Here is a 129,777-nt window from a genome sequence, read left to right as displayed (position 1 = left end):
TTTCAGATTTGTCTTATGGGGCCCTTTTAATTAATAGCCAATTGTACGGCATTGGGGTTTATTCATGGTTAATTGTTAATTACTGTGCATATTGTTGTACGTTTGGTTTTCTACATTGGCTAGATGTATAGGGGGAGGGTTGAGATCTAAAAAAAACATGTTTAACTCCACCGCAATTTTGTGCCTGTCCCAAGTCAGTAGCCTCTGGCCTTTTTTAGACTTTGACATGTTGTACGGTTTTTGATTTTAGTTTTTGTGTATAATTCGGAGTTTAGTATGACGTCTATTATCAATGAACTAATATACATATTTGTTTAGGGGCCAGTTGAAGGACTTCTCCGGGTGCGGGAGTCTCTCGCTACATTGAAGACCCATTGGTGTCCTTCGACTGTTTTTTCGGTTGCTCTATGGTTGGGTTGTTGTTGATTTGACACATTCCCTATTTCCATTCTCAATTTTATTGAGAGCCATACAATAAAATATACTAGTACATATAAAGTGAATGTATATGCATGCATTTTATTTGAACTCTGGTGTAGAGTTTTATAATTCGCAAGCATACCACATCTCATTATTTTTATATTTAAAATAAAGTGTAGGATTTTTTTTAATCCTGTCAAATTCTTCCCTTTTTGCGTTTATTATATTTATAGGTCTAGGCACACATATTGAAGTATATGTTTATTCTTAATACACTTAGTGTGTTTAGTTTATTAAATATATTCGTCTTGCATTTATGGGCTCGGGAAGATAAAAGTGTATCTGTAGATTTTATTATTTTTGTTGTTATTTTAGAATGTTCTCATGTTTAATATTATTTAGAGTCTATCATATAGCAACGTGTTTCTCATTCTCAAATACAATGTTAATAAAATAATACAGATTCTATTTAGTTGTATGTTCAAAACGAGATATATTAAATATAAAAAATCTCCTCAAATATTGCGGTACTATTGGAATTTAATGGGGGAAATTTGTAAATCACAAGATGTTGAAAGTTTTCGAGAACCTGAACTCGGTAAAGAATCATTCCGCCTATATCGCATGCCATATTTAATCGATCTACGCTAGTATTTTTCATCAAGTTTGTGTTCAATAAACCTATATAAGAAGAAATATACCAGTCTGCGCATGTTCGTAGGTAAAGAAAAGATTCGAAAGATACCGAACGGATATTCGGTCCACATAGCTGACAACAAAGCAGAATGTATTGGATACTCTATCTACAAAATATCTGTCAGATGTATGTTCATCGTGACTCTTTCTGTCCTTCTTACTAGTAATATTACCTTTTTAATGAACTTTATCTTATTTTTACATAGAGAAAAAAAGAGCCGATTTTATCGTTCCGTATTTTTTTCTCCATTTTTGGATGTTGTTATCCCCAACTCAACTCTATATATAAAACAGAGCATGTGGTATGATTGCCAAAGTGTAAATGTGTATTCAGTAAAATTCTTAATAAAAAAATAATAAAAGCTGCATGTGTCTGAATTCAAATATTTTTACAAGTAATTGTATTTTTGACAATGTTACTGATATATTTGTAAAGAGTCAAATAACAAAAATGCCGAGTTTGAGAAACGAAAATTCAAAACGGAAAGTCCTTTTATCAAATAACACAGTCAACACATCAAACGAATGGAGAACAACTGCCATATTCCTGACCCGTGATAGGTATTTCCTTATTCAGAAAATGGTGTCTTAAACCTGGTTTTATAGCTAGCTAAACCTCTCACTAGTATGGCATGGAGGACAACTGCTATTGTCCTCATAGTAATATCCTTATGTAAAAATGGAAAACATGAATTTATTTCATAGATGTTGTATAGAGATATAGGAAGATTCGGTGTGAGTACCAAATGAGACTACTTTCAAAGTCACAATTATAAAAGTAAACTATTATAGGTCAAGGTACGGGCATAACACCGAACAGCAAGCTATATGCATATTTACATACAACGTATCATTGTGTTTTGGTAGATTGATTTTGTTTTTGTTCATAGTAATAATAAGATATGGTATGAGTGCCTATGAGACAACTGTCCATCCAAGTCACTATTTGTAAACCATTATAGGAAAGAGTACTGTCTCCAACACGGAGCCTTGGCTCACACCGAACAGCAAGCTATAAAGGGCCCCAAAAATTACTACTGTAAAACTATTCAAAGAGAAAAAACACCGATCTTTAAAAATAAACCCGAGAAACACTTAATTAACAGCATCAACAAACGACAGCCACTGAACAGTTGGTTTATATTCCGTCTATAGGTTGCATTTCTGACAAGACAAGACAAGACAATTTTATTCTTTAAACCCACTGTATACACATTGTTACAATGAATGAAATAATAATACATAGTATACAAAATAAAGTGTGTACATGACAAGATAGGAATGTTACAAATACTATTTAATTTATATTCAGATCCAGTTAGTTATTACATCTTGTGATCAATTTTATTTGGCAATCGTCAATGGCAGTCAGCAGGGTTAAAGAACATCAGTTGTTCGACCTGTTAGTCAAATGCGTTTTGTTTAAATATACTTTTTCACTTTTTTGGTCTTTTGGAAAATGTTGTTTGTGCTGTTTTTAGACCCTTCTACAACGAAATTTGTTTGACATGCACACGTATAAAAATTGCGGTTTTTATCCAATGCAATCATAGGTTTGAACGTAGTTTTCAATTTAGACTCGTTTATATATATATATATATATACAAGAAGCTATTATAACAAAAAAAAAAACAAATAGACAAAGGCTAACCAGGAAGACCTGCTACTGAATTAATAACCTTTATAAATTTGCATATATTTTTTTAACTTATTTCTATGTGTGAGTGTTGACAATGCAATTTCCCATATTTCCTTTTACGGCTAAAACTGTACAACTTTTACTTCAATTCAATTCAAAATATTTATTGCCATAAAACTACATATTTATAGTATGTGACACAACATAATAAAATGAAAATAAAAAATAACAACAAGATCATTAATATACACAATAAAAGTAAATATTTGAAGAGTCCCCTGTCCTAAGTTCAATATACAGTTTTAAAAAGGATCCTAGCTTATTTACCTGAATGTGTGAAATTGGGTTGAGTATATATGTTTAAATACTAAGTTTTGGAAAAAATCTTATCCTAGAATTGAAAGTTCATATGCGCTACAAAAAAATTCAAAGGTCAAAATATAAGGCTGCCATATTTTCAACGTTTCTATGCCCTGAACTTTTCAGAGTTTAAACTAACACTATTTATTTTTATCTACACCTTCCTCGAACAAAGGGTTACCATAGATTTCAATGTAAACAATATGCACATGTATATTAACTGGTAACATTCCCAAGTTATGTCTCTATGAGATGGAACAAAGAGAGCATAACTGGGAACTACTATGTAAACACAATTTTAATTTTCTATGAATATTCTAAATTTCCCCAAAAGAGGCGTGGTTTGCGAAACAACTGTATTTAAAAAGTACAACCTATAGAGCCTTATTGAAAATTGTAAACATTTTGAATACGTAACTCTCTTCAAATAAATATAAATTATAAAAAATGACGACTTATATACTTATAAAGACACACTAGAATAATTGACTTTAAACATATTTTGTAACTCGAATATACTCCGCTTCGTAACGCTTAAAAATATTATCACTTAAAAAAGTGCACAATTACCAATTACCAATTTGACATATTTTCAAATACAATTCAAATCATTTTGTTTTGAGTTGAAATGTTTAAAATTTGTTTATTCAATGTCACAGTTTAAAAGTGTTGGTAAACTAAATCTTTCGGTTTTGAATGTAATCTCTTTACAGAGCGATAGTAGAAATAGTCTCGCGTTAGTTGGCACCCATATTCCTTTATGCAGTTATCTAAAAATAATATAATCAAATAAGTAAAATGAACATGCATAGATTTGCTTATTTACAGATTACAGTTTTTATCAAGAACTACTTTTCATTTCAACTGCTTTATCGAGTACACACCTTCAACATGAAAAGTCTTTAGTCCTTAGGATACTGGTTATAATTCCTAACATGGCGGGTATGTAGTAATTTAATTTAACATAATTATTTATATATCCCGAAAAAAAATAGAATTATTTAGCTTTTAGTGCTTGCTGAGTTTAAGTTACGAGTTATAGCTTTAGGTTGTTTACCCCAGAAAATAGACGAAAATAGACGAGTTATAGCTTGTTTACCCCAGAAAATAGCCTATTGGCTAATAAATAATAGAGTTCTAAAAAAGCCATAATCTGAATATTCAAATTTTCTAACACACTTAGATATTTGCTATTCTTTTTTTTAGTGGACACTTACTATTCATTTTCCAGTGGACACTTACTATTCATTTTTCAGTGAACACTTACTATTCATTTTTCAGTACGACATCTTTTTCTGTTTTTTTTTCTCTCTCCGAAATCTGTTTAAAAAAAAGAAGTATTTTTACGATAACGTTAACGTTAACGTACAGAGAGAAACATGTCATTAATTGATGTTAAATTGTCACTTAGGCATTTTACGAATGGATATATATAGAATTGCAATTAACTGATGCTCTTAATTAATTAAAAAGGTGTTGGTAATGAATTCACTGCAACTATTATGGGGTTGATATCAAATTAGTACTGAAGCTGTTATCGAATATCAATTGAATTCCTGTAACTCACCGTTCAAAACATAATCGTATATTGCCCTGCATACAAGTTATATTTAATTTCCGATGAATATTTTCAGAATACTAGCGATAGTATGCAGAAGAGAATTTAAGAAAGTTTTTTTTTAAATAATATAGTCCACTGTTATCCCTAGACGATGTATCATTGTTAACGCAGGAGCCATATATTTCTTGTCATCAATTTCGTTCGAAGAAACTAGAAGACATTCTCCATTGCAATGGCCGGTAAACGGACGTTGCTCTTTTTGTATACTAAGATTGAATACATTGCTATTTTTTTCTTACAGCAGAGGACACAAAAGAGAACATGACGATAGAGGGCGTAGACGTTGGTAAAGTGAGAAACTTTCCATTCTCCGCGTTGAAGACTTTAGGTTCCATACAGATAGGTATCGGCGGGATATGTATTGGTTTAGGAATTATAGATTTTTTGCTATTTATATTTTTTGAAGACAAATTTGTGCCTGACCCAAAAATGAAGGAAAGTGAAGCTTACCAGAAGGTAGACACACTTACAAAGACCTTTTCTCCAGTCTGGTGTGGTGTATGGGTAGGTACTGTAAAATATTTACAACTTTATAGAATTATATTAGAGCTTTGCTGTAAATGTAACGTAAAATTCTTTAATAAATGACAAGAAAAAAATGTTACCATCAGTAAAAATAACCAGATTATTTAATAAGTTTTATTTGTAAATGTGATCGATCTTAGAATCGTTTTTGGTGTTCTGTTTATTCTATTGCCTTTTGGTTGTTAAGACTTGTTTTTCGTGTCCAAGAAGTTTATTTAGAAGCATTTAAAGAAAATCCCCTTCAGAACCGGATATGTGTGTTAATTAATTACTTTTATAGGCACGCTTTAGTATACTACCACACATTTTTCTTTCAGTTTTGTGTTACTGGTGCTTTCGCCGCCATTTTATCACAGAAGAAGCTTGCGAACATTAATTATTACGTAGGTAAAAGTTATCAAAATTAAAAACAAATATACATGCAAAACGAATATTAATTATCCTAGGAGATACAATTATTTGTATTTTTACTTATTTTGAATATGAGATCATGAACTTAAGTTTGATGAATAAATATGGAATTGTGACAAAAATGGTTTCTGTGACACTAACTAATTTTGTCAAACCGAATAAATTCAAATCTTCTTTTGGAAAACTGTACTGTTACACAACACGGCGCATTTTTTAAATCTTTATTGTAAAAAAAACTTTGTAATTCAGATTTACTCTTTTATATATGATGACTGTTTTGTATAATAAAGAATATCGACAATATAATTACAACCTATACGGTCAAGTAACAAGGAATGGGCTATGTCGCATATTTTGCTCATTGTACTGCATCTGAAAATCGAAAAAAAATAATTCATTTAATTATTTTTAAATTGAAATGACATTACAAGTATTTGGATTATAACTGTCTGCGCATAATTTTTTGATAGAAAATGACGTTCTTGATACTAAGTATAACATGTGCTGCTGTTTCTGGACCTCTCTGTTTGATTGTCAGCGTTACATCGGCGTACTTGGTAAGTTATATTAATATTAAAACCTAGAGCGAATATATAAGTATATCATTCCATGGCAACACGAATTCCGCGTTCGTGTACCCTACTTAGAGGAAAGAAAAACATAAGTCTTTGCAGTGCGGTATAAAAAAGAAGATGTGGTATGATTGCCAATGAGACAACTATCCACAAAAGACCAAAATGACACAAACATTAACAACTTTAGGTCACCGTACGGCCTTCAACAATGAGCAAAGCCCATACCGCATAGTCAGCTATAAAAGGCCCCGATAAGACAATGTAAAACAATTCAAACGAGAAAACTAACGGCATGTGACTGTTTGTTAGGATTTGACTTTATATGTATTTATGAACACGTGCGTCCTATTTAATTACATTAGCCATTTTCTTTTACTGATTAGCAATTATACATCATTTGAATATGGAAAAAATAACATAAATTTGATTTGTCAATCTTCCCTCTGACAAAGTTAGGGACCTTCGTGAACGAGTGGTTTAATTGGTCGCACTTCTGTATCTTTTAAAAGTCTGATGTTGTGAGTTTAAATCCGACACGTGACAGGTGTGCTCGACTCTTATCTGAATAGCGAATTAAAGCCAGTACTCTTACCAAATATATGTGGTTCTCTCTTGGCACTCTGGTTTCCTCTACCTATAAAAAAACTAATACAAGAGCGCTGATATTGGCATTGACACCTATCAATAAATCAGGCAAAGTTAAGCTTGGATGGTTTTGGCTGTCTGCATAGGTCTATGTTGGTTTTATAGACTCTCGAGTATTTGAAATGCGAAATTTTGTCATGTTTTCCTTTTAGTGTTTAAAAGGTTAAAATGAAATAAGAATGCTTTTTTTATTTGATTGTTAAAAATATCTGTTTACCCACTCAACAGACGCATCACAAATAAACTTAATTTGCATCCGTAAAATTGCAAATAAATACAAAAAGATCCTGATAAGAAATACTGTGATCTCCTAAGTTCATGAGAAAACGCGAAATGTGTGCCGTGAAAAGAATAACATTTTGCACAGTAAATGTTCAGTGTATGAATTTAGGTAATCAGTAACTGAATACATAGGAAAAAACCCAGTAAATATCATAAGACATATTGCTCGTGAAACGTTGCAATAGTCACAAAAAAACTAAATATATGTTGAACTTCATAAAATTAAATAATTGTTCGTAAAAACGAATAGTAGTTTATAAAAAACAAAATATCTATTCAATAAATCAAAACATGTGTTCATGAAATAAATTATATATGGATACAACATTGATATACGTTCTGAAATGAGTATTAATTTTGTACATGTACATGCAAACAAATAATTGTTTATAAAAATAAATAATTGTTCATAACACTTAGATATATATTCATTCAAACAATCAAAATATTTATTAATAAAATCAAAATATTGATACATAAATTCAAAATATTATGGTCAATGAGACAACTCTCCATCCATGTTCTTAGCATGTGTTTGATGTTTTTGGTTAAACTTTTATGATTTTTTGGTTATTGAATCAGATGCCCTTAAATTAATTTTTTTGACAGTGCAAGTGTTTTGGTTCGATCCCCAATGGTGAGTTTTTTGTAGACGAAATGCTTGGAAAAAAACCCAAAATAACACGACGTACGTGTACTTGGTCACAGGCAATATATAACAACCATTAGATTTTATGTCTCCGATTGACATAACAGTGAGAATGGAAATGGGGAATGAATCAAAGAGACAACAACCCGACCATAGAAAAAACAACAGTAGAAGGTCACCAACAAGTCTTAAAAATATAAAGAAAAATTCCCGCACCCGGAGGCGTCCTTCAGCTGGCCCCTAAACAAATATATACTAGTTCAGTTATAATGAACGCCATAATAATTTCCAAATTGTACACAAGAACCTAAAATTAAATAATACAAGACTAACAAAGACCAGAGTCTCCTGACTTGGGACAGGCGCAATAGTTGGCAAAAGGTCAATAGTGTTGAATTAATGACACAACCAAACACTACTTGCTGTGAAATCAACTATACTGTGATCTAAACCTAAATTTATTATTTCAGAGACATCAGATAACTCCAGAAGGCTTCCGATGGTTAGTGCCGTTGTTGGTCATGTTTTTTGCATTTTGTGAAATAATATTTGCTCTTATATCTGCGTCTGTTTGCTGCTGTTGTGCACCATTTGATTCATCAAGGGTATTTACCTAATTTATAATGTCTTTTTGTATTTAAGATTTAAAAAGAGTAAAACATCAACGAATAGAAAACATGATTACATCACAAACAGAAAAATACTGATGCAAAAAAATGAAAAAGAGTTCCATAATATCTACCCTCCCGTATTTTACAAAATTGTATATTATATGTTGCATATGATGTTAATTTTATAATATGCATTGTACAAAGTTATCCTAACATTGAGAATGAATTTCAATCTGTAGCGTAATTGTCTGAGATCAATACAGTGTGGCACTTCAATAAAAAGAAAAGACAGATTTAACCATTTGACACCTTTATATACGGTTAAGCCCTATGTACAATCATTTGTTATTTGATACAAAAAAGTGGTCGGTTTATCAAATCAGTTTTTGAGTTTAGTGCATTTGTATAAACAAATACCTTTGCTGTAGGATAATCTGTTCATCGCGGTGTGCCAACAAAACCATAGCAATTATAAGGAGTTTTAAAATTGCGTTGGAAACAATATATATAGCGACAATACAGAAAATAACAAATCTTTGAATAAAAAAGAACTATTTCTCATGTATAAATATTCGATCTAAAAAACAGACGAAAGATACCAGAGGGACATTCAAACTCATAGATTGAAAATAAACTGAAAAGGCCTAGGGTAAAACAGATAAATGTAAACAGCCAAATAACACAAGACACAACATAGAAAACTAAAAACTAAGCCTTTACTGGGTTTAAACGATAAGTGTTTAAGCGAAATAAGTTATTTCTTTTCACTGTGTGTTTTCCGACACCCTGATAATCATGCCACGTTCACACGAATTGAATTCGAATTGAATGCGAATCAAATTCGCTAATCGCATTCCCACTCTTCTTTTTTAATCCGATTCGCATTAGAAATACGCTTTTGTTATTACGAATTAAAAGTTAACGTCGTTTGGACAGTATTTGAATTTGACGCGCATTAGAATTCGAATTAGAATTGACGTTAGGACGTAAAACGTTTGGAATGCGAACAAAACTAATTCGAATTAGTTAAATTAATGCGAATCGAATTCGAACTACGTGTGAACTCAACATCATTTTGTGATACATGGAGCTACGCATATAGGGACTAAATTTTGTACCATGTCTTGCAATAAACACCACCCAATAATATCTAATATTTTCCCTTCAGGTAAGAGTTCTTCTTGCAAAACAACAAGATGACAATTTTCATGCCATTGTTCAAAAAGAGAAATCAATAGATTCCTTTGATATCTTCACCACAAGTGACAGGAGAGGAAAGCCACTTCCGCCTCGCAATCAAGAAATCAAACAAGAAGCTAAAGAACCAACTGTACAAAAGGTTGACCGTGTGCAACAAACAACGGCCAAAGAAGATAAGAGGCCTCCACCAGCTCAAAAAGAGGAACGCAAACAGGAAAAACCACAAACTGAGCATAGAACACGTGAAAGTAAACGATCGCACGATCGAAAGCCCGAAAGGAAAGACTCTCTTAGCAGTGAAAATTATAAACATAAAGATGACGAAGAATTTGATGGATCAAGATTTGAAGAGGACAACCCAGTAAGAACACGTGGGTATGCCGACAGACCGTACACGAAAGGTTCCAGTTATGAACAACTGAAAAGTTTAGTTATACCTAAAACAGCACCAAAACAAACATTTTAGGCTTTATCGAATTCAAGATATTGACAAGTATTTATTTTAATTTAGTAAGAATCTGTTTAAAAGTCAATTTCTGTCTTTGAATTTGATAATTTTGATTTAATTTATGGACTTTAAGAAGTCAGGAATCTGATGTTCAGTAGTTGTCATTTGTTGATGTGATTCATACGTGTTTCTCGTTTTTTTTATAAAGGTTAGACCATTGGTTTTCCCGTGTGAATGGTTTAACACAAATAATTTTTGGAACCCTTTTTAGCTAGTTGTTCGGTGTGAGCCAAAGCTCCGTGTTGAAGCCCGTACTTTTACCTATAATGATTTACTTATATAAAATTGTTACTAGGGTGGATAGTTGTCTCATTGGCACTCATACCACATCTTCTTATATCTATTTTACACCAGCCCTATAAGTTAACCAGAATTGTTTAATTTTTACATAAAAGAAAAACGTTATTAGTTCTTATTTGTACCATTTCTACTTATTCTTGGTCAAATTTTAGACTTTAGCGCTCTGACTTCCAGAACATCTAATATATCTTCCGTTTTTAGCTCACCTGGCCCGAAGGGCCAAGTGAGCTTTTCTCATCACTTGGCGTCCGTCGTCCGTCGTCCGTCGTCGTCGTCGTCGTCGTCCGTCGTCGTTAACTTTTACAAAAATCTTCTCCTCTGAAACTACTGGGCCAAATCAAACCAAACTTGGCTACAATCATCATTGGGGTATCTAGTTTAAAAAATGTGTGGCGTGACCCGGTCAACCAACCAAGATGGCCGCCACGGCTAAAAATAGAACATAGGGGTAAAATGCAGTTTTTGGCTTAACTCAAAAACCAAAGCATTTAGAGCAAATCTGACATGGGGACAAAAATGTTTATCAGGTCAAGAACTATCTGCCCTGAAATTTTCAGATGAATCGGTCAATCGGTTGTTGGGTTGCTGCCCCTGAATTGGTAATTTTGAAGAAATTTTGCTGTTTTTGGTTATTATCTTGAATATTATTATAGATAGAGATAAACTGTAAACAGCAATAATGTTCAGCAAAGTAAGATCTACAAATAAGTCAACATGACCAAAATGGTCAGTTGACCCGTTTAGGAGTTATTGCCCTTTATAGTCAATTTTTAACCATTTTTCGTTAATTAAAGTAATCTTTTACAAAAATCTTCTCCTCTGAAACTACTTGTCCAAATTAATCCAAACTTGGCCACAATCATCTTTGGGGTATCTAGTTTAAAAAATGTGTGGCGTGATCTGGTCAACCAACCAAGATGGCCGCCATGGCTAAAAATAGAACAAAGGGGTAAAATGCAGTTTTTGGCTTATAACTCAAAAACCAAAGCATTTTGAGGAAATCTGACAGGGATAAAAATGTTTATCAGGTCAAGATCTATCTGCCCTGAAATTTTCAGATGAATCGGTCAATCGGTTGTTGGGTTGCTGCCCCTGAATTGGTAATTTTTGAGGAAATTTTGCTGTTTTTGGTTATTATCTTGAATATTATTATAGATAGAGATAAGCTGTAAACAGCAATAATGTTCAGCAAAGTAAGATCTACAAATAAGTCAACATGACCAAAATGGTCAGTTGACCCGTTTAGGAGTTATTGCCCTTTATAGTCAATTTTTAACCATTTTTCGTAAATTAAAGTAATCTTTTACAAAAATCTTCTCCTCTGAAACTAATGGGCCAAATTAATCCAAACTTGGCCACAATCATCTTTGGGGTATCTAGTTTAAAAAATGTGTGGCGTGACCTGGTCAACCAACCAAGATGGCCGCCACCGCTAAAAATAGAACATAGGGGTAAAATGCAGTTTTTGGCTTAACTCAAAAACCAAAGCATTTTGAGAAAATCTGACATGGGGATAAAAATGTTTATCAGGTCAAGAACTATCTGCCCTGAAATTTTCAGATGAATCGGTCAATCGGTTGTTGGGTTGCTGCCCCTGAATTGGTAATTTTGAGGAAATTTTGCTGTTTTTGGTTATTATCTTGAATATTATTATAGATAGAGATAAATTGTAAACAGCAATAATGTTCAGCAAAGTAAGATCTACAAATAAGTCAACATGACCAAAATGGTCAGTTGACCCCTTTAGGAGTTATTGCCCTTTATAGTCAATCTTTAACCATTTTTCATAAATCTAAGTAATCTTTTACAAAATCTCCACTGAAACTACTAGGCCACAATCATCTTTGGGGTATCTAGTTTGAAAAATGTGTCCGATGACCTGGCCATTCAACCAAGATGGCCGCCACGGCTAAAAATAGAACATAGGGGTAAAATGCAGTTTTTTGCTTATAACTATGAAACCAAAGCATCTAGAGCAAATCTGACAAGAAGTTAAATTGTTAATCAAGTCAATATCTATCTGCCCTGAATTTTTCAGATGAATTGGACAACTGGTTGTTGGGTTGCTGCCCTCCAATTTGTATTTTTTAAAGAAATTTTGCCGTTTTTTTGTTATCTTGAATACTATTATAGATAGCGATAAACTGTAAACAGCAATAATGTTCAGCAAAGTAAGATCTACAAATAAGTCAACATGACCTAAATGGTCAATTGACCCCTTAAGGAGTTATTGCCCTTTATAGTCAATTTTTAACAATTTTCATTAATTTGGTAAATTTATGTAAATTTTTACCAAATATAGTTCTTTGTTACTAATGGGCAATGTTCATGATAGATATAATTGTAAGAAGCAAAATCGTTCAGTAAAGTAGGAACTTCAAACACATCACCATCACCAAAATACAATTTTGTCATGAATCCATTTGTGTCCTTTGTTTAATATGCACATAGACCAAGGTGAGCGACACAGGCTCTTTAGAGCCTCTAGTTTAAAGTTATTTCGCCTTAAGCCATAGAGTACGCCATATATATAGTTTCATTTCCTTCCTGGTTTGCGTTGATCCTTCTTCCTCGCATTTTGTACTCTGTATATACATTTTTGAGTTCGGTCATTAATTTAAAAAAAAATTGCCTTTCGATCTGGTGTATGATATATAATCCGTCTGTATTTTATAAGGGAGCTACCATTTGATTTTTATGCGGGGGGGGGGGGGGGGCAGGATGAGACACTTGCAAAAAAAAAAAAAGTCAGGACGACAATTTAGGTAAAAAAAGTCAGGATAAACTAAAAAAAAAAAGAAGGCAGGACCGAACAGAGTGAAAAATAAAAAGGCAGAATAGAGTTTACAGCTAAAAAAATGCAGGACAACATTTTTCATCCTAGCCCCCCATAAAAATCAAATGGTAGCTCCCTAACAGATGGAAAATACAAATTTTGGGATAATTTAGGACAGAAATAAAGGATGCACATAAAAACTGTCTGTCCCCAAAATGCTCCATCAAATTTTTAAAGGACATCTGTGCTGATAGTTGATTGTGCTATGAAACCTATAGATGCTTCGACATAATTCCGTTAATAACGACATGTATCCACTAAAAAAATCATAAAATAGCTGGAAGTTTCTTATATAAAAAAAGAAGATGTTGTATGATTGCCAATGAGACAACTGTCCACAAGATACCAAAATGACACAGACATTAACAACTACAGGTCATCGTATCACCTTTAACAATGAGCAAAGCACTTACCGCACAGTCAGCTATAAATGGCCCCGATAAGACAATGTAAAATAATTCAAACGAGAAAACTTACGGCTTATTTATATAAAAAAAATAACGAAAAACAAATATGTAACAAATATACACACGACAACCACTGAATTACAGGCTTCGGACTTGGGACAGGCACAAATAGTGCAACTATATTATATGATACCTCAATGTAAGCAAATCATATGATATATAGGTGGAGTCCATTGGGCCACTGTACCCCCTCCTGTTTGATAACTTTGAAATGAATGACCATATAAATTCATGTATGAAACTAAATAACTAATCAAATAAGATATAGGGGAAGCCCCTATGGTCACCCACCGCTCATGTTTTAGAACTTAGAAACAGATCCCCACCCCTTAACCATATTTATTCATGTATGGAACAATATATATAATAAAATGAAATATGGGGGAGTCCCTGGGGTCACCCCACCCCTCCTGTTTGAGAACTTGGTTATGGTCGAGATCCCTACCCCTGAACCATATAACTTAATGTTTTGGACAAAATAACAAATCAAATGAAATATGTAGGGGACGTCCCTGGGGGTCACCCTCTCCTATTTGAGAACTTGAAAACGGTCCAGATCCCCACCCTAAACCATATATATTCATACATGGGACAATATAACAAACCATATGAAATATAGGTTAAGTTCGTGGGGTCAGGCTTCCCCTACTGTTTGAGAATTTGAAAACGGTCGACATCCCAAATCTTCACAATATATATTCATGTTGGACAATACTAGTATTAGAAATCAAAAGAATTATAAGGGGGTCCCTAGGGTCACTATACACTCTCTTGTTTGAGAACTTGGAAACATTTGAGTTAATCAACTCTAAACCATATTTATTCATGTATGGGACAATATAACTAATCAAATGAAATATAGGGAGGGTCCCTTGGGGTCACCCACTTCTCCTGTATGAGAACTTGGTAACGATCAAGATACCCACCTCTAAATCATTCATGTATGGGACAATATAACAAATCAAATGAATTATAAGGGGGCCCCTATGGTCACTGTACGCCCTTCTGTTTGAGAACTTGGGAAAATTCGAGATCCTCACCCCGTAACCATACATACTCATGTATGGGATTATATAACAAATTAAATGAAAGATAGGGGAAGTCCCTGCGGTCACCCCATTCATCCTGTTTAAAAATTTGGAAACAGTTGGGATCCCCACCTCTAAATTAAATTAAATATAGGGGGATTCCGGCCCTGCATCCACATCCCCACCTTTAAATTAAACCATATATTTTCATACATGAGACCTAATCAAATGAAATATAGGGAGAGTCCTTAGGGTCACCATACCCTCTCCTGTTTGATAACGTAAAAACTGATGAGATCCCCACCCCTCAACCATATATATTGATGCATTGGACAATATAACAAATCAAATGAAATATAGGGGTAGTTACAAGGATCACCACACTCCCTCCTGTTTTAAAACTTGATAACGGTGGAGATCCCCACCCTTAAACCATATATATATGTATGGGACAAGATAAAAAAATAAAATGAAACATAGGGGCAGTCCCTAGGGTCACCCCACTTCCTCTTGTGTGTGTTGTGAAAACTTGTAAAAGATTGAAATACCAACTCATATTCATTCCTGTTTGTCATTTCAAAAAGATTGAATGACACCCAAGGCCAATCTCATAGGCGTCACATATGCTAGACCTTACCAATGTGTACTAGACCTTGCCCAATGTCAGGTGACCATGGGAATGAATAATTATGGGAACTTTGTTTGGGAGACTTCGTAACAGCATTATGTTATGTTTTTTTCCTTTTTTGATAATTATAAAATTTATTGATGGAAAATAATTATTAGGTTTAAAGAATTTACCTTAATTTTAATTTGAATTATTTCTGGTTCTATAAACAAAATTATTTTCATATGGCTCATTTTAAAGAAAACATATTTTTCAAGCCCAAGAATGTTTGACCAACTGTTTTTATAATTACCTGTCATTTTATTCCAAACTTAGACATCATAGACTTGGGGTGAAGATGGGGGTCATTTACATTTACTATGGACAGGTCAATTAGACCTCACCTTTGATCCCTGTAGTAGTAAACATTTTGTCTGATTTGTGTCTCATAACGTTTGAACGCAAACTCAGTAATCTTTCCAGGGAAGCAAGTCCATTCATACAAGCTCGTACTAAAGTCAAATTGAACTACTAACAGTCAACTAATACCAACGTTAACTATCAACTAGAAGAAATGCAATCATTGCGAACTTGTTCCACTGCAGACTCATCACCATAAAAAAATATACTTGATATATGCGTTGCTTTTAAAAAAATTATTTGCCTTAATGATTAATTCATAAAATGATTGTTCTTTTTAAAAATCTTTAAAAAAAAAATTGAAGCAACATTGCCACAGATTTCATAATTATGTTTGCCTTGGTTTTTGGTTAACTGCCTACAGCGCTTACAGTGCTTTGATTAAATTATTTGCTTATTATAAATAATACATGTATAGTCAAGTCATAATGTAGTATTTACTCAGAATTATCATCATCCTATGCAGTAATTAATCTTTTATATTTTCAACTGTATATACATGAATTGCATACATACATAGTATTAAAGTTTGGTTGTAACTAGCCTCTTTTAAAAAGTATTGGCACACGTATTTCGCCGAGCGGCGCGACCACTGAAGGCCCAAGAAGCTATAGAACAAATGATGCAAAATCAAGCTTTCTGGGTGTTCCGAAGACTCTTTCATAACTGAAAATCAGCGCCAAGTTTTGTTTTAATAATATTTTGGCAATGTTTTGGTCTCAAAGCAAAATGTAAAGATTCAGTGTAAGACTTAAGTTTCTAGGGACAACTACAAAAGACCAATGTGCATGATAAAGCAAAAATGGAATTCACATATAGTTAAGTCTGTGGCTGCTTTTTTTCAAACTCATGATCAAGTTCATAACAAAATTACTAGATTACAAAAGGAATGCACCACTAACAGAATACAGAAGGGCAATCAATGAACAAAAGACAATAATAAATAAGAAACATTGATCCTGGAAAACCAGGGCTACATCTGAAGGAAAGAAGAGATGGTTTCTTGCAGGACACTCGCCTAGAACACAAATTGATATGGAAACAAGCGTTTGGTTTTGAAATTTCCTACATGAGGCATTTGACTCAATGTAGTTAACTTACGGCCTTGTTAAAATAAAAGTGAGGTGAGGTTTCCTGAGACAATATACCTCAAGTTAAATGAAACCAATTTTCGGACATTTCAAGTAAATTTAAATAATATTCATAGTTTTATTTTTAAAAATAGTGGGAAGTGTTTCACAATTTTTTTTGGGGGAAATAAGATGAATTAATGAAGAATCTGGGGCAATCTCATACTTTCCATTAGACCTGCTGAGTTATTTATTTTCAATACATTAAAAGTCAGGTAATTTATTTTCAAACTACCACCGAACAAACCATTTATTTTTAGCTCACCTGGCCCAAAGTGCCAAGTGAGCTTTTCTCACCACTTGGCGTCCGTCGTCCGTCGTCGTCGTCCGTCGTCCGTCGTCGTCGTTTAACTTTTTACATTTTGAACTTCTTCTAGAGAACCACTGAATGGAATGGAACCAAACATGGCATGAATGTTCCTTATGAAGTGCTGACCAAGTGTTGTTACTTTGTAGCCGATCCATCATCCAAGATGGCCGCCAAGGGGGACTTAGTTTAACATAGAACCCTATGGGAAATGCATACAAATGACTTCTTTTAGAGAACAACTGAATTAAATAAAACAAAACATAGCATGAATGTTCCTTATGAGGTGCTGACCAAGTGTTGTTACTTTGTAGCCAATCCATCATCCAAGATGGCAGCCAGCGGGAGACTTTTAAATGAAATCAAACATAGCCTGAATGTTCCTTTACTTATGAGGTTGTGTTGTTACTTTTAGCAAAATTTTATATTTTTTTATATGATTTCAAAAACCCAAGTAGAATCAGGTGAGCAATAGTTGTGATTATCAAGACTGAGTTATTTATTTTCAAAATCGTCCTGCTCCCCCCCCCCCCAGAATATCAAATGGTCGTCCCCTTAATAAAATAATACTGTGTTCTTGACGACTTCCCGGCGCGATGATCGATAGAAATGATAAATTCTTATAAAGTATGTTAATTACGTCTGAACCAGTTTATAACCATCGGCTCATTTAATATTGGATATCTCTGAAATTGATTACAAAATAGTATTTTGGACTAGAATATTTATTTCGACAAGAATATTTATTTTGGACTAAAATATTTATTTTGGACTAAAATATTTATTTTGGGCTAAACTATATATTTTGGACTGAAAAATTTGTAAGAAAACAGGATTATTCATTTTCATCTAAATGAGGACCAGAATATTTATTTCTAAAAACTGCCAGGTTCCGACATAAAAATCAAATGATTGTCCACTTACATTTTATAAATCTGATTTTTCTTAACATGTATACATAACTTTACATTAAGTGGTAACAGTTGGTCAATTTATACACAGTAATGTCTCCAGCATCGAATTTTAGATAATTACAGATCAATAAATATCAGTGGTCTGAACATCGAATGAAACATTTGGTCAAAATATACAGTAATATGTAAAATAGTAATGTCTTAAGCATCAAATGTTATAGACAATTAAAGATCAATATTCACATCTATTAGTAAAAAAACATATGTTTCTCTACAATCATCAATCATGTATAATGATTAACTTTATGATGAGTTACTTTTACCATCGAATAATTGTCTGCTTTCCACTTTATTTTTCTTTCTATTTTACAAAACATATGCATTTTATGTTTCGTTAAAGGATATCTACTTGAAATAAGTTTAAGTAACGAATTTATTTTATTTCTAATATTCACAATTTTTTACCTTAGTAGCAGTTATTTATATGCCCCACATACGATAGTTTGTTCGTCCGTTCGTCCGTCCGTCCGTCCGTCTGTCCCGCTTCAGGTTAAAGTTTTTGGTCGATGAAGGTCTTGATTAAGTTAAAGTCTTATCAACTTGAAATTTAGTAAACATGTTATCTATGATATGATCTTTCTAATTCCAATGCCAAATTAGAGTTTTTACCCGAATTTAACGGTCTACTGAAATAGAAAATGATAGTGCGAGTGAGGCATCTGTGTACTATGGACACATTCTTGTTTTTCCATATATCTATGGGAAATTTGATGGACATTGCATGGTGCCGTTTCTGTCTTCACCGTAAGTCTTGAGTCAGACATAGGTTTGGTACAGTTTTAGGTCAACGATGAAGCAGTATCTCGTATACATATGGTCTGTTTATTTAGAAACAATGCTATTGTTTGGATTTTAAACTTATGAAATTCTTATCCTTATTCGTATATTCAGTTCGAACTAGTAACCTCGTTCAGACCAAATGGAGTGTACTGTGTCATAGTACTAAACACATTTTGATTAGCGTCTTTGCTATTTGTGTTGTCTTTGTAGATTTATTTGTATGCTTTAATTATTTAGTCAGTTGATACGGCGGCGGCGTTAGCTAACTTATTAAAGCTTTATATTGTAGATGATGGAAGAACTGGATGTTTCATACTTTGTATATAGAGGCCTCATGTAACGAGGTTTCCGTCAGTCACATGTCCAATGTCCTTGACCTCATTTTCATGGTTCAGTGACCACTTGAAAAAAAAAGTTCAGATTTTTTGAAATGTTAAATACTCTCTTATTATGTGTAATAGGATATCTATATTTGGTATATGCGTACCTTGCAAGGTCCTCATGCCCGTCAGACAGTTTTCACTTGACCTCGACCTCATTTCATGGATCAGTGAACAAGGTTCATATCTCGGATACTATAAGCAATAGGTCTAGTATATTCGGTGTATGGAAGGACTGTAAGGTGTCATCTGACCTTGGTCTCATTTTCATGGTTCAATGGTTTTAGTTAAGCTTTGGTCTTGTTATCTTTAACTCTTAGCCATAGGTCAACTATATTTGGTGTATGAACATATTTTATGATCTATTTATCAGTTGCGCAGGTTTTATTTGACCCTGACCTCATTTTATGGTTCGTTGATCAGTATTAAGTTTTTGTGTTTTGGTCTGTTTTTCTTTTAAAACTATAAACAATACGCCAAATATATTTGTTTTATGGAAGAATTGTAAGCTGTACATGTCTGCCTGGCATTGTTCATCTGACCTTGTTTTCATGGTACATTGGTCAATGTTTAGTTATCTTGGTTAGTGCTACGTTATTTGACAGTTGTAATAAAGCTTTATATTCAGGACTATCAACATAATATCAATGATTAGTAAGAAGGCGGGACATTTCAGTGTGTGTACTCTTGTTGTTTTTAAATAGGAGGAAGTGTATTCTATACAATCAGTTCTATATGTATGACAAAAAACGTTAGGTTTACTAGTGTGAAATCCGATAATTCAATTGTTAACCTACCGCTACAACCATTTCTTTCTATATGTAAAATCAAAATTTACATTGTTTCTCCTACCCTTAATTACCTTGGACAGTGGTGTACCAGTGCAACATAAGCCTAAACTACATGTATAGAAATCAGATGAAAAGGGCGTCACTCATCAGATCGATACAAAGAAAAAATACATATAAAAATAAACTTGCGACCAGTCATGGGAGATACTTATACATCCAAACAAAAGAGACACTAAGTACAGATTTGAGAGTAAACACAGTTACTGACAGCTAGTTCAAAGACGCCTTCAACAACTAATAAAAAGAATCATGCATCTATGACTAGCATATTAATTAGAATATACATCCAACATCCAAAAAGACGTCATTAACAGTCAGAGAAAAAAAAATGACCTTGTGCAATGCTAAGATACAGGTATCAACAGATTGTAGAACAATGAATGTGTGTATACACAATAACTGTATGTATATAAAAAAATAAATAGTTGATTTGAATTCACTGATGACAAAATCAATATCAATACCAATAAAACGAATGTTCAAATATCTAATTACAGTTTTGGATAGACATTTTATAATAGGTTTATTCAAATAATCGATGTTTACCAGGATCGTATCTAAGTTTCTGAGCTTGGTAAACAACATCTTTGTAACAATGAGGATGTGCTATCCAGTTTGAAGTAAATTTTCTACAAGTATGACCAAACATCCATTCCAAATATTTGTATAAAAGGTTAAAGGTATTTGTTTTAACGAAATGCCTTACTTAATAAGTTACCAGTTACTTAAGATTAAGTTCATTGGAATCTTAAAGGTCACAGAAGACACGGGCATAGCGAATAAGTTGTGATATATAAACACCCAAAGATGGAGACAAAAGGAACATCATCGTCCAAAATTGAACAAATAACAATAAGGAACAAAAAGTCGTCCCCTTTCTCATGTTCGTTTCTAGTACGAGGGTCATTTTTTTTTTCTTGGGGAGGGTCCTTCATTTCTTTATCTTGAAATTTATATACCATTTGTTTCTCTATTCATATCTTTTTTACCCATTATTTATATTCAAACACCCCATTTTTCTCTGTATTTTGTGCTATTTTTCTCTATTCTGTATATTTATTGACCATTTAATGATCTTTTCCAAAAGGTATTTTCTATTTATCTTAAACCCCATCTAGAGCTTCCTGCTCGTTTTTCTTAGGATTTATATTGTTTGATAAAAAAAAACCATACATTGCAAATAATTATAAGCAATCGCACACGATATACCGATTGTTACACAAAACCTCTTTCCTATCCTTAATTTCGATTACAAATAATTGAAATAAGAAAAACATAATCTATAGTAATTTATATTCAATATACGTGGGTCGTTAATGTTAAATATGTTACATGTGTTTAATTACGGTATGTGCATTATATCAATTCACATGAAAGTATACATACACTTATATTGACTATTTGTAACAAATTGAATAAGGTAAGCACATACTTCGTAGAAATTAATCTTGTAGAACTGGTTTCTTTTCGAGAGATTATTTGTCAGACTCGGAAAAGTGACATATTTTGATAGAATATTTTTTCATTTGATGATTTGATCTTTTCCTTCTCGTTTCTTGCAGTGCATTTACATATTTTGTTTTGCGAAAATTTATTTAGTTTTTCGAAACGACCAATCAGATTGTGGTGAAACCTTCCCATGTGTTTGGTATTTTGTTTTATATTTGCGTTGTATAAACAATATCGGTGAAAAACCAAACTGCATCGGATAAAACATATAAATAGATCAATTGGTTTTTTTTTCAGATGCCAAAGTTTTTAATTTCATCCGTGAAAAGTAAGCAGTACCAATTTTGAAACCCACTGGAAAACATGTGTAGGAAACTTCGTAAACTTTCAATGACGCTATTCAAGACTGTGTCTATTCTTTCTATCATCTGTATTCTTGTAAATTTGTCTTCCAATTCTAGTCAACAATCAAAACTTGTGAAATCATTTGACAAGGAGTCTTATGCAAGATTGTACGCTGATAACTTTCGGGTTAACTCTAATCTTTCTCATATGGTGTCACTAGCAAATACGAGTTCAGCTGTAGTTAAAAACAATACAACAACAGTTCTTGTTGAAAATCATACCACAAAAGTTGCAGTTATAAACAATACTACAAAAAGAACGCCAATTTATGAATATTCGTTTTCATACCTTCATGTTCCTGTTCAAGTGTGTAAATCAAATGGTGCTAAGTTTGATCCTTTCTTGCTATTTGTGGTAAAATCTGATGTTAACCAAATCGCCCATCGAGAAGCAATACGGAAGACGTGGGGAAATACGTCTAACCCTGGAATAAAACTGGTTTTCATCTTAGGATATTCACCGTTAATGAAACCCTTTATTCAAATGGAAAGTAACATGTATAAGGACATCATTCAGCAAGATTTTGTAGACGCTTACCAGAATAATACATTGAAAACGATAATGGCTTTCTCATGGGTTTCTACCCATTGCAGTGATGCAAAGTATATCTTTTTTGTAGATGACGACTACATTGTCAATACCAAATACATTTGGGATCATTTAAATAGATTGTATAGGGCTAAAAAGCGTAGTGTGTTCTTGGGACACGTCTGGAAAAATGCCAAACCTTCTAGGAATGCTAAATCTAAATGGTTTATAACAAAAGGTGAGTTTAAGGATGATTTTTGGCCACCATATGCCAGTGGCGGATCCCTAGTATTGACCATTGATATCATTGATAAACTATTGACTCAGTTCAAATTTATGAAGCCAATGTTTATAGATGACGTATACATAGGTCTTGCATGTAAAGAGTTAAAGATTTCTCTTACTCAGGAAAAGAGATTTTGGCGTTATTATCAACCAGGTAAAATGAACTATTTATTTTCATCACATGGATTCACCTCTCCAAGGCAATTAATTGAAGACTGGAAAAAGTATCATATTCAATATGATATGGTAGTGTAAAATACTTGCTTGTTTTCCTACTTTGTAATGTAAAATATTTGCACATACTATTAGTTAATCATATTAAAAGAAATGAACAGTTGCAGTGTTGCAAAAAGGAAATGCTCTCTTCACAAAATTGTAAAACTTTCTGATAAATAACAATATTAGATTTTGTATTTTGTAAGCAATATATTCTTGAAAATCGAAAATTGAACAATCACAAATAAAATATGCTATTATCCTTATTTTATATGCTATTTTGTCTTAACATCAATTTGTTTAAGAATATGAAATAAGATTAAATATATGTAGTAAGTGAAATACAAAACGTTATGATTGTTGTTCGGTTGTTTGCATGGAGTACTTTGTAGCTGACCCATCATTCAAGATGCCCACCAGAGGAGAATTTTATTGAACATAGGACGCCATGGGAATTACATACAAATGTTGTCTTATACAGAACCACTGAACGGAATGAAACCAAATATAGCATGGTTGTTTCTGACGAGGTGATGACCAAGTGTTATTACTTTGAAACCAATCCATCATCCAAGATGGCCACCAGAGGGGGACCTAGTTTAACATAGGACCATATGGAATACATACAATTGTCTTATTATAGAGAACCACTGTATGAAATGAAACCAAACATAGCATTGTTTTTCTTATGAAGTGTTGCCCAGGTGTTGTTACTTAACTGATCAATTCAAACAAGATGGCCGCCAACGGGGGGACTTAGTTTAACTCTAGGGCTATAGGACTCTAGGGGATATACATACAAATGTCTTATTGTAGAGAACCACTGAATATAATGAAACTAAAAATAGCATGAATGTTCCTTATGAGGTGCTAACCACGTTTTGTTACTTTGTAGCTGATCCATCATCCAATATGGCCGCCAGCGGGGACTTAGTTTGACATAGGACCCTAAAGGAAATACATACAAATGTCTTCTTCTAGAGAACCACTGTTTGGAATGAAACAAAACATGAACAAATCTTTCTCATGATAAAATTAGGACATTTATATGTTAAGGGGTTCTTGAAATCTTTTAACAGCTTCCGAAGTGCTGATTTTTAACATTTTCAGCTGGATCTAATCACTACTTTACTTCAAAATTCATGACCCAAATTCTTTAACAGTGTCATTTCACACTCGAATTGCTACGTGAGGCATATAACATAGAGAAATAAATTTGGAAGGGGTATATACAAAATAGGAACACAATGTCCATACTAAGGACTATATTCTTGCACAACAAAATCCAAAGGACGATAACTGTAGTCTCAGACTAGTAGAATCAAATGTGTTCCTATTCTGTTAGACCTATTTCTTTATTCATTCGAGGCAACATCATACATAAAAAAAGAGTAAAAAGGGTCTGTTATTATCCTTGAACTTCACATACGGCTATAAACAGATGATGTCTAATAAATAATTTCAAGTATGTTGAATATGTTGGGAGCAACTATTCTTTTAGACATTATATTATACCCGTCGGGCACATTTAAGACCGACTCTCGACTTCATTAGAAATTGAAAATGATGGACAGTTTTAAGAACCAGGCAACTTTACGAAAAAAGAGATAATTTCACATTCAAAATTGTGAACTTTCCATTTCTATATAATAGCAATTATCCAGCAGCACATGCATATAAAGTACATATCTGCCAGTTGATACGATATCAAAAGTTTGCATATCCTATCACACTATATTGGTTAGACTGTTGCTGTTACATGATAGCTATCAAAATGAAAGTTCCAAGTGAACCCGTAGATTGTAGGCCAACATTTTTAACCAATATATGCTGTAAGTTCGTGCAAACAGTAGCATGTTTCACCTAAAAAAACATATAGTATACGATCATCAGTATGGTTTTAAAAATCTACGTCTTTTTAAACACAACTTATTGATTTTGTTCAAGAATTGTCGCAACAGCAATAGTAACAATCAAACGGTCGTTATCATAATAGATTTGTCAAACCTTAATCTTACATTAACCTCAATTCTCTCCGCGCCATGCAGAAGTCGCATAAGGCCCCACGCTGCAATGGGTAAATGGCCCCAATGCCTTGTGGGTGACTTTGAAAGATGGGACTATGGGAGGCAATCAGAAAGAAATCCGGACAGATGCAATCCGTTAGCATGGTAATGCAATCAATACGGGAAGGACTACCCGGAGAAATAACCAGGTCAACCGTAGTGGAGGTTGAACGTTGGGCTAACAATCCAAATTGGTAAAAAAAAGCTTGTTAGAGAAACAAGAAACGCTGCAGACTTTGCCAAACCGTCCGACAAAGTTTCAACTCGCGCCATCTGTAGAAAAACCAATTTGGTGATATACAAAATAACTTGCATCTGGGCATTTCTACTCAGAGCTCACAAACAGTCGTCATCAATGGTATCCCAAAAACTACCGTTACATCTGGGTTACTCCAAGGAAAAATAAAAGGTCCAATGTTGTTCCTTGTCTATATAGATAACATACCTCCAAAATACAACAGCCCGCTTCAGCTCAACTGACAGTGAGATAAAAACACAAGATGATTTCAGTAAATTACAATTTGTTTTAGACTCGCGATAAGAACCAAAAAGTTAAACAACAAAAATACATTTGAAAGTGAAAACTAACGGTAAAGTGTACACTAGTAACTTGCTGGTCTTTCATCACAAATGAATTTAGAGTAATTGTGTCGTATTTGAAGTTTTGCAGATTTCAATTGGTAGTTTTCAAACTGTCGCAAATTCCGATAAACGGATATGTGTGACTGTAAAACTACCGAAGGACGTTAGCAAAACTTCAAATATAATGCAATTATCTCCATTCTAATGCCAAATAAATAAACCATAAAATTTAAGTTGATATTTCTGTGTACAGCAAAAAATTAAACAAAAACATACCAAACTCCGAGGATAATTCTAAACGGAAAATCGCATAAGAATTTTAAAAATCAAAACCTCAAGCACATAGTAATGAGTAACATTTGTCCCATTCTTTACTCGGTACAGGCATTATGTTAAGTAGAATATGTTTGACTTCTGCTGATGTTACAACTAGCTTACCCTTTTACTTGTATGGAAGTCGTATAAAATTCCATTTTATTGACAACGGTGTCTGAACAAAACAAGTGTCTAAAGGAACTTCGACTTTAATGAAAATAAGAAGAGGTCAGCAGGAAGAGGCACACACAGTTCGTTCCCATAGGAATGCCGACTATTTGTTGATTAGTTCTACCTCCTGAGTCAACTAGTATGTTGATATTGAGAAACTCCAGCATACCGGTAACTTGCTCCTCTGTGTAGCTTGTTTTACCTTTTAGTTCCCTACTAACATAATATGCCGTTTTGTATCCAAAAGTAAATATTTAAAGTGTAAACTTCGGTTTTTATGTTGATTATTTCTTTTAGACGATTTTTTAATTTTACATGGAGAATGATGGTATACAGGGTTGAAAAATCAAAATATCAGAGAAAGATCGAATTTTGAAACCATCAGGGAATTCTTTGAACTTTTTATTAGAATCCTCATATGGATAATACCACTACGTGAGCAAACCGTTTCACAGTACTTATGAAGACCCTAATTCACTGCGGACAAAATCGACTTTTTTTTAGTCGAACATTCAAATGTGCCGGCATTGTACCGTTTTTTTTTGTACGGAATTTCTAGAAGCTTATGGATCCAATACAAACAAGGTAAGTCCTCCTATTTTTTGTTCAATGTAATGTTCATTGAAACTATTAAGAATTATGTACCCTTATGTTGATTCAATACTAGATACATGGAATTTTTATAGAAATCCCTTTATCCTTGTACTCTCATTATTGGTAATTTGATGACTGATATATATGGAATTATTGCATGCAGTGCTAGCATTGATTACCTTTAAACAAGTTTATTAATGTAGTTATTGGTTAAAAAAAATAAAAATATGGACCAAATCAAGTACACCTTTTAGGGTGCGATCGACTTTAGTGACTCAGCACGAGGTATTTTGGAATTTTCTGTTTGGTTGGTTAGAACTTTCTGTAAAATATAATCACTAGCACATTATAGAAAAGCAAGTGAGTAATGTATGTTTCAAATTTTATAACACAAATTTCTGTATTAAAGGTTGTGGATTTTCTATAAAAATCTTGGTTTATTTGCCACACATTACTCTTTTTCTGTTAAATGCAATTAAACAGTAAATAACAATGCTTTGCATCAAGTTTCCCTCTTGGTATATCTACAAAATGGCCTATCTATATTATTCGTTATATCTATAATTTAGGTACAATTGAAGTTTGAAAAGTTCATAAAAAAATGACTACAGAAGGGGTCATAAACATTAAGGACGTATGATTCGCCTAAATCGCTTCCTTGTGAGATGATATGTTCTTGTATGTGGGATAACCTGAGTGCTCGTTTATTTTTTAATTCTTTTACAAGACAATTGTAGTAGTACAATTTACATACAGAGAAAATATCTATGAATCTTTGTCCACTGGAACAACAACATACTTATCGTAGGGATATAATAGCCTTAGCACACAGACTTCGGTAAATTAATGAATGCGATGTTTTATTAGAGACCTGATGTTTTCATCAATTCTGACAAAGTGTCCAGTTTAACTTCTCCTACTTAAGCCCATGCTCTAGCATAGTCTTCATTGGAATCCATAATTATTTTGACGTTATGGTTCTAATTGATGTACACAGACACATCAAATTTCCCAAAGGGACATATAAACACGGTCCTTTTTATTTTTAGCCATGCCGTTGTCAGTTTATTTTCGATTTATAAGTTTGAATGTACCTCTGGTATCTTTCGTCCCTCTTTTATTACTAAAGCTGTTTTCTTCCGTTTAAAATAATTACACTCAAAAAAAATATGTACATGAAGTTATAATGTTTTGTTATGATATGGATAAACACAAAGTAAAATCACAAAAATACTGAACGCAAAACTCAAAACGGAAAGTCATAGATTACCTTAGCTGTATTTGGCAACACTTTTAGGAATTTTGGTCTAATGCTCGTCAACTTCGTACTTTTTTGGGCCTTTTTAACCTTTTTGGGTTCGAGCGTCACTGATGAGTCTTTTGTAGACGAAACGCGTCTGGCGTATATACTAAATTTAGTCCTGGTATCTATGATGAGTTTATTCACGATCAAAGAGTAATTAAAATCAAAAACTCAAACACAACAACTTTTAAATTCCTGACTTGGTACAATGATTTTCTTATGTATAAAATGGGGATTCGAATTGATTTATATCAAACACTTTTAAATTGTCATTATGCTGTATGCAGAAAATCTTCATATCTGTGCTGACCCAAAGACGACCAAAGCAGAATCTTGAAAAAAAATATACACAATTAAACAATGGCCGAGAAGGACATTCTTAGTCCATTACTAAATTATATTGAAATTAGTTTTAAGTCACAGTTAATCACTAGAAAAAACACAGTTGATGAAAACCTGGATGTTTAAAATCTTGGTCTCGAAAAATCCGGAACAATACGAAAATACAAACTCATGAATAAAACAATTATTCATATTCCTTAACTTTTCTTTGCGAAATGTGTTATCCAAGGGCTTGAAATATCATGAACCTTAATCATTTAATTGGAAACACAACTTCCAAATACTGCTAGATTGGGGAGAGTATTATCGTGTAAGGTTGTGTTGTCATTTTAATGTTATATATAACATGGCCATAAAAGAGGGAGGTTTGGCATGCTACAAAACCAGGTTCAATCCACCATTTAAAAAAAATAATGTCCTGTATAAAGTCAGGAATATGGTCATTGTTATATTATAGTTCGTTTCTATGTGTGTTACATTTTAATGTTGTGTTTCTTTTGTGTCGTTTGTTTCCTTTTATATTTGAGTGTGAATTCACATTATTAAAAGACGTGGCACGGTACTTTTCTATCCCAAATTCATGTATATAGTTTTGATGTTATATTTGTTACTCTCATCGGATTTTGTCTAATGCTTAGTTCGTTTCTGTGTGTGTCACATTTTAATGTTGTGTCGCCATTCTATTATATTTAATGCGTTTCCCTCGGTTTTGGTTTGTGACCCGGATTTGTTTTTTTCTATCGATGTATGAGTTTTGAACATCGGTATACTACTGTTGTCCTTATTTATGACAGGTGGTAGGTAAATAAAGTAATCACAGATACCAGGATTAAATTTTGTATTTACGCCATACGCGCATTTCGTCTACAAAAGGCTCATCAAGGACCCTCGAATCCAAAAAATATAAAAAAAAACAAAACAAATCCAAATAAAATACGGAGTTGAAGATAACCACGAAAAGGAGACGTGTATACTATTTCTGAATGGATAAAGTTGTGAGTTCGTTGATGAAATCATATCTGAAACAAACCTGAATCTATTAATACATATTGTACATCAATTTTGAAAGACCCAAATGTTGCATAACACCTGATATACATGTACATTCATGACCAATATTATGTTTTTTCGGCAAACAATGCACAACAACACCCATGAGCCATACCAATTAGAAAATCCTGGATAGTCAATCAAAGGTCTCTTCTTTTAAAATTTCAACCAAAGATGGAGAACTGGATTATTCTTCACTGTATTATTAATTACACAAGTGTCCTCACAAACAGAGGTTTCCTACTTGGTCTTCAAAGTGCTCCATGATACCTCTTTCTAAATTATTAACATTACTTTTATCGTCAATCAAAGCTGGCTTCTGGGTTATTATGAAACTACCTACTCTGATGTGAATCAGATATGGAGACTTAAAAAAATGAAAGATCTTTTAACATTAAGTATCAATAATTGATGTCATGAAACATGAAAAATATTGATTTAGTTCAAATTTACGAAGCCTATAATATATATTATGAACGACGTACATCAAGGTATTGTATGCAAGGAGTTAAATATTTATCTAATCCCAATTAAAAATTTGGTCGTAATTATTGATTTGTTTTCATCACATGGGTTCAACTCTAGAATACTGGACAAAGTTCCATATTTAATATGATATGGTAGTGTACACGTTTTAATTATGTGGCAGTTGTTATATTTGTTTAAACATCATTTCACTCATACTTAACATTACATTGTGATTTAGCCTCTTACAAAACTAGTGAAAAAAAATGTTTTAACTGAAAATTAAAAAAAAAAAAAAAAATGTGTGTATTAGTTACATATCTTTATTTTCTAACTAAATAACTATTAAAATATGAATAGTATAATTTGGTTCATTTCCAGAACACAAAAAACTACCGTAGATATTCTTTCCAATTGAAGAAGGACTGTCAGATCGTTGACAGAATGAAAAAAATAATGGATCTGTTAACATTATACAATAATTGACCAATTGTTTCAAAGCACTTGGCCTAACTCTATGACAAATATATTGTTGTCCCTGCAGAATTAATCCGTGTGTAAATCATTTACCAGATTGAGGGGGTCGCCTGTATCCCTGTACTATTAACGTTTATCAAGCGTCTTAGTAATCGTCATTGTGCAGGATAAACTAGAAATAATAGGTGTTTTGTTAGTACTTAATCACAAATCCCAATGAAAGCAGTGCTGTTTGTCAATTATGAGAAATCAATTTGCCGCATAATTCGTACAATATAGATTTATAATTTTCAAACCACTCGCTCAATATTGGAACGGAAGTGACGACGCACCTAAACGCACTAATAATGTTTACTAAAACCAGAGTTTTTGACGGAAACGCATCGAACTTATAAGACATAATATAAATAGTGGTTGTCTCCCTTCGCCGGTTTCTGTATTTCAGATTTCAGTCGGATGGTTATAATATTGTTTTAATTCTAAAATAACATTAATGTAAAAGGCAATAACCATTCGATTTTCGGGGGGGGGGGGAGAATATAAAATGAATATATTTTTTCCCATTAGATAATTTTTTAAACAAAAATTTCAATGTTAGAGTCTCCCCCCCCCCCAAAAAAAAAAACCAACCCATGTAAATGATCGATGACATCATTAAAAGTTAAATACAGAATAACCGTAAATTGTCTCGAAATATCAATATTATTTGTACAAGGCTTAGGAATGGGTAAAAAGCGAGGCTATTCTAAGCATTGATATTTCGAGACAATATATGGTTATTCTATATTTATGCGTTAAACATAAGCTTTTTTCATAACAATCATATCTATTTGGGAGGGGCCTAGATCAAATTTGAAATAACAGGCAGGACCCTCGAATTTATGATGAGACCGATTTTGGAAGAGTATTTTCAAAATCGAAAGGCAGAACCAAAACATGGCTGCAAAACAAGATAATTGCAGTTAAGAAAAATGTTAGCAAGCTTGGACAAAATAGGCTCAATCGAAATTTCGCCATAAAAGTGTATCTGTGCACCCCATCAATCGGTTTAACTTAAGAAGTAAATCGGCTAAGTCATGTTTGTACATAAGTTGACAGAGTAACATGTCGACAGGTTTACACCAGAAAGGTTGACAAGTGTTAAGGTTGAAAGGTTGACAGGTCGACATGTTAAAAAGTCGATAAAGGCATAGGTCGACAGGTTGACATTTGTAAAGTTTTACAGACAGGTTGACAGGTTGATATGTTGAAAAGTCGATAAATGCATAGGTCGACGGGTTGACCAGTGTAAAGGTTAACTCTGTTGAATTATGTGTTGGACTTGCAAGGAGAAGGGCTGAATTTATAAATGATATATTCCTATGGTGGTAGAATAAGGCCATGCAATATTTGTTTTTATTTTGTTCTTACAAGATAAAATTGTCAATATTTAAAAACCTTTTCAGACAATTTTTCAAATTACACTCCTTGAGGTTAATTTAAAAAGGACGATTCCTTTTCATTTGTCATACCAACTCGTGAGAGATGAGAGGTGAGTGAGTTTAAACAGTCTAAACTGATTTGCATTACAGCACAGACTGTGATTTGAAAATTGAACTGTAAAAACTGAAAAATCTAAACATGTTTTTGTTTCTCAGTCATTTAACATGTTTAAGACTTTTCAGTTCGATTTGGCCATTTTAGTTTGATTATTGGTAACTAGTTGTAAGTTTTACACTTCGAGAACATTTTGTGCATCAAGTATAATTTAAAATAAACAAGTTTAATAACTTAAACGTTTGACTCGTGATTTATATGACTCGAAACACAATAACTGTTAGATACATCGAGGAAACGAGTTATACTGAACAATAATAAGAGTGACGAAAGATACCAAAGGGACAGTCAAACTCGTAAATCTAAAACAAACTGACAACGCCATGGCTAAAAACGAAAAAGACAAACAGAAAAACAATAGTACACATGACACAACATAGAAAACTAAAGAATAAACAACACGAACACCACCAAAAACTAGGGGTGATCTCAGGTGCTCCGGAAGGGTAAGCAGATCCTGTTATATCATTTAAACATTTTTTAAAAAAAATTATGAATCTGAAAAGAAATTTAAACCAAATAAAAAAGGCAAAGGTCAGGGTCATCAATTATGGAATCCAGAGCATCAATTTCGGTAATTTGCCTGCAGACCATGCAAGCTTACCATGTACTGCGGATAAAAACTTACAAATAATTTACTTAGTGGCTGTACCAGGGGTGGGGGTCTGTGATAGGATTCTACCCTTTTTTTTTTCGAAAATTGAAAAAGAAAATACGTGAATATTGCAATAAAGAAGACACCAACTGTTTTTTTTTCTTTTTTTTCTGGAACCCTCTTTTTAAACTTTCTGGATCCGCCCCTGTTCCTAATCTAGTCTGGATTATCTACAATACCATTCCCTGTGACCTACCGAATTATACTTTTTACCTGATTTGTATTTAACATAAGCAACACGACGGGAGCAGGATTTGCGTACCCTTCCAAAGCACCTGAGATCCCCCAGTTTTTGGTGGGTCCGTGTTGCGTAGTCGTTAGTTTTTGTGTCTTCTTTATTATTTGTCTGTTTGTCTTTTTGTTTTAGGCCGTGGCGTTGTCAGTTTAGTTTCAATCTATGAGGTTGACAGTATCTCTGGTATCTTTAGACCCTCTTTTATCATAAAGCAGATATAGTCTGATAGCTACCCAAATTGAAACGACTGTAATTTTAAACGAATCAAATATGCTGCTTCATTTAGCGTTGATTGTTGCTTATGCCTCTAATTTGGCTCAAATATTTAAGGCAATACAACAGGAAAAAAATATTAAGATTGTTATTTCCGAAAACCCTACTCTACATGGTTCACCTGTTATGGTAAGATATTGTTTTGATTGACAGCTAGGTCAACACAAAATTGCCTGTGAAGGTCAATTTCTTAAGTTTGTACGCTGATTGTCGTCAAAGGGTCCAATACTCTTAGCATCAGGTCACGCTTCTTTGACATACATGGTTGAGATATGATAACCCACTCTGCATCATTTGATACCGTATCTCGCCTTGGATAACAAACATGTCGCTTGGGATTTTTTTTGTCGAAACGCCGACCTTTTCTTTTCGCGCGACAGCTTTCTTTATTTCTAGAGTAATAACCTTTCATCAGGGATGCTTCGAATGGTAATAGTAACACAATGCTACCTTCAATTGCGCTGTCGGTCCGGCGGATACGTCCGTTTGTAACACCCCTGTTGACACTCCTGAATCTACATCATCAAATGGATTCTAAACATAGCAAATTGATCACACCATGATATGTTTTTTTTCACTTGCCTTAATTGATTTTCCAGGTAAAAGTTTTTTTTGATAGATTGTGGCACACACGACAGAGATCATTCATTAAAAAGTGAATAAAAGCTGAGTTATCAATAAGACAAAAAAATATGTTTGGTATGCTTACAAATATTAACAAAAGCCCTAACTTATGTTAATGACAACCAAATAAAATAACACCAAAAACGATCTGATGATCAAATAATCCAGGTATTTTGATATGCCTAAATATTATAAAAACACTACAACCTACATGTATATATAAACCTGAATTACTAAACTTGTACAATGTCCTTAATCTTTGATAAATTTTATCCTTTTTAGAATAGATATAGAATCCAAGAGCTCATTTCCCCGTATACTCTCCGGCACGCCATATTCACAAATTAGTTTGAAAAGAAGTCTTTTTTTTACGAAAATAAGAATCATTGTTAACTGTATATCACTCAAAATATACCTGTGTCCCCTGCGAGCAAAGTTTGCTTTTTCGTTACGTATGTTCAGATATAAAAAAAAGTGTAAACTCTTGCTGTCGGAATACGCTATTTTAAATAGATTTGAACTTATTGGAAAAAGGAAGACAAACACAATTTTACAACGACAAAGTTAAGGTGTATTACGTACGTCAAAATATATTATTTTTGTTTAATTTACAAGTTAAATGGTCAACGGGAGATAACAATGAACATTTTTTGAAATGTTAAGGTACGTTGTGTATTACGTACGTCAAAAACCTAAAATTCTCTATTGTAACTGAACGTAAGCAAACACAAAACAGAAAATTTACATTTAAGAAAGTCATTTGATAAATAGATATAAGGTCCAGGTAGGCTGTTTGCCTGTAAAATACGAATCATAACACAACAACGGACATCAACTATTTACAACACTGGGTCGATGCCACTGCTGGTGGACGTTTCGTCTCCGAGGGTATCACCAGCTCAATTGTCAACAAGTCGGTGTTGACATGAAAATCGATAATGTGGTCATTTTTATAAATTTCCTGTTTACAAAACTTAGGATTTTTCGAAAAACTAGGGATTTTCTTATACCAGGCATATATTACCTTAGCCGTATTTGGCACAACTTTTTAGAATCTTGTATTATCAATGCTCTTCAACTTTGTTCTTGTTTGGCTTTACAAGTATTTTGATATGAGCGTCACTGATGAGTCTTATGTAGACGAAACGTGTGTCTGGCGTACTAAACTATTATACTGGTACATTTGATAACTATATTCATGTTACAAGTGTGAAATTCAACGAAACACAATTATTCAATGTACACAAATTAAATATATAAACTGTCAAACAACATAAGAATTAACATTATTATGATGTCCATGTATTTTTAATCGTTTTTTTTGGACTTTTTTTAATTTTACTTGATGTTTTGGTATGTTAATAAACGAATATGAGAGTTTGTATCAAATCGATGCACATAAAAATGAGAGCCGTGGTGTAGTGGTTAGTGCATCGGACTACTAACACAAAGGTTCCTGGTTCGATTCCCGTCTGGGATGAAAATTTCAGGGACTTAATTTTCGGCTCTCCCTTGACACCATTTGCGAGTATGGTCTTGAGGAAACGATGATAGTCCGTCGGACGGGGACGATAAATGGCTGACCCGTGTTAAGAGAGAGCCATATCTCTTGCACGTTAAAGACACCCTTGTAGATTTCGAAAAAGAGCAGGATAATGCCGCTACAAGGCTGCACTCGCACCCGCAAAGTGGAAAGGGATTAATATAAGTTGCAAAACTTGTTTCCCAATCCACTATAAATAAATATGTTTAAACTAAAATGACAGCTAATTCCCATTTAAAACAACTGTTGTGCATTCATTTTGTAATGTGTTATAATTATTGAATAGTCAATAGGAGGACCCATATGATATTTTAGATGTTTTCACGTCTTCTTGTAAATTGGAGCTCGAATTACTGTATAGAGACATAGAAGAACATATACAAAATTATTGAATAAGGCAAGAATTACATCTTATAAATACTTCGTAAAACAATTGTTTTTTGTTTGTTAGACCTTGTTTTTTACTACTTTTACTCAGTATATAGATTTGTTTACCATCTCCTTTATTGGGGTCAATTAGTTTTTAATTAAATCAAAGAGCATTGAGAATCCATAACTCTAAACGGTTTTTCCAAATTCAACTAAGGTAATCTCTCACTGGGTTTGAAAATGTTTGAGCCACCATATAAAACTCATAATCTATATAATAATACATGTCCGGTCTTCTTTTAAATATATCCACACCAATAGCTTAAGACATTTTTTATCCGGCTGTATTTCCTAACTAGTTGTGTATATGCGAGAAAAAGGCAATCCATCCAAATCGTTTATACTTTGTTTGAAAGCTTATTCCCTCTGTTTAAATTTTTGAGTGTGTAACCTGTTTTATCTCAATTGATTTATGACCTTTGAACTCAGGTATGCTTCTGTTGCCTTTATTTGAATTTCATAAGATGCATATGTGTACTGCAATTTTTAATTAATTTTGTCTAAAAAGTACAAAAACAATTCAGTTAACAATGCATAGATATTTTGTAAAACTTGAACAATTGATTTGGTAAAAATAGTGTTTTGAAATGATAAAGTATAATCATGATAATTATGTGCTTGATGTGTTTTGGTTTTTGATGTTGTCATTTGATAAGGGACTCTCCGTTTTGTGTTTCCACGGTATTTTTATCATTTAACTTTTTATAATAGGGTTACCGAATTCGTATAGATAAGGAAGGTTATAGTGTCGCTTACGTAAAATGTTTTTTTTTTGGCTAATTCAAAATGTACCATTCATAGAAAAGATATATATTTTTCACTGTTTTTTTTTAATTATTAGCCCGAGGACGAAATATGTAAAGAAGATAATCTATTTGTTTTTTTACAACAACCTTTATCACCTTTAAAAAAAGGTTGGCAAGTATTTATACCCAAGGTATACACATATCAATAAATCCGAAATTTCAAATACACATTAAAAATTAAGATTAAAATATTCTACCTAAGTAGCATATGAAATTTTGTTTTTATTATATATTTGAATTGATCAGGTATGGAGACATTTACATATCTTTGGTAACCAAAATCAAAATATGTTACCCTATGACTACTGATGTTTAAGTTCAGTCAAATAGAAAGTTTCTCAACCACACCTATACCGACTGTAGGTGTATGTAATTATTGACAAACATAAACTGCACGGTTAGGTGATTTTCAAATTCACGTCGATCGTTAGACTTAAAGTGATTTGGACCTTGACATTTATATCATATTTCTGGATTTCTCTGAGTTAACGAGGCGATTTCTCAATGATGGACGAATTATTTGAATATACAGGTTTGTTAATAACTACATTATTAGATGTTGTACCACAATTATGTCAAATTTATACATATGTGTGCTGTATTCAAATTATGAAACTCGTGTTTCCATTTTGAAACAGTGTTTGTTAATCAAGACTCGGAGTTTAAAAAGTCTCTTACAGGTTATTTGTTTACAAGACTACTAGTAACTTTAACTCATGTCTAAATATTAAAAGCTAAACTGAATTCTAAATTCCAAAGGTAAAATTGAAACCAAAGCTTCCACGTCATAATAATATACATATTGCTATCGTATCCAGCACTACATCAACATACTAACTACATAGCGTTACAGGTGATTAATTTGTGTGAACACCCGGAAATGACATTGAAAGGTCTGTATAATAGAGATATATTTATTCTAGTAGAACAATTTATGGATAAAAAAGATAAAAGATAATCGAAGACTTTATTGTTAATCCATATGACCTTGTTTGGCGGGGCGCATTGTGTATGATTTAACCTTATTTGTAAATGTACATTGATGCATATTATTCGTACTCGAAACATTTTACAATAAATAATATCAGTCTGCACTTAGTTTACCCCAAAATAGGTAAAAGATGATACCCCTACCCCAGCTTACAGATTTCATCTTATTTTGATTTTACACCATTACGTAAGAGTGATCAATAACCAAATATATTATGTTTCAAATCAAAACTGAAGTAAACATGGTAAATCAGGAGTAATTATTAGATTGCCAACTCAATACTATTTAATCTGACTTAAAGGAATAGTATAAGTACCAAATCATGAAAAAAAATAACAAAGTTGATTCATTTCATCTTGCATTCCTTTAAGACTTTTCAGATTATGTAAGCAGTATTACACGATTCTGTAGATGGCATATAACTAATATTCTAAAACAAAATGATGATTCATGCACTAGAATATGTCTCTAAGTTGGCAGTTTGTCCTTTTTTCGTGTATCATTGAGTAAAAATATTTCTCTTGAATAATCAATTTAACTTTTTGTGCTTTTCAGAAAATTTAAACAATTCACGACATTTGCATAATTATGATTTGTTATTCAATCTATCTGACATATACGCATACTGACATACTTTAACTCGGAAAGTTCTCTTATCAATGTAAAGAAATGTTTACTTAATTTCAGCTTAATATGAGGTCTTCTTAAATAACTAAGAACCTCTCAACCACTTACTGGTCCCCAAAAAGCTCATACTGGTTTCATGTTACTACAGAACTACAATTTAAACTTGAAGAAAACTAGTTTAGCTGTATCGAAAAATATATGCTCTTCATTAATTCTTTATAAGATGTATCGGTAACTAAAATACGTTGTGTCTGAAATGCAAGTGGTTGCACATATGTCAGATCCTTTGAAAGATTAAAGCGATTATTTTATGATAAAAAATGTATTGCAAGTTACATTAAAATGAAAAGTTCCTATTCTTGGTAAATTTTGACATATATTTTATCCGGAGATTTATAACTCTATTATTTTGTTTATTCGTATTTGTTATTTATACATTATTTATCATTAATACATTATTTATCATTAATACATTATCTATCATTAATACATTATTATTATCAATACATTATTTTTCTTTTTCATTTCTACTACAACTCTAAATACGAAATTCATAAAAAATAGTACCCTTTAATATTTCATTGTCAACTATCAGATAGATATTAGGAGTGAAAAAAAATAACAGGTTACAGTATCATTTTCGAAATTTAGTTTGTGGATTTTGTAAAGTAGTTTTTGTTGTTGAAGTTTATCAATACAGTTGATATCCGATGGCTTAATAGCGTCTTGGGTTTTATTGTCAATCCCTACTGCTTTTCATTGTTTAGATGTTTTACTGCTGCATTTACATCTGTTTTAATTATATCTCCTATCTTGATATTCAAAAGTTGTCTTCATACTTTGCAAGGTGGTCTGTGTGAGGGGATCTATTCAGTTCTTCAAATTGTTCTTTCCATCGTTTATTGTTTTTCAATTTTTGTAATTACATTGTCATTTGTATCTTTTACTGGATCGGATTTTCTAACGGTAAATTTTCTAGTACAGATTTTATATCTCCTTTGCTACAGGCAATGTTTGATTCTTGTGCTAGCTGTTATCTTTCTCTTTATGAAGATCTTATGTTTGCCTTTTTTTTTGTCGTTAATATTTTTGTTCTCTTCAAAAGGTTTCTTACAGCTCAGAATCTGTATTGAAGTTATATTTGAAATTCTTCTCTTATGTTTATAAGTTTTAAAAGCATCCCAACATCGAATGTTCTTTTTTTGACATAAGTCGTTAGTTGAGATGGTTCATAAGTGTTTCTCGTTTTTTTTTTATAAAGACGACTGTTGGTTTTGCCCTTATCAATTGTAAGGTCCTTTATAGATAGCTTACTATTCGGTGTTAGCCAATGCTCCGTGTTGAAGGCCGTACTTTGACCTATAATTGTTTACTTTTCCAAATTATGCCTTGGATGAAGAGTTGTCTAATTTGCAATCAAACTACATCTTTTTATATCTAATAACGACTTTTATCACAGTAGATGTAGGTTTGTTAAATTAAGTCTTAAATGATATAAGCTTTTATTGTTTATACATTATCAATATAAGAATAAGGAGATGTGATATAATTATCAATGAGTCAATTTAAGTTCACAATAAGTAGATGTTAGCAATTATACGCAAACGTATACCTTTCAACAATGAAAAAAACCCATACTGATATTGAGAAATAATGGCACATTAATAACAAGACAGTTTACAAAAGGTAAGTATGACATACTTGATCAAACGACAACCACTGAGCTACAGGGTTCTGACACGGGACAGGCACATACAGAATGTGGTAGAGTTAAACATGTTTATGACCTGTAAAAACCGTTCACTCATTAGAGACAGTGGTGTTTCAACAAACATAAGAACAATTCTTTGACAAATCCGGAAATTTTGTCATATTCAGTCGGGCAAATATTTATAACAGTGTCATTATATATTCCAGGTGCCAACTCGTTGGATTGTATTAGTGATTAGTTAAACGACGCCTAATTGGGAAACCTGCTCGAAAACATGTGGAAGAACTTTCGTATACTTTTAAAGGCGCTATTTATGACTGTACCTATACTTTTTCTCATCTTCATACTTGCGAACCTCGTTCTTAATTTTGGTCAACAATCAAAACCTGAAACATCAATAGACAAAAAAACTAATGCGAGAGTGTACACTGCTAATAGTACTGTTGATTCAATGGTTTATCAGGTAGTGTCACTAAATTATACTGAGTCAGTTGTAAAAAACAATACTATGAAAGTTCTATCAAAAAACAATTCTGCCAAACTTCATGTTAAAAACAATACTACAACAGTTGTAGCTACAAACAATACCACAAACAGTACTCAAATTTACGAATATTTATTTTCTTACCTTCATGTTCCAGTTCAAGTGTGTTCATCAAATGGTAATACATCTGATCCCTTCTTGTTATTTGTGGTCAAATCTGATGTTTACAACATGGCCAACCGAATGGCTATACGAAATACTTGGGGAGCTTTTTCAAATCCAGGCATAAAACTGGTTTTTCTCCTTGGATATTTACCAGTGATGAAACCATTTATACAGAAAGAAAGTAACATGTATAAAGACATTATTCAACTGAATTTTATAGACAATTACCATAATAATACTATAAAAACAATAATGGGATTTAAATGGGTTGCCTCCCATTGCAGCGGTGCAAAGTATATCTTCTTTGTAGATGACGACTACATTGTCAATACCAAATACATTTGGGATCATTTGCAAAGTTTGTATGTTGCTGAAAAGCGCAGTTTGTTCTTGGGATTCGTCTGGAAAGGTGCAAGACCTAAAAGGAATACTAAATCAAAATGGTACATCTCACGAGATGATTTTAAGGATAATGTTTGGCCACCATACGCCAGTGGTGGTTCCTTAGTACTGACCGTTGATATCATTAATAAACTAATGACTCAGTTCAAAGTTATAAAGCCAATGTTTATAGATGACGTATACCTGGGTATTGCATGTAGAAATTTAAACATTTCTCTAATTCATGAATCAAGATTTAGTGTACGTTATCGACCAGATAAAATGGACCATTTATTTTCATCACATGGATTCAGATCTCCAATGAAATTAGTTGAAGATTGGAAAAAGTTCCAAATTAAATATGATATGTTAATATAGTGTCAACTATCTGTTTGGATGCTGACTTTAATAAAATGTTATGTAAAATATTTGCACATTATATTGATGTTTTTAACCTATATAGTATGCCACTGCTGGATCAGTTTTTATTCCCAGAGGGTATCACAAGCCCAGTAGTCAGCACTTTGAAACATCATTGATATGGCCGCATTCGTGTTCATCCTCAATCTTTACATATGTTATGTAATATCAGCAACTACCACTTACATTTTAATATTAAGAATGAACACAAATGCGGCCACTTTCATTTCAGACGGAAACCGTCTTAAATTTGACTAAAATGCTAGAATTGTTAAGATTTCAGTAATTTAGCATGACTTAATGATGCTAGCACCCGATATATGTGCATTGTATTGTCAAAAACAGGCTATATTTATGTAGCAGAAGCATTCTACTTCCAATAAATAACTAAACGTTTACATTTTAACAATTTTGTAAAACTACTATATTTTGGGGCCAAAAAGGGGTCTTACTGGACCTACTCCTTTATAATTATCCTTTATATCTGCAATTTTGTCTTAACAATATGTTTTGGTGAAAAAAATGAAATAGTTAGTAACATTTAAAACCTTTTATTGGTAAGTTTTCCTTGGGAGGACATGAATGCGTGACGTTCTAGACTGCTACTTGCCCATTGTTGTCGAGTATGAAGGGCTGTCCATGATATACAAAAATATAAAACAGTGTGTTGAACAGAGAAAATGAGCGTATTGCCGATAATTTATTGAACCTGGAGATTTAATCATTTTTCATCTCATTGCAATTTCTGGTTTCGGCATACTGATTATCGAATGAGAAAAGTATTTCAATTTTAAAGACAAATCACAATATAAATCAATATTAGCATTCAACATGCTGTAAAGTCTGTATGCTTTGATTTAATTTTTCATACCTTCATTATTTTATTTTCTGTGTTTCTTATATATATATATATATTGCCCCTTCCGTGTTCCTTAAACTATTCTTTTTCTTGTTATAAGTGGGCTTATAAAATTTGTCGCAGTAAAATATATATCATAGGAAAATAAACTCATCAGAAATACCAGGATTTTTTTTGTATACTAGTATACGCCAGACGCACGTTTCGTCTACAAAAGACTCATCAGAAAGAATTGTTCTAACACCAATTTATGTGTCTTAATATGGTCTTAACTTTACGGTATATTTACTGATTCTTTAAATTGTATGTAAAACACCTTATTGTTAATAGTTATCAATGGTACCAGGATTATAATTGAGTACGCCAGACGCGCGTATCGTCTACATAAGACTCATCAGTTACGCTCATATCAAAATATTTATAAAGCCAAACAAGTACAAAGTTTTTAAGAGCATTGAGGATCATTGTTAACACTGTAGATTGCAACATAGGAAAGTAAATACTGTGAAAGTACTTTAATTCGTGGGTATCAATTTTCGTGGTTTGAGCAATGTTTACATGTTCGTGGGTTTTTAAATTCGTGGATTTTAGTTTTCTAAAATAAAAAAATGAAAATTTAAGCATTTAGAAACGAAGGTTACACATAGTCTGGATTGAAGGAAATTGTAAAGTGAACATTGACCCGTGTAAATCGTAGTAATAACACCGATTAAGCCATGATGAAGTGATCAACAGAGTAAAGACCATCAAAGGTGTTAATTAGGCCATAAACATGCCACCTTTGGAAAACAGTAACATTAACAAATGCTTAAAACGTATCTTGAATTGTCAAATAATTATTATCAAGCCCAGCATGAAATTAATATTTCCCATAATTACGAGAACTATGAGGATATAAAATGAACACTTTATCATACTAGCATATCAAAATCGGAAATCTGACTTTCATCGATCAAAATTATTTTTTATGAGGTTTCAAATATCAAAAGTTGTACAGTTTAGGTTGTTAAAGATTAAATGGGTATAATCCTGCATGCAGTTGTAGTTCTGAGACTGCTATTAAAGAATTATCAGATTTGGCGTTATTCAATATATTCTCTAGATCATATCAGTAGTCAAACCTACCGATGGGGATCTTTCTATGTCGTGATTTGGATAATGGTTGTATTATTTCGTTGGACACTCAAATTCGTGGATAAAGTCATCCACGAAACCACGAAAATTGGTACCCCACGAATAAAAGTACTTTCACAGTATTTGTTTCTGGTATTTTTCATCCAGGATAGTATTTTGTTCTGTATTTGTTACGTATTCATTCGTGGTAGTACTCAAATTGTTTAACCACTATGTAGTTATTCTGGAGATATGCCGTTGGACACTGATTTTTTTGTAAATGTGACACTCTGAAGAATTCAATTAACTCGAACATGTTTAATTATTTTTTACTTATAGGTTAGACCATACTTGCTCATGTTTTATGAACATTTAAAGCCCAAGGCGAAGCCGAGGGCTTTAAATGTTCATAAAACATGAGCAAGTATTGTCTGACCAATTTAGAACATATTCACCTCTCCAAGTAATACAATTAGACTTCTTCTATCAATATAAGTTTAATGTCATTAGTGTAAAAGCTTTAGGCAAGTCACTGATTTACAAAATGAATTAATGTATTTACAAGATGAATTAATGTAGCATTTTGTTGTGAAAATATAAAAAAAATGTATGAACATTTTAGAATATTAACTTTGCAATTTATTTTGACATTCTCTCAAAAGAGTAAAAATTGTCCTTTCAAAAGTGCATATAAGAATGAAAAAAAGTTTACTACACTGATACCTAGCTGGTAATTGACGATGCAATCAATCAAATAACTAAAAATAATTATAGTACATTACAAAGTATTGAAATGATTAAAATCAATCATTTTAATCAAACTATAGTCATTCAAATGATTTAAAACAATCATAGTAATCAAGCTATGATTTAAATGATTAAAATCAATCATTGTTATCAAGCTATCCTTTCTTTGCAATCATCTAAATGATTAAAAACAATCATAGTAATCAAGCAATGATTAAAATCAATCATCGTAATCAAGCTAGCCTTTCTTTGCAATCATCTTAATGATTTATCAAAAGCATTATGTTATAGCTATGGTCAAGAATTGAGTGAACAATATTTATATAATCCAACTAAACAATTCTAGTAAAATAAAGAGAACAAAAATGGTGGTTAGTTGTAATCACAAAAATGTTTGTGTGTTTAAACACAGTTTGATATGCGAGTTGTAAACAAGTAAAAGTGGCTGAGTTAGAAAGTATGGATTTGCCTGATTTTCAAATAATTTCAAAACACGATACCGAATGGGAACTAGAAGATTTGGATTTAATTCAAACTCAACAGTTGGTTTTTAGTGACAATAACAATAGATTTTCAAATCCAGTTTCAACCACAGAGTTTGAAAAGCGCATAAGTGACAGAATACCAGCAAAAACTAAAAGTTCTACAAACTGGAGTGTAAATGTTTGGCAAACATGGGCTGAAAATAGAAACTGTAATCCTATAACTGCTACTGAACACTATACATGTGTTCCGGTTGAGATACAATCTGCAGATTTACCGCAGATTGACTTTTGGATGTCTAGGTTTATAATGGAATGCAGGCGCGAGGATGGGTCGCCATATCCACCTAATACACTCATGAACTTGACAAATGGACTACAGCGTTACCTAAGAGAGAATGGTCGTCCTGAAATATTTTTTTTGCCAAAAAATACCTCCACGTTTTCGACGTTTCAGAAGGCATTAGATGCAAGAATGAAAGAATTAACACATGATGGTATTGGTAAGTCAATTTAAAAAAAATGTATTATAAATGAAAAAGATAAAGACAAATTCTACGCTATGACATCAAAAATCAATAATGTCGCCAAACTTCCAGTGAGAAGTATTACAAGCACATTCAAGATGCGATCCAATTTTTAAAACAAAATTGAGAGAAAAAGCAGTGACATACTATCTTGTTGAGAGTGCATGCTTGTTTTATTCATATATCGTAATTATAGTTTTTCAAAAACATTTACTCTTATAGGTATGAGAAGATGTGGTTTGAGGGACAATGAGACAACTCTTTATCTAAGTAACAATGTACACTTGATGTTTGCCGAATTTATATATTTAATGATGATTTCTATTTTTCTTAAAATTTTCAAAACTGTATTTGTTTGATATCCCATTGGTATTTGGGGAAACCTTAATACACCCCCCTTTTCACAAAAGGATTTCAAATCAAGTTTTCTTTATTTTTCTGATATCTTTTTTTTAATTTTTGGTAGGAATTCATAAGAAGAGGGCAGACCCCGTATCTATTGATGATGAAAAGATCTTATGGGAGAAAGGAATTTTTAGCATGACGACATCTGAGGGTCTAAGTTTTGCAGTGTTTTATTACAATTGTAAACTGTTCGGTTTCCGAGGAATGGATGAGCACAGAGATTTAGATGTCTCACAGTACAAAATTCTTATTGATTATACGCAAAACAAACGCTGTTTGAAATTTTTCGGGAGGGTATCCAAAAATGTGCAAGGGGGAATCAACCACCGCAAAATTGAACCAAAGCAAATAACCCACTGGGAAGATACTTCAAACCCAAGAGACATTGTTAAACTGTTTAGCACATATTTGAAATATGTTCCGAGTGAAGGGCCATTTTACAGAAGGCCAATCGGGAAAATGAGTTTGAAAAACGAGGGAACTAAATTTTCTGCCCAAGTCATTGGCGTCAATAAACTGTCTACATACATTAAACTTATGTTTGATAAAGCAGGAATAGACTGTTCAAACCGCAATATTTCAAACCATTCAGGAAAGGTTTCGTGTGTGACAACCCTATACAATAGTGGTTTTGATGATTCGGCCGTAAAATCACGCAGTGGTCATCGTAGTAACGCAGTAGAGACATACAAAAGACAGAGCACAGAAATGAGCAGAAATATAAGTAACGCATTACAACCCCCTCGCCCAACTGTATCTGATGACAAGGAAAATATACCGACAATTAGCAATGTATCTTGTTCGCGCCCGACGGACCAAAAAGTGCAGTCCAACAATGATGAAAACGAATTGATCATTCATGTACCCAAGAGCGTAAAGCGTTTGAAAGTTGTCTCTTTCGATGGCAAGGTTATGTCATTTGACATGTAAAATACAATTAACTTTCAAATTGTTACCTTTAATCTTTTAAAACTATGTGTTTGTGAGACTCATGTTCTTTATTGGAAATCCTCAATAAATAGATGATTGAAGTTATACTATTATTATGATTGTATATTTAAAACTTATAGATTTACTCATTGAAGATTCCTTCAATTTCTTATGATTTCAAGCATCTCCACTAATCTTTTCGGTGAAAAATTCAAATTTTCATAGAGTGTCAAATTAAAATTTTAATGAAATAAATGATTTCAGGTTGTAAATGAAAAGTACTTGTATCCATTTAAATGAAAAATGGAAGCGTATATAGAGAAATAATTATTGTTTCTGTTGGTAAATTTTAATTGTTTGAATGGCTTAAGGGTGAAATAATTGCATGGACATACTTTTTTTAAAGTAGAACCAGAATTTGACCTGCTTGTTTGTAATTACCTATTGATCCTTAAAAAGTATTCACATTTAGCAGATACTTGTGTACAATACAAAGTTAATTGTGCGTGACGAAATATAGAACATGGTTTGACCATGTACTATGAAAATTAGTGTCTCAAATCGACACTTTTGATTGGACGAGGAGAGGTGAGTATGTTCTAACGATAATGATTAAATAATTAGCACATACTTACAACTTCTCGTCCAATCAAATTGCTTGAATTTGCCTTCTAATTTTCATAGTACATACTTTGTCCGTGTACTAAGTAACTACGCATGAATGAACACAAGGGTAAGATTTCATTGTATTGTAATCAAGATATTAGAACAAAAATTGCTACTGGCTATTTTGAAATATTAAATTCTGTGTTCCAAATTAACTAAATAGTTTGTAATTAGTTTTCAAACAGATTTTTAACATCCTATTAATCATTTTTTTTTTATCTAAATTTTGTTTTGACAATTAAAAAAGTTTCTTTCATTAAAATAAAGAGTAATAATTATGGTGCTTTATACCTTGATTAAAGTACAACTCAATCTAAAATTTGTAATCCTTTATCTTCCATGCAATTAATTTGTACACAAAAAGAGTCAACCGTGAATCTTTTGAATGGAAATTATTAATAAAGCAATTTGATATATTTAGTCATAAATTGGTCGATAATTGGTTGCCTAATGTCTAGTGACAAATATTTCATGCATATAAACTATTCACTAGACTACCTATGGGTACATACCAGGGGTAGATCCAGCCATTTTTAAAAGGTGTTTCATCCAAAGATGTGGAAGGGGGGTCCAACTGTTTGTACTCATTCAAACGCATTTTCAAGATAGTTTTAGGTTTTATGTGAAATTAAGAAATGTTTTCAAGAATGTAAAGCTGTCACTGCAATTTTAGAATTGTCTGCTCTTGGTCAATTCATTTTGTCATCTTTCCATGTAAATAAGTACATGTATAGTAAAACAACGCTTTATAACCAATAACCATACTTACAGCAGCTACCTTCTTTACATTCTAAAGTCAAGCGCCTTTTGAAATCCCATTTTTACAATGATATTATAGTGAGTAGATTTACAAAACTTTGTACATGAGCTACATCCAGTCAGCCAAAACATATCAATAGACTAATTACAGGATTACTCAAGTTGTAAATATGTGCTAAATTGGATATTGTATAGAAAGGTATATACTATGAAAATAAGAGCTTGGAGCAAAGCCCCGCGCTCTAATTTTCATAGTATATACCTTTCTATACAATAACCGAGACTTGTTTCCAGAATGACCATAGGATATCGAACATATTTTGAACACAATGATCTGTGGTTCTTAGTTTACCAATCAGTTGTATGAAAGTTCAAGATCTAATTACTCTGGTGTTACACCTTTGAAAAAAAGATGCCATTTTGCCACTTAAGAAACAACTGCTGATTGCAAATATATCTATCAAGAAGGGTTAAAATATAAACGCGTAATTAACAGGCCTCTATCCCTAACATGTATATGTTGTAAGTGCATGTGGTGCATATCATTATAATACACATGATGTATCATATAGGGCAAATACCATATAATACACATGATGTATCATATAGGGCAAATACCATATAATACACATGATGTATCATATAGGGCAAATACCATATAATACACCTTTTTCGGCGCATGAATTACAAAATCATGGTCTTGTACAACTAAAAGATTTATTCAAAAACTGTCACACATCATTAATAGTTACACATACACTGACTTTATCATAATGGACATTGCTTCCGATTTCGACATAGTTTTACATCAAAGCCCCATTTATAAGCTAAACCTCTATTGAATATTATTATTATTATACAGTATTTATAACAGAGCATTATGTAATATTAAAATTACCCTAAGCACTTTGTAATATATATCCATTCACATATATTAGTATTAACAATAAAATATGACAGGCCATGTTTAAAACAGACAAAATTTGCATTGATGAAACAATATAATATAATTTATACAAAATGGTCATGATAAAATTAAGGAGATATTGAATCCGTACCAATAAAAATAAGTTAAAACTTCATAAAATATTCGCTAAACAAAATTCCTAAATAATCAATAAATAAAAGTAAGTTAAAAATTCCAAAAAAATAATAGCTTAAAAGTTCAAAAATGACAATGATATAGAAATAATTTAAGAACTGTGAAAAGCAATGTCTATGAATACACGATGCAAGAATACGAACAGTCCTCACCAATGGCATTCCATATACTTCTGTTACCGTAACATATGGTGTAGGTCATGGTTAGATGAACATAAGCAGACAGACTTGAACACCTGATTGCATGCATCAAATATAATTTAAGGTTTTGCTTATAGTATCCAAGAAACAGGGAAACATAACAATAATCAATGAACCACGACAATCATGAAGTTAAAGTGAGATATACCCTTGCAAACAGACATGTACACACTGTAAACACCACCAAATATAGTTGACATAGTGCTTGAAACGTCTTTAAAGACGTTCTAACTACTGAAATTTGATTTTTAATAATACATTATGAAAATAGGGTCACGGACAAAATATACCTGTCAGACAGATGTTTACATCTACCAAGCTATCCATCACCAAATATAGTTCACTTATTATTTATAAAGCAGACCGAAAACTTACTACATAAGTAAGCCGCCTTCCAAAACCAATCCCAAGACCGAAAACACAAAAACGTAACATTTACTGATGAACTGTATTAAATAGTGTCAATATCAGATGAAACTATCCAGACTTTCAATTAAACCTTACAATCATACGATTCATAAAATATAGTTGATATATTTTTTTACAGTATCTGAGAAACGGAACTTACTATACAACTATAAAAAGTAAACTCACAAAAATACTTAACTCCACGGAAAATTCAAAAGGGGGAAAGTCGCTAATCAAATGGCAAACTCAACCTTAATTACTAATTCATGAAATTAGGTTGAGGTCAGTTAAACCATGTCTGACAGTAACAGAAGGTCAAGAACAATGGTCCAACTACGGAAAACAGAAACTATGCAATACAATGCATTTTTAAACAAGGTCTTTTACCTTCTGAAATATAAAAAGCTCCAGTGTTATATTTAACACTGCCATAAAATCTCGAATCTATAACGGGTCCAATACAGCTAATCTTGAATCTATAACGGGTCAATATAGCTATTATCAAATCTATAACGGGTCCAATACAGCTAATATTGAATCTATAACGGGTCCAAACCGCTAATCTCGAATCTATAACGTATCCAATACAGCTATTCTCGAATCTATAACGGGTCCAATACAGCTAATCCCGATTCTATAACGGTTCAATACAGAAACAGTCAGTTTATATTTGATATATTTACGTATATCAATCTTTCTAAAGTAAGTGTGACTTTGATATTAGACCAAGATTCTTGTTAATGATAGAAAAATAACTTAAGAAAAACGAACAGAAGCATAATTAGGGTAAATTCTAAATGTGAAAAAATCTAACAAACAGAACGAGTGAAATACAACTTTCATATTCCTGACTTGGCAGAGGTATTTTGGTGAGATGGGTGAAAACTTAGTTTTCTTAACCGGCCGTGTGTCTGACAGTTGTGTAGAGTTGCCTTTTGGACAATAGTGGTGAAAGTAAATAAAACTAAAATACTGAACTCCGAGGGAAACTCAACGAATGAATATTGATTGTCATATTCCTGACTAAGTACACGCATTTCCTTATGTTGAACATGGGGGATTAAAACTGGTTATATAGCTAGCTGAACCTCTCACAAATTACAATCGCATCAAATTCCTTATATTGATAACAATGTGTGAACAAAACAAACACACATGATAGGATACAATATAACAAATAGGGGTAAAGCAGTCAACATTGTGAAATAATCTTAATAACTATAAAAACAAATAAATATGTAATAAAGAAGTACAATCATGCATATAGACAAAATTACTCATTAGCAAAAATGAAAGACAAGAATACACAATTTACAATAGCACAATCCAATTACAAAAGCACATTTACAATTTACAAATTTACGATAGTGTTACCCAACTACAAAAGCACATTTACAATTTACAAAACCCAAATAAATAGTTCAATTTTATATTTCAGATGCCACACTTAATGATTTCATACGTAAATAGTTAGCAGTACTAAATTTGGATACCCGCTGGAAAAATGTGGAAGAAACTTCGTATACTCTCAATAACGATGTTTAAGACACTAACTGTACTCTTTATCGTCTGCTGTCTGGCAAACCTTTCTTCCAATTCTAGTCAGCAACCAACACTTGTGACATCAGAGAACAAGGAGCCTTATACAAGAGTGTTCACCGTTTCTCATATGGTGTCACCAAAAATTACGGATTCAGTAGTTAAAAACAATAAAACAACAGTTGTTTTTAAAAACAATACTTTAAAATTTATAGTTGAAAACAATACTACAAGAGTTTTTGATTTAGTTAAAAACAAAACTACAAAATTTCAAGTTATAAACATTACTACTACACATTTTTTGTTAAAAAATATAACTACAAAAATTCAAGTTAAATACAATACTGTAAAAGTTCCAGTTAAAACCAAAACAACAAAAGTTCCAGTTAAATACAATACTGTAAAAATTCCAGTTAAAATCAAAACAACAAAAGTTCCAGTTAAAACCAAAGCAACAAAAGTTCCAGTTAAAACCAAAACAACAAAAGTTCCAGTTAAACACAATACTGTAAAGAGTACTCAAATTTACGAGTATTCATTTCCATACCTTCATGTTCCTGTTCAAGTGTGTAAATCAAATGGTGCTAAATTTGATCCTTTCTTGTTATTTGTGGTAAAATCTGATGTTAACCATATCGCCCATCGAATAGCTATACGAAATACTTGGGGAAATACGTCTAACCAAGGAATAAAACTGGCTTTTCTCCTTGGGTATTCACCGTTGATGAAAGAATTTATACAAATGGAAAGTGACACATATAATGACATTATTCAACAGAACTTTCTAGACGATTACCACAATAGTACATTAAAAACAATAATGGGTTTTACATGGGTTGCTACCCATTGCAGTGGTGCAAAGTATATCTTTTTTGTAGATGATGACTATATTGTGAATACCAAATACATTTGGGATCATTTGCATAAATTGTTTATTGCTGGAAAGCGCAGTGTGTACTTGGGATATGTCTGGAAAGGTGCCAAACCTCATAGGAATGCTAATTCTAAATGGTTTATTTCAAAAGTTGACTTTAAGGATGATATTTTGCCACCATACGCCGGTGGTGGCTCGTTGGTATTGACCGTTGATATAATAAATAAACTGTTGAGTCAGTTCAAATTTATGTAGCAAATATTTATAGATGACTTATACCTGGGTATTGCATGTAAAAAGTTACACATTACTCTAATCCATGAACCAAGATTTAGTGTACGTTATCAACCAGACAAAATGAACCATTTATTTTCATCCCATGGATTCAGATCTCCAATGAAATTAGTTGAAGACTGGAAAAAGTTCTATATTAAATATGATATGGTACTATAGTGTCTACTATTTGTTTAGATGCCGACTTTAATAAATTGTAATGTAAAATCTTTGAACATGATAGTAATGTTTTATTCTATATATTTATTTTGTTGATAAAGTCAGTATCAAAAACCAATATGTCATTATCTTTTTTCTCTGCAATTTTGTCTTAACACTATTATTTGGTGAAGAACATGCAATAAAGTGGGAAATATACAAAACTCGGTTGTATGGTTGTATGGCATTATTTGCATGAAGTCTTTTATTCATAAATCAACGCAGATGACCAAGCATGCGCGAAGTTCATGTACTGTTAATTGACAGCATTGCCCAATATTGTCGAGATTCTGGGCCTGTCCATGACATAGAAAAAATACAAGGCAGCATGTTGAAGGGAAAATTGTTCGAATTGCCGATAATTTGTTTGATATAGCACTTGGTGTTTAATTCACTTTTCCTTAGCATAGTATACAAACTTCCATTCTCATCGCAATTTCTGTTTTCCGCATAACGAACGTCCAAAATTAAATACAGGTCAATTGCAAAGTTTGATAACATTATAAAATACTAGTAATATCAGTGCTCACCATGCTACAAAGTCTTTATCCATTTATTTTATACCTTCATCTTTTATTTCGTGGATGCCTTATATTATTAGTTACATGGTGTGTAAGTGAGATAATACACTATATACGGGGCCAGTAATTCCAAATGGGGTGAGACCGAAGCTCGAATCCCCATACGGAATTTACTGACTCATATATAATTTTATGTATATCGTAGTAGTTCACCACTAAGAATCGAAACGGGGAGATTTGGAAAATAAAGTTTAAAAGATCGAGTCTGTGATAATTGTATGGATATTTTAGAAGATGAAGCCCATATCATTTTATCGTGTCCTTTATATGACAATTTTAAACGAAAAAAAAATATTTGATAAAGCAACACACTTTTAAAGATGACTTTATGTGTTTGATGATAAACAGAAATTAGTGTTTTTATTTACAGATTATAATATGATTCGTAGCTGTGCCAAAGCCTGTAATATATATTAACTTTATTTCCTTCTTATCGAAGATTTGTCATGTATTAAACAATGTTTGTACAATAATAATATTTACATATTGATCAAGACATTAGAGTAATTGAATGATTTGAATGTCGAATATTGAATCGGTTGAATGTCACTTTAAAGGAAATGATAATACTTCTGAAGAAAAGTTAGTTAACTGTTATAAAAAAAACCGCTGCACATTCGTTGAACATGCGTAATACAACTTTTTGAAAAATAAATACTGTTATCATTATCCAGATCATATTCCGTATAACATGAAAAAAGTGTTGCTGTGAATGTGGACGACGTTAAATTGTCTAGATACACACTGAACACAATCGGATTAACACTTATTAAGTCCTCCCAAAGCTTCGCTCTTAAGTCTGGTAGACGATCGCACATACACATGACATACTCAATAATGTTATAGAAAAACTTTCCACATTTATTGCATAAGAGAGGCAACTCTTATTTTCGGATGATGGAACATAGGTCAACAATATATTTAGCTCCTTCTCTGAAGTTAGGATTAGTTTTAGCAATAACCCAAGCTCAATAGACGTAGAAATGTTATATACTGTAAGTAATGTTCTTCTATATATATGTTTTAAATGTTATGGTCTTATAATTCTGTACAGGATAGCTCTATATATTTTTTAAACTAAATGTAATCATGTTGTATTATATATTAAGGCGAAATGAGACTTAAATAAAAATATTGAATTCAATTCAATCGTTAAGAGTTTATCTTACCGACTTCCACGTGTTATTTATCGATAGACTAGCGGCCTATCAAACGGGGAGATTTGAAAAATAAAGTTTAAAAGATCGAGTCTGTGATAATTGTATGGATATTTTAGAAGATGAAGCCCATGTTATTTTATCGTGTCCTTTATATGACAATTTTAAAAGAACAAAATAGTTGACGAAGCACCACATGTTTAAAGGTGATTTTATGTGTTTGATGATAAACAAAAGTTAGTGTTTTTATTTACAGATTACAATATGATTCGTAGCTGTGCCAAAGCATGTAATATATATTAACTTTATTTCCTTCTTGTCGAAGATTTGTCATGTATTAAACAATGTTTTTACAATAATTATATTTTCATATTGATCAAAACATTAGAGTGATTGAATAATTTGAATGTCGCATATTAATTAGAGTGATTGAATCGGTTGAATGTTACTTTAAAGGAACTGATAATACTTCTGAAGAAAAGTTAACTGTTATAAAGAAAACTCTGCACATTTCTTTGAACATGTGTAATACAACTTTTTGAAAAATAAATACTGTTATTATTATCCAGATCATATTCCGTATAACATGACAAAAGAGTTGCTGTGAATGTGGATGACGTTAGATTGTCTAGATACACACTGAACACAATCGGATTAACACTGATTAAGTCCTCCCAAAGCTTCGCTCTTAAGTCTGGTAGACGATCGCACATACACATGACATACTCAATAGTGTTATAGAAAACTTTCCACATTTATTGCATAAGAGAGGCAACTCTTATTTTCGGATGACGGAACATAGGTCAACAATATATTTAGCTCCTTCTCTGAAGTTCGGATTAGTTTTAGCAATAACCCAAGCTCAATAGACGTAGAAATGTTATATACTGTAAGTAATGTTCTTCTATATATATGTTTCATAATAGATGGACTCTTTATATAATGTTTTAAATGTTATAGTCTTATAATTCTGTACAGAAAAACTCTTTATATTTTTTTTTAAACTAAATGTAATCATGTTGTATTATATATTATTGAGAAATTAGACCTAAATAAAAATATTGAATTAAATCGGAAAGAGTTTATCTTACCGACTACCACATGTTATGTATCTATAAACTAGCGGCCTATCAAGGTGCTCATGTCTTCGATGTTAAATTCAAGAACCTATTATACATATTTATCTTATACCTCGTATATATATGGACTAATGGGAATGCCATGATTGCCTATATGACTAACGTGGTGACTACGTATATTGGAAAAAAGGTGTCCTAAAAATTATGTGGTCAGTTAGACAGATACCCTATATGGTTAATTACCATATGGGGTTAGTAAGGAGTTACTTCCCTTTCAAACCAGTAATGAACAATTAAAATAAATTCATAAAACAAATTTAAATTAATAAGTTCTTATTTTTGGAATTTGTTTTGTGTAGACAAATGGTAGGTTCTTAATACTAAGTATCAAACACATAACCATTATGATAGGCTGATAGTCTAAATACCTCATACAAAAATAGTCAGCAAAATAAAGTTGTTACACGGTGTCTCGTGGACTAATATGATATAAATTAGGTCAGTAAATTTCATATCGGGTTTTGAGCTTCGATAACTGCCCATATGGAATTTACTGACCCCATATATATATATATATATATTGATTAGGTCACCGACACAACATGTAAGTAACAAATTATGTTGTTCCTTCAGTGTTTCTTAAACTATAGTTGTTCTTGTCATAACCGTGCTTGTCAAATTTGTTGCATATTAGAATATATCATTGGACTTGTCCTACAATATAAGATAAGAACACCAATTTAGATGTCTTTAGATAGTCACAACATGACAGTTTTGTTCCTATGCTACGGAAGTTAATTTGGGATTTTTTCTGTGCCAAGGGCAGTCAGATTGTTTTTGTCTGTGGTAAGGGCAGTCCATTTGTTTTTATCTATGGTAGGAACAGTCACTTTGTTTTTTTCTATGGTAGGGCCAGTCCATTTGTTTTTATCTATGGTAGAAAAAGACACTGGTTTTTTTCTATGGTAGGGGCAGTCCATTTGTTTTTATCTATGGTAGGAACAGTCACTTTGTTTTTGTCTATGGTAAGGGCAGTCAATTTGTTTCTGCATATGGTAGGGGCAGTCCATTTCTTTTTATATCTATGGTAAGGGCAGTCAATTTGTTTTTGTCTATGGTAAGGGCAGTCCATTTGTTTTTATCTAGTCTATGGTAAGGGCAGTCAATTTGTGTTTGTCTGTGGTAAGGGCAGTCCATTTGTTTTTATCTATGGTAAGGGCAGTCAATTTGTTTTTGTCTATGGTAGGGGCAGTCCATTTCTTTTGATATCTATGGTAAGGGCAGTCAATTTGTTTTTGTCCATGGTAGGGGCAGTCCATTTGTTTTTATTCATGGTAGGGACAGTCACTTTGTTTTTTTCTATTGTAGGGGCAGTCCATTTGAATTACAGATCGATTGATGATAATTTATTTAATGTACGATAAGAAATCCGCATCCTCAAAATGTCCATATATGATATAACAGAAACGAAGAGAAACACACATATAAGATTGTGTAGTAAAAGTCCAAGATGCGTTTGCATCACTGATGAACAAACATGCATGCCGAATCCCAAGTAAAATTCCAAACGGAAAGTCCCTCATCAAATTGCACAAATAAATTAATGTAAAGTGAAACGCATCAAACGAATGGAAAACAACTGTCCCATTCCTGACTTGGTACGTACAGCCATTCACTTGGCGCGTAGAAAATGATGGATTCGTTTAAATTATTTATAACTTCATAATTTTAGCCACTGGCAGGTTAAATGATATAGATTGAAAGTAAAGGATTTTTTTTTTTCGGTTTCCTAAACAAAATTTAACAATGTAATTGTTTAGTTGTTGTTTCGCAGCTTTTGTGAAAAAGGAACAAAAAACATTTAAAGACTGACACTTTACTTTGAAGCCCATTTTGTTGGCAAGTGCATACGTTCTGAAAAAGGTTTGGGCGTTTCTTTGTACGAAGTGAAAATTATTTAAACCTATATAAAATTCAACATGATTTGCTCGATAGATTTAAACGTATGGAATAGTTAATTTGCATCAAAAGAAGTAAGGTACCGTATCAAATACATGAGACCTAGCAACCGTTTCTATTCGCATGACATCTGCATGATCTGTTGTGGAGACATTGATTTAGATTAGATATAACACATAAATACTATTGAGTTAATTTACTACAATATTTTAAATAACATGTTTTAAATTTAAAAAAAAAAGTCAACGAACTGTATTAAATATATTTAAAAATTTAAAATAACCCATATATATCGTATAAGGTCACTAGCTCACTATGTAACTTACCGTCACTACGCATAGACTATATGTCATTGGCGGATCCAGAGTTAAAAAAGGGGGGTGGGGTTTGAAAAGCGTTTTTGGCCATTATTAAGTTAACTTTTTTTAACAAATTTTATGCTTTGATTTGTTCATCAGGCATATGGTTACTCAAAATATACTCTTTTTAAAAAATTAGTTTTATTATTTAAAAACAGATAAAATCAATAAAAGAACCAAATAACATTCTTACATCTACATTCTTCGTTGATCTGTCAAACTTGACCAATACTCAACGCTTTCGGCTTTCGTTTTCCTGGCCATTGAACATACAAAACTTTTCTAAAAAGGCTATTGCTGATAATTTTATCCTGCTGAAGAGGCTCTAGTATACTGACCGATCACTGCCCTTTTGTCAATTTCCGTGCTCCTATGAGTATTAATTAAAGCAAGTTAAGTTCTTTTTCACGGGTTCAACCGAACATAAAGTATTTCTTTTCTATACAACTAGGCTTAATAACACAACGCACAAATATACTATGGGATGTAGGTTTGCAGCATCCAGTCTTTTAATAATACATTCGGAACATAAGTAACATGTGAAAAAAAACTAAATTTAGAATGGCGGGTGTTACGCCAAAAACAGTCCTTATCACATGTTCTTCACTAGAAGTATGATCAACAGCCTGAACAATCTACAAAATATAATTACAAAAATTAGAAACAATTCACAACTACATGTAATTGAATGAAAAGAGAAAATTGATTAAATACTGTACAGTATACATGTGCATCTACTGAATTGTACAATTCTATAAGAATAATCTTAATATACGTGTGAAAGACAACCCCTATAGAACAACAATTGCGTTTGTTTCAAAACGAAAACAAAATAAAAGTCAAACAGACCTTAACAGCAATTGAATTAAACGTGTAGACTGATTGAATGCAAACCGTCGAATGAATTAATTCCCGCTTAGGTATGCACGGGTGAATCCACCCGTGCAAATTACTACGCATAACGGTAATCGTTAAGCCTTATAACGAAAAGAAAGTTATATCATGATGAAACCACGCTACTGGTGTTACTTTGGTGAAATCACGGACAAGCCACAGTCATCTAGTTAATTTTCAAACATAAAAATGATGTTATAAAGTGTTGTATATCATTTTAAAGCTTTAAAACTCGTCTTTCAGATTATTGCAATTTTATATATGTAACAGACCATTTTCATTAATTAAAATTCAATAAAAACCTTTAGTTTGCAATATGATTTCCTTGTCCCGCGTTACACTTTTAGTTTTCTGAAATTCTGAATACCGTAAAAAACATATAATTTGTTTTTACCAAACGATATAAAAATGTGTCTAGAACAACCAATTTATAAGTGGGCGATGACGTAATGTCGATTTCTCTCTCTCGAAAATACGGAAATATAAAAAAAAAAAAAGGGATCAAGATGATACAAATTATGTGTCCCATGCATAAAAGGTTGCCGTAAATTTTTTTTAATTTGTCCGAAAAAGGGAATTCCAGAGCAACCCCCATGTCGAAAGTAAATACTTCTTACACTAGTATTTTGTACAAAGATCACACTTTCGCCTCATGTAATAATCAGGAATGTTTAAAACAAATTCTTTTTATTCGAGTTGATTAGCAATGTCCGATATTTTGTCCCCTTCAAACCAAATTAAACGTACTAGGGTTACGTTTTCTGTTTTCTGTTTTTTCGTGATGTTTATCTAATACAGTGTCATTCGCTACATAAGAAAAAATTATAATGGATAAAAGTACAAAAAAATATCTCTATTTTGATATTAAATTCCCATAAATTAAATCTAATATATGAGATATCGGATAAAACTAAAATGTCCGATACAATGTCCCCACATACGATTTTGACGTTATTCAATAAAATATGCGTCTAACGTTCCGTCTAATTGTAATGATTGCGGGTTTCACAGACGATTTGGAATACGGCTATTTTATTTTGTTGCTTAATAAAAAAAACCCGTTAAAATTAATGTTTTATGTTGAAGCTCTACCGATTCAGAAAGAAGGGGTGAGAGAGATTTCCACGCGGAACTGAAGTGTTTTCCGGACTATAATAGTCGGATCCGCTATAATACAAATTAATAGAAAAAAAGAGGGGGATATGATCTTTATCGGAACTCCGGGATCGGTTGTTTTTAAGCACGGGATTTCGGGATTGATCCTTTCGGGACCTCGGGATTTCGTGTTTTAAGCCCGGGATTTCGGGATCAGGACCTCTCCTATCCCCCCTCGCTATGATAATTGTTCCCGCTAATTCCCTCGCATATATTTGTGCAGAACTGCCATGCTAGATATGCCGTAGTCCTCTCGCCTTGACATTCTGGAGTGCAAAAATGAATGCATTTGCAGTGCATAGTTTATCCATAAAAAACCCTGAGAAATCGATTGCCTTTATAATTAAAATGTATATAACTAAATGGTTTCAATTCAAGTTACTTTTTATTTTTGATTTGATAATAAATCTAAAGCTTAGCATCTTTTATCTAAGAAAAAAAATCCTTTCTTCGGGAAAAAAATCAAGTCCTTTTTTAAAAAAAAAATTGTTAAAAGCCATCTGAACAACATGCATTCCAACGCTTTTATTTTGTCTTACGTCTTTGGGTGTGTAACGTTAGGTGACACCAGTATCGTGCGTTATACCAAACTCGACAATCACAGTTTCTTCGAGAAAAGCTCTACTGTGATAGTCGAGTTTGATATATGTTTACGCCGTTAGTGATAGGATTTCAACTCGAAGCTCTACTGTGATAGTCGAGTTTTGTATATTTTACCCCGTTTTGATAGGATGTCAAACTCCTGTGAGCAATTAACCGTTGGGTCTTTATTTAATTTTCGATTGTGACAGTTTGCTTGATAGTTGATTGGTATTGTTGCTGATGCGTGCATAACAATAGACGCTTATTCTGTTGGTTCATTTTGGAGTTCATTCGGTTCCTTAGTATGTCCCTCCCCCTCCCCCCGATAATCTTCTCAATTGATTTTTGTTGGAACAGACACTATATACGTATTGAATGTGAACCAATGACATCTAGTAAATACTCGTATAAAGATATACATTTGTACTGATCAAAGAAAGGTCAAATTCATTATCACGAATAAATATGATAACGCGAAGATTAAATTTTTTTGTTCAAAATCTAATGTTTGAAAAATCTTACGTATCCTTGTTGGTATTGAATATAATGTGATAAGACAGTTAAATGTCAATGACTTAATATAGTAAGGTATTGAGGAAATTAGCCTGAATATATTTCCTGTATTGCTGATATCAAACTTGTGAGACCGTTTTGTAGTTATGCACCGCACTAAGTTGAAATAAGAGTTATTCGTCACCTTTTGACATAAGGTTTGTGTATCTTACATGTACTTGTGATAATCATAATCGCGTAATTGTGCAATGTTCGTTTCTAAATTCTGCACACTAATAATTTGAATAAAGCCAGTCGTGAATTTGGTCACCACTCCTGTCGAATCATATGTAAATAAGATTAACTGACGGAGACTAAAGAATTTCTTTATCAACTTCCTGAACAATATGTTACTAGGATAAAATTGCGAAATAATAATTATTTGAGGCGATAAAGGTGGCTTCACCATAATATAATCGTAGTTGGAAGTTAAAATTTTCCAATCATACACTATCAATGGTTATATCTTAATTTGTTCCAGTAAAACATGGACGGATTTGACCATTTCCTTTTCAGTCAAGTAAGTATTAATATTCTGTAATTTGTTTCTCAACTAAAAAACTTATATAATAAATAAATAAATATACTAGTTAATTAATTAATAAATACAATAAATAGTAAGTTTTCCCGTTTGAATTGTTTTACATTTATCATTTTGGGGACTTTTATAGACTACTTTGCGGAATGGGCTTAGCTCATGGTTGAAGGTCGTACGGTGACCTATAGTTGTTTATTGCTGTGTCTTTTTGGTCGCTTGTGAATAGTTTTCTCATTGGCAATTATATTACATCTTTTTTTATATACTTATACATGTATGGACATACACAATTCATTACATTGCATATATGCAGTATCCTAATTTTCTGAGTGACAAACTCTAACATGCAGTGATAGCGTTTGCCTCGCATCAACTAAGTTGTAGAGACGAGACCGTCAATAATGTGTTAACGTTTGTGAGTTGAAGGAAAACCACTATTGATATTTGGTATAAATGTGAAGAAGCATTCATTTTAAACATCCCACATCCATGTAGAATATTTGTATCTGTCATTTTTACTATATTTTTCAATATTTATGATAATAGTTCTGGAATTATAAACTTAGTTTCAAATTGAATTAAATTGGATTTTTTTTCTTTCAAATCAATGAAAACTTTAAAATTTTAGAATATGAATACAAAAATTGATTGAACAAATATAAGTACAGTGTCTGATTAATAAACTAAGATTTTATCATGAAATTTCAAATACTTGGAAATCCGGGGAAATTATTTTCCTGTATAACATTTAAAAATGCAATTTCACAAACATCACACACATGATTGTTTTTCGAAAAATAACAAAGTTTCATAATAAGAAACAATTATTTGAAGTAAAACACTTAAAGTTTTTAATCATGAAATCTCAGATAACAGGAAGGCGGAAATTTGTCAAATGTAATGCAAATAGATATTTTTTTTGTTTATCTATGTTCCGTGCATATTTCACGATCAAAACCACAAAATTTGCAGACACTTTAAAATGAAAGTGTAATTAAAAGATTAAAGAGGGCTGTTATAAATGCCGTAAGATCAGCTGTAAAACCCTCCAATTGACAAAATGTGATACAAATAGCATAATTTATGACAAACCAATATAAAACGAAAAAATAATTATGACAGAGAGCAATCAAAGAAAACCACTGATATACTGACGTTTGTTTAAGTGTTTCATATTTGTTTTTCGTTTATTTTTTTCTCGTTTGAATTGTTTTACATTGTCTTACAATGTATCGGGGCCTTTTATAGCTGGCTATGCGGTATGGGGTTTGCTCATCGTTGAAGGCCGTACGGTGACCTATAGTTGTTAATGTCTGTGTCATTTTGGTCTTTTGTGGATAGTTGTCTCATTGGCAATCATACCACATCTTCTTTTTTATATGACTCCTGAATTTGAACTTATGGAGCTATTTCCTGTTATACAAGTTAACTGTATTCCATCGTGTCAAAAAAAAGAAGCTAAATCTATTTTTCATTTCAAATAGTTTCTGATAGCATCAAATCATGATTGTTTAACCATTTATCTTACTTCCAATATTGCAAAAGGTCTCTAAACTACAACAAGATTGACCTTTACAAAAAAAGATTACTATTATTAAAGTAGGATATTTTAAACAAAACCAAACTACCTCCTCATCGCATCTTAAAATAATACCTATATGGGTTTGAAACATGTTTCTAGGTATAACAGTCCATGGTAACTTATGTTACTTATTTATAAATAAATATCAGTGATACAATTGAAGAAAATAATTCCCATACGAACCTATAAAAAAGAAGATGTGGTATGATTGCCAATGAGACAACTATCCACAAAAGACCAAAATGACACAAACATTAAAAACTATAGGTCACCGTACGGCCTTCAACAATGAGCAAAGCCCATACCGCATAGTCAGCTATAAAAGGCCCCGATAAGACAATATAAAACAATTCAAACGAGAAGACTAACGGCCTTATTTATGTAAAAAAAATAATTAGTTTGTTTGCATATATCTTTTATGAAGCAAAATTTGGGAAGCAAATACATTAAGCGGGTAGGAGTATTTGAAATTCATTCAGTTTCTCTTCGAAAAAAAATGTCAGCTATCGAAATATTGAATGGTTTTAAGAGATGAACCTCATTCCATCGTGTAATCAGGAAATACATTAGATAAGCGAGTTTACTTTGCTATTCGGTTAAGAACTTTGTCAATATTGCAGTTGTTTGCATTGCAACATATTAAAGAATTTGTAAAGCAACACGTAACATCTATTCACACACTCCTTACAATCACCCTATAGTTGGCAACATATGTATTTACTATCAGATATTATAAGCTTGATTTAGATAACACTATATAGCAGGGTTCGTGTTAGTTTGAGACTCTCAAAATTATATATTTACCATAAAATGTACTGAATAATTCGCTGTTAAAGCTTTAAGGTCACACCCGTAAACATTTGAAGAATTTTTCACTTTACCGTTTTAAAAAAAAACAAGCCCTTCTTTTAAAAGACTATATATAAATAACGGAACTTTAAAAGTACTGAAAAGATTTCTGAAAACTTGGCAGGAAACATTTGAATCAATTTTCTATCAAAATCTATGAAAAAAATACAAATACTGTATACGATTTTAACAAATTTTAAAGGAATTTGGAATTATATGTTACAAATTATGAAAAGAATGAAAGGGGTTTGGAGGGAAAAAATTCAATTGGCACTCGTGTATAAAACTATAGGATTCTATCAGACAAAAAGTCAAATCTGTTTCCGTATATTATATTTGTTTTTTTGTGTTTAGTTTTGAACATAAATCATCCTTTGGGTTTCTCGTTTGAATTGTTTTACATCTGTCATTTCGGGGCCTTTTATAAAAATAGCTGATTATGCTGTATGGGTTTTGCTCATTGTTGAAGGAAAATATCATTTGGACTCTCGTACAAAGTTGTCTTATTGGCACTGAACCATACCACATCTTTTTATTTTGATAAACACATAATAAACAACCATCCTTTAAAAAGACCTTAAACTGCGGAATGATAAACCTTGACTTGATTATTTTGATAAATTATTGCAATATTTTAAAGCAAAATGTTAATTGAACAGAATCACATATCTTATTATCCGATTGGCTGTGATAATAAGGATGTTTCGATTTTATCGTCAGTAAGTTATATGCAATTTTGTTCAAATCTTATTAATATATTGAAGAAAAAAGTAAAATCACAAAAATACTGAACTCAGAGGAAAATCAATACGGAAAGTCCATAATCACATGGCAAAATCAAATAACAAAACGCATCAAAAACGAATAGACAAGAACTGTCATATTCCTGACTTGGTACAGGCGTACTTATTCTCTGAAATCTTGTTTAGTACTGTATGTCTTGCAGCGATGATGTTATCGTAAATTAGATTTTAGATTCCGGATGAATATAAATAAGAAGATGGGGGTATGATTGCCAATTAGACAACTCTCCACAGGAGGCCAAAATGACACAACTATAATAGGTCATCGTACGCTTAAAAACCTTACATATTTAATAACAAGAAAAAACTAAATGTGCTTTAATTTGCTTTAATTAAAAGTAAAGTATTGACAAGAAAAGATCAGCAGCATGACAACTGTAGACTAATAACAGCGGACTTATGTCATATCAACTTCCGAAGCAAGGTTGTCGGCTCTCCGGACATTCCCGAAGTCCTGCGTTTAACAAAAATACCGATGACGGCAAGGTTTATGAGCTTCGGTCCTTGCTTGGAAGTTGATGTCATATGTCAATAACCACGTGAAATACACCTGGTGCAAGGATAAACACTCAGTAAATTGCAACATAAATTAATAAACAAACGATAAAGTAAAAGAACAAAATCAATTGCTGTAAACGTACTGAAACGAACATCAATCAATTGATTAACAACAGCAGTACTGTCACTGCACTTATATTACATAATTTGACTTTGATAGTGATTTTGTTATTTCAAAAATAAACAAAAAATAGTGTATATCACTGACTTAAGTAAACACGTCTTTACACCATAATGATCAAATATAAACAGATAATTTGTTATCATCCTTATTGTTTATGTATATCAAAAAGATACATTGTATAAATACAAAGTCTTCATCCAGAACCGTCATATATTTTTTCGAATCGGCAGGTAAGATACTTTGAGCTTGCTTTTAGTACTAGCGAGCATTATGTGTTACTTTATTGTATCTTTTTGTTTTTATATAAAGTGTAATTCTTTTTCTTGTATGTACCTTACATTTTCACGTATCGACATGCAAGATTAAGGAAGAAGTCGGTGACACTGAGTCAAGATTTAATATTTTATCCCGTTCAAACGGATATTAACTAATCATCCGCATATCAAATTTTATTTCTAGATTTGATGATTTCGAGACACATTTTTGAACATTTTTTATTTTTTCGCCGATTCTATGTGCTTCTAATACAAATCAATTTTAAAAGAACTTATTTACGAAGATTCCAGAAAATGTATCTCTTTCTCACACACTCACAAACACACACACACTTTAATAGACGCCTCCATCTAAAAACACATATACACTTTAATAGACGCCTCGATCTATAAACACATATACACTATAATAGACGCCTCCATTTACAAACACATACACACTTTAATAGACGCCTCCATCTACAAATACACTTTAATAGACGCCTCCATCTACAAACACATATACACTTTAATAGACGCCTCCATCTACAAACACATATACACTTTAATAGACGCCTCCATCTACAAACACATATACACTTTGATAGACGCCTCCATCTACAAACACATACACACTTTAATAGACGCCTCCGTGTACATTTTTTGGTTACTTTTGTAATCGACTTGCTAACCATTTGGTGTATATTTATATTTACTTTTATTTACTTTTTGTCTAACTTTATTTTCATGATCTTAATATAAGCCATATCTTTGTTTCAGACTGGATGAATATAAACGAAGCTAGTCTTTTTTCATGTAACAGAAGAGTACAATATGAACAGACAAATAATCAAAATTCTGCGCACATTACCAGCAGTTATCTTACTGGTCAGTATATCAAGTGTTATGCTAATGGTTCTTTCTCGTCACGTGAAAATAGAAGTCACAACATTAAACGAAATCTCAATACCAACAGATGAAATAGAATTGCCGCCATTAATCATCACAGCTTTCCCAAGAACAAAATATGCCACAACCGTTCCTACCATTCCGACCGAAACTACCACATTAGGTAATGCAACTGTCAAACCTCGAGTATTGTTTGACGAAATTATCAATCCACATCCATATAGATATAAACGTATACCATCCCGTGTTTGTAAATCAACCGGTAATCCTGTTGACCCAAGATTATTAATTTTAGTAAAATCTAATGTCTTTCAAATTGGACATCGCATGGCTATCCGAGCAACTTGGGGAAACTTTACAAACAATTCAATACAAATAGCGTTTTTATTAGGGGATTCACCGCTAATAACGTCATTTACTAAGATGGAATATGATTTGTATGAAGACATGGTGCAAGAGGACTTCATGGACGAGTATAAAAACAATACTCTAAAGACTATAATGGGATTTAACTGGGCTGTGTCTGACTGCAGTCAAGCTAAGTTTGTTCTGTTTGTAGACGATGACTATTATGTAAACATACCACTACTATTAGATCTTATAGAAAATATTACTGAATTTGAAGACGAGAATGTGTTCATTGGTTTTAAGTATGAACATGCTGTAGTTCGTAGAAAGAAAGAATCTAAATGGTACGTATCTACCGACGAGTACCCTAACAAACATTGGCCTCCATACATTAGTGGCGGATCTATGTTACTCTCTATGGACGTGGTAAAAGAAATATCAAAGACTTTTCCTCACGTGAAACAAATATTTATTGATGATGTCTACCTCGGAATAGTAGCTGAAATTCTGAACATAACACTCACACATGACAAAAGATTTGAAGTAAAATATGTTCCTGAAAAACTGGACACGTTAATAACTAGTCACGACTACGGCTCGCCGAATGTTCTCGTACATGAATGGAATATTGACGACGATGACGATGATGCAATATCAACTGTTGAACAAAACCCATGAACTTCATAAGATGCGCAATAAGTTCAAATGTGTTCTTCCAGTATAACATCGATATCCGTGTTAAATAGCTATTTGGTGAATAATGTGTATTATTCCAATTCATTTATCAATGGGATAGGTAGACATATTACATTGTAAAGAACACAATGAATCCTGTATACATATATAAAATATATAAGTGTAACGGAAAACAAACTATAATTGTTACAGCTACATTTTGTCTACCAGGATTTAAGGCTTTTGAGGGTAACAACTGCTTACATCATAAGTAATGTGTGCAGCTTAGATAATAAATACCAACCATCTAATGAATGATTTGAAATATTCACAAACTAGTGAAGTAAACTATAAGTTTGAGGGACGAATGCAAATCAAATGATGACAAGTGTTCTATGTCTGACAACCATAATCTAATACCTTTTACTATATTTTATAATTAAATATCCTGCCATAACCAACTTTTACAATTGTTAAGCCAGAAAACCTTAAATATGTCAAGGAATAACATGTTATATATCTTTTAGGACTTAATTGAGATCGGATATTATCACAACAAAACAATGCGAATCATGTTTTAACAAAAGTCCATTCAATTGGCTTACTAAATTTATTTATGATACCACTATGGGGGAAAATACTGAATAATTTAAAGTTGAAAAATCTCAATTCTTAACGGAAATGCCACCACTGTTTACTGCACATCCGCTGGTGATTAGGCATGTGTAATGATTGAAGTTTAGATCTTATTCTAAATACATCGGATATGCAGTCTCACGTTCAACAACATTTACTACGAACGGCCTCTATTACAGGTCCTACCTATTGTATTTAGTGGTAAATATGTTCTAATCCTGAACATGCAAACAAATGTTTCCATCGGACACGAACCAACTAAAAATCAATCAATCATTATTCTATGAGACATCTGCTATCAATGTTCATTTATCTATAATATATATAAAAAAAAATGTGGTATTATTAACAATGACACAACTCTTCACAAGAGACCACATGACACAGAAATGTACAGCTATAGGTCACGATGCGGCCTTCAACAATGACCAAAGCCCATACCACATTATCGGTTTGTTCAACTTTTTCTTGTTTGCCCCACTTGCTACAAAATTTTGCAATTTTGTCAAGGATGTTATTCTGAAAAGCTTTCCAATTGCTTTAAGATGCGGAACACATTTTGGTTTCTCGCGAAGGAATTTATCAAGCTCTTAGTTGATTGATATCCACATAACAGGGAATGTATGGGATGATAGCATGTATAACACAAGTGTAAATAGTTATCAAAAGTACCAGGATTATGACGCGCGTTTCGTCTACATAAGACTCATCAGTGACGCTCAGATCAAAATAGTTGAAAAGCCAAACAAATACAAAGTTGAAGAGCATTGAGGACCCAAAATTCCAAAAAGTTGTGCCAAATACGGCTAAGGTAATCTACTCCTGGGGTAAGAAAATCCTTAGTTTTTTTAATAATTCAAAGTTTTGTAAACAGAAAATTTATAAAAATGACCATATAATTGATATTCATGTCAACACCGAAGTGCTGACTACTGGGCTGGTGATACCCTCGGGGACGAAACGTCCACCAGCAGTGGCATCGACCCAGTGGTGTAAATAGTTATCAAAAGTACCAGGATTATGACGCGCGTTTCGTCTACATAAGACTCATCAGTGACGCTCAGATCAAAATAGTTGAAAAGCCAAACAAATACAAAGTTGAAGAGCATTGAGGACCCAAAATTCCAAAAAGTTGTGCCAAATACGGCTAAGGTAATCTACTCCTGGGGTAAGAAAATCCTTAGTTTTTTTAATAATTCAAAGTTTTGTAAACAGAAAATTTATAAAAATGACCATATAATTGATATTCATGTCAACACCGAAGTGCTGACTACTGGGCTGGTGATACCCTCGGGGACGAAACGTCCACCAGCAGTGGCATCGACCCAGTGGTGTAAATAGTTATCAAAAGTACCAGGATTATGACGCGCGTTTCGTCTACATAAGACTCATCAGTGACGCTCAGATCAAAATAGTTGAAAAGCCAAACAAATACAAAGTTGAAGAGCATTGAGGACCCAAAATTCCAAAAAGTTGTGCCAAATACGGCTAAGGTAATCTACTCCTGGGGTAAGAAAATCCTTAGTTTTTTTAATAATTCAAAGTTTTGTAAACAGAAAATTTATAAAAATGACCATATAATTGATATTCATGTCAACACCGAAGTGCTGACTACTGGGCTGGTGATACCCTCGGGGACGAAACGTCCACCAGCAGTGGCATCGACCCAGTGGTGTAAATAGTTATCAAAAGTACCAGGATTATGACGCGCGTTTCGTCTACATAAGACTCATCAGTGACGCTCAGATCAAAATAGTTGAAAAGCCAAACAAATACAAAGTTGAAGAGCATTGAGGACCCAAAATTCCAAAAAGTTGTGCCAAATACGGCTAAGGTAATCTACTCCTGGGGTAAGAAAATCCTTAGTTTTTTTAATAATTCAAAGTTTTGTAAACAGAAAATTTATAAAAATGACCATATAATTGATATTCATGTCAACACCGAAGTGCTGACTACTGGGCTGGTGATACCCTCGGGGACGAAACGTCCACCAGCAGTGGCATCGACCCAGTGGTGTAAATAGTTATCAAAAGTACCAGGATTATGACGCGCGTTTCGTCTACATAAGACTCATCAGTGACGCTCAGATCAAAATAGTTGAAAAGCCAAACAAATACAAAGTTGAAGAGCATTGAGGACCCAAAATTCCAAAAAGTTGTGCCAAATACGGCTAAGGTAATCTACTCCTGGGGTAAGAAAATCCTTAGTTTTTTTAATAATTCAAAGTTTTGTAAACAGAAAATTTATAAAAATGACCATATAATTGATATTCATGTCAACACCGAAGTGCTGACTACTGGGCTGGTGATACCCTCGGGGACGAAACGTCCACCAGCAGTGGCATCGACCCAGTGGTGTAAATAGTTATCAAAAGTACCAGGATTATGACGCGCGTTTCGTCTACATAAGACTCATAAAATTGAGAATGGAAATGGGGAATGTGTCAAAGAGATAACAACCCGACCAATGAGCAGAAAACAGACAAGACCACTAATGGGTCTTCAATACAGCACGAAAATACTACTCACAGGGCGTGCTTCAGCTGACCTCTAAACAAAAATATGTATTAGTTAAGTGATAATGGACGTATTACTAAACCTCAAAATATATAAAAAAAACAAAAAATTAAAGCATACAAGACTAAAAAAGGCCAAAAAAAGCGTTAAAATGTGTTAAACATGTTTTTGAAATCTCAAACCTCCCTTATACCACTAGCCAATGTAGAAAAACAAACACACAACACTACACACAGTAAAACTCAGTTTGAAAGAAGTTCGGGTCCAATGTCAGAAATGATAACAAAAGAAACTAAACAAAATGACAATGATACATGTATAGGAATTACTGACTCTTCTCTTCAAACACGCTTCATCTGACCAGTAAAACATTAGATTCACCGGCCTGTCATGCTATTAAGTAGTATGTATGAATACAAAGGGATTTACCCAGTTTGTGCCTGGACATCAACATTTTTACTAAGTAAATCTTAGTCCAATCCACTAAAATTCGAAGGATATCATATGAAAAGAAGGTGTTCAAGGGAATGTTTCAAAGTGTCGTCAATACTTAGTGTGAATAATAAAGCATTCAGCCATTGTGATAAACATATATATGAATATAAAGCAATCTAATTAATAGTAATTAACATGATTTTGAAATTCAACTATTTGAAAAATAACTCTCTGTGAAAACAGTGTTCGAAAACTATAGCTGCCTTACGCTTTTGATAAGCAGTTTCTTTTGAATATACTTCCATTCTCTTGGCAACGTAACTTGTCATCTCATATAAAACATCTATTATATCGATACGGTTTATCATGTTAATGTGTAGAGCCTGCAAATATTTGTCCACTGCATTATATAAAGATATTAACATCCAACCACCATTTATATAACTAGCATGCCTCCCGTAAGACTCCTTTTCTGTAAAAAAAAAAAAAAAAGGGGGGTACATAGAATTAAACATCAGACATGATGGTGGATTTACATGATGCGACAAACATGTGAAATTAATAGAAGTTCACAATCAATATAATACACACACGACAGTGTTGTGGTTGTTCTTCATACCAAATGGACTAAGTTTCCTTTATATATCGGTTGTTCTTAAACAAATATTATTTGGTTAATTATTTAATTAGTACTTTGTGTTTCATATAATGTGTACAACATCTAACATTGATTTAATTCACTTAAAGACAACGTATATACACAGTATCTTGATCGTTCGTCCGCACTCGCATACACACACAGCATAACCGCGTTTAAAAAGAAAAATAAATATCGTGCGGGATGATTAAACAATTGATTAGCCCTTTAGATAGTTAAGGTATATATCTTATATTCAAATACCATTTAAGTCTGTCTGTGTTTCGACCTTTTTTCATCAGAGCGTCACTGGTTGGTCTTGTGTGGACGAAACACGCGCCTGGTACCTTTTGTTAGCTATTATTCGTGTGTTTCTCTGTCCTATATGTTCTCCAATTAAGTGGATTGTAGTCCTGTCATGTAATGTTGTTATTTTAATGTTATATTCAACATTGCCATAAAAGCGGGAGGTTTGGCATGCCACAAAACCAGGTTCAACCCACCAATTTTTTTCTAAAAAAATGTCCTGTACCAAGTCAGGAAAATGGCCATTGTTATATTATAGTTCGTTACTGTGTGTGTTACATTTTAATGTTGTTTTTCTGTTAAGAATTGAATCGTAGTTCTCCTCTTATATTTGATGTGTTAATTTACCCTCAGTTTTAGTTTTTTACCCGAATTTGTTTTTTTCTCAATAGATCTATGAATTTCGAACATCGGTATACTACTGTTGCTTTTATTTGATACAGTTTCCTAATAAACTGTTCACGTGATTCTACGTGCAGCAACCCACGAGTTTCCATAGGCCATTTTCCATGTCTGCGAATATGTGTACACTTAACATTCATAAGTGTATGGTTTTTGTACATTTATAACATAATACCTGAGTTAGATGAATAAACAATGAGACAATCATCTTCGCATGGTGGATCAAGAACACGGATTATCTTTGGGGTGTCCATTGTATTGGTTTTTCTTCCTAATAATCTATCGAAAAAGCTTGGTTCCGGAATATCATCTGCATTTTTTAATATCACTTCGTCTTGGAAATTTGAGGGGTCTACACTTACAGTATGTCCTTCGTCTATAGAACATATCCCGTTCGGGACAATACGACAAGCCTGAATGAAATAAATATCTAAATTATTAAATAAACAAAATAACATCAAAAGGAGGATCTATTCCACACTCTTAAAAAAACCATCTGGGTAGTGTAAGTGTGATACCGCTATCATTGAGTTTGTTGCTTTTTCTGGACCGATTTCAATAAATCAAAAATAATATTACCTTTTGTTAATTAAACTACCAATTTAAAAGGGAAAGATCGAATGCCTGCAACTAGATGTCCCATTCTGCTACATGATCAAAGAAATGAAACCTTTTCTTTTTTGTTATTTTTCATATTACATGTTGTATGTTATATATTAAACGATAGATGTTGCAAGATCTTTGGTAGTCTCCATCAATACTCTAAAGACTTTTCTATGAATATATAAAAAAAAAAATCAAAAGAAAAACACAGTATGAAAAAATACCATAATTTTACAAAAATAGTTGGCACATTAAACAATTTCAATTAGAAAAACATTTTTCCCATACTTATTTTAACTTATCAATACAATCTTCTTGAAAACTTACCTGTATAAAGAAAAGCTTAGGTTTATTTTCAAGGGATGTAACTTCAGAGAACTTTTTAACAATCTGTTTTGTTGCGACTGGTTCATTGTCTATTCCATAGACACAGTGGTCTCTGAAATACAACCCAGGTGGCTTTTTGTCATCAACAGGTCTATATCGCTCGTTTCCATGACTTGCAACAACACAGGCAAAGCAGTCTGATTTCATATGGAACTCCTCTTGTCCTGCGGCTAATATTATACAATACGTCAGTATTACTGTTTCATGCATCACAAATATGATTAATTGATAATGTAGTTGCGCTAAAAGCGTTGTACTGTAATTCTTGGTAAAACCTATCTATATTGTTTCTCCTGTTATAAATAAAGTGTATGGGATTTGCTTATAATCGAAGTCCGTACTGTGACCTATAGTTGTGCCATTTGGTCACTTGTAGAGAGTTGTCTCATTGGCAATCATACCTCATCTTTTTACTTTTAGGAAGTCATCATGCAATCTTTTTACCGTATTATACAGACCTTATTTACAAGGACAGGTTGAAAGTAGGAATTTTTATTATTTTAAACATTTTCAGATACATTTTGTTTTCAATTTGTACGGATAGCATTCAGCCAATATTTGCTGTTTTAACTAACTTTTAAGCATGTAAAATTTTATCATAATATCGAATAACATTAACGGTACCAGTTTTGCTGCACCAGATGCGCATTTCGACAATATATGTTTCTTCAGTGATGCTCGTGGCCAAAATATTTGAAATTCAAAGCTATATAAAAGATGTAGTGTCGACTGGCTAGGCTGTTTTTTATAGGAAACAATTTTACATTTTTTTCTGTTAATAAGGAAAAAGTAAACAAAACCAGACAGAAATACATTTTTTTTGCACTTTGGTCTAGTTGTTATCTCTTTGGTATATTCCCCGTTTCTATTCTCAATTTCATGTAATTGGTGCTGAAATTTTATTCTTATCAACGTTAAAATTAGAGGGGGGAAAACGTAGTGCTGAAGGCTACATGTTGATGTTACTTACTATAAAAGCGAGAGAACGGCTGTTGAGATCATTTCAACTCTGACAGAAAATTAGTTTAATTGATTCTAAGAATAAAGATTCTATGAAATAGACAGAGGCGCACGTATCAGAAAGAAAGAGCTAGTCTAAGAGAGAAATGTATGTGTCTTAGAGAAACAAAGAGAAAGAGGGAGCTGTATATTAGCATTTTTGTCTTACCAATATCGAAAACCAAGCCTATCTGTCTTCCTGTCAAATCTTTGAAAGCCATCACTAAAAATTGTAATTTCGAAAATGTCTCCTTCGTTAGCTGTAAATCATCATCACAACAGCGGCGGGGTTTATTAGGTTCTTTGAAATTTTCATTGCAGATTATAATAGCCAAACCTCTGAATATGTTGTTACACGTATATTCACCTTCGCCTGCTGAGTCCATGCATTTACCTTTTGGAGATGCCGATTTTATGGCTCTGCAAACAAATCGATCAACGTTGTTCTATTATAATTTTGAAATAACTTAGAACTTCATAATTATTTTATATCTCTTATGCCTGTGTGACGTTTACATTCTGACGTCAAACACCTGACTCTAAATAAATTATATATCAATATACTAAATAAATAAATGATTGGGAATATGTTAAAGTAATAAAAAGTCAAGAGAATTTCAGAACGCAATTTGGTTCCGAACAATATCTATCTCGCTTTGTGCATGCAGACTCCACGCGGCCTTCACGTGATTTTACTATTTATAGAATAATTGCATAGTAACCAAATGCACTTGATTCAACCTTTACTAATTATGCAACATTTTTGACCTGGTCGTGATTAATGTCCTATAATAAGAACCCATGCAGCTTTCACCTGATTCTCTATTTATAGAAAAATGTCCGAGTAACCTGTCCATATGAACTTGATTGATTCTTATCATGTTATTTATATGGAGCGCCTAAATAAATATCTTATTAACAGAATTTATAGTGTCAGAAATTATATTAATTTATTTATGGCATCTTAAACTGTAACTGCATACTATACGCTTTTATAGCCCAATATAAAAAATAAAGGCTAATAGGGTGGTAAAGTATAAAGAAATTTTAACAAAATAATTAAACAAAAATAAAGAATATAGACCAATGACATCATAATGGGAAGAATACAGAAATTCGCGACTTCCATTGAAACACTCTTTAGGCAACAGCTGCTATTAGCTCATTGGTGAAGGTCGAAAATGCTTCATTTTACATATTTTTTAAAGCAACTTCTAAATATAATGCATTTTTTTGGTTTCGCTCATTGTTGAAGCCCGTAAATGCTTCACTTTTCATATTTTTTCAACAAATTCTAACTAAATATAATGCATTTGATTTTCTCATTGTTGAAGGCCGTAAATGGTTCACTTTTCAAATTTTGCTGTGTCCATATCAACGGCAGCCATTTTGACCTTTTTCAAAAGAGATGTCAAAAACATTTCACTTAAGTCTAATATTCTGTCAGAACATGCTACTTTTACGTTGTTCCCCCAAAGGTTTCACTTTTTTTGCTGCATGCAAACTCCAAGCAGCCTTCACTTGATTTTCAGAATTTAGAGATTGAAAAATCCCGATGTATCCAAGTATTTAAGAACAATCTTTACTAATTATGCAACATTTTCGAATAATTCACTAGAAAATATTTCAATAGATTCTAAAATTTATATTGTAAATATACACACTGCAGTTATTAATAGATAAATAAAAAAATAACTTGTACCCTTTAATACATCCAATCACAGCGTTCTTAAGTTGACTTCCTTCGCCCTGTCTTGGGTACACAAAAGGCCAACCTAATGCTGGGAAAATGTAATACTTCCGTTTTCCCTATACATCAAGCATCATGAAATTGAATATTATGTCCAGAACTATACGAATGAAAATTATAATAGATCCAAATTTTATTCAGATTGTACTATAAAGAAACCGAAGTTTTTTTTTCAATTTATTTACATAAACTTATTAAATCAGCTGCAGCATTACTATTATATGTAGACCTTCATTGCATAAAACAATGGAAATAACATTGTATATTGATATAAACGATCAAACTTGTAAATAAATAAATAAATAATCTTTATTTCAAGAGGATGATCCCATTAGTTAAAACTAATCTTCCTGAGAGTCCTCAAAATAATAATAACATAGTTATAAGTACAAACAGTATAATAAAGTTATATTATACACAATATACAATTGTATTGAAATAATAATGAAAATGCATATTAATTTGCACAATTGATGAAAAATTTGTAACATTTTGTTTTAAAAGATACAAGTGTATCACTCATTTTGATTTCATTTGGTAAACTGTTCCATATTTGAGAACCTGAATATGTAAATGTTTTCTTTAAAAAATTTGTTTTTGGTTTTGGAAGATTTAATAGTTTTTCATCAGCTGAACGTAAGTTATAGTTTTGATTATTAGTAAAATGAAAATTTTCTTCTAAATAGTTAGGAACCATGCCATTAACTGATTTAAATACAAGTATTGCCTTTTGGTATTGAATTCGTTTTTCCACATTTAACCAGTGTAAACTTTAAAACAATAAACTGGATGATGTCATTATGTCAGCTTCTACTATAACCCTAGCAGATTTCTTTAATAATTTATTAAGTTTATTTATTCCACTTTCACAACAACTTCCCCATATATTGCAACAATAATCAAATAATGGCAGAATATAAGCATTAAAATAGATAATACGTATATGCATAGGTAAATATTTTCTTATCTTTTGTAATAAGTTGATTCTATTTGATATAGTAATTGACATTTTATCTATTTGCTGATTCCAATTTAAGTTTTTGTCAATATATAAACCAAGTAGTTTTTCACAATCTACATTTTCTATTTGTTCATTTGAAATATTTATATCTAAACTGTTTCCAGTTAAACAAAGCCTTTGTTTTGAACCAATAATCATTGATTTACACTTTTTGGCATTTAATTTCATACAATTTTGCAAACACCAGTTTTCAATAACATGAATATCATTTTGAAGGTTAGAAGCTATCTGAATTACATCATTACCTCTACAATGTAATGTAGAATCATCTGCATATAAATCTATTAATGAATGTTCTATATTAAGTGGTAAATCATTGATATATAAAATAAATAACAGAGGGCCCAGGATAGAACCTTGTGGTACACCAGTTTTTATGCATTTAGTATTAGACATGACGTTATTGACCTTAACTTGTTGACTTCGTTCAAACAAGTATGACTTGAACCAGTCTAGTGTACTATTTGAAACATTATAATATTCAAGTGTTTTCAATAAAATTATATGATTAACCAGATCAAAAGCTTTCTTTAAATCTAAAAATATAACTCCGTTTATCTCTCCATTATCTATATTTGCTAACCATTCATCTACTAATTTAGTAAGTGCAGTAGTACACGAATGCTTAGGTCTGAAACCTGACTGTGTAGTATTAAGAAGGTCATTGCTATTTAAAAATATATATACAAACTATTAGCTATATGTCGTTCTATGATTTTAGAGAGACAAGGCAAAACTGCTATTGGTCTATAATTATCAGGATTACAGGCATCGCCACTTTTAAAAATTGGACATACTCTTGCAGTTTTAAAAATACTTGGAAATTTACCACATTTGATACTTAGATTAAATATATATGTCAAAGCTGGTGCTATGACATCGCTGCACATACTCAAAATATTTGGTCCGACATCATCTAAACCAGTTGCTTTCGACTTGTCAAGTTTTTTTAAATACATATTTACATCTAAAATACTCATTTCTGGTATAATGAATTTTTCACTACCCCTTTGTAACTTTGATTTTACAAATTTATTGAGTTCATCAAAATTGGCACCATCATCACTATTACATAATTTGTTATCAACTAAACCTTCAGCAATATTTGTGAAATGCAACTTAAATGTATTTGCTATATCAACATCATTTTGAATTACATTATTTTTATATTCTAAATGCGTGATATTATTATGACGTTACGCTCGATGTTGGTGACGTTTTCTGATTTCATTCACCTATGACCAATAATTGGCTTCAAATAAGAAAAATACCGTAAAGATCAACTGTTTTTTTGTGTTAAAATCTTCGGAGCACTTAAATTTAAATTTTTAAGGTGGCTTTTTATTTTTTATTCACTTTTGTCAATCAGTTTTCCAAAAACAAACGAGAAAAATCACATGTTTTTGCGTGTAGACGGGTAACATACTGATGTTGTTTTTGAGGGTTCCTCCTACTTTCGGATAACCACAAATAGATAAAATATAAAAATTGTATACCATTTTGAAGAGGAACGTTAGGGCTTTGTGACGGCATATTTGTATGACGTAATCGACGCCATTTTTGAATCGAGTAGACCTTGGAAGAAGCCATTTCAGCTTGTAGACACTGAAGAAAAAATATAAGCCCTTTGCGGCATCACAGGTGAAAATCTATCGACAGTGATATAATTTGTCATCGAAGTCATTTTATCGAATATCATTATGTAAAACAAACTTGGAAAATGCTTTAAAAACATTGATTCCCAATTTAAAAGAACGAATTCCAAGAGAACTTCGACATCATAATCAGAATCAAAGCCCCGAAAAACACTGTCACAACAACGTTTAAAAAAACATGCTCTACTTGAAATTATCAATACCGAGTAAAAATATGTAAAACATGTTATCTAGTCAGAAAATACTACATGTCCGGTAATCTAGAACATCTGAGCGGCATTTATTCATATAGCAGTCTCTTTTTTAGCATTACATAAAACCATATCATGTATATGAATCCCCACATGGCTCCCGTCACAAAACTTTTAACTAACGTTTAACGTTAGTAATTTTGATGGTTTTTAAAGAAAACGATGAAAAAAAAAGGGTTATACATTTCAGAACGGCGAAATGAAGCCAATATGATAAATTCCTAATTAAAATGAAACGGTTGTTTGCATTCGTTTATATTTTTGTCCATTTATATCGTTTACTTATGCGTTGGAAGGGTGTCTACCAAAATGTCACAAAAAGGGCATCTTCGTTTTTTCTCTAAAATACTCAAAAAAATTGTTACAAATCTTTAGAAATAAGAGAAAACTATATAATTGTTTAGAAAATTTAAGCGATAATCGGAAATTCTGAAATCAATGGAACATTTCAATATAAATAGGATAAAGATTAATGTACAAATTATCAAAATAAATCGGTCACATGGCGGTCTACCAAAATGTCACAGCATCGCTAATTTGACGTTATTGACGTTCACATTTCATGTAACCTTTTTTTCACGTTATGGCGTTTTTGAAACGATTTTATTTTGTTATACAAACATCTAAAACTTAAATTCAGAATATATATATACTTTTTCTATCAAATGCTTTTTTCTTTGATGTCATTTTGTGTTAAGCTAATGAAACAGAATCTCAACAACCAAAAAATGTATACATGTATATATAAAATAAATATCTTCAGTGGAGAATATTATTATCGTCTGAAATACAACTAGCCTCATACATAATGGATATTCGTATCAATTAAAGTATTGAATAAGAAAGTTGAACGTTGTGTATACATGTACGAATACGGACACACGGACACATCGATATGTAAACAATCAAATACGGAGATATTTTGTACGTGCAGCTAATTGGGTACACTAAATTACAAATACATTTTGTAAATAGTATAATGATTAATACTCCCAACCATAGGTTGATTTTTTCCCGTTCTATGATAAATATTTTAAAAGTACATATGTATCAAATAAAAATCATCGATACTTCATGTTGCCTTTAAATACATAGATATTGACGAAGAAACTTTTGGACATTATAATCTACATGTTCGGGATATTTAGGTTGGCATGTCAAATATTCACCTTAAAATGTCTGATATTTTAGTTGACTTGTTAGAAAATTATACTAACTTCTAAACAACAACAAAAAACGCAACGCAAGCTCTTTAACGCCATATAGAGCAAAATACTATACTAGAAATAATATGTAGTGTGTCAAAATATATAAATAAGGAGATGTGGTGTGGTTGACAATGATACATCTATCCACTAGTAAGACTTAAAGTTCCAATGACGAAGACAAATGCAATATAATGTCACCATAAAAATCCGAAAAAGAAGAAATTCCTAGAAATAGAAAATCGTTTAAACCAATAAAGGGATACGGACCATACATCGAGTAGAAACAAAAAAAAATCATAAACGGTACTACTTCGAACCGTGTCGTGCTATTGCGACGGGTGCCTTGAGGGTGACCATTGTTTGTTTCCTGATCAAGTTGGTATTTCGTTAGAAGTCAAAATAGAAGCAGAGGATTTCAATTCAGAGGACGAGACATTAGAAGATGACAATTATGAGACAGTAGCTGATATGATAAATACCGGTAAAGTTTTGCAGTTTTATGTGATGAGGAAATCATTTCTTCCTCCTTAAAGCAACATCGAGGAGTCATTTGTTAACAGCAGAAGAAACTGATGAGTGGGGTTGACTCTCCCTGAAAGAACATCTGTAACTAATGGACATTATTTCATGAAGAAAAAAAATCACGTTTTATAGTATAGTCTTTTTGAAAAATCAAAATTCAATTGTCCCGAGCGCTTCGGTGTTGTATGTATGCCAAGACAGTATTTTGACAAGAAATACGCTCGTTTTAACCGAAGAAGAGAACAATAATATTTTGGAATGTGTTAATTTATATGAACTTATTCATTGATTATCATTTGTAATTTATATTGTGTCATCGCTTCATAATGTGTCACGCACAGGATGAGAGCACTACATAGAACTTTCTCAATATTAATTCAACATCTATTACATTGAAGAATATTTTATTATTATTTTATTTCTCCAATTGATATTAAAAGAAGTGATTTAGAAATGTATGAAGCGTAATTTATCTATTTCTCGCGTTAGTTAAATCTTGCATTATACAATGAGTATTTTGATTGTGATATTGTGTGCATGAAATAAGAAATTTTACTCGGGAGAAAATCACATGACACTTAAGTACATCTTTACTTATCACTAGAATTGTATTCTAAGGAACAGAAAATCATTTTGTTGAAAATAAAGATTGGCCAAACAAAAAAATTTAAATAAGATACCATCAACGACAAAAACAGGTAACTGAGAGAAAAAAATAACAGCAAAACAAATACAGAACAAAGTTAAACATAAAATATAAGATTGAGAATGAGAATAGGTAATGTGTCAAAGAGACAACAACTCGACAAAGAGCAGACAACAGCCGAAGTCCATCAATGCAGCGAGAAATTCCTGCACCCGAAGGCGAGCCTTTTACAACCATCCCATTTCCCCAAAAATTAAACTTTGCAATCAAATATATTGTCATCATACAATTTTGACAGACATTAAAATCTTACAATTATTGAAAATTGATTTGTTAAAGGTTGACCTAAAAAAAAAATTATACCGGTCCTCCCTACAGCCATATTTAAGGTAAAAAAAAACAAAATGAACAAGTGTTAAAAAAAACCTAAAAAGTGTAAGGCGTATTTCTTCTTCAGTACGATTTTCATAAAAACAAAAATCTGTTTTTTTTTTCAACAGGTAAACATTATTTTTGAAACAAATTGTGCATGAATGCATACGAGTGGACTTGAATGTAGCGTATATCCGACATTTCTGTCCTTTCACAGAACACCATAGGTATTCCTTATATTTCCATTTGTCTAGAGGCCACCTGGCATACACCTTTTATTAACAGAAAACCAAGTGTTTAACGTATATTCTGGACGTCAATATCATGATATTACAAAACGTCAATATATGTGATTTTGACGTTAACATACGACGTTACCAAAAGTGACACCAACATCTAGCGTAACGTCTATGTATTTTTTTAGGATTAAGACTTTTGACATACTTCCAAATAGTTTTACTATCTTTACAATTTGAAATAGCATTTTGAAAATATTTTTTCTTTGCCTGTTCTACTAAAAATGTAACTTTATTACGCCAAATCTTATAATTATATATATCATTAATTCTGTGAAAATGATCTCTTTTGTGTCTAGCGCTATTTATATCAGAAGTCCACCACTCTGGTTGTTGGATATTTTTTACCCTTTTAATTTTCTTAGGAGCATGTTTCTCTAGAGTGCTTAGAAATAGATTGTACCAATAATTAGCTGCTTCATCAACATCTCCAATCGATTCAATGAGATGAAAAGGAGTATTTGTTAAATTTTCAATAAATTTATTTTTATCAAATTGTTTAAATGATCTATATTCTATGGACAAGTGCTCCATTTTTGATATTTTTGGGTTAAGTTTTCTTGTTACACAAACAGGATAATGATCACTGACAGCATAACTAGGCACATTTACTTCTATAATATGGTCTACATCGGTTGTATATATATGGTCTATGGTAGTTTCACATTTATTTGTTACTCTTGTCGGTTTATGTACAATTTGTTGTAAACCATACAAATTAATACAGTCCTTCCATTTTTGATTTCCGACAACTGTATGATTTATTTGTGAATAGTTTATATTAAAATCTCCTAAGAGTATAATTTCTTTATTTTCTGCGGAAGCTTTATCTATTTCTTTTTCAGCTGAATCAATCCAAGATTGAAATGAGCTTGGTGGACGATAAAAAATGCCTATTTAAATAGAGTTTGTGTTTGGAAATTTAATTTCAATCCATAAAGATTCAATACTACTTATTTCTAAATCGACTCTTCTCTGATGACATACACTATTTCGTATGTACGCAATTACACCTCCGCCATAATTAATAGCGTTTCTATCTTTTCGTTCTATTTTGTAACCTTCAATTTGTAATGTTTCGGTACCAATTTCATCATTTAAAAATGTTTCTACCATACCAAATATATCAAATAATTGTTCATATTTTAATAGAAATTTTATTTCTTCAATTTTTGGTTGTAAATGTTGAATATTTAAACACCCTAGTTTAAACCCTTTTTTAAATAACCAACTTGCCTCATTATTTGTACTTTTATTTACAGAACTAGGTGTTTTATTTTTACCCTTTGTATGCCTCTTTTGGGATTTTCTCCATTTATTATTATTACTGTTATTTATATTATCAATGTCTTTTATACAACATGAGCATTGTATACTACTACATTTATCACATAACAGATTTAAAATATTATATCTGTTTGAAAAACTAGAACAAGCTAAATGCTACCTATGAACATAATCTGACTTACGTACAGAGTTTGGTGAATGATAGTTAAACAATGGTGCTCTGTCTACATTTTGTGTATTTAGCTCATTAATGTTTCCCCACGAGTCACGAGAGTTCATATAGAGATCATTACTGTCCTTTACGTTTCTTGGGTTGATTCCTGGATGGTTGAAATTTCTTCTATCTGTTGTATTTAAGTTACTCCGAGATTGATATCTTGGTTTTGTAGGGCTCCTTTTGAAGTTGTTTGTGTAATATTGGTGACTGGAACTTTGATATCTATTTCTGTTTTGTTGGTTGAAATGATGCTGTATTGGTTTTCCTTTGAATACTTTAATTACTTTATTAACATTTGCCAACAACTTTATGGTTCCATATCTATTCAGATGAATGCCATCTGTGGTGTAAAATGATTTAGCTATATGATTATCTTTGTATACAAAAGATTCATAATTTGATATGAATTTGACATCATTATAATGACACATTTCTTTTAGGATTGTGTCATATTCGGTGACATCACATCGTATCCTTGGCAAAATTCCAGAAACAATTGGTCGACAGTTTTGACATCTTACATGATTAATGATTTCTTGGAAAATGTCCACAAACTGTTGTACATTCATTTTGCTACTTGCATCGTTGCCACCTACATGGATTATCATTGTATTGTATGAACTCATATCCATACTTCTTATGTCTTCGTATAAATCTAGTACATTTGCACCTCTATGAACATGAACATCTATATAATCTTTTAATTTAGATGGGTCAATTCCTTTTAGGACTGAACTTCCTGCAATTAAAACTCTACTTCCCGATAATGGAAAGTTTGGTTGGGTATCATACTCAGGATTTTGAGGTTCTTCATTTATATCAGCATTTATTGGCTGTTCTAGTTCATGTGTATGTTCCTGTAATATTGTTTCACATGTTGTTTTTGGAATTGTTTGATCTTCATCTAACATTTGGGTAATTTGGTTACAGAGATTTTCCTCCTCAATAAAGCTTTTTTGTAATTTAGATGTTTCCAGGTCATAAAGTTTTATTTTATCACTGATGCTTTGTGTTTTTCCTTGTAACATGTTAACTTTTTTTTCCAAATTTTTATTAACATTCTGAATTTCTGCTTCAATGTCTTGCATCTTATCCATTGATTGTTGGTCATGTTGCATGCGCACCTTTGACAAAGCTGTCATGCGGTCATTTAATATTTGAATGCTACTCGCATTTGACAAGTTATTTGCTTGTATAGATATTTCCAATTCGTCCATTTTGTCTTTCAAATTTGTAACAACAGTGGTTAGTTTATCAAGTGCTGTAATGAAGTCTTGAATATTTAACTGTGGTAATTTGTTACACTAGAGTTGAAGTGAACCTTGCCATTCAATCACAGGACTTCAAATATTTTAATCCTTTATGTGGTGATTTAAAATACATATATAAATAAGCTATGAATGTTGTTGTTACATTTGATAGATGCTTTTTGGTGCTGTTCTAATTGAGATTGTGACACGGTGATGACTGCTGTGCCCCTATTTTGACAATTTTACCTACATGATGTCTGTTTTGTTTACGCATCGTTGTAAATATAACGGAATTTGTTTAGACTTTCGTACAAGTGGGAGGTTTAGCGTCATAAAACCAGGTTCGATCCATCATTTTGACAGCTGTTGTCCATTTGTTAGATGTGTTTTATCATTTGATTACGGACTTTGCGTTGTGAATTTTCCTCGGAATTCAGTATTTTTGTGATTTTACTTTTAACGCATAATTATTATTATTATTTTCTTTTTTTTGTTGATATTTTTTTTATATACTCGAACGATGTCACCGAGCAAATTACGAATTAACAAACAATTGTCTCATTGGCACTCACACCACATCTTCCTATATCTAAGTAAATGTGTCGAAGCAAAACTAAAAAAAGATTGCAACCCACGTCCACTCTGGTGTAGTATTTTTTTTTGTGTCAATCTGATGAGTTTTTCAACTGATGTTTATAGTTCGTGCTTATGTTGTAATGTAACACCACTGTCACATGTTAGGGGAGATATGAGATCCTGCTAACATGCTTCACTCATGCCACATTCTTTATGTATGTGCCTGTCCCAAGTCAGGAGCCTGTAATTTAGTAGTTGTCGTTTGTTGATGTGTTACATGTTTGTTTTTCGTTGCTTTTTTACATAAATAAGGCCGTTAGTTTTCACGTTTGAATATTTTTTACATTTGTCATTTTGGGGCCTTTCATAGCTGACTTTGCGATATCAGCTTTGCTCATTGTAGAAGGCCGTACGGTGACCTATTGCTGTTAATTTCTTTGTCATTTGGGCTCTTGTGGAGTTGTCTCATTGGCAGTTATACCACATGTTATTTCTTAAATGTATATTATTTTGTAATGGTCCATTGAAATAAAAATGTAATTTGTATTTAGTATATATAAAAGCACTCAGATTTTTTCAATATCTCTTTTATTGATAGAAATTTCACGACTGTTTCTTTTATAAATGATCTGTTCAATTATAAAATTAATTACAGATAATTTGTGCTTTATTTAATAAGATACATGTAATATATCTGACCTTGTTATAACAGCCTGTAATTCTTCTCTGGTTTCAACTGAAATTAATGGTGATGCTTATGAGAGAAAATTACCAATGTCACTTTTAAAACTTCAATGTTTTAATAATCAAACAAAAATATTCTAGGTGCGGATGCTTGTATATCTCAAGAATAAAAATGCACCATGTTTACTCTTTGATTTAAAACTCTAAATTAGACAGCTAAACTTCTTTCAATAATGCGGAAACTAAAACATAATTAACTCGATAGACAACATATAATTATGGAGGATACGTTCCAAAGAGCACAAATGCACAAACAATATAAACCACGCAAAAGATTAATCTGTAACAGTAAATTTAGCTGCTTTAGAATAGGAACACTCGAACATGAACATGAAGATACGGCTCTGTTATATGCCAGTCAGTACACTCATATCTGCCTCGAAGACCGTGTCTTGAACTCTAGATGTCTTTAGAACTTTAAATGTAATAAATGTATCTGACGTCCCGAATTTACATGAACTATTTGCCACTGGATATTAACAAAACCTTTAACTAATTTGCGTATGTATCAAGTCCTACATTCTGTTATCAACCCCCCAAAATATAACAATTTTTTCACGTGAAATCAAACGGTTTGAAATTATCATATTGTAAAAAGGAACGTGTTCAGAGGTAAAATAGTTATCCTGACACGTGTGGAATAAAGTTTCTTGATAAATTTTATTCGGGAAATGTGATATGATTTGTTGCATTTCCTGTTTGTTACAACATGTATCTGTGTAAAATTATTCTCTTCTAGTTGTCTAGACTCGGTCAGATTTAAAGGAAGACAGTTTGTTTTGAGTCTTATCCAGACTCGGGACGATTAAAGGGTAGACATATTGTTTTGGCACTTTTCCAGACCTTGAACGGTTTACGCGAGACAATTTTTTTCACACTTGTTTTCAAACACGCTGGAATGTTACGAATGACACATATTATTTTGACCCTTGTCTTCACTCGAGACGATTTGATACGGGACATACTTATAACACAGTTTACTATTTTACAATTTACTATTTTACAGTTTACATATTGATCTGACATGTGTCTAGTATAGGGACAATTCTAACGAAACATATTGATCTGACACGTGTCTAGTATCAGAACAACTTAACGGAACATATTGATCTAACATGTGTCTAGTTTTGGGACAATTCTAACGAAACATATTGATCTGACACGTGTCTAGTATAGGGACAATTCTAACGAAACATTTTGATCTGACACGTGTCTAGTATCGGGACAATTCTAACGAAACATTTTGATCTGACACGTGTCTAGTATCGGGACAATTCTAACGAAACATTTTGATCTGACATGTGTCTAGTATAGGAACAATTCTAACGAAACATGTTGATCTGACATGTGTCTAGTATAGGAACAATTCTAACGAAACATGTTGATCTGACACGCGTCTAGTATCGGGACTATTCTAACGAAACATATTGATCTGATATGTGACTAGTATAGGGACAATTCTAACGAAACATATTGATCTGACACGCGTCTAGTATCGGGACTATTCTAACGAAACATATTGATCTGATATGTGACTAGTATAGGGACAATTCTAACGAAACATATTGATCTGACAGGTGTCTAGTATCGGGAAAATTTAAACAAGACATATTGATCTGACACGTGTCTAGCATCGGGACAATTCAAACGAGACATATTGATATGACATGTGTCTAGTATCGGGACAATTCTAACGAAATATATTGATCTGACATGTGTCTAGTATCGGGACAATTCCAACAAAACATATTGATCTGGCATGTGTGTAGTATCGGGACAATTCAAACGAAACATATTGATCTGGCATGTGTGTAGTATCGGGACAATTCAAACGAAACATATTGATCTGGCATGTGTGTAGTATCGGGACAATTCAAACGAAACATATTGATCTGACATGTGTGTAGTATCGGGACAATTCAAACGAAACATATTGATCTGACATGTGTGTAGTATCGGGACAATTCAAACGAGACATATTGATCTGACATGTGTGTAGTATCGGGACAATTCAAACGAAACATATTGATCTGACATGTGTGTAGTATCGGGACAATTCAAACGAAACATATTGATCTGACATGTGTGTAGTATCGGGACAATTCAAACGAAACATATTGATCTGGCATGTGTGTAGTATCGGGACAATTCAAACGAAACATATTGATCTGACATGTGTGTAGTATCGGGACAATTCAAACGAAACATATTGATCTGACATGTGTGTAGTATCGGGACAATTCAAACGAGACATATTGATCTGACATGTGTGTAGTATCGGGACAATTCAAACGAAACATATTGATCTGACATGTGTGTAGTATCGGGACAATTCAAACGAAACATATTGATCTGACATGTGTGTAGTATCGGGACAATTCAAACGAAACATATTGATCTGACATGTGTGTAGTATCGGGACAATTCAAACGAAACATATTGAACTGGCATGTGTGTAGTATCGGGACAATTCAAACGAAACATATTGATCTGACATGTGTGTAGTATCGGGACAATTCAAACGAAACATATTGATCTGACATGTGTCTAGTATCGGGACAATTCAAACGAGACATATTGATCTGACATGTGTGTAGTATCGGGACAATTAAACGGAACATATTGAACTGACATGTGTCTAGTATGTGGACAAATTAAACAAAACATATTGATCTGACATGTGTCTAGTATCGGGACAATTAAAACGCAAGATATTGGTTTGGCGCTTGTCTAGACTCGGGACGATAAAAAGCGAGACATATTGATGTGTTGCTTGTTAAGAATCGAAACGATTCAAATCGAGATATACTGATTCTCCATTTAAATCGACTTGGGGCGATTAAGGAGAGACATATTGATTTGAAGCAAGTCTAGTATCGCAACAATTTAAACAAAACTTTTTCAATTAGATTTCACACTTGTCTAGATTCGGTACAAATTAAAGCAAGACATCTTCATATGGCGCTTTTCTATGCTCGGGATGATTTAAAGTGAGACTTATCAATATAACGCTTGTACAGACTCGGGACGATTTCGCGACATGTTGATTCAACACTTTTCTTGACTTGTGACGATTTAAAATGCGACATATTTAATATACACTCGTCTAGACTCCGGACTATTTATTGGGCGACATATTGATTGGACACTCGTTTAGACTAGAGATGGTTTAAAGCGATACATATTCATATGCATTGTAAAGGATCTCGAACAAAAGAATCGTTTTAAGGATAGCTTAAAGAAGACTTTGACTTGAATTGAATGGATATTTCAAAAACATCGCGTTTCGAACTTAAACATAAGCCCGTAAAGGAAGTAAAATCAAATCACATACCATCTGAGCCTGTAAATGTTACAGTTTCCATGTTACCTTTACGGAAGGAAAATTAAGTCAGGTATACATGTTGTTTACACCTGATTTTATGATAAGTGAAATATTATCTTTATTAATCTTATACGGCAAACATAACGAAACAGTGATTATCATTTCAATTACTTACCATACTATGTACAGTGGTTTATTTTTTGCTTTTATAATATATCATGAGTTCAAAAGGATGCAACATGATAAAGCTGCGAGGACTTTAATTTAAAAGGGTTCAAAGATTTGTAATGAATTTATGTTGGGGCTGTACACAAATCAACCATTACACGAAATCTTTAAAAGGGTGGTGAACTTCAATCATTACAGTGACATTATGACGATATACAATTTGAATTAAATATTTATAAAACCTAACATGTTCGTTTATTGTATCCTCAGACGCAACAACACATTTATTTGCGCACAGTGCATTGTGTTGGTCCACCTTTTCCCATAAATTCCACAAAAAATGTGTAACCACGAATACGCAGGACTAAAAGTAATATTTTATTTTATTTTTAAGTTAATTATCCCATCAAGTGGAACTTATTTTGTTCCTCTTATTTCAGGGTTAAATATTATCTTTGAATTTCATTGTCTCATTGGCAATCATACCACATTTCTTTTTTATATTTAGCAAAGTGAATATATATATATATATACAACTCGTCTAAACATCAACCCAACAATGTTAGATCTGTAAATTTGCTTTCGCAAATTTTTGGTTCTTCCATGTACGCAGCCATGTATCACCATCATTGATGGCGATCCGATGGATACATCTGTTGTAGGGTTGTCACTGACTCAGACGTACTTAACTAAATCCTGTTGTTTAAACAATAATCTTCACAACGATATCATTAATAACCGGGACAATGTTTTTTCTCCTATTGTGACCTTTCCGTTCCTTATTGACTGTCTTATGGCACACAGCGATACTGCCTGTTTAACTAATGCAGTGTAATGCAAACATCAATCACTCCTTCTTATTGAAATAACATTTTTATCAATTTTTTAAGGAATTATTTGTTGGTACATTAATAGTTTTGTTCAATATGTGTTCCCTGTGATCCTTAACTATGTTCGATTTGAATAAACTCATCATATATACAAGGACTGAATTTTGTATATACGCCTGACGCGCGTTTCGTCTACAAAAGACTCATCAGTGACGCTCAAATCCAAAACAAGTTAAACCTGTTCATGGTTGAAGGTCGAATATCGACCTCAGGATTTCTTGTGTATTTGTGTTGGTGTGATGAAGTACAGTTGATGTTATGATTTTTTAAACGATGCATAGCTATGTCACACACACACTATATATTTCTATTATTGATTTGTCAGTTATCGTAGTGTTACGTTTGTATTTAACGTACATGCACTTGCACTTGCACCCAACAACAATGGACTCGTTTGTTCAGAAACAAATATACGATTTTTAGATGAAAAAGATAAATAAACAACTGGATAGTAAATATTAAGCTAATCTTATTTGAATGATTTCATCATTAATGCATCATATACATGTTTAGATGTTTTTATCACAGACATGTATCCTATCGCATAAAATGCATTAACATATTATTGATAACCCGTTTAAATATTTACATCTAACAATAACAATTTTACAGTTCATCTAATATAAATATTTACATCTAACAATAAAAACTATACACTGTAACTGTAATTGTGACATAATAATCGTAATTATTGTATAGAATACGAATAAGTATAAGAATATCAATTTATTCTTCCAATTAAGTGTCTTTGATGGACAGCATGACATGCATACATAAAACAGTACATGTATCATGATTTGTAACCAAAAAACATTTTTTTGTACATTGAAATAAAATATTAAAAGTTCAGAGAGATGTTATTCTCTTCATTCTATAATAAAGTCACAGACATTTAATTCCAGACAGGACAAGAACCATAACATTACAATTACCATACTTGCTTTGTTTTACAGGCAATAATAAAAGAACAGCAAAAAACAAATATGACGTCTACCTTTTGAAAATTGATAAAAAAAACAAAAAAACTGACAGTTGAACAAACTTAATGAAAATTGTTTTCAGTTAATTTCGTAATTATAAACATAGTTAAAATTATAACCTTTATACGCACAGTGATTTTTAAGAACTGAAACAAGCATATTTATATCCCTAAAATCTGAGTGAAAAAAATATATCTGATCAACAAACTATGAAGACCCTGTAAGATCCTTAAACTCTTTCTTGTAAAAAATAATGATGGGTCAAAACTCGAAAATATGCCAAACATGTTCATACTCGATGCATTCCGTCGTATTAACATTTCTGTAGGTTGCTGAAAGTTTTATCTAATTTCAGTTTCTAACTTCCTATATTATAGTTTTATAGACAAAAACTCAACAAAAGTCAGTAGAAAATATTGTTTCATGGCATTTACTTCTATAAGCAGTCATCATATATACTGTCGATCTTATTGCCATTCTTGTATATCTTATTTGAGGGGTCATCAAATATACTGTCGATCTTATCGGTATTTCTTGTAGATCTTCTTTGAGGGGTCATCATATGCTGTCGGTCTTATTATTGTCAATCTTGTAGATCTTATTTGAGGGATCATCATATATACTGTCGATTTTATTGGCATTCTTGTAGATCTTCTTTGAGGGGTCATCATATATACTGTCGATCTTATTGGCATGTTTGTAGATCTTCTTTGAGGGGTCATCATATATACTGTCCATCTTATAGGCATTTTTGTAGATCTTCTTTGAGGGGTCATCATATATACTGTCGATCTTATTGGCATTTTTGTAGATCTTATTTTGAGGGGTTATCATATAGACTGTCCAATCTTATTGACATTTTTGTAGATCTTATTTGAGGGGTCATCATATGCTGTCGGTCATATATAATATTGGCATTCTTATAGATCTCACATTACTGTTTTGTTTTCGCTTTCTGGGTCGATGTTATACACACTGTTTGGTGTATCCCGTTGAGAATAATATAAAGTATTTAATTGATATAACAACTATCAGTCAGGTAATCATGGAAAGGATTCCATTATTATTGGTATTCTTGTAGATCTTCTTTGAGGGGTCATCATTTATGATGTCGATCTTATTGGCATTTTTGTAGATCTTATTTTGAGGGGTTATCATATAGACTGTCCAATCTTATTGTCATTTTTGTAGATCTTATTTGAGGAGTCATCATATGCTGTCGGTCATATATAATATTGGCATTCTTATAGATCTCACATTGCTGTTTTTCTCACTTTTTTGGTCAATGTTATACACAATGTATGGTGTATCCCATTGAGATTAATATAATGATCTCACATTACTGTTTTTTTTTCGCTTTCTGGGTCGATGTTATACACACCGTTTGGTGTATCCCGTTGAGATTAATATAAAGTATTTAATTGATATAACAACTATCAGTCAGGTAATCATGGAAAGGATTCCATTATTATTGGTATTCTTGTAGATCTTCTTTGAGGGGTCATCATTTATGATGTCGATCTTATTGGCATTTTTGTAGATTTTATTTTGAGGGGTTATCATATAGACTGTCCAATCTTATTGGCATTTTTGTAGATCTTATTTGAGGGGTCATCATATGCTGTCGGTCATATATAATATTGGCATTCTTATAAATCTCACATTGCAGTTTTTCTCACTTTTTGGGTCAATGTTATACACAATGTACGGTGTGTCCCATTGAGATTGATATAATGTATTTAATTGATATAATAACTATCAGCCAGGTAATAATGGAAAGGATTCGTCCTCTTTTCATACTCTCTCTGTCTTAGCTTGTCTTGTATTGAAATGTTTAAAGTTTAATATCAACTCCGTCAACACATTGAAACAAGTGAAGCAACTGATATAAAAAAAAAGTCTTATTTACATGAGAATATTTTTTCGTTTCATTCACAGTATAAATATAAACAATATTATAAGACATGTCGGTAGTCTATTCATAAAATATGTAACTTAATCCTTTTGCTTTATTTAAATGTCATGGACCTTTGTGTGAAACCTAAATATAAACATGATAAACGCTTGTCATTTGTTTTGTAAATATGCACTGATTGCACATTTGATAACAAGCAATTACGCAAATGCACTTGTCAAATATTTTTTCTATAATATTAGAAATGTAAAGTTACAATAATCAATTTTTAATTCAAAATGACAACGGTCTTATTTTAGCCAGCAGTTGACTATATAACACGAATAAACGATCCAATACACATAGTTATAGTATCTTCCGGTGTGTATTAAATTCATAACCATTATACCGTGAACTTAATAATTGTTTTTCTGTGTTATGGCGTTAAACGTATACACAGGGAAGGAAGGTATGTATTACAAAATATTCTATATGTATCTTGAATTTATACAATTATAAATGATGATGAATATATATATATATATCGATCGATAATGTTAACAGATGTTCTATCTAAAAATAAAATATTGTACTGCTAAATTGCATTAGGCTGAAAATAAAAAAAAATGCTCCATTTCATTACAATAACCTTGCAAGGGTTAAAATGTAAAGCTAGCTTAATGTTATACAGAATGATTTAAAAAAGATAACTGAATAAGTAAATTGTATTTTGTTCACACATGTGTACTTGTTTAGTATGTGTTCATGTAATTTATGTATAGCTTTATTTACCAACACAGTTATACCAGTATGTATTTATAGAAATCACGTTTCCGGTTTCCAAGGCAACTTATGAATAAATAATAAACTTGTATCAATCGTCTATATTGACAAATTTTCCAAACAAAAGAAATGTGTATATGATAATGTCATTGTGACGACGACCACATGACAAAATACACACAGTCTTCAACAAAAATTATGTGACTGTACCAAATGTCAAGCTCTAAATAATTCAGTGTCAATAAAACAAATAGAAACAATGCTAGATATGTAATCAATTTGAAGTAATCTAATTGAGAGAAAAAATACTAGTATTTATAGATATGACATCCAACAACTACTTAATGGCACAACTATAGTTACTATACTATAATTTTTATATCTCAACCCTCCCCTTATTTTTTTTTTTATTTTTTTTGGGTCGATCATCAGTGGCGGATCCAGATATTTTCATAACTGACCCCCCCCCCCCCCTAAATCCGCCTCTGAATTCATAGGACCTTTGAAACGTTCGAATTACCAAAGAACATTCTGTGACAATCGGTATTGAAAAAGTACATTACTCAAAAGATAATGGTACTAACGATAACATACACAAAAATTAATAATAATTTTACCAATTTGAAACAACTCGCAGTTAAGGAAAACAAGTTACATGTACGTATATCCTTTTTATTTATATCCGACAAATGCAAACCGGATTGTGCAATTAAAGCCAATACCACAAAGACCATATAATGACCTCTTGGTGGACATTTGTTTTTATTTACTGCATTTCGTATGCTGACTAACAGACTCTTGTACAATCATACCACATCTTCTATTTTCATATTTACCCCATATATGCAGTTATTAATTTAGTGATAACAGAAGTTAAACTTAAATTTCGATTCAAATACATGACACGAACGACTCAAATTAACAAGATTTTCGGATTTTTATGACGTTGAAATCCCTTCCAAATGTCAGTGGTGATACATTATATTTACTTTCATAATTATGACAATTAACATTTTTTTTTTATATTTCAGTTGGAAGTAAACAAGATGTGATAGACATTTTTGCTAGGTATATACAATGTATATGATTATAAGCTAATACGATAATTTACAATATTAAGCCAAATTCATACAAATGCAATAAAATAGTATAATCAGTTCATGCGGTGGTATAAAAAAAAAATCAACAATAGTACGTGAATCATTTTTTAAAGATATTAAAAAGAATTCACATCTGACGACCATTTTTTTAAATTTGTCTATAGATGTTGAGCAAAAATAAAAATGGTTTCATGGAAGAAAATAATCATCCTGCTTTTTACATTATTTTCAACGTCTTCTACAGTAAAACATATTTTTTTTTATATATTGTGAAAGCACGTCAGCCTACTAGATTCTTCATGGTCACGTGATCGTTTCTTGTTTACGTTGAGTGTAAGATGTCGGTGCACGAATAATTTTAATGGAGTTATGCAAAAGTTATTTTAGCTGGTTTTTTTTTAGGCCATCGGGTTTGTGTGCTTAAAGAATGTTATGTGCAGTTGCTGTCTATTCGTTTGATGTGTTTTATCATTTGATTTTGCCATTTGATTAGGGACTTCCCGTTTTGAACTTTCCTCGGAGTTAAGTATTTTTGTGATTTAAATTTTTACTACTTCAAATTTTAGTATCAGGCGCACCTGATGAAATTTGATCTTGAAATATGTAACGTTTGGATTAAGAATTGTCACATGACCTTATCTAACTTTATCTTACTTACAAAATTATATTTTAGTGTCCTGAAAACAGCATCTTCCAAATCAAAACCTACGATACCATCTGATGAAAACGAATATGATTGTAGCAAAAGGTTCAGGGGCCTAGCTTTAATAATAAGCAACGAAAATTTCAAAACATTTACCTGTCGGAAATACTGTGATGACGAAATAAGATTGATGCAAGAAACATTTGGGAAGAATCTAAAGTTCACAGTTTTAACTTTCAAAGATTTGACAGCAAAACAAATAAATTTGGTTATGGAAATAGGTAAGTTGGAACATCTTAACTTTGAAGTGATAGGCAGGGCATAATGAAATTCTCTATCTGATTATCATTCAACTTTAAGACTTTCATAAAAATGATATAACTCGACGATAAATGATGTTTTGTTTCTGGTTTTTTTAACTATTTTATGGTGGGTTTCCATCTTCATATTAAAAATCCATGAAGTACAAAATTTGATAATTTAAGTAGGAATCTTCAAATTATACTCACAACACTTCACATAAGGATAGTAATAAGTTTTATTATTACCGCTCATTTTCGGTTATGTCGCGGTATTAACCAGTTATTCCCAGTAAAATCTCAGTAGTTACAATTTATTTCAGAAAATATCTCGGTAAATGGATTGTTGCAGACCAGACATCCATACTTGCGGCAATCGCGAAATAAGAATATAAAACTTTATATACTAATAAATAATGCAGTGAAAAAAAATATAATGATGTCATAGTAAAAATATAGACAAAATAAAAGCTTACCTAAATTCGTTCTTTCTACAACTTACAAGCTAACCACTAGCACTATGTACGAGAAAGAGAGGGAAAATTGAATATCTTGACATTCGATAACACATTTTTTATTTATTGTTATCAGCCTGCAAACAAACTGAATTTCATCAACAATCAGATTGCTTTGCGTGTGTTCTTGCAAGCCATGGTATCGAAAAACCAAGAACTATGAAGACACCTGGGTTGTATTACAGAGATCATTGTATATGTGGAGTGGATGAAGATACAGTGACAACAAAAAGTATTATAGAAACAATCACAGGAACAGAAGCCTTGCAAGATAAACCGAAGATGCTTTTCATCCAGGTTTGTAGTATGATGGTTAACTTCAAGAAAGATTTAGAAACAATTGTAGACAACAAAACAAATTGAATATCAAAAGAAAATTTTGTATTTTGATCGTTTTCTTCGATACAAAACCCATTGAATATAAACAAAAAAGACAAAGACCTCTTCCGTTAATAATCAGCCTAATCTCATAGGCTAGTCCATTGTGTATATTAAATAGTGTCTTAAAATTGAATTCGCAGTTCTTGACTAAAAAACGTTAAATAAATTTCATGCGTTCAAAGCGTTCGTCTTGATGTACCTGCATCAGGAATGGTCAAAGGTTAATACATGTTGTTATTTTGCAGGCGTGTCGGACAAAGATGGATAAAACCGCGAATGAATCTTGTATAGACAAAGGACATGTTTTACCAGTTAATATTGCTGTAAAAGAAAATAACCCAAGCATTATTTCAGATCATGCAGACAAAGTAAATAGACTCTCAAACTCTTTGTTTCCAACAAAAATCAAATCTTGTGCCAGTGTTACCCCTGGAAACCTATCTCAAAAAGAGGACATTGTAGAAGCAAATATCCTCCATAAACTGGGTGAAATGATTGGTTGGAGCACAGATAAATCTAAGGATATGATGCGTGTTATATACCCACCGTGTAGTGATGATGTGTTAGTGGTGTATTCATCAGCTTCAGGTAACATTAATGTCATTAATAGTTCAACAAATAAAAAAAATATATACATGATTTATCAATTACATGCATGTTACTAAAATACCAAATCTTGCCTTTTCTGCTTCAATAAAGAGGATCGAAATTGGTAATTAAAGTTATGTAATTGCAATTAACAAGATTTACAATACACATTTAGAAGTCAATAGTCACTGACAAAACCTGAGAAGACGGTTTAATGGATTGACTAAGAAAAGTTAGCCATGTTGCTAACTTTGGGCAGGTAAATCCTTGTACTCTTTATAGGGTAAAATGGCATTATAGTGTTCCACTGTATTGTAACTTGAGCATTATTATTGAACAGAAAAATTAAAACAACAGTAGTCCGACACCGTGTTCAAAAGTCATAAATTGATTAAAAGAAAACAAATGCGGGTTACAAACTAAAACCGAGGAAATACATCACTATCGGATGAAAACAAAGGAACAACAGGAAAAAGCAATTATTATGCTTCTGCTTTTGAATGATACATACTTATTTTAGTATTTTAATGGGTCATTAATTTTCTCTTCAATTATTTCAGAAAAACAATCGTACGGAAGAGACGATAAAGGTGGTTGGATGCTCATTTCTCTACATAAAGCGATGAAAGAACAACTTCGCATTCAAAAGAAAACAAATCGCATCGATGTAATGGATGTTTTAACCTTTATGACAAAAGAAGTTTCAAATTCAGAGACTTTTCAGACAAGGTTTCCTGAAGGAACAGTTAACCCAAAACGTAAAGCTACAATTGTGTTTGAACACTGTTTACACAGAGAGCTATATCTTTATAACAGTACAGATTGATTTTTTAAACATTTATTAGAATCAATAGCATTCATGTATCGCCATGTAATGATGTATCATGCGTCAAGTTTCCATTTAGGGTATTTAAAGACAATGGTGCCTCGGCGGGCGAGTGGTATAAGTAGTTACTACTAGTGTAATCACTAGGTTGTGAGTTCGAGCCCCCGCTGTGCAGGTGGACTCGACTTCAATCTTCATTGACTATGAATGTCAGTTTTACTTTCGAAGGACCATGGTTTTCTCCGGGCACTTTGGCTTCATTCACCAATAAAATGTAGCCATTACGAAAAAGACCAATAACGGTGCTTAAAAGAAAATGCAGGATCCCTAAAAGATAATATAGAAGAGAGTGTGAGGCTGCACAAAAAGAAAAAAATCTACAGGTCTAAGAATATGTACAACGATACCAACTGGATATATACATTGTATATTAAAAAAAAACAAGATACATTTTCAAGGAGAAAAAATATTTCTACCCAGAAGATTTTTTAATGAGATAGTGGTTGATGCACGAGTTGAGATCGGTCGAAAGTCATAAACTTCACAGTTCAAACAAAATGTTATACGAAATCATATAATCACCAATTATGTTTGATTTAATGTTGGTTGTGTTCCTCTACATCATATAATTGTTGTACATACTTCATAACGCTATTGACACATGTAATAACGTATTTCAATCCTGCATACAAGTACCTATTGATATGCCCCCAGATAGATCACTTCTAAAGGCAGAAAGCCAAAGATTGTATACATTGTTCGATCTGCTACATTTACTGGCTATGCATATGTTTGATAGTCCTTTAAAATTGATACTAGATTTTCCCCATTAGGCAATAGTAATTCAAACCCATAAAACAATATTGGAAAGACAAATGTTTGTATAAGACTTTTGACGGTTACAGGGTCGATTCATTTTCTTTGTAAACATAATTGTTTAGGTAATCATTGATGCATTAAACAAAACGATGGTATACAGACATTCCATCCTATAGGCTGTATTTGTTATTACTTTCAGTTGTATCTTTACTGTTAATTTGAATTTCTATGTATAGGAGGTTCTATTTACAAGTCAGGAATATGACAGTTGTTGTCCATTCGTTTGATGTGTTTTATCCTTTGACTCTGCCATTTGATTAGTGCGGTGCAATTTTGTCAAGAATTCTTGGTTGTTTTTAGCTCACCTGACCCCACAGGAAAAGTCATTTTTTCATCACTTGGCATCGGTCGACCGTCGTACATTTTCTTTAAATATAATTGTTTAACTTAAATTTTGAAATCTAAAATTACAATTGAGCTCTACCATTTGTCCATTTACTACAAAATTCTCACATTACTTCTAAAAGGAGTTATTGCATTGCCCTTACATAACTAATTTCAAGTTCTTTTTATCAATTGCTATCTATTATTTTCAAATATATAAAATAGCAAAAATCATAAGGAATACAAGATATACATATAAGTAGACTTAACCGATATCCTTATAAAACTTGACCTTTAATTAGGAGGTTTTTTTTTCATTTCTTTACGTTTTTTACACGCCCGTCACAGTTTTGACAGAACATATTATTGTATACATCCGTCTGGCCGCCCATCTGTCCATCCGTCCGTCCTTCCATCCGTTCGTTCCTCTTTTTTTCAGTCATTTTGTCCGTCCGTCTGTCTATCTATCCGTCTATCCGTCTGTTCAGCGTAAACATGTCGCACCTTAATTTGAGAACAGATTATCTAATTTTCATGAAACTAAACACAGTTATTTCTCAAAATTATCAAACGATCAGTAAACGTTTTAGTGAAAATCAAATTAAATCTTTTTGAGTTACAGGAATTTGTGAGTAAAACAGGAGTGTTTTTGTAACATGTCGCGCTATTTCTTAAAAACGGTTTATTATTATTGCATCAAACTTTACTCACTTCTTAGTTATATAAATCTTAACAGCTGTATTCTGTTTGGTGATGTTTTTGAATTTTGGTTAAGTGTTATTGAGTGTTTTGGTAAAAAAAGGGGGGTCACATATTGCGATGTATCTCAAAACCTATATAGAAAAAACTAATAATGTTATGAAATAATTAGATATCAGTGTTTGCTTTTGATAATTTATATTCCATTTAAAATTAGTTTGAATTTATGCGAAATAAGGAATACGCCTTTCATTAGGAAAATCTGTACTACCATAATTAGTTAGTGTTGTCAACGGTTAACCGGTCGAACGACAGAATACCGAATACCAAAAACGCTAACCGGTTAACCGGATATTTTTCTAATTTAAATAGATTTGATATAAATTTGTATCGAAATCATTAAATAGTTATGATTATTTAAAAATTGTTGTCGCGGTATTTAATTTGACAGATCAATTGTCCAGTCTATCCATTGCTATTGTTAATCCGAAAAACAAACAATCAGTTAGAACTTGTCGCTCAGCTTGGGACAAGATCTTAATGAAACATAATTAGTGTACATGTTATTTTAACAGTAACTTTAAATCAGTTTATACGATTAAATTTTACGATATACTTATTTTTTTTTATCTAATAGCCTGTAGACCTAATTCTAAATTTGCAACCTCCGTAGTCTAAGGCTTTGATATACTTTTATCAAAATGTTAAATAAAATATTGTAAAATGCAAACCAATATGAATGTACTAAATGTATACGAAATAGTACGAGTAACATGCTTAATCATTTCAAATTGAAACACTCCACATTAATTTCGGAGACAAGAGAAACGGAAAAAATCATCGGTTTCAGACATATTCCTTTCTACGGGACCATGAAGGTTTTTTTTATATTTCAATCTAAAATTGATACAAACGCCATAGGTGATATGGTGTATCTGAATATTAAAAGTCAAATTTCGCAATGAATCCGCACAGAAAAGCTTTGTAATGCTTAAGGAGAAACATCAATTTAACAAGCGTAAATTTATGACTTGGATGGAAGGTTATCACATTGACACCCAAACCACATCTTATAGCTATGTGTAGGGTACTAAAGATATAAAGCTTTTCAAACACCAACTTAAATTACCGGTTAACCGGTTAATCGGTCGAACGATTATACGAATAACCGGTCAGGCAATAGTGTACGATTTGACAATACTAATAATTACTTATGTCCAAAAGTGCTCGTTTTAAATAAATTTAAACACGCCAAGTTTACTTTACAATAAACATTTATTTAAATTCTTTCGAAAGACAACGTTCAGATCCGTGTTAACGTTGCTTTTATCTAGGTATATCTTCGGTAGGTGCTTGTATATGTACGTGTGTCCCATCTATACATCCGATAACATTAGGAAACCCAGCTTTTTCATAAAAAACACGTTTGTTTATATTTTTCTGTCTTTCTGTAGGCCATTTTATGTACTGGTCTTTCCTATCTACCAAGGCGTCGGTAACATCTCTAACTACTCGTGACACAGTAGACTTGTCATAGCCCATAGTATCTCCGACCACTTGCAGCTGGCTTCCACTCCCATAAAAACGAAGGGCAATCATGACTTGTTCTTCAACTGACAAGGCTGTTCTTTTTCTCGTATTTCTCTCCAAGTCTGCTCTCAACTCATTGGCTATAAATTCAATGCTTTCTCTTCCAAACCTGTACCTTTGTCGTAGTTCCTCGTCACTAAAATCTTTAGTCAATGGATTAAAACCTCTATAATGATTTTCTCTTCTAACTCCTGGTAGATATAACATAGCAATGGCAGCCATTTTTAATGTCTTAATCATATGATTAAGATTTAATACACCTCAAAGAGGTCGATTAAGTTTGACGACAGTTTAAGCATTTTTAACGACGCGTTAAAATTAACGGCAAGTTGAACAACACACTAATCCTATGATTAAATTTAATCGAATGATTAAGAAATTTTAACGACTCGTTAGCACTAACGACAAGTTGTACAACAGACCCCTGGAATCCATAGCTTATTAGTCCCTCTCAAAATATTATGTTTCTTTGCTTTAAAAATGTTAAATCTAATTCAATGTACTGACTGCACAAAAATTACTTGTAAAGATCAAAAACATTTTTTTTAAAGTGGTCGGGACAAGAAATCACGGTTTTGTAAAAAAAAAAACGCCAATAAATCGAGAGACATATAAGTAAATTTGTCTAAAATATTAACCTGTAAGTTTCTTAATTTTTTTTTAATTTTCCGTTAATTTCATCAATTAACTGTTCATTTGCATTTTAATACACACAATACCATTGAAATGCTGAAAGACACATTTAATTTTTCAGTTACTATTATCCGGTAAAGGAATTACGATTATCAAACAAGAAAAATTCTTTAGAGTTACGATTATCATCCCGAATTTTTCAACGCCAATTTTAAAAGCGCTTAGACAATTCCAGTGCACTGTTACGATTCAAATATGATGTATTATCGGACCACAGATGAATAAGCACGTTGTGATTGGTTAAACGCCGTCACGTGGTGACCCCCTATGAGACCGTATGGGGTTAGTAAGTTTCATATGGGGTTCATGACGCGTTAATGGCGACGTCATCTATTAATGTTGTTGTGTTTCATTGTTTATTTTTCAACAGAACGCCGCAAAAAAACTCCAGCGTCCGATAAATTCGTTATACGGTTAACTACTGACCCCCTACGGATCCATAGAGGGTGAATAAAATTCATAGGGGACTCGGCCTCCGGCCTCACCCCCTATGGATTTTACTAACCCTCTTTGGATCCATATGGGGTCAGTAGCGAACCATATAACTTATAATGGTATAGAAAAACCTTGCAGCTGAGTAACTAGTGACGAAAACATGCTACATTTAAGTAAATTGACTGTAAAGATTTTACCTATATATGCCGTCGCCATATTGGGATAATCGTAATTGCAGTTACGATTATCTCTTTAATACCAGTGATAGACAAAACCGGGTGATTATGTAGTAAACAAAATTGACAAAACTGGTTTATTTTAATTTGACATGACCCATTTCTTTCGTTCCATACACAGAAATACAAGTATTGCGATGCTCATAATGACTAGTTTTGCCATCTCCGTGTTCAGTGGCGGATCCAGATGGGGCGCGGAGGGCGTACGCCCCCTTTGCTAGGACTTTTTTTTATTTTTAGTTGTAAAATGATTGATCAGACTAGACTTAGTCGGAACTTTGCCGTTTCCCGTGTACTCTAGTATTTAATTTTTAGGTGACAATTCTTTACTTATAAAGAAATTTTGATGGAATTTACTGATTATCAAAGTCATATGAACGCTATGGTTGGAGTTCACCAGCGCGTCGAAAAAAGCGTCGCTCAGTCATTTTGAAATTCAAATTACAGTAACACATTGCATAGGCTGAGGATGATAATCACGACACCTTCAAAGCGACACAAGATTGAGCAAGAACGTATTGACTTCTTGTTCACTATTCCATCAAACAGAAAGTAATACTCTATAGACTATTACACTCTCATGAAAAAAAGATCCACATCAATATTATCTAACTTCAAAAACATGTTAAACCCCAAACGCCCCAGCCTATTTTAAAATAACATGGCTAAATATTGATCCCCAATCAGTGTAAGCTCTAGATATATGTAAAGTCGTGAGTACGAACCATCTGATTTGAGGAGACAGTCTTAGATATTTGAGAGACTCTGATTTTTTGCCTTAAACACAAATTCTGTTCGTATCAGGATTGAAAACAAAAATCTTGTCCACTTTTTTGCTATTGGAAACGAAAATTTCCAACAGAATTATTAAGTCTAACCAGAACGTCTGTTTCACCGACCTATTATATGTAAAAAAAAAATGCAAGACCAGACTGCAACCTGTCTGCTGGGTGTGGCCTTGATGTCTCCATTTGTTGACCGTCATTCATTAAATCGTTGGTATTTCAAACTCATTCTTAGCCTCTTGTTGATTCATAACCCCTCACTTCCCCTTATACATATCAACCAAATATTTGGATAAAAATTGCTTGCTTTTTTTTTTTACTCGTATTGGTCGTATTTTTAATTCAATCGAATAGCCAGGCTTATATCTTGTTTACAACAAAAAATGTGAGGTAAGAATAACTTAACTTACAACAAACCGGCAAGAACTTTCCATGTCTATTTTTTACTGACAAATCCCAAATTATCAGTACATAGCTTTGGATCCATACTATCATTTTATGATTACAATTAAAAGGGAGAATATAGCATCGAAAATGTCAAAACCTTATACCTTAACAGCAACTACAAAATATGCATGAAAAAAATATGGAGAAACCTATCTTTCTTCTGTCTATTGATGTTCCGTCATTGTGGTGGATGTTAGACACCATCGAGTCCGAACAATTTTTGCCGGTGTGGTTTAGGCACAGTGACTTAAAATAAGTTCGAATCAACAAGGAAGCATCGGACATGAAATCTATGGTATCATGACAAGTAAGTATAATTCTAGAGTATAATTGTTTCCCTTATATAAATATTTTCACCAACTACTGGGGTTTGACTAACGATTTCGTATATTTTTTCTCTGTTAAGGCCAAGTTACAATTAATGTTACAGGTTTTGGTAGAATTTTACATGCATCGTTGACTCTTTGAACTTCAACTTAAAATCGAAAAAAATAGTGCTTTTATCTTTTGAACCTTTAAAATAAAAATTATTGAATTATTTTGAAATAGGTGAATATTTGTAAAGAAAGCAAATAAAGTAATTGAAAAACGTATATGACTTTTTTTATAAAAGATATATATGTCTTCATATTATAAAATCTCAAATTAAAAAACTATATGTTGTTGGTACACGAATGTCTGTATACTGATGTAAAATAATCATAGAGTCACCGGCTTATTTTTTCCAATCAGTAATATTTCAGACAATAAAAGAGACAATATCAGACAATAAAAGAAACAAATGCATTTTTTCGATTTTTAATTTTAATACAAATTACATTTAAGGTAGTTGTACCAATTACTCATTTGCGTTTACCCTTATTCCTCTTCAGATATTCATACAGCAAAAAGAATTAAAACTTAAACATATTAGAAAGTCTACTGGGCATTCATAGTTCGATGACAAGGAACAATACACCTTATGTTAAAATTTGCGTTTGCACGGGCCAATCATGCATTCTTTTTTTCGACTGATTATTCATATATGAAAAAAAAGTTATCAAAAGTAGAAGGATTATAAGTTTTATAAATGAAAAAAAATCACAATGTCTTTAAGCTATAAATACAAATAATCTATGAACGGAAACAATTACGTTAGATATTTTCCATTAAGTATACAAGAGTATATTAGTAGTATAATATCAAGTATTTCTTCCTTGTAATGGCGACAAACACATACGAAGGAACGGTTAAAGGTAGGGCCATTATTACATCACAAATAAAAATTTGTTTTCTTCTAAAGGTCCCATCTAATTGAAAAAGCTTTTTAATACTAAGTATACTAGTAACCTTCTAATAAATTGAAATTCCTGATTGTGAACGTGCAGTTTCAATCAGAGAGTGATGGTTGTTAACTAGTTTAATTAGAGGTCGGTCATTTAAAAACGTATCAACTGTATCGTATACGTTGACGTATCTACATCTGCAGATTTATCAAAAAGAAGTATGCGATCCCGAGCTTAAGAACACTTTACGTTCGAAAAAATTAAAATTCACCTTGCATCGGTGGTGTTTTGTAAAAATAATAATAAGGGGGTCTATCAACTACTTTTACATGCCTTCAAAGGGAGCCAATGTATGGTATGTACGCGAATATCGTACACAATCCCTAAATACATGTAATAATCTACTTAAAAAATATTTCAAGATCTTACATTAATAAACACAAACAAAAATCAAATGTACTACTTATATACATGTAAGGAACTTTGAATATTGTTCATTTGCGATGTTATCATAAGAAGTAATAGAAACACAAGTTGTCTTTAGATGTCATATAAAATAATAAATACATGTACATTTAATAAAACAGTTAAACAAGTATCACTCTTTTAGTCAAATAACAATTTGGTTCTACGTGAGCACAAGTAAGCACACAAATAAATGATTTTACCGTATTCACTCCAATCATGCCTGTAAACTGTTCCAACTATCCGGAATATCTTTAACTAGAGGCTCTAAAGAGCCTGTGTCGCTCACCTTGGTCTATGTGCATATTAAACAAAGGACACAAATGGATTCATGACAAAATTGTATTTTGGTGATGGTGATGTGTTTGAAGTTCTTACTTTACTGAACGATTTTGCTTCTTACAATTATATCTATCATGAACTTTGCCCATTAGTAACAGAGAACTATATTTGGTAAAAATTTACATAAATTTACCAAATTAATGAAAATTGTTAAAAATTGACTATAAAGGGCAATAACTCCTTAAGGGGTCAATTGACCATTTAGGTCATGTTGCCTTATTTGTAGATCTTACTTTGCTGAACATTATAGCTGTTTACAGTTTATCGCTATCTATAATAGTATTGAAGATAACCAAAAACGGCAAAATTTCTTAAAAAATTACCAATTGGAGGGCAGCAACCCAACAACCAGTTGTCCAATTCATCTGAAAAATTCAGGGCAGATAGATATTGACTTGATTAACAATTTAACTTCTTGTCAGATTTGCTCTAGATGCTTTGGTTTCATAGTTATAAGCAAAAAACTGCATTTTACCCCTATGTTCTATTTTTAGCCGTGGCGGCCATCTTGGTTGAATGGCCAGGTCATCGGACACATTTTTCAAACTAGATACCCCAAAGATGATTGTGGCCTAGTAGTTTCAGTGGAGATTTTGTAAAAGATTACTTAGATTTATGAAAAATGGTTAAAGATTGACTATAAAGGGCAATAACTCCTAAAGGGGTCAACTGACCATTTTGGTCATTTTGACTTATTTGTAGATCTTACTTTGCTGAACATTATTGCTGTTTACAATTTATCTCTATCTATAATAATATTCAAGATAATAACCAAAAACAGCAAAATTTCCTCAAAATTACCAATTCAGGGGCAGCAACCCAACAACCAATTGACCGATTCATCTGAAAATTTCAGGGCAGATAGATCTTGACCTGATAAACATTTTTATCCCATGTCAGATTCCTCAAAATGCTTTGGTTTTTGAGTTATAAGCCAAAAAATGCATTTTACCCCTATGTTCTATTGTTAGCGGTGGCGGCCATCTTGGTTGGTTGACCAGGTCACGCCACACATTTTTTAAACTAGATACCCCAAAGATGATTGTGGCCAAGTTTGGATTAATTTGGCCCAGTAGTTTCAGAGAAGAAGATTTTTGTAAAAGATTACTTTAATTTACGAAAAATGGTTAAAAATTGACTATAAAGGGCAATAACTCCTAAACGGATCAACTGACCATTTTGGTCATGCTGACTTATTTGTAGATCTTACTTTGCTGAACATTATTGCTGTTTACAGTTTATCTCTATCTATAATAATATTCAAGATAAAAACCAAAAACAGCAAAATTTCTTCAAAATTACCAATTCAGGGGCAGCAACCCAACAACCGATTGACCGATTCATCTGAAAATTTCAGGGCAGATAGATCTTGACCTGAAAAACATTTTTACCCCATGTCAGATTTGCTCTAAATGCTTTGGTTTTTGAGTTATAAGCCAAAAACTGCATTTTACCCCTATGTTCTGTTTTTAGCCGTGGCGGCCATCTTGGTTGGTTGACCGGGTCACGCCACACATTTTTTAAACTAGATACCCCATTGATGATTGTGGGCAAGTTTGGTTTGATTTGGCCCAGTAGTTTCAGAGGAGAAGATTTTTGTAAAAGCTAACGCCGGACGACGGACGACGGACGACGGACGCCGGACGCCGGACGCCGGACGCAAAGTGACGAGAAAAGCTCACTTGGCCCTTTGGGCCAGGTGAGCTAAAAATGGGATTACATGTTCCATAAAAACCTGATATTTCCTAATTGTTTTGTTAATTTTTTGCATTAGAAATTAATCAGTTGCTCATTTGCATTATTGAAAGTACATAAAATAAAAGCTCGAGATCACATACTGTTTTTGATAAATCTGCAGGCAGATGCAGATCTGCGTAAACGATACGGTTAATACGTCTTTAAATGACCGACCTCTAATCGCACTAGGTCTGATAGTTTCATTGTATGACAATCGTTTATAAAAAAGACATATAAATGTATGGCAAACCCTAAGTATTATATCGTCAGGAACTAAATTGAATTTTTAATGAATTTGTACATTACATAAAGAACTTTGATGTGCATTGCAATTTTACATATTAATGATGTGAAAGTAAATTTATCAGAGAACAACCTTCTAAAACCCGCCTAGAGATGAAGGCAGTACAGGAGGTGGGTTCATTCTGTTAAACAGCTTTCAAATAAATGTACTTTACCCACATATGAACAGCTAAAACAAAAGGTGTTGAGAATTAGGGTTGTATCTAAAATGGCGAATTGTGCGAACATATATTTATAAAGAGAGAAAAAAAAGAACAACAACAAAAAACTTCGTGTTATATTCCTGAGACTACGCACATTTGTATAGAAGGATCACAGTGTCGTACGGGAACAATGAGCATAATTTCGAGTCGAGATATTTACCTGCATGACCTGAGGATTCACTTAATATTGGTTGAAATAACTGAATCAATTATTGGTTCCGTAGAATAGCACTCGTTCACATAGTTTCATCATTCCCCAACATTTGTAAAAGAACACCAAAATGAACTAACAAATTCCAGTAGTTGGAATTTGTCCTGTTAAAGTCCGAATGTCCGTTTCATTATAGAATATGTCGTCTATGGCCTGTACTATGATGATTAGTTTAAGAAATCATTCCACAACAGTCTGTCTAAATGTGTATATCTTTAGTTAAACACAGACAGGGATATTACAAAATACTTCAAGATAATGTGAATTTCAAAGACTATAACTGGACAGATATACTCATATGAAGGATCAGGATGAACTTGGAATAAAATAACTATAACGTTTCGCACTAATGAGGCATGAACAAAACAATTATATAGCTGCTTTTTTATTGTAAGGTATAATACACAATATGTTTTCGGATCTCATGAATCGCCAGGATAGAAAAATAAAACACACGTAGAGATAATGCATGTGATGAGATTATGTGTAAGGAGATTCACTTGTTTGTAATAAAATTCACTAGATAAATTTCTGTTTTACAATATCATTAGAGAGAACGAATTCTGGCAACGAAAATAGTTTTGGTAAAAAAAAAAATGTGTCATACTTGAATATCAAACGTGGGAAGAGAGAAGCTTAGATAAAATATATAAAATACAGATTATTCACCGAAAACCCTAATAAATAAAAAAAAAAAACAACATATAAAAGATTTACAAGTTTATAATCCTAATTATATGAATAAATACATACATGTATATATCAATAAGACAGCTATTCGACAAAAGAAAAATATGAAATCTGGAGGTCAATGAAGATATAATCGTCAACATCAACAAAACTAGATATAAGTTTTACACTTCTGTGGATCAAGTCTAAATTATTTTACTGTAAATTCAGAAATTATTGCTAGATTTTATTATTGCGATTTTGTCATTTTACACTTGAATGCGATTTTAATTTTTACGATTTTGAGAAAAGTCATGCTTAATTCAGTTAAAATATTACAAAATGCGAGTTTTAATTATTGCGTTTACAACTCAGTCGCATTATTCGCAATAACAATAACCTCGCAATAATTTCCGAATTAACATTATACAGATCAGTAATTTGATAATTATGCAATTTTGAGAAAGAAATATTTTTCATTTAAGGAAGAACTAAAAGCAAAGAAGAGATGAGACACATTTTTGAAAGGTATTTTAAGTTATTTATACCATGTTTTTCAGATACCAGAAATTTTTACACTAATTGTTTCTGATATTCTTGTCGAAGATTTCCACCGATCGGAATTTTGCAGTAAATGTTCAGTAACAATAAAGTACCAAATACAATAAAATCACAGGTAACTGTTACTGAATAGTTTATTTCTATTTTGATATTATACGTACTTCAAATATGGTAACAAGTTTTCGAACAATTATGAAGAAGATCAGTAAAATAAATCAGTGAAAGTATGTATTAATTTGGACATGTTGGAAGAACCACGATTAATATCAGAAATTAAGAAATTAGAGGAAGCATGCAAAATAATCAAAGTGAATTGAAAAATACTCAACTAGAGGGAAACAACTATTAATTTATGTTACTGCGAACAAATGTAGTTTACAATGTTGCCAATGTAACATACTTGTAGCATACTTTGTTTTGTATAATTACAAACTCTGTCTGATGTAATGTGTGTATATATGTTTCAGCATTTTGAAATCAGGATCTTTGAAATCCAAACGTAGTGTATCTTCTAACCAAAACGAATATGAATGTAACAACATTTACAGAGGCTTAGCAATTATAATTAGCAATGAAAACTTCAAAAATTGTAAACAACGGAATTACTGTGATGATGAACTAACAAATATGCAAGAAACATTTGGACAACATCTTAACTTTACAGTTGTAACCTTCAAGGATTTGACTGCACAACAGATTAATTGGGTTGTAGAAATAGGTAAGATGATTTTGATTATTGAAAATTCAGAAACTAAAAGGTAGAAATTAAAAATCTCATTTATCACTAACTTATTAAAATACATTGTTCATGTACTGATAAAAAAGTAGAATAAAAATACTGAACTCCGAGGTAAATTCAAAATGAAAAGACCCTAATCAAATGACAAAAATCAAATGCTCAAACACATCAAACAAACTAAAAACAACGGTCACAAAAGGCACAAAAAGGCATATACACTGCTACTTCTGCATAGGAACGATTTATGTACTAAAAATCTGTTGTACTGGAAATAATATTTATTACTATTACCGGGTACCTTAAATATTGTAATATTAAGATGCCTGTCTGTTACAGCTGTTTATTTGTACTATACATTTTTGGTACTGAAATAATACCAATTGACAATCATAATTGTAAGAGATTTGAAATAGATAAACCTTCAAAATGCTGAAAATATTACGGTGTATTAAAATTAAGTACTGTAAAATACAGGTCGAAATATTACAATAATCTTAAAGTAGCAAAATAGTACTGATTATTAAAAGTAAATTTCCAGTATTTTTGATACAGAAATAGTACCTGTGTAGACAAAGCGCATTAGCAAAAGTGTAAGACAATAATACCAAAATTGAACATAGCACAATAACACAATGGCGGAATGTATAAGTACAAAGTAAAATCACAAAAATACTGAACTCAGAGGAAAATCAATTTGGAAAGTCCATAATCACATGGATTCAATTCAACAAACCACATCACATATCAGAGAAACTACAAAAAGGCATACGATTAAACCGTCTAAAGATACTGCATATATTATGCAAAAGGAAAAATGTTTCAAAAACTGCTGTATTGCAATGAAATAGGTCTAAAAAATGCCACGTGGAAGATTGAAAATATGTTTTCAATAGCAACCTAGAACGCCTTTTTATTAGTGATAGCCAGTTTAAAAAGATCATATGTGAGTGAATGACTCCTGGCTAAAAGGTGGTACAACTAGGATGAACGTCAATAATGTATCAATTTAATGTTCAATCAAAACCAAAACGACGTAATAATTATAGTCTATCGGTCAACCATTAGAGGAATATATAAAGAAACCTAGAGAATTTATACAAATGGTCATCGGTTACAACCAAGATAAATCATAACCCGTTCAAAGCTCTAAGATATTTTATTTGTTTAAAAACTCAGCAAAAAATAATACTGTTTTATGTACTACGACGTTGAATTAAATCTATGATTCCCTAAATTCCTGCTAGAAAATAATGGAACAAAATGTATGCTCATTTCATAGCCTGCGAGCAGACACAATTCCATCAAAATTCAGATTGTTTTGCGTGTATAATTGGAAGCCATGGTAACGAAAAACCAAGACCTGTGGATTCCCTGCCTACTGAAGTATATTACAGAGATCATTGTATTTATGGAGTTGATAATGATACGGTGACAACGAAAAGTATAATTGAAAAAGTCGCTGGTGTTAAGGGATTACAAGATAAGCCTAAAATGTTTTTTATTCAGGTTCGTATCTTTGAATGGTTAGAAATTGAGGGAATTATATGGTACGTTAGAAACAAGTCTGCCTTTAGAATCAACATCTCTGCCGCTTTAACAATGTGAATATATTCACTTTTCCCATTCATTTATTACGTTTCATTTTTTTTTTATAAATGTCTCCTGTTTATAATTCACCTTGAATTTACCTTAATATTTTTACTATACATATATACGTTTTCATTGCCCTGATTGTTTTAGTTAAGACGAATGAGACACATGTTTACAGTTTGTTCATATGTTTTGCTGTTACACCGCTGTCTCATGTAAGTTTAGGGTTTAACTTTCCTAACCTTGATTAACCATGCAATGTTCTGAATATGCCTGTCTTAAGTCAGGATTCTGTAGTTCAGTGGTAGTCATAAAATGTGTTTTTCGTAGATTGTTTCATAGAGAGACAAAAGATACCAGGTGGACATTCATAATCATTAGTTGAAAATAAACTGACTGACAACGTCATCACTAAATAAAGGCAACATTAGTATACCTTGTGTCCAAAAGACATAAATCGATTGAAAGAAAACAAATCCGGGTTATACTTTCTTACTAAAGCCGAGGGATACATATATCAATTTAAAACTTTAAAAAGAAAACAACGAAGCAAGGAAAATTCAAAAAACTAAAAAAAAAACAGACAAACTATAGTACATAAAACACAACATAGAACACTGAATAATCAGCAACACAAACCCCACCAAAAACTTGGAATGATCACATGTGCTCCAGAACGAAAGGTAGATCTTTCTCCACTTATTTCATCCTTCGTGTTAGTTCTAACCAAGTAACAAGTCTTATTCAGAAGATGGCATACGGGAAAGGGGATTGTAGTTACGACATTAGAAACATGTCCGCTATCATCTTTGAAACGGATATTCCAAAACGTCTTTTTGTTTAAATTGTTTCACATTTTTTTTTTATATATCAGGCCTTTTATAGCAGTACGTTATGTCTTTGTCTGATTGTGAGGTCTTACGGTTGGCTATAATGCTTACATTTACTTCAGTTGAACTGTGGTGGATATAGTTCCCTTTGACAATCATACCACATATATCTGTTTATATACTTCGTACCATTTACTAACTTAATTTGTGTCTTGTCTTCTATGCTTATTTTTTTTTTAAGTGGATATCAAACAACAAAACAAAGTTGTTTAACGAAAAAAAAACCCACTAAAGTGCAACAAAAATCAAACAACAATATAACATACATAGAACATGTAGATAACAACTGGACATTCCTGACATGGTACAACATGTTTTAAGAAAAAATGCTGGGTTGAACCTGGTTATGTGACTAACCGACCCCACGCCTTATACCAATGTTAAATATACTGCTAAAATGACAACATAACATGACAGGAATATAGTACAAATAAATGTAAGAACACCCAGAACAGAGAAATACACAGTTTCGCTTATGTGTTCTGGATCGTTTAACATATGTTTGATTTCAGTCCGTGCAATGCTAGTAGCATGAAGTATGATTGATTCTGTAATAATTTGGCTTATGATTCTGATAATAAACATTTTCTTTAAAAGAGTGTACAGCTAGTTTTTCTTTGTAGGCATGTCGGTCAAAGATGAAACCGGACGAGTTCTGCAATGAACATGGGCATGAAGTTTTAGTTCGCAGTATTGTAAAAAATTCTTTAAATCAAACAAACGAAGCTACATCGTCAGATACTGTGTCACCAAGTGCAAGTAAACCTACCGACAATGATCCGATTGGAAGCATGTCTAAAGACCAGGACATAACGGAGTTCAGTATCAAAGCAGCGCTGAAAAAGTTCTTTGATTACAATATAAATAAGCCAAAAGAAATCATACGTGTTGTAGATCCACCGTGTGCAGATGACTGTCTCGTCGTTTATTCAACAGCTTCAGGTAGTATTGTGCCATTTATGTTAATAAGTATTGGGCAAGCTTTGGTGTGTTGAATGCGTTAGCCCGAATATGTGTATCTAATTTACACCAAGATATTATTATTAATGCAGAACGATAGTTTTCAATAATTTAGAAGGGGGCCTTTTAGCGATTTGATCATATGTTATTGAAAAGCATGATGAATGCATGGTATTAAATTTCATTTAAGGACAACTTAGTTCAAATAAAAGCCATTAAGGATGTTCGCTGGCATGGTTAGGGATTGTTGGCAGATTTTCGGAATACTCGGTTTTATCAATTTGAAAAAAAATGCTCAATGCCCCATTTTTCATTTTATAATTTTTTTATATGCATTATTATAAAGCATCTGTGAAAGTCTTATAAAATCTTTTTTTAATAGTATTTGAGAACTTCAACTTGTCATTGATAAAGCTCTAAAACCTCAAGAGAGAACATTTTGCCGCCAAACTTTCAATGGCTTATATATATAATATATATCGAAAACAAGCACATTGACCTATATATTTTTTTTGCATATTTTTGTTCCTGTATTAAACCCATATCAATATATACTAGTGTTATGAAAAGCTTGTTATTTTGAAATTGAGTAGCGAATCCCTTAAACCATGAGATAAGCAATGGTAGTGTGGATCTTTTAACCCTTCGTAATCACTATCTGTCCAACATAACATCCAAAAGACATCTAAAAGATATATTATATATATGGAATATGTGTTTGATACAACATAAGACATGTTGTTATTAAGTTATTGTGACCAATCTCAACATTTATGTAATCAGACTGTATGCATTTCTTGTGCTCAAATGAGTATTACAATCATAGAACTGGTAAATATATTTCTTAAAGATAAACGTGTTAAATCTACCACAAATTATTCAAGCTGTTCAATAAGCACGAATGTTCACAAAATATCACAAGAGAGAAAAAATACTCGAAAGTCATAATTATAGTGTTTAAGTATATCGTAATATTTTTAACAAGTCACTCCTTGCCTTTTGTTAGGTTTATATCAGTTTGTGATTGGACAAAGCAGACGATAAAACTCTAACTTCAACGTCAAACGTCAAATATGCAACCAAAATGTTTACACAGGGTATAAATACTTTAAGAAACATCGAGGGGAACAGTTGCATGTATTTCATCTTATATATATCTAGGTGTTTCAAAAAGTAAAATCACAATAATACTGAACTCCGAGGAAAATTCAAAATATGAATGTCCCTGCTCAAATGGCAAAATTAAAAGCTCAAATAAAGGTAACAGTAGTATACCGCTGTTCAAAAGTCATATATCGACTGAGTAAAAAAGAAAGCCAGGTTACACATCAGACGAATGGATAACAACTGTCATATTTCTAACTTGGTACAGACAGTCTCTTTTGTAGAGAATGGTGGATTGAACGTGTCTTATAGCTAGTTAATGAATTTTTTTTGTAGAGAAAAATTCTTATGGAAGAGAAGGCGTTGGTGGATGGATGTTATATTCTTTACACAAGGCAATATTGACCCAAATAAAACGTATAGATCAAGAGAGTAGCAAGATAAACTGCATAGATATATTACGTGTTTTAAATGATATGACTTATTATGTTTCAAAATACTTTGAGGTCGACGAGAGTTCCGAGTCAACGCATCCTAAAGGAATGGAAAAGAGAAAAGTTCCAGTTGTCTTTGAACACTGTTTTCCAAAAGAAATGTGTTTCTATTTGTAACTAAGTTTTGGACGTCATTCTTATATCAACACAGCAAAAACACATAAATTGTTGCCTTGATTTGATATTAGAATTGTCATTATAAAATATAGGGGAAAATCGCTGAAAATCAATTCCATTATAGCAATGCTCAGTCTACATATATAGATATGTTCAAATCATTCTGTGAAGTTTCATATAATTGCCATGGTTGAATTAGGAAGAATTGGTGAAACAATTTATACATTTTATAAGGTACATACACAATTTTATTAATCAAGCTCATTCGAATAAACAACAAGAATTAGCCTGAAAATAGTCGATACTTTATCTTAATTAGCCATGATAAATAAAAAGATGTCGTCAGAGGCGGATTTAGGGGAGGGGCAGGGGGCCCGTCCCCCCTTTTTGGGGAAAAATTTGGTTGCTTATATAGGGAATAACTGAAGCGTGACTGCAGAGGGCCCCCTCTTATGTCAGTCAGTGGGTCCCCACTTATGGAAATTTCTAGATCCGCCACTGGTCGTATCATGAGTGCCAATATGACAGCTCTCAATCAATTTCACAGTGTATGAAACATTAACAGTTATAGGTCGTAGTACGACCTTCAACAAGGAGCCTTGGGTTATACAAAACTGCAAGCTACCCACTGCCTCAATATTACTAGCGTCAACTGAAAAACCACCCTGTCTTGTTATATTTATTTTCCAAGGAGACTTGTGGGCTAATCCTATAGAATGGGTGTCATTTTAAATGTTTGATCGCACCAAACATTGTCAAAGTAACAACAATTCTGAAATGATCTTCATCAAAAATATATCCGGCAAATTAGGTTTCAATCACTGAAGTTGTACAAGAGAAAGTCAATTTGAGAATTCGATAATTGGACCTTCTTTTTTAGAGTTATATTAATGGACTTTTAAATATGATTACATTCAAAGAAATATTGCTGTATGATTGGTTTATAGTTCATTTCACTTCATCTAATCGTTAACAAAACAAACAATCCAATTTAATGTAAATGTTGAACTCAGCTGTTGGCTGTTTTGCATTTCCCACCAACACCAAAGAAACACTAATTTTTGAACATTTGTTTTCAATGTCATATGAGAGTCTTTGTCGTGCCTTGATGGTCCTTGTCGACGCAATTATATTTGTTTTAAAACGACCACTGAACACTATGTGTATCTGGGTCAATTATAACGTAGTATTGTCTGTTGTCTCGAGAACATGTAAACTAATTATGTTTGAAGATTTAACCATGGGATACTGTGTATTTCATCATAGACTTTAATACGGGAGAGAACATTCTGGTTAAAATATTAATATAAGATCGGAAAACAGAAAGATAATACTCTTATCAAAAGTATTTAATTCAATCGGAATCAAAGAAATATATACAAAATATATATACTGTATTTATGTTTCTGAAGAAACTAACAATGATTGAAATCAGAATATTTTCAGAGTTGCAATTAAGAAATAAGTATTTTATATGACAAGATATTCTGCTTTGGTATTTTTAAATATTCATTTGTAAAGGAAACATATTAAAAATTAAATCTTAATAAATTATTGCATACTACAAAAAATGTTTATAAACAATAATCATTATATTTCTACGTTAATATTTCATACAATTGTAGTATTTAGGTTTTGTGAGTAATAATTTTTTTTTTTGTGTATTGTAATATATCCATAAAACGGAAAGTAAGATACATTTATTAATTATTTATATTTTAAACGGTCGTGAATTCATAAAGCATAATTTAAATCCTTGCAGCTCACAACAACCGTAAAAATAATTGACAATCACAACAAAACTAAATTACAGCCATAATGTTAATTATTTTATACTGTTTTAGTATGGATTTAGAAGTCTTTGCTTATATTTTGTATAGTAATGTATATTCGCTTAATGGAATGTAAGAACTTAAATAGATTTATTCGATGAATAAAATGTATATCCGTTAAATTAATACTTGACGTTCGTGTTTTTGATATTATATTTGAAAAAAAACACTAACAAAAACGTTAGTTTACTATATTTTTTTTTATTTTTTAATTTTGATTTAGTAGTCATATTTGTACTATGGTACGATTTTGAAAATTGTATTCATTGTGTTGACCAGCTATCCTACACCTCTTGATTCATTCACATTATAGATCACATTTCAAAAGCAAACTATAGGTTTGCTTTCTAAAAATGCCGGATAAAATGTCAATCCGGAGTCAAAACATTAAATATAGGCCGTTTGACATTCGAATTCAACTATTAGATTGAGATATGTGATGATGCAAATGCGTATTTTTTTCATGAGTATCAGTGAGATGCTTTCTATGTACTATTGTGTGCGCTAAAATACTACTTGCATGCAATACTATTAAATTTATAAACTTTGACCTTTTCGAAAAGCTAAGGAGTGTCTACCCAAGGAATAGGTTCCTTAACTTTGTAATATATTTAGCCTTTTAACTTTTTTTATTCGAGCGTCACTGATGCTTTTTGTAGACTTGACTCGTGTCTGGCGTACATCATTTTAATTCTGGTATCTTTTTAAATTTGCATACGTTTTTTTTTATATAGCAATTGGTTATTTTGAAAGTGTGCATACACAGGTATTCATAAACTTCTGAATTAAGAAATTCTTCGGCAAAACTGAGTTTCCCTGTAGAATGTTTGAATTGATTTAAGTAAAATCAGGAAATCATTAAAATTTGAGATCTTTTATGAGACCAAAATGAGTCTCTTCATATGAGGTCCCAATCAATCCATTGCATGCCACAGGTCCACGGCATACACCATCTTCCATGAGTAAAGACAACTTCAAATACGAGTTGAGAATATAAAGACATTCATGTAGGAAACAAAATATAAAGATATGATAGATAAAATAAATGCATCCAGTATTCCAGATTATAAAGCAAACTAAGCGCATAAACTTATATTGCGATAGTTTTGTGCATTAGTCATCCGGTTAGTAAAAATTATGATTTGCCAAAGGGTTATAATCGGAAAAAATATGTACATTCCAAAGTAATAAATAAACTAGTAGAGCTTTGAAATAATTATTCAAATAGAAGCTGTAAATATATACTTTCAATTGGCTTCTTCTATTCACAATCAGTTATTTGAATTTAAAAGCAAACACAAATTCAGCAACCATCTTTAAATTTGGTGACCCGGCAGTCAGCGGTCTAAGGTTCATGTATCGCTTTTCTTTTTTTCTTCAAAGAAAGCAACTTGTCTTATATCACATAGCGATATTGTCTAAATTAATATCAATAGTAAAGATGCGGACATTACATGCGGGAAATGTTGTTTTCGGCAAAGAAAAATTAAGAAAATACTAACTTTAAAACTTATTGTTCAAATATAAACAACAATTGAGTCTAAATATACATTCAGAAGTTAGTTAGAAGCAAACGTTTATGTCCGTGTAAAATTTGAATTGCTGTTTTTTCTTATATACATAAATATAAAAATGCTATTATTTCTAATATCAATGCGATACATTTAAAATATCATAGCGGTGTTTTTCTTACATCACTATTAGTACTTATTAGTATTAATATTGGCACTGGCTACGGTTACATGGAAATGTAACAATAATAAAAATATTATTGTTACATTGGAGACTAATTGCCGGAATGCAAAGTTGGGCGAGGAACCGATTAATTACGAATGTAACAATAAATACTGAGGCTACGGTTACATTACGTTCTTGTTACATGAAAAACAACAATGTATGCTAATTTTATTAAACTTATATCTTCTATAGTTGTATTGTTGTATTGCTTAATTCTTTCATATGTACTAAACAATACTTGTAATACTGATAAATTATAAATATTATTATTCAACAAATAATGTTCAACTTGAATAGTTTTACGTATTAATGGCAAAGTTTGCTGAATGTAACTTAAATACTTTAGAACTTCTGTATCCGTGGAGGACGTAATTTCGTTCATCAAAAATGTGTCGGACTTTAAAAAATATTTACTGGATTTGTAAAAATTTTCATTGTGAATAAAAAATTAAGGTAAATAAATTGTATGTAATAATGTATGTATTGTAAATATAAAATAAATGTCTTCAACTTTTATTATTTAGTACATATTACTAGTCCCATCGTACATTGCTGTTTTTTCATGTAACAATAATGTAATGTAATCGTAGCCTCAGTAATTATTGTTACATTCGTAATTACACAGGTCCTTACCCAACTATGCATTCCGGCTTTTAGTCTCCAATGTAACAAATTCAATATAGTAGCAAATTTATACTTTTTTAATGAATTTGTTAAATTAATGTATAAGAAGGCTAACACTTGTTATTTTTACAATACAGTCAATGGGCAGAAGTGGAGAAGACAGCATTATTTATAATTGATCAGGGACTTTATTTCATCTGAAATAAAACTATCAGGTTCAACATGTTGAGAAAGATATATGTAATAACAAAAAGAACATATCAGAAAATGCTAGCAAACAAAGCATAAGGGTTTATTGAAGAACCAATGCAATTTTTATTTGACAAATTTTCTAATTTAAAAGATATCAGGGGACTACGTTATCAAACTCATGTGATGTCTAACATAGTTGGATATGGATTAACGTCATTGCAAAACATGAAGTTTTGATCTACGTGGTTTTTTTTCTTTCTTGTTGTTGTTCTATTGCAATATTCGCACAATGATGGATATGAACAAGTAAGCATGGTGGCTTACTTTTGAGTCACGTTACGCCAACTGTTGATTAGACAGTAAATTGGAGCCAGAGAAAATAAATCGTAAATTAAAAATTGCAATGTTTGTAGAAATCATAAAAACTTAACACATTATTTTCTGAAGATTATTTAAAAGATAATGTACGCAAACCATAGACTTATTTGAATTTTTTAGTTTTACATATAATTTGTTCTTTTAGGGCGTAAACTACAAAATGGCCTGCACCAGTGTAAAAATCTCAAACAAACTTATGGCTTGCATGAATGACTTAATAGCAGTAGCATTCAGATATAAACGTCTGTAATCTTGTGGTGTGCGCTCGTACAAGTAGAAGATATACCAACGATACGAGCTTGATTGTTTTAGTATATAAATAGTATTTTATAGACAAATTATACACATTAGTATATTCTAAATCATTTTTTTTGGTTAGTATTAAAAAGAAAAGTAGTTTTTTTTTATCTTGAATAGCGTCAGCAACTCAATTATTCAGTGATCGATATTCACACATATATGTACATGGGTCGCTAACACGAGTAGGATTCCTCCATTTGTAGTTCTGGTTCCGAATCATGGCGATAACGTTAGAATATTCACTTGGTTGATTTTGGTCCCACCTGAAATACTCCATTGTAGATCCATCGTTGTACGTCCATTTTCCTTGTGACTTTTTACCTTGTATACATATTCCATGACTGTACACTCTTCCGATGTCAGCTGAAATAAATGTTTGCCTGTAATAATTATAAAATAAGGGAAAGAAATCCTCCAGGAATTATTGTATAATCCATGAAGGACTCAACTTAGTTGATGCATGTAAAAATAAGTGTTCCAAACTTTCCTAACCGCAGAAGCACCATGGTACATAGTCCGAGCTCCGGTCTCTGTTGATTTGAAGGAGAAGAAACCGTTTTTCGTTAAAATTGCAGTATAATAATTGCCGCCGTGGACTTGAACTTTCACACAGCTGCCAAAAAAAGTATCTTAAACCAAAGCACTTACCCTATCGTGATTTATACATTCTTAATTTAATATCGTCCGGAAGAAGCCTGTTCTCCGACGTATAAATAATCAAAATAGATTTCCAAACAATGAATTGTACCAAAGTCGAAGACAATTGATTCAAAAGATAATCATAAAGACTTAGTAGCATCCAGGAAAACTCGAGTATGAGGCACTAATTATTATGTATATAAGATAAATGTGGCTGAGGAGTATCTGAGATGTCTGATTTAAACATCATGGGAAAGGAACTACTGATATATTATCTTTTTCAATGTAATGAAAACAAAAATTAGTTTTAAGCGTCTGATTGCAAATGATTGAAACCGAATCATTTTGGAAATCTAATGATTCTTTTTTTGAATAAAGAAATATGTTTTTCTTTCTATTTTCATCACTATTAAAAGAAACTGCAATCTTATTGCATTTTTTTCATAACTATAACTTTGCATATTAGCAAAGTAAAAATAAAATATAATGATTTAGTACTTACATATATTACGTTACTTTTCGGTATTGTTAACCCTTGGCTTTCAAATATTCGGCTGTGAGCGTTCCTGATGAAGGTAAATTTAGAATAGCGCTTTGGACGTATTACAATATATAACGTGTAGTTTTCATATTTTTTTTTATTTCATTCTCAATTGTATTTACTTTGATTACCTGTAACAAGCTTGATATAATCTTGTCTTTCATTGGAATCGATACGCATGAGCTCACTTCCTGGACACACAAAATCTTCATGAACAACGGATATTTGAATAGTAGGTTCTAATTTATAACACAAGTCCAGTTCTCTGTAGTAGAAGAAGTCGACCAAACAGCGACCATAACCTGGCAAAATATTAATCAACGGTAGTTATCTTATCATGGAACAAAATACTTAGAGCTGAAATAGTTCCGTAGTTAAAAATGTTCAATAAATTAACAAGAATAGAGGAATATGCGGGATGTTCATCAACAAAGCCACAAAACTACAGATTGTTTTGTAGAAAGATTATTTACAAGAGCAAATTTGATAAGGTCACAACAATTTTAAGATAAAAAAACTATTGACGGATATTTAAATGATAAATGTTTTAAACAGGTTCCAACGTGATATATGTAGATTACCTTAGCCGTTTTTGGCACAACTTTTTTGAATTTTGGGTCCTCAATGTTCTTCAACCTTGTATTTATTTGGCTTTTTTAACTATTTTGATCTGAGCGTCACTGATGAGTCTTATGTAGACGAAACGCGCGTCTGGCGTATAAAATTATAATCCTGGTACTTTTGATAACTATTCCAATCTTAAAACAAGATAAATTTTATCTTATAGAGTAAGTTAAAAACAATATTGTTCTGACTGTTAACGTGAGCATAGATTAAATGGTGTACCACTCAACAATCAGAGGTACCCGAGTTACAATTATATTTCTGCCTGGACATAGAATTGTGTGAAATGTCATACTCCTTGAATATTTCAGAATTTCAAACAAAGCTGTTAATTTTGTTTTCCTGTCCAGTGGCTGCAATGCGAATTTGAAGATAGTTATGAGTTGCATAACATTGTTACTATCTATCAAGTGAAATAACTGAGACAGGGCTATACATAACACAACATGATAAAGGTATTAGAACATTGTTACTATCTATCAAGTGAAATAATTGAGACAGGGCTATACATAACACAACATGAAAAAGGTATTAGAACATTGTTTCTATCTATCAAGTGAAATAACTGAGAAAAAGCTATACAGTACACAACAGAATAAAGGTATCAAAACTATTGTTTTATTAATCTACTTCACCATTTGCTTTTCATTTGGGATATTTCAACCTTATAAATTAGCAAAGCTGTTAATTTTGTTTTCCTGTCCAGTGGCTGCAATGCGAATTTGAAGATAGTTATGAGTTGCATAACATTGTTACTATCTATCAAGTGAAATAACTGAGACAGGGCTATACATAACACAACATGATAAAGGTATAAGAACATTGTTACTATCTATCAAGTGAAATAATTGAGACAGGGCTATACATAACACAACATGAAAAAGGTATTAGAACATTGTTTCTATCTATCAAGTGAAATAACTGAGACAAAGCTATACAGTACACAACAGAATAAAGGTATCAAAACTATTGTTTTATAAATCTACTTCACCATTTGCTTTTCATTTGGGATATTTCAACCTTATAAATTAGTAACAAGATTTTTCGTATTTGTTTATATAACTAAGGTTAAAGACATGTACTGTACATCTTTCAGAAGAACACAAATTATGCATTCAATGTACTTGTCTATTATTTTAAGTTCGTGAAGTTCTTTTTCCTGAAACGCCAACTGAGAATATGTAGATTTTATAATCCTTGATGAATTATGATAAAAGTTAACTAAATTTCATATCATCAACAAAAAAAAAGGTGAAAGATACCAAGGGATAAAACAAACTGACAAACTGTGGCAAAACAAAAACTGAAAAAATGACAGAAAAGGCTAATATATACAAAACACAACATAGAAAACTTAACACTGAGCAACACCCCCCCCCCCCCCCCCCCCCGAAAACTGGGGGTTGTATCAGGTATTCCTTGAAAGGTGAGCATATCCTGCTCAACTTTTGCTCCTATCAACTTGCTCATGGGAGTAAAAATCCGGTGAAAAGTCTTAATTCGGTAGGTCACATTTGAGGAAAAGAGGACAGTGTTTTAGTTTCGAAAACTGGAATATACACGTCGTCGTCTGTGAAAGAGATTTTCCATAACGGTCATCTTACTTTGATGGCGTCCAAGAAATTTTCGAATGTATGATTTCAACTTAACAAACAGAATATATTGGTTTGATAACTCCCTTGTAGGCAGCAATCCTATCTAAACCAATGAGGGTATGTAATACAAGCCAAATATAGATAATAAAATTATCTATTAGAAGAAACTACTATGAAGCATGTAAGAAAAAGGGAGGTGATATATACTAAGGGAACATTCAAAGTCGTAAATAAACTGACAACGCCATGACTGAAATACAGAATTGCCTAAATTTTGTAAACAAATGTTAATGCCCCCACTACTTGAAGTATGAATTAATTGTTCTACAGAGTACAGCTTGATACGACCGCAAAGGTCGAACCCTGAATAGTAAGGGCAAGTATGGACACTTCATTCAAGCTTGACACAGCTCTGAATTTGAATTGTGATGAAATATTTGACACCGCATTGGTTTCTGACACGGAATGAATGTGGTTTAAGATCTTTTAAAAAATTGAAAATTTACCTATTACATGTAAAAAGGTTCAATATTCAGAATCTGAATATATGGTTAGATTCAGCATATCGAGGAACCCAAGGTAATCATTCTGGTTTTTATGAAATCAAACATTTTTTTTTATTTTAGACCTTTTGGATCTCAATGTGGACTAATTTGACAACGGGACCCAAGATTCAAAATCTCAATACACGGTCGGATTCGGCATATCAAAGATCCCAAAATATTTCATTTTGTCAAACAAAATTTAATTTTAGACCCTGATTTTGAACCAACTAAACACTGGGCTAAAAAAAATTTAAATACACGTTGAGATTCAGCTGTTCTGTTCTGTTCTGTACAGGTATTCACCTCCGTTTAATCGGAGCACTCCACTTATTATCGGATGAGCAATTTAATTTACACACCGAGATTGCGGATATCTTTATATTTACATTAAAAATATGTACGACTAAAAGAAATATTTTAAAAGTCTTAAAATATTACGACGATAATAAGTTAAAAATATTATGTACACATCACAATTGCGGTAATAAGAATCAACACGATATCACGGTAAAAATGTATGCAGCTAATGTTCACCACTTGTATCACAATAAAAATGTACACAGCACAAGTTGCAAAGCACATCAAAGAACTCCAATAATTAGATTTGTTTTAAAAATCAAACTGAGTTTAACTTTGGACCCTTTGGACCTGAATATTGACCAACATGAAAGCCGAGCCCAAAATCAAAAATATAAATACACGGTTAGATTCAGCATATCAAAGAAACCCCAATAATTATTTTTTTGTTGGATTCAAACAAAATTTAATTGTGGACCGGTCGGGATTTAATGTAGGCCACTTTTAAAACGGGACCCAAATTTAAAATATAAATATACAGTGAGATTTCACACATATAAAACTCATAAGAATTAAGGTCACTGTAAATCAAAACCCATGGCAATAGGTCAAAAAATAAGCAATGTTTACAAAGTATTAGAAAAGTATTGTTTTTTGCCTCTAATTCCAAAGCAATTTAAGGCAATAACAGTCAAAATCAATCCCAAAATTTCTTTTGTGATATGGAACCTTTTGGAACAATTTGATAGAGATCCATACAATTATACTCAAGTTCTTGTCTGGAAACCAAATGTCTTTGGACGACGACGACGAAATCGCCATACCATTCCTAAAAGGCCTAACATGGTTGCGTTTGTATCAAAAATTGGATATCCCCTTTTTCTTTTATCCCCCCTTTTTTTCAGGTTACAACTGACCTGTTCCTAAAAGCAGTCATTACACTTCCAATGTCAGATGTATGTTCATGTTTGCGTCTTTCTCTAATGATATCTTGAGAAAAAATAAGGCAAATTTTACAAAAGAATGAACATAATTTTAATTTGTGTATCAACTTCTTAAAGATGAAACTGTCTCCAAATAAGAACAGATCTGGAAACAATAATGTCTTTCCCCTCCTAAAAAAAGGTGAAACAAGATGAATGGTCGCTACCTTAGTCCTGTTTCTGATCGATGCATTGCGTCTAGAAGGGTATATATGAGAGCCTTTCTAAGAATCATTTTATGTAACGGGCTAATTATTAATTTAAGCTGTAAAATAAATGCACAAAAACATGCAAAAAAAATATGCATGCAAATGAAATGCACTGAGTTAAAGTTCATCTAATATATCCATGTATCTATTGCAGGAGCCACAGTGTCCGATTGGTCTAAGTCGAACAACTGTATCATTAACCTGTCAACACTTAAATTGTGAAATCGACTCCTGCACGTGGCGGGTACTCAAAACTCTAATCTAAACTGTATTATAATTGTCATTTTATTAGAATTGTAAGTTCTCTCTGTACACTCCGACTTCCTCGATCACTAAAAACTGACCACCATAAAATAGCACGATAGTGCTGAAATTGACATTAGACACCAATCAATACATCAATCAATCAATCAATCAATCATCAATACCGGTATGCACGTGTAGAAACTTTTATAGCTTTTCTTACGAAAAAAATACTGTGATTTGAATATTATAGGAAGGATTAAGATACAGCGGCAATTCAGAATGAGGAAACAATTATACCGTTATAGCTGTCTTTTGCAATACTGTTTTTTCATATTTTCGCCAAAGCAGGAAAATTATTCAACTAGCTCCTGTATGAAAGGATCTTATATTCGTTCGAAATGTTTGAAACGTTGATTGTTGTTAAATTACACTGTCCTATTTTTTCTATAAATTGTACATTCGGAAGCTGGCAGTCAAAAACCCCAGAATATCCTTGTTTAAATCATTTATTTTAACTCCACGTTCTCAGTACACAGTCGATGACTTTAACCGTGAGTTCCTTGTGATAGAACCATCGATTCAACCTAAACTTTATAATTCATATTGTGACAATTTTTCCAACAATATCAGATGTGATATTTTCATCTTTAAATGCGGTAGGAACATGCCAAGGTTTATCTGTTTTAAAATCTCATCCATTTTCAAAACGATAGTTAAAGATTTTAGCCGGGTTTAATAATTCCATCGAATCAGATAGTAATCAGTTATGAAGTAGAGAATAATCGCTCATATCGTAATCATATTTATTGATCATCAAACACCGATGAAAGCACAGTATATATAGAACGTTTTTACATCGTATAATGAAGTAATCCGAACCACATCATACTATGTTATATTCACGTACCATAATAACATAACCACATCATATAAAGATGTTTTCATATCATATAAGTATACTTGCACGTCATATAAGCATATTTGTACATCATATAAGTATATTTACACATCATATAAGGATAATTGTACATCATATAAGTATACATGTATGTGCACATCATATAGGTATACTTGCACATCATACAAGTATATGTTCATATCATATAACTATATTTGCACATCATATATGTATATGTGTACATTAAATACGTTCATTTGCACATCATATAAGTATACTTGCACATAATATAGTTACACTTGCACATATTATATATATTTGTACATCACATTAGAATATTTGTACATCACATAAGGATATTTGCACTTTATATAATGTCATGTGTCACCAAATAAAGTTTTTTTACATCAAATAATGACAAGCGCACATCATGTATTTTAAGGTGCTATATTGTTGTTTGAGACGAAATCCTTAGCCAGTAAAACATAACAATAAAAATACTGTCTATTTAAAAACAGCCTGATAGCTTGATCAATAACTAAGTAGGAGCATTACAAAATTTGCAATGTTTGTCTATATCTGAGCATTTCGACATATATGTCATAAATGTGTACTCCAAACCGAATATATCGGAATATTCCAAACTGAGAAATCATTAAAAACCAGCAATTACAGACACCACATCTTTATAATACATGTGTATTTACTGGTAGCAAGGGATGACTTCTCAATTTTGAAAAGTTAATTTATTCAGAAAATAAACTGTATTTATAGAGGGAGGAATAAGTCTTACTATTAATTTACCAATATCACTGCTGGTTGAATGCAAGATACTACATTTACCGTTGGAGCGGAAACAGGATAACTTTCCAATTTGAGATCATCCTCACCATGCAAAAGTTAGTTAAATTCTGGTTTAATTGCCATCCCCGTGACTATCGACACATAAGAAGGTCAAATGAAGTACAAATTTGAAGAGCGGGGCCCAACAATGGAGTAGGAAATCCTTAATATTTTGAAAAAAATAATGTTTTGTCAACAGTGACTTTGTGTATACCCACGGTCGTGGCATGGATCCAGTGGTTGTAAATACAATGTTTACAGACAAAATACAGAGTTATTAGTTCATCATTTTATATAGACTTACGTTCTTGTGAAAGGTAAAATTTCCACCCTTTCTCTGAGAAGGACATCACAGTATAGGTGAATGGATCTGAGTGTAAAATACACACTCTTGTCAGGTTGTTGTAAAAGAATGATAAACAACGCGTATTTGATACACATTTTACAGTACATTCTACAAATCTAACATTGTAGACTCCGATGGCGTTCTCTACTTCGTATTTGTTGTCATATTCAGGTTTACGATGTGCTGAGATCAATCTAAATCTTGATTCACTTTTTACAGCAATGAACATCGTGTGCATAAATAGAAATATGATAGATATATTCATTCTTGCCAGTACACAAATCATTCCAATATGATTGTCTTCAAAAGTTTGTGCTTTAAATAGTATATGGTTACTATGTGCTGACGTTATACGATGCGTGTTTAGTGTTGATTGGTCTGTTCCACTTTGAAAATATTCGAAGCTATGTTTTGAAATAAGAAAAAAAAAGCAATATAAAACATCAAACGAAGGAATCGATTTTATGACGTATTTAAATGACTGGTATTCGAGTAATAAAGAAAAGTACAGATATTGTATGAAAAGATTAAATGTTGTTCTTGTGAGAGTATCAAAGCCTTTGACAGAGCACATGAAATATAAATGTTGAAACAACTAAGCTGGAATAATAATTTTTGGATGACAAATTTT

At 32.2% G+C, this 129,777-nt stretch overlaps 11 protein-coding genes across 15 annotated transcripts; 8 read left to right on the top strand and 3 right to left on the bottom strand.

Annotated features, from left to right (window-relative positions):
• The first annotated feature begins 3,975 nt into the window (after positions 1-3,975).
• Positions 3,976-10,384, top strand: LOC134723290 (uncharacterized). 2 transcript variants are annotated; one of them, XM_063586909.1, is made up of 6 exons: positions 3,976-4,057; positions 4,978-5,240; positions 5,579-5,644; positions 6,143-6,229; positions 8,294-8,428; positions 9,603-10,381. In XM_063586909.1, the coding sequence occupies exons 1-6, from the start codon at positions 4,051-4,053 to the stop codon at positions 10,098-10,100; spliced, it is 1,056 nt and encodes a 351-aa protein (XP_063442979.1). In that variant the 5' UTR covers positions 3,976-4,050; the 3' UTR covers positions 10,101-10,381. The 2 variants fall into 2 exon arrangements, with proteins under 2 accessions (XP_063442979.1, XP_063442980.1); XM_063586910.1 differs by having other exon boundaries at positions 3,990-4,057; positions 4,981-5,240; positions 9,603-10,384.
• An 11,174-nt stretch (positions 10,385-21,558) lies between these two features.
• LOC134723289 (beta-1,3-galactosyltransferase 1-like) lies at positions 21,559-23,301 on the top strand. Its single transcript, XM_063586908.1, has 2 exons — positions 21,559-21,642; positions 21,969-23,301. The coding sequence occupies exon 2, from the start codon at positions 22,035-22,037 to the stop codon at positions 23,142-23,144; it is 1,110 nt and encodes a 369-aa protein (XP_063442978.1). The 5' UTR covers positions 21,559-21,642; positions 21,969-22,034; the 3' UTR covers positions 23,145-23,301.
• Positions 23,302-37,049: 13,748 nt separating this feature from the next.
• On the top strand, positions 37,050-41,417 carry LOC134723287 (beta-1,3-galactosyltransferase brn-like). The gene is made up of 2 exons (XM_063586907.1): positions 37,050-37,163; positions 40,167-41,417. The coding sequence occupies exon 2, from the start codon at positions 40,235-40,237 to the stop codon at positions 41,366-41,368; it is 1,134 nt and encodes a 377-aa protein (XP_063442977.1). The 5' UTR covers positions 37,050-37,163; positions 40,167-40,234; the 3' UTR covers positions 41,369-41,417.
• Positions 41,418-44,588: 3,171 nt separating this feature from the next.
• Positions 44,589-46,473, top strand: LOC134722460 (uncharacterized). The gene is made up of 2 exons (XM_063586081.1): positions 44,589-45,114; positions 45,605-46,473. Exons 1-2 carry the CDS (start codon positions 44,589-44,591, stop codon positions 46,471-46,473), a joined length of 1,395 nt encoding a protein of 464 aa, XP_063442151.1.
• A 4,545-nt stretch (positions 46,474-51,018) lies between these two features.
• LOC134721013 (beta-1,3-galactosyltransferase 1-like) lies at positions 51,019-52,592 on the top strand. Its single transcript, XM_063583664.1, has one exon. The coding sequence runs from the start codon at positions 51,113-51,115 to the stop codon at positions 52,274-52,276; it is 1,164 nt and encodes a 387-aa protein (XP_063439734.1). The 5' UTR covers positions 51,019-51,112; the 3' UTR covers positions 52,277-52,592.
• Positions 52,593-60,806: 8,214 nt separating this feature from the next.
• Positions 60,807-68,099, top strand: LOC134721012 (beta-1,3-galactosyltransferase brn-like). 3 transcript variants are annotated; one of them, XM_063583663.1, is made up of 3 exons: positions 60,833-60,989; positions 61,313-61,351; positions 66,320-68,099. In XM_063583663.1, exon 3 carries the CDS (start codon positions 66,374-66,376, stop codon positions 67,472-67,474), a length of 1,101 nt encoding a protein of 366 aa, XP_063439733.1. In that variant the 5' UTR covers positions 60,833-60,989; positions 61,313-61,351; positions 66,320-66,373; the 3' UTR covers positions 67,475-68,099. The 3 variants fall into 3 exon arrangements, with proteins under 3 accessions (XP_063439732.1, XP_063439733.1, XP_063439731.1); XM_063583662.1 differs by lacking the exon at positions 61,313-61,351 and having other exon boundaries at positions 60,807-60,989; positions 66,320-68,098; XM_063583661.1 differs by lacking the exon at positions 60,833-60,989 and having other exon boundaries at positions 61,002-61,351; positions 66,320-68,098.
• A 3,160-nt stretch (positions 68,100-71,259) lies between these two features.
• Positions 71,260-74,806, bottom strand: LOC134723286 (caspase-3-like). Its single transcript, XM_063586906.1, has 4 exons — positions 74,562-74,806; positions 73,334-73,563; positions 72,579-72,816; positions 71,260-71,530 (listed from the first exon to the last, which is right to left on the bottom strand). The coding sequence occupies exons 1-4, from the start codon at positions 74,776-74,778 to the stop codon at positions 71,271-71,273; spliced, it is 945 nt and encodes a 314-aa protein (XP_063442976.1). The 5' UTR covers positions 74,779-74,806; the 3' UTR covers positions 71,260-71,270.
• Positions 74,807-93,778: 18,972 nt separating this feature from the next.
• LOC134721011 (uncharacterized) lies at positions 93,779-99,576 on the top strand. 2 transcript variants are annotated; one of them, XM_063583659.1, is made up of 6 exons: positions 93,779-93,913; positions 95,259-95,295; positions 96,001-96,251; positions 96,861-97,081; positions 97,411-97,753; positions 98,314-99,576. In XM_063583659.1, exons 1-6 carry the CDS (start codon positions 93,883-93,885, stop codon positions 98,577-98,579), a joined length of 1,149 nt encoding a protein of 382 aa, XP_063439729.1. In that variant the 5' UTR covers positions 93,779-93,882; the 3' UTR covers positions 98,580-99,576. The 2 variants fall into 2 exon arrangements, with proteins under 2 accessions (XP_063439729.1, XP_063439730.1); XM_063583660.1 differs by lacking the exon at positions 95,259-95,295 and having other exon boundaries at positions 93,818-93,913.
• A 2,231-nt stretch (positions 99,577-101,807) lies between these two features.
• LOC134722459 (putative nuclease HARBI1) lies at positions 101,808-102,293 on the bottom strand. Its single transcript, XM_063586080.1, has one exon. The coding sequence runs from the start codon at positions 102,291-102,293 to the stop codon at positions 101,808-101,810; it is 486 nt and encodes a 161-aa protein (XP_063442150.1).
• Positions 102,294-105,818: 3,525 nt separating this feature from the next.
• LOC134721010 (cell death protein 3-like) lies at positions 105,819-116,617 on the top strand. The gene is made up of 6 exons (XM_063583658.1): positions 105,819-105,902; positions 110,348-110,390; positions 110,891-111,141; positions 112,442-112,668; positions 114,266-114,584; positions 116,043-116,617. Exons 1-6 carry the CDS (start codon positions 105,869-105,871, stop codon positions 116,315-116,317), a joined length of 1,149 nt encoding a protein of 382 aa, XP_063439728.1. The 5' UTR covers positions 105,819-105,868; the 3' UTR covers positions 116,318-116,617.
• Positions 116,618-121,466: 4,849 nt separating this feature from the next.
• LOC134723285 (uncharacterized) lies at positions 121,467-129,413 on the bottom strand. The gene is made up of 3 exons (XM_063586905.1): positions 129,105-129,413; positions 122,692-122,862; positions 121,467-121,743 (listed from the first exon to the last, which is right to left on the bottom strand). Exons 1-3 carry the CDS (start codon positions 129,409-129,411, stop codon positions 121,508-121,510), a joined length of 714 nt encoding a protein of 237 aa, XP_063442975.1. The 5' UTR covers positions 129,412-129,413; the 3' UTR covers positions 121,467-121,507.
• Between the last annotated feature and the right edge of the window lie 364 nt (positions 129,414-129,777).

The sequence above is a fragment of the Mytilus trossulus genome, chromosome 6 (assembly GCF_036588685.1).
Source record: "Mytilus trossulus isolate FHL-02 chromosome 6, PNRI_Mtr1.1.1.hap1, whole genome shotgun sequence".
Lineage (NCBI taxonomy): Eukaryota > Metazoa > Mollusca > Bivalvia > Mytilida > Mytilidae > Mytilus > Mytilus trossulus.
The sequence above is the reverse complement of the archived record's forward strand: the minus strand, read 5'-3'. Positions and strand labels throughout refer to the sequence as shown.

What these genes read in the sequence shown, in the direction of transcription:
- LOC134723290 (XM_063586909.1), top strand. An exon ending in TTGCGAACATTAATTATTAC is followed by an intron (nt 5,645 to 6,142) that starts GTAGGTAAAAGT and finishes ATTTTTTGATAG; the next exon opens with AAAATGACGTTCTTGATACT. An exon ending in CACCATTTGATTCATCAAGG is followed by an intron (nt 8,429 to 9,602) that starts GTATTTACCTAA and finishes TTTTCCCTTCAG; the next exon opens with GTAAGAGTTCTTCTTGCAAA.
- LOC134723289 (XM_063586908.1), top strand. Translation starts at nt 22,035, where the DNA reads ATGTGTAGGAAACTTCGTAAACTTTCAATGACGCTATTCAAGACTGTG.
- LOC134723287 (XM_063586907.1), top strand. Translation starts at nt 40,235, where the DNA reads ATGTGGAAGAACTTTCGTATACTTTTAAAGGCGCTATTTATGACTGTA.
- LOC134722460 (XM_063586081.1), top strand. Translation starts at nt 44,589, where the DNA reads ATGGATTTGCCTGATTTTCAAATAATTTCAAAACACGATACCGAATGG. An exon ending in ATTAACACATGATGGTATTG is followed by an intron (nt 45,115 to 45,604) that starts GTAAGTCAATTT and finishes AATTTTTGGTAG; the next exon opens with GAATTCATAAGAAGAGGGCA.
- LOC134721013 (XM_063583664.1), top strand. Translation starts at nt 51,113, where the DNA reads ATGTGGAAGAAACTTCGTATACTCTCAATAACGATGTTTAAGACACTA.
- LOC134721012 (XM_063583663.1), top strand. Translation starts at nt 66,374, where the DNA reads ATGAACAGACAAATAATCAAAATTCTGCGCACATTACCAGCAGTTATC.
- LOC134723286 (XM_063586906.1), bottom strand. Translation starts at nt 74,778, where the DNA reads ATGGACTCAGCAGGCGAAGGTGAATATACGTGTAACAACATATTCAGA. An exon ending in CTAAGCTTTTCTTTATACAG is followed by an intron (nt 72,817 to 73,333) that starts GTAAGTTTTCAA and finishes TATTTCATTCAG; the next exon opens with GCTTGTCGTATTGTCCCGAA. An exon ending in TGTTTATTCATCTAACTCAG is followed by an intron (nt 71,531 to 72,578) that starts GTATTATGTTAT and finishes TTTTTTTTACAG; the next exon opens with AAAAGGAGTCTTACGGGAGG.
- LOC134721011 (XM_063583659.1), top strand. Translation starts at nt 93,883, where the DNA reads ATGGCGTTAAACGTATACACAGGGAAGGAAG. An exon ending in GTGATAGACATTTTTGCTAG is followed by an intron (nt 95,296 to 96,000) that starts GTATATACAATG and finishes ATTATATTTTAG; the next exon opens with TGTCCTGAAAACAGCATCTT. An exon ending in CGAAGATGCTTTTCATCCAG is followed by an intron (nt 97,082 to 97,410) that starts GTTTGTAGTATG and finishes GTTATTTTGCAG; the next exon opens with GCGTGTCGGACAAAGATGGA.
- LOC134722459 (XM_063586080.1), bottom strand. Translation starts at nt 102,293, where the DNA reads ATGGCTGCCATTGCTATGTTATATCTACCAGGAGTTAGAAGAGAAAAT.
- LOC134721010 (XM_063583658.1), top strand. Translation starts at nt 105,869, where the DNA reads ATGGCGACAAACACATACGAAGGAACGGTTAAAG. An exon ending in ATACGAAGGAACGGTTAAAG is followed by an intron (nt 105,903 to 110,347) that starts GTAGGGCCATTA and finishes TTTTCATTTAAG; the next exon opens with GAAGAACTAAAAGCAAAGAA. An exon ending in TAATTGGGTTGTAGAAATAG is followed by an intron (nt 111,142 to 112,441) that starts GTAAGATGATTT and finishes CTCATTTCATAG; the next exon opens with CCTGCGAGCAGACACAATTC.
- LOC134723285 (XM_063586905.1), bottom strand. Translation starts at nt 129,411, where the DNA reads ATGAATATATCTATCATATTTCTATTTATGCACACGATGTTCATTGCT. An exon ending in ATTTTACCTTTCACAAGAAC is followed by an intron (nt 122,863 to 129,104) that starts GTAAGTCTATAT and finishes ATATTTTGCCAG; the next exon opens with GTTATGGTCGCTGTTTGGTC. An exon ending in TTATATCAAGCTTGTTACAG is followed by an intron (nt 121,744 to 122,691) that starts GTAATCAAAGTA and finishes CATTTATTTCAG; the next exon opens with CTGACATCGGAAGAGTGTAC.